Source organism: Hemicordylus capensis, chromosome 2 (assembly GCF_027244095.1).
Source record: "Hemicordylus capensis ecotype Gifberg chromosome 2, rHemCap1.1.pri, whole genome shotgun sequence".
In the NCBI taxonomy this organism is placed as follows: domain Eukaryota; kingdom Metazoa; phylum Chordata; class Lepidosauria; order Squamata; family Cordylidae; genus Hemicordylus; species Hemicordylus capensis.
The window spans coordinates 57,125,629-57,269,807 of record NC_069658.1 but is presented as its reverse complement, the minus strand read 5'-3'; the positions used below and the strand labels follow the sequence as shown (position 1 = coordinate 57,269,807).

Here is a 144,179-nt window from a genome sequence, read left to right as displayed (position 1 = left end):
TAGCTGGAGAGGGAGTCTGTCTCCTTCATCTTCTGCTTGTGAGCCTGTTAGAGGCATCTGGCTGGTCACTGCAGGAAACAAGAGGCTGCATTAGATAGGCCTTGTCCTCATTTCGCAGGGCTCTTCTTATGTTTTTTAATGGAAATACTGGAATGCACAATGAAAGAATAGATGGATGGCGCTGAGTCTGGTTTCCCCATTCTTTCACTGAAGCACTTGGCGCAATGATGTTTCAAAATCTGGCAGCCACAGCCACTGCTGCCGCAGCCTTCTCCCCACTAAGTCCTGTGGTCGCTGCCTCTCCCCCCACCGACCGTGGGCCTCCACCTGTACCTCCTCTGCCACCTCCCAAGTTTTCCCAGTTGCTGTGCGGTATAAAGACATCACACTCTGCCAACAGGCACTGGGTTGTGACATCTTTACACTACAGAAACTTCAGTTGCTGGAGGCTTATGAGCTGCAACAACCTGGGAGCCAAGGAAGGTGAGGCAGCAAGTGAGCAGAGGTCTGTGGGGCGGGCGGGGGGGGGGGGGGGTCAGCAGACAAGTGACTCTGGTGGCAAGCAACCCATGTTCATGGAACATGACAGCTCAGTTGTAGTAACAGGACTTTTTCAGTTGTGGCCCCTTGGCTTCAGAATGCCCTCCCTGAAGAGCTTCAACATGCCCCCTCCCTCCACATTTTTAAAAATCAACTTTAAAAAAACACCTTTTTAAAGAGGCTTTTAAATGCTCCATCTTTGGTTATATCTGGTAGGTTCTTTAGTTTTTAGCTTTTAAAATAACTTTTAATTTGAACTTAATACTGATTGTAGTTTTTAACCTGACTTTTAACTTGTTTGCTTAATTTGGTTAATTTTATTACTTTTATTGTATATTGTATCTATTTTATTGTTGTGAGCCGCCCTGAGCAGTAGTGTACTGGAGGGGCAGAGTATAAATACATACATACATACATACATACATACATACATACCAACATACTGCCACTCTTGGTTTGTCTGCATGAATTGCCTTTCTTATTTGCCACACAGACTCCTTCCTGTACCCTACTTGCTCTGCTACTGTGGAGCCTGAACTGCAGATAAATGGTCCTGGAGTAATTAAATGTATAACCCATCATCTCCACAGTGACTGAGTCCACAGTGACTCAGGGGCACCTATTGATCTTATAAAAACAAAATACCAAATTGATTTTTTAAAGTATTATAGTATTTTTAAAGGGCTTAAATATGTTTAAATATTTTCTAAAATATTTTTTAAATATTTTTAAATATTTTTAAAGGATTTTTAAAGGAGACAATTAAACAAGCTTCTAATCTTTATATAACAAGAAAGTTTACTTGGGGGCGGGGAGTTCAATTAAAACATTCGCATTTTAGTTTCTTCACACAGCAAAACCTAGAACACAAAACAAGTACCAAAAGAACATACAGGAGAAGAGAAATGGTTGGGGAAACACATTAACTAAGCTATTTAAACTTGTCCCTGAGAGTCCTCTTTGTTACCTTCTCTTGTCAGCAATTTCGCTTGTTCCTTCTAGTCACAGTACAGGCCTTACTGTGAGCCTGTACTCACATCCTGGTCACAGTATAGTCCTGGGGCTCAATCCAGCCTGGTTTTTCTGTGGTTTCCACTCTGGTTGCAGCCACAGAATTAATGTCCCAGTGCTGGTTTTGTGGTACCAAGCGAGACTTGTCCCCTTAGCTAAGCAGGGTCTGCCCTGGTTGCATATGAATGGGAGACTACATGTATGAGAACTATAAGATATTTCCCTTAGGGGATGGAGCTGCTCTGGGAAGAGCAGAAGGTTTCAAGTTCCCTCCCTGGCATCTCCAAGATAGGACAAGATTTTTTATTGAACCAACAAACTACCAAAGCATACAGTATGTTGGGCTTAGAGAGATTCCTGCCTACAACCTTGGAGAAGCCGCTGCCAGTCTGTGTAGACAATACTGAGCTAGATAGACCAAAGGTCTGACCAGAGGCGTAACTAGGGAAAACGGCACCCGGGGCAAGCACTGAAATTGCGCCCCCCCGCCGCCCCCCCCCCAGCATACATCTGACTGACACACATGTGTTTTTTCCTCACAACAACCCTGTGAAGTTGGCTTGAATCTCAAACAACAGAATTATGATGCAATGATGATACACACTACATATACTTAGGTTTTTCCTCACAAGCAACAACCCTGTGGAGTTGGCTTGTATCTCAAACAACAGAATTATGATGCAATGATTGATGATACACACCACATTATACTTAGGTTTTTCCTCAAAAGCAAGAGACAATCTCCAAAGGTCCTGGCATATAACCCCCTCCCCCATTTTTCTTGCCAAACTTTGTGTCTTTAGCAGGATACCACAGGCACTTGTTAAAGCTAACACTGCAGGTTTTTCTGAGATGGAGCTGTTATAGGAGCACTTCAGCATAAACTGAGATCACAAGGCAAGCTTTCACAGTGCAAAAATGAGCATGCCAGCAAGCAGAACTCATGGTAAAACTCTCTTGAAACACCTTGTAATAATGCACAGGCAGCTATGTTACACTGCTTGAGTCAACTCACACTGTTGTACTACCCAGGCTGTGGGAATTGACTCTCAGTTCTATATACATGCATGCATTTAAGATTGAGTGCCAAAGAATCTTTATGATTGTTTTTCTTTCTTTTGGGGCGGAGAGAGGAGCGTATAATGCAAACATTAACACCTGTTAGGCATCTGAGAACCATAGTTGGGCAGCTAAATAAAAGCTTGATTCTTTAATATGTTTTTTTTTCCACATGTGGCTTCTGTAGTTTTTGCAACTCATTCAATTTCTCACCCTGACACTTGGTCTGCTGCTTTCACCCGCCCGCCGCCGAATCCTTTCTTCCATGCGGGTGTCTGTGTGTGTCCTCGTCGTCCTGCCTGCGCCTGCTGCAGTGCAGCCCCAGCCCCAGCAACCACGCTTTCCTCCGCGATGGCGACTGCGCCACCACGTGCAGGCGAACAGAGGAGGACGGACGCACCGCACGCATGCGCAGCGTGACTCGGCATGCTGGCCGAGTCGTGCATGTGTGCATCACTGACTAGAGACCCTCTGGCTGCCAAGCCACTAGAGGGCCTCTTTCTGGCTGTTCCAGACTAAGCAAGCGACGGAGCGAGTGAGCCTCAGCCAAGGGCAGGCGCAGTGAGCAGCATGAAGGGCGCCCGCTGCCAAGCCAGGCCACTGACTGGCCGCAAGCAAAGCAATGGGGGGGGCGAGGGGGCAGGTGCAGTGAGCAGCATGAAGGGCGCCCGCCACCAAGCCAGGCCACTGACTGGCCGCCAGCAAAGCAATGGGGGGGGGCCGTGGGTGGTGCAGAAGGGACCACTTGTGGGGGAGGGGGCGCCGACGCGTTCCCTTGACTGCTGCAGCGCTGCTGCACTGAGCAGGAGAAATTTGTATTAATTTTTTTTTTAAAAAAGTTTGGTCATGGCGGCGCCCCCCATGTGACCCAAAAAGATGGCGCCCGGGGCACGTGCCCCCCCGCCCCCCCTATAGTTACGCCTCTGGGTCTGACTCAGTATATGGCAGTTTCCTATGTTCCTATGACTGTTTTAAATTTTACTACAGCGATTAGCCTCATCTCTGTTCACCAGGCACTTGTTCAGACAAGAAGGAAAAACTAGATGAACTTTTGTCATTGCCAGCTAGGAGCCTCTGAAATGGTTCACACTCACCTGACTGAGAATCATCAGCCTTGCAGTGAGTGTATGCTCTTTGCTACCAAATGGATAAGATATTGTGTGAGCCAGGCACCCCACACATAGACCCAGATATGAACAGGCTGCATTTCTGTGGTTGTTATCCCTCTCTTTAATGAGGCAGAAGGATCACATGGATTGGGCATATAGTACTTGGTAGGACTGTGCATCACATCAGTCACAATTTTTTAAGATGTGACTAACAATTGGGTCCAAAGCAATACAAGTCCTATCAGTGGATTTTTCTCAAAATTATTTTGACAAAAACTGCCCCCAATATTAACACCACATTGTATTGTTATTGTAGCGAATGTTATGAGGATGGGGTAGTAGGGGTTCTTTAATGAAGATCTGGCTTCTGTGATTAAATCGGAGGCCTACAGTGATAGCATCTAGAATTGCTGTCTTTCCTTTCCTGAACTTGCCCTATAATGCACCAGGAAAGGAAGCAGTGTCATGACATTGCAGCCTTCTCCTGGTGCATTAATGGGCATAAACGGTCATGTCCTATAACTATAGTTGTCCCTTGCCAACTGAGGTTTTACCAGCCACAGTTCTGAGTATATTCGAATGGGAAATTGTGACAGTTCTTGTCATCCGTGACCCAAGTGTCCGTGGTTGGTGAGGGTTTTTTCTTTTTTAGTGATTTGTGGGGGTTTCAGCAATTTTGGGGAGTTCAGTTGTACGATCTGCTCATTCCTCTTGGTGACCCTTAGTGACCTTGCTGTCCCTTGCCAATTTAAAATGCCTTTGAGTGATTTGGGGGGTTCAAACGATTTCCAGATGTTTGATCTTTTCATTCTTCTTGGTGACTCTTGGCAATATTACAAGATTTTGTGTGTGTGTGTGTGTGGGGTTTTTTTTAGCATTTGGGGGGTATTTTTTCCTTTATTTTTAGGCCTTTTTGCTGTTGTGGTTCCCCTAACCCCCTGTTTCCCATAGACTTTAATGCTTCACCAACCGCAAATTTGCCAACGGTGAGGTTTTGCCAGAACGGAACCCTAGTGAGGTTGGTGAGGGATGACTGTATAGAATGCAGACTTTTCACCCCACTAATGTACCAGGGGAAAGATGCAATGTCATGACATCTCTTCCTTTCCTGGTGCAATGTAGGGTGAGACCAGGAAAGGAAAGGCAGAGATTTTAAACACCACCTTTGTGGGCCACCAATTTAATCACAGAAGCTGGTTCTTCATGAAACATAAGCCCCACCACACCCATCCTGATGAATCAAGCCAATACTGATTATTGGCTCAATGCAATCCAAGCCACCTCCTGAAGCATGATGTGAGAATGGCCTGGATTTGAATCACTCATATAATCTGGGCTGTACACAGTCCTTGTACTTGGTTTCCCTGTACGAGTAATACCAGGTGCTTAATAACTTTCTTGGTTTTGTGTTTCAGACAGCAAAAACAGGTTTATTATGCCTATAATGGCCTCACATTCAATTTGATGGGTCACAAGTTAGAGAGCTTGGTCTAGTATCTACCATCACTGATTAAATGCCAATGCATACACAACTGAGACATGGTAACTTTGTCTCATATGACCTACCTAAAATAATAACCGGATTACCACAATGTGTTTACACACACACACCAAAAAACCTCTAGGAGGCAATATTTTAAAACTTGCCAAAAAACTTTATATATTCTGAAAGTTGAGATATCTCATCATTTCTCCCAGTTCTTCCTAGGATTGCCTTGCTGCTTTCAGTTTAATTGAGAGGCCTTAAGAAATCTGATGGTTCTTTATTTATTTATAGCTTGTGCTCACGTTTATGCAAATAGGGAACAAATCCAGTAGCAAGGCTTTAAAAAAAAAAAAAATCTCAGATCTGACTGACTGAATGTACAAAAAAGCAATCGCAGACCTTTTAATGCATTCTTTCAAGAAAAAATGAGGAACAACAATCACAAGGCAAAAACTTTGCAACACAATTGCCTTGAAAAGGCAACAAATATTTCTCACAAAATAAATACTGTCCATTCTTGTCAGCTTTTTCCCCACCTCCTTTGTGTTCCAAGAAATTGCCAGTAATGAAAACAGAGCAGAGCCAATCAAATTGTTGTGTAGACTACCGCACTGTGGAAGCTGGAAACCCTGCATTTCAAGTAAGTCTTATGCATTATTCATTGCCTATGCATGTTTATGTAAATTAACAAAGGCGGAAGTGTATGGTAAAGCAGTATTAGTGGGTGAAATAATGATGGGGGGAAATATCCTGCTTAAACTGTATGTTAACAGAGATGCCATCCTTAACCTGTTTCTTAAAAAAAGAAGAAAAACCCCATGTGTGAGAGGTGATGTCCCACAAGGAAATTAAATATATGGTCCTATTTCTCATCCTTTTGTTAGAATGTATGTAACTATAGAATAAAGCTTTACAAATTGGAAAGGCAGAAAGAAAGATGTGAAGGTAACAATGCTGTTCTTGTTAAACACATGCCAATTTCGGAGATTAGACTGTCTTCGGCAACAACCTAAAGACTTGATCAAATAAACAAAGAGCACAGAGCTTCTGAGGTGGGAGGTGGTTTAAGGGAGAGGTACATTTCTCTTTTGGCAGGAAAACTAGACAAGGTGTCATTCAATCCATACACACCCCTCTCTTTCAGCTGTAGTGATTTGAGTAAAGGTAGCTGCGCAGACACAAAGAACTGTTGGAGGGGGGGACTTTCTCTTTTTTTCTTTTCAGAGAGTGATGGGAGGAGGAGAAAGGGGCGGAGAAGAAAGACTTGAGTACATTGCTCATTTGCATGAGCTCATTGCCTACTCCCTACAATGCAGCCCTCTGCAGCTTAGTGACACACAGGGCATTATTATTTTGCCAAAGGCCAATGGAATCATGATTAGAAACAAGAGTACTGTGCTTTAATTAGAGACATCCAGAATGCAGTTATTTGTGGCTGTTTGTTTAGATTTCTGTTGGTTGTGTTTTAGCATGCCTTTAAGCTAAGGTTAGAGAAATTCAAAACACATACAGAATAGTACTTTATTAAGAATTACTTTTCATAACTTGCTTCATTTCATGAGATTGTTCCTGTTGTGTTTTGTGGAATTTTCACTGTTTTTACTCTCTCGTATTGTGTTTTCAGTTTTGTACACCGGCTAGAGATGTATATATCCGGTGGTCTCAGGTGGTATAAAATATGATAAATAAATAATAAAATATGTAAAATTGTATTAAAATGATGCCATACTGAGATCAGTAAAGGCCAACCGAAACAGGAACATCTGACAGTGTTTTTGAAGACTGCCATGGCCAGGCTTTGTTGAATGTTTTGTGGGGAATTTTTCCACCCCTGATCCAAGCTGATCACAAGTTTTGGGCCAGTGTGGTTCAAAGATCCAGTTTCCCTAAATCTAATATCAAATTTGTGCATTTATTTATTTATTTATTTATTTATTTATTTATTTATTTATCTATCTATTTATTTATCTGTCTATCTATTTATTTATTTAAAATATTTATGCCCCCCCACCTCCCAGCACATTGCTGCTCAGGGGAGCTTACAATAAAATAATAAAAGCATTTTTAAAAAGCAAAAAAGAATAAAATCCAATAAATGCAATGAATCATAAAACTTAATAAAAGACAGAGCACAATAGTTTAGATATATGGCAATAATTATCTGGTATGTGTGTGTGTGAATATATATATATATATATATATATATATATATATATATATATATATATATATATATTCTTGCCTTTATTTAACAAACATATAACATACTGTCTTTCATAACATAACATAACATAACATAACATAACATAACATAACATAACATAACATAACATAACATAACATAACATAACGTCCTTTGGCCTATGGGGTGCCACAAGTATCTATTCTGTCCCCCTTGGTGTTTAACATTTACATGAAGCCTCTGGGAGAGGTCATCCATAGGTGTGGGCTGTGGTGCCATCAGTATGCTGATGACACCCAGTTCCACCTATCTTTTAAGCCAGCAGACACCGGGAGGCGGTGGATGCTCTGAACCGGGGCTTGGAGGCTGTTCTGGACTGGATGGGGGCAAACAAGCTGAAACTTAATCCAGATAAGACGGAAGTGCTTTGGGTTGGTAGAACTGATCATCCGAGTAATGAGGTAAATCTGGTCTTGGAAGGGGTCACTCTCCCTCTGAAAGACTAAGTCCGCAGCTTGTGGGTGCTTCTGGACCCAACAAGTGGTGGAAGTGTTCAGAAGCACCTTTTAACAACTACGGCTGGTACTCCAGCTGGGACCCTACTTGGAGAAGTCAGACCTGACCTCAGTCACTCATGTGTTGGTAACATCCAGATTGGACTACTGCAATGTACTCTATGTGGGGCTGCCCTTGAGACTGTTTGGAAGCTTCAGCTGGTTCAGAATGCTGCCGCAAGGATGCTCATGGGTGCAAGTCGCTTCATGAGTATTACACCCATCCTGCGTCAGCTTCATTGACTACCAGTCTGCTTCTGGGCTAGATTCAAGGTGCTGGTATTGACCTTTAAAGCCCTACAGCACTTGGTGCCGGGGTACCGGTTGGACTGCATTTGCCCATATGAATCTGCCAGGGCCCTCCGCTCATCATCTCAGGCCCTGCTGTTGACCCCGCCACTAACAGAGATCTGGTTGGCGGGGACTAGACACAGGTACTTTTCGGTTGTGTCCCCTCAGCTTTGGAAGGCCCTCCCTGAAGACTTTCACCATGCTCCCTTCCTCAGTGTTTTTAAAAAACTTCTTAAAACACACCTTTTAAAGGAGGCTTTTTAATGCTCCATTATTATTCTGTTATATCTGGTAGGTTCTTTAGCTTCTTTAGCTTTTTATGATTTTCAGTTTTAATTCGAACCTAATAATTGTGGTTTTTAATCTGACTTTTTTAAAAAAGTTAATTTTATTACTTTTTGTTAGTGTCTCTGTGTCTATCTTATTGTTGTGAGCCATTCCAAGCAGTAGTTCACTGGAGGGGCAGGGTATAAATATTATAAATAACATAACATAACATAACATAACATAACATAACATAAGAGAGCCAGCATGGTGTAGTGGTTAGAGTGCTGGACTAGGACCGAGGAGACCCAGGTTCAAATCCCCATTCAGCCATGAAACTAGCTGGGTGACTCTGGGCCAGTCACTTCTCTCTCAGCCTAACCTACTTCACAGGGTTGTGAGGAGAAACTCAAGTATGTAGTACACCGCTCTGGACTCCTTGGAGGAAGAGCGGGGTATAAATGTAATAACATAACATAACATTTTTAGGCCAGTTTTAAAATATCCAGTTCAACAGTAATTCCCTATTAAGTGACCCAAAAGGTGATGTACTGTTCTTTTTTCCTTGGAAGTAATTTGTTTCCCACGGCAAACATCCAGAGCAATGAGCTGTTGTGCTAACTAGTTGAGCTTTGTCACCTGCAAAACTGTTTTATGCCACATTTGTTTTAATGGGAACTTTTGCTCAAGTGCTCTGCAGCTAAGTCATCTCTTCCCCTACAACAACTTTGCTCATTCTGCATGCAGTCCATTGCTCTGGATGTCAGGCCATCTTACTTACTTATCTACAAATTTATTTGTTTGTTATTGATTCGATTTATATATCGCCCTTCCAAAAACAGCTCCGAAAGATCTACATTAAAATAAAAGGAATCTTCCTTCATTTATCCAGCCTTTTTTTGCTGCTATTGTTGTCATTGTTGTTAATAATATCCTCCATTTCTGAAGGACCTACTGCTTTATATAAGTCTGAATATGAGTGGGCTCAGACAACGTGCAAAAAGCTGAAACTCTGGTTTGCAGAGTTTGGCAGTGAGACTGACTTCCAGTGGCGGGGACACTCTGGTGACATTGGTCCTGTCATACAAACTTGCCAATGTTGGTATGTTCCTCTCAACTTTAAGTGCCGGATCTGACATCTGTACCCAGCTTCAAATCTTGATGACAGAAGTTGGGTCCGGAACTTGAAGTCAAGCGGAACATCATGTCAACATTGGTAGGTTCAGACAAAGGTCCAGTATCGGCATATCATGTTGGATATTGGTCTCACCACTGAGAACCAGAGTTTCAACTTTTTGCATGTTACCTGAACCCACCCTATGAATTGCCCTTTCTGGACCTGGCTGCAGATATGTAGAGAGGTGCAGGTGCACTGCTGCCTCGATCTGTCAGATCAGATTGCCAGTGCAGATTGCCTGTTTGAGATAATGGGTGGAATGAATCCAGGTACCCCTTCCCATTGCTACATAATACTTATCTCTCTCTTTGGAGGAAAGAAGTTATACCATGGGGAAGTAAGTATATAGCCAGCTGTTGTCCAACCAAGAGTCTCTTTGTATGGGACATTTATTTATTTATTTACATTTTATATACCGCTTTTCCTCCAAGGAGCCCAGAGCAGTGTACTACATACTTAAGTTTTCTCCTCATAACAACCCTGTGAAGTAGGTTAGGCTGAGAGAGAAGTGACTGGCCCAGAGTCACCCAGCAAGTTTCATGGCTGAATGGGGATTTGAACTCGGGCCTCCCCGGTCCTAGTCCAGCACTCTAACCACTACACCATGCTGGCTCATACATATGTGGAAGGGACCATACATTCATCGTCATTGGTAATGTATTTGTAAATGATGTTGCTCACTTGAGAACATGAAGAGAGACCATAGCTCAATGGTAGACCACACACTTTGCATATATAATGTTCTAGGTTCCATCTGCAGCTCAGGTAGGTAGCATATCTGGGAAGATCCCTGCCTGAGACCCTGAAGAGCCATTGCCAGCAGACAATACATGACTAAATGAACTGACTCCATATAGGGCGGCAGCTTCATAATATATCCAACACTGCTCGATAACAGAAATGAATTTTCAATGTTTCATCCAGCGATTCTACATATATTGGAGCATAATGTATAAAATAGCAACATTTTCTATTTTAATTTGTTGCTAACATATTACCACATAAGAAGGTGGGGTGAGTGCACATGTAGAATATCTTTCTAGCAATTGCAAGGATTTATTTATAGATGTAATTTCTCAAAAGACTGTTCCATGTGTAAGAATGGAATTGCTGAAAAATGTTGCCAATTATTTTGCAAGCTGTGGTTCTCCCTTGCATGGCACTACAGCTTATTTGCATACAGTATGATTGAAAATGAAACTCTGACACATAGGATTTCACAAATATCAGGCGGAAAAAAATTCCAACAAATAAATACTGCCACTTATAGATCAAAGACAGTGTTGCAACTGCACAGTATTTATTGCCATTTAAAAGACTCTCTCTGTGTGTATATGTATGTATATGTATATGTTATATGTATATGTATAGAGCATACAAATAAAACAAACAGGATAATCCTTGTAAACCTCATAATGTTTTGGACTTCCATGTGTCTGCCTTCTGCAAGAGGAGGTTGTCTTCCATTCATAGAAGGGCTGTTTTATACTTCATGCTAAATGTTGCAAAAGAAAAGTAAAACTGGAGCCACTGATCTTCTGCTTGCACAAGGTCTTCCGGAAGCAGAAACATGATTTGCTGTAGAACTGCCTGTGAGCAAGATCTTAAGCATGCATGTGCAGAACAGAGCCAGCTGTTATCTAGGAGTGTGCATCTCTCTCTCCCCCCCCATATTTATTGTCTTATTTGTTTCATTTTTATTCATTTATTCTCTTCATTTTCTTCTTACTTTCATTTTCCTGCTCATTTGTGTTGTTTTTACTGTTTTTATGGAATAAACAGTGAGCAGCATTTTCCCCGTCCTCCCTTTCCTTGCTGCTTTGTTGTATATCCCTGAGGGTCCACCAGCCATCAGGAACAGCAGAGGGAAGGTGAGTGGGGCGGGTCAGGAAAAATCATTGGCTGAATACAGCGGAATGTTCCGCCTGCCTTTTAATAGAACATGTGTGCTGTTGCACAGGAGCACTCTTGTGCAAAGTGCAAATGCATGGTATTTATTTTATTAGAATTGCTGTCCATCATGCAATTGCACTTGCACAATTCTTGTATTTGTGCAAGAGTGCTCTTGTGCAACTGTGCACACATTCTGTTAAAAGGCAGACAGAACATTGCTCAGTATATCAGCCCTTGTCCGTGTGGAACATTCGAACGCAAGGGCAGCATTAGTCCAGATGCTGCCCAGTGTTCTTTATTGTAACAAGCAGCCAATGACCAGAGCCCTACCACACAGGCAACTCCTTGCAGTGGTCATCTTTTTGTACCCATATGTCCTTCAAACCAGTGCCATTTCAGGATAATGTGTGTAAAATAAATGACTGCCAGAAGGGACTCTATGTTGGAAGGTCAGCTGCTTGTTTTAAGTAAGAAACACTCTCTATCTATCTATCTATCTATCTATCTATCTATCTATCTATCTATCTATCCTTACATACATACTAAAAATTAGCAGAACAAATGGCAAAGGAATGGTGGTTCCAAAAAGGAACTCTACTTATTTGTTGCCATGGATTCCATGGCACATTAATTTCAAACTAAGTGTAAGGGGATACAAATAGGACCCATTCATATCCACTTACATTCATTCTCAAAACTAATGCACACACCTATTGCTATTTTTCTTACACTCACAGCTCTTTAGATCCAAAGCAGTATACCTTCAGGAGGTTTCTCACCAACCTTCTCCCCCCTTTAGCTCATTAATACATGATATATTTCTCTCATTTTTGATCAGCATCATTAGAAACTGTCCCACGCAGAAAACACTGAATTACAGTACACACGAGGTACAATCCATGCTCTTTGCAGCTTCCCTTCCCCGACCCTACAAGTTATTCTGCATATAGAAGTTTCCTGCCACTGTCCCTCACTTCCCCAGCCGTAGACTTTTTGCATGTCCAGAGCCGTACTTGTGAGACACCTGGATGTACCTATGAGTTCTGATCTGACAGGATTAGGCCTTTAAACTTTAGGATAGTTTTCAAATGATCTGTAAGCATTTTCACACGAGGTCCAAATAATCTTTGTGCTTATTCCATACTGTTAATGTGGGATTAGAAATTGAACTTCAGCACGAGAGAGTAAAAGGTAATAAAAATCAAATGGGCTTTGCCATCGTAATTTAATATTGAGACAAGCCACCAATCATTTCAACAGACTTCTACAGGCTTGCAAAGGTGATTTTGAAAGAATTAAGATCCTTGGAAGCCGATACCATGTAAACACAATTTGTAAATTGACTTTCTTCTGTTATTTAAACAGCATTCACCTTTACAACATCCTTTCCATATACAGAGAACATGGAAAGAAACTGTTTTGATATTATAGAACTGGAGTATCTTGGTGTAGCACCAGATGTTTCAATGGTCTAACATCTGGCATCATTACACACAGCTCTGGTTCTGTCGTTTCACATTTCTAGACAGCTGGCCAAGTACCATACCATACTGACATTGCCAAAATGGAAAAATCAAGTTAGACCTGAATTAAACTAATGCTAAGATAGATGTATCTGTAATTCTGTGGTTTCCTGTTTGTTTGTTTGTTTGTTTGACATTTTATATCCTGCTCTTCCTCCAAGGAGCCCAGAGCGGTGTACTACATACTTAGGTTTCTCCTCACAACAACCCTGTGAAGTAGGTTAGGCTGAGAGAGAAGTGACTGGCCCAGAGTCAGCCAGCAAGTATCATGGCTGAATGGGGATTTGAACTCGGGTCTCCCCGGTCCTAGTCCAGCACTCCAACCACTATACCACGCTGGCTCTCTTTCATTTTGAAAGGATTATACATGAAAACATTTTTTATTCTCAGTGGACTAGAGGCTTTTCAGACAGCAAGCTTTACTGCAGGTTTACTGCGAGGCTTTACTGCAAGTTCAGGGCATAACGGATACTCTGGTGCAAAAAGAGGATTTTTTTAAACCACGGACATAGATCGAGCTAGGTTGCAATACGGAGGGAAAACCCCAAATTGTTTATGAAGTGCTCTCTGAAATATCACACAGACTTTGGGGTAAATCCGATATAATCTGGCCCATTCAGGCACCTAATGACTTATATCATGGCAGAAAGAGATTAGAGAGAGACAGGTTCCAGGTACACATTGTTGTATAACATTAACTGGCTCAAGTTTCTCTGTCCAAGATGGATAGGGAATACTGAGGGAATTACAGTGTAACTGGACTGTTCCCCTCACCCCTGGCAAATTATATGTTGTGTTATGGTTTGTTTCATAGGATGGGTATAGACAGAGGTACTCTCACCCCTGGACTTCCAGGCAAAGGTCCAGGGCCTCCACAACCTCAGGCAGCCCCCAAACCCTCTTTAGTCTGTCCTGGATGGCGTGGTCACCCAGTGGAGCATGATGATGCTTAATTTGCAGTGTGTGTGTGGGGGGGGGGCTGTCTCTAAAGGCCTCTAGGTCTAGGCTTCAAAATTACCTAGGTGCACCTCTGAGTATAGACGGTTGGTTTTTCATGAGTGATGGCAATGTCATCTGTTGAGCACTACCATTACAGCAGCCCAGATGCTGCAGTCATAGTGTGAGGACTGGTCAAACATTGTGGAGAGAGGAGTCTTGCTGTGGTGGTGGTGATGGAGGAGGAGGTGGTGGTGGAGGAGGGGACTAGCTTTTCAGAACCAGCATGGTGTAATGGTTAGAGTGTTTGACTAGGACCAGGGAGATCAGAGTTCAAATCACCATCCCACCATGAAACTCACTGGGTGACTCTGGTCCAGTCACTTTTCTCTCAGCCTAACCTACCTCAGAGGATTGTTGTGAGGAGAAATATAACCATGTACACCACTCTGGGCTCCTTAGAGGAAAAGTAGGATATAAATGTAAATAAATCAAAATAAGAACCTATTTATCTCTTTAATTCTCGTGCCTTCCCCAAACCAGAAGCAGATGGATAACCAGCGCAGAGGGCTGGAGCATCACAGTTTCTGAGGGGGAGAAATGAGGGTGTTGGCATGGGCTCCTTTAGAAAAAGTGTGTTGGGGGGGTGTATCTATAATTAACCCAGTTTCTGAATTATTAGCCTTGTTCATATCTGGTTCAATACAAATATGATGAACATTTCTATACTGCTTTTCAACAAAAGTTCCCAAAGCAGTTTGTTTGTTTAACATATTTTTATACCGCCCAAAACTTATACACACACACACACACACACACACACACACACACACACACACACAGAGAGATATACAGTATAGATATACAGAGTGTGTGTGTGTGTGTGTGTGTGTGTGTGTGTATGGCTCCCTCAGGGGTCACAATCTAAAAAGAATCATGAGACACCAGCAACAGCCACTGGAGGCAGAGGTGCACAGGTAATTTTGGAGCCTGGACCTAAAGGCCTGTGGAGCCCACCCCCACCCCTGCAAGTTAAGCAGCATCCCCCTATTCTTATCCCACATATTTCTTCCCCCACTCTGTCTCTGAAGCACCCAGCACAGGTCATATCACACTCAGCCGCCTGGTGCAGTGCAGGCCAGCAGTGACCACAACACCCAGGACAGATTAAAAAGGATTTGGGGGGCCCTGGACGTTGGCTCCAAAGTCCAGGGGTAAGAGCGCCACTAACTGGAGGGATGATGTGCTGGGGATGGATAGGACCAGTTGCTCTCCCCCTGCTAAATAAACAGAATCACCACTATAAAAGGTGCCTCTTTTGTTCAGTTAGCAGGGTTCAAATGGTGAGATTTGCAGTACTTTCTCTCCCCCCGCCTCCCCCCCCCGCTTGATGGAACTTAGTACAGTTTTACAGTCTCCATTAAGATGCACAAATAAGCAAGAAGCAGGCACACCCTCACCCTAGAACAGACAGTGCTCACTAGAAATTTTAATAAGGAAAGGATTTGGAAGAATGTCCACAGTTGAAAACAATGGGTAATGTTCCCTAAGGACAACTCAGCCACCCAAAATAACAACTCTGTGAGTACACCAGAACAAGTTCTAATACCTGAGAACAGTTTTTTTTTAAATTGACAACTGCATACAAACATGTTTCAGAAATAAACAAATGTGACAAACCTATAACACAAGAAGTGGAAGACAGTTAACTTTGCTTTGCAAAGATGTTTTCTGTCTCACCCCATTTCTGTTTTTGCTCCCCCACCTTTAAACCTCTGTTTGGACTATCAGTAGAAAAGACCCCCGACTCTATTATATATTGCACTTTGACAACCTGCAAAGTATGCTATCATGGTTCAGCAATCTGTATTAAATTATCTCAAACCATTTCCTTGACAATGCCGATAACTAGATAAGCAACAAAATTTAGGAAGTATAAAGTTAGTGCCACTGTATACATTTTTCAAATTTATTGATATTAATTGTAGTATATTGTTTAAGCTGCCTGCAATGAGATGCAAAGCCTCATTTAGTTCTTGCCCAGAAAGAAAATACCATTGAAAGTAATTCATGCAAAAACTGAAGACAAACATATTAGTCAGCAAAATATTCAGAAACTCATCAGAACCAATTACAGAAATTGTAATGCTTTCTGTCTTGCTAACTAAACAAACTGCATAGGTCAGTGGTTTTCAGATGGTATACTTTTCTTCGCCCAGACATTGTTAATTGTTGATATACTTGGCGGCCCAGATCCCTCTACAGTTGGAAGGAGAACATGAGAACATAGCTGTTTCCAAAACGTCGATCTTTTTTGTCAATTTCAACAATATGGAACAGACCGATCTTTCATAAAGCCACCAAATATTTCTTTATATATATCTCTCTTTACACAAAGACTGTCTTCTTGTAGCTCTCAGATTCAAACTAATTTAAAAGACTGCAAATGAAGCTCATTTTATTCTCTGTTCCTTGCAAATGTTCTCATACAAGCTTGGGAATAACATGTGGTGTCATTTCGTGTCTTTTCATATGGTAAATGTTCAGCTCTCTTAGGGGCCAAGAAGTACATTTTTTATTAATGAGGTCATGCATGTTAGGATCTATGGAAAGGTCCCTTGATAATTATCCCAGTTTTGGGTTCTATGGAAAGGTCCCTTGACAGTGAGTCACATGACTCCCCTTGAATCCCATGACTCAAAGGTCCCAAGATAATGAGTCAAGAACTGAAACCCTCCCTATACCCAAATGATTCTGCCAGCTACTGACAGGCATTAATCTTCCCTTCTTGGGCAAGGGGCCTGACTGGGTGATGGTGGCCTAACTCCAGACATTCCTGAAGGACATTTATTATTTGGACTCATTTAACACAGACTTCTGGTTAGAGCAGCTTACACAACATATGGCCCGGGGGCCAGATATGGCCCACTGGGACATTTTGTTAGCCGGCAGTTAAGAATATCCTGCAGCAATAGCACCCCAGAAAGGCAGACAGTCACTCTATGGGTCTTCTCCAAGGGGTCATCCTCTGTCCTTTCTGAAACTGCCCTAAAATACCATCCTGTTTACCTAGAAATATTTTGAGTGTTCCCATGAGGCTTACATCTAAGTAAGCAGGCCTAAGGTTACAGCTTGAAAGCAGTAGTTAGGGATGTGCAAACTGGCTTGAATTGAATGTGGTTCGATGCGAACCGGCCAAGTTTGACCAGTTTGAGCATGATCCGGACCATCCCTCCAAAAGGGGGGGGGGGGCTGGTCCAAGTTTGAACCTAACCAGGCCCAGTACAACCAGTTCTAGTGCTTGCAGATGGGAATCCAGTCAGGAACTTTTGTTGGAAAACAGTTTATAAATATTCATCTTCATTGTTGTTGGAATGCATTTCTGTTGGTTCGCCTGATGTTTAACAATGCAAAATTATGCATGGTTACCTGGAAATAAATCCAGCTGACTTACATATTGTGCAAGGAAACACAGGTGGGTTGAGCACCGCTTATGCTCCTGCTCATTTTGAGCACCGCTTATGCTCCTGCTCATTCCTCAGCTGTGAGGAGAGGCTGTGCGACAGGGCAGCAGCATTCAGTATTAAGGGCTCCATGTACAAAGCTGCAGGCAGTACTGCATGCTTTTTCTAATGGGTGGCACATCACGCAGGTCCATGCATGGCCACCCTGCCACACAGCCAGCCCCAAAGAGTGCACAGATGCTCTGTGCGGGGGTCGGCTAGTCTTATATAATTTCCTTATGTGTGTGTTTTTAAATATTTATATTCCGCTCTTCCTCCAAGGAACTCAGAGAGGTGATAGATAGATAGATAGATAGATAGATAGATAGATAGATAGATAGATAGATAGATAGAATTATCATACCAAGGATTGTACTATCTGAGCTGCCCCTTCCACAAATACATGTATTACATGGGGGAGGGGGTCTTTGCTGTAGCCTATCCTCTGCTGATTTAGAACTCAAGAGGATATTTGTTCTTTTGGTACAAGATATGTTTGGGAGTGGGGAACATCATTGCCCCCAAAAGTATGATCAAAGGTTCAAAAGAGACTTCTGTAGTTGTGAGGGGTGAAATGTCATGCCACACACTGTGACACTGTGCCTTAGTGTTCATGTGCCCATATTTAGACACATATGCACCAGAGACAAGTTGCATCCTTCTCACATCACATATTTCTAGAAATGGGGAAGGACAATGAGGGCTGAAGAACAGGACTGGCCCTAGGGTTTTTGGTGCCCTAGGTGAAGTTGGATTTTGCCTTACACAAACACACACACACCCACACACCCAGCCAAGAAATGCAGAGCCCTGGCTTTAACTTAAACTGCGCAGGTTGCTCATTCATGGATGACCATGAATGATCATGGATCAAATAACTAGCCTGTGCTGCCTTGAGGATAGAGTGGGAGAGAGTTCCCAATGTGTTATGGGGCAAAACGCTTCACACTTCCAAGATAAAAAGATGCTGCTGTCAATTTGAAAATCCATTCTAAGACCATTTCTTTTTGGAAATGAATGATGAGGCAGGCAATTCATATCCAAGAGCGGGAGTGCAGCTTATGATAGTAGCGTTCTATTGGGGGCTGAGGTGCAATGAACAAAGAAGACTTCTTATTTGTTCATTGCACCTCTTTTTTATTGCACTTTTGGGGTACAGAATATACATGCCCTTTGGGGAACAGAGTGTAGTATTACAGATTACATTCTCACACTACTTCAGGGGTGCAGTACAAGAGGGAGAGAAAGAATAATTGGCAGTGGAACATAGGGAACTGCCATATACTGAGTGAGAACATTGGTCCATCTATCCCAGTAATGTCTACACAGACAGGCAGTGGCTTCTCTAAGCTTGCAGGCAGGAATCTCTCAGCCCTATGTCGGAGGTGCCAGGGAGGGAACTTGGAACTTTCTGCATGCAAGAATGCAGATACTCTTCCCAGAAAAGCCCCATCCCCCTGAGGGGAATATCTCACAGTCCTCACACATGTAGTCTCCCATTCATATGTAACCAGTGCAGACCTTGCTTAGCAAAGGGGACAATTCATGCTTGCTACCACAAGACCAGCTCTCCTCCCTATATTCAGTGCTATATTCTGCTCTGTTTATGCGCCCCCCCCCCGAGAAATGGTGCCGTAGGCCTAGATATTCTTAGTGGACTAGTAAACCACAGTTCCAATATTTTCACCAGGTATCCCCAAAAGGAAAGAAACAGGGGCAAAAGGATATGCAGACTTTATTGTTACGGTCAATAGACCAGCAAAGGACAAAAGAGGGCTGCTGATCTTCCCGGGGCAAGGGGTAGAAAATAGGGACAGCTGGAAAATAGAGACAGCATTCTCTACCTTTTCTCTCTCATCCAAGGGAAACTAATCCATCCAGCCCTGCCTGTGGACTTCTCACTACTCAAGGAAGTGGGGAGCACTTAACAATATCTTTCTTCATGCCATTCCCTCTTCTTCTTGTACAATCTCTCGAACAAAAAACATCTTATTTGTACTTATACATTAGGCAGGCGAGCGGGCAGGGGGAGATCCCTGTTGAGAAAACAAGTTGAGGACATAACCATGGCAACAACAACAGCACCAGCGAGGGCACAGCTCCACGTGAATCTCATTGTAATGAAGGCTAAGGGGGAGACGAACAGAGCTGCTTTCAGGAGAGCCAGGTTCTTCAGATGGAGGGCTAGGAAAACAGCTATTGATAAGACAGCCAATCTGGTCCTTGCTGAAGTGTTTTACTCTGAATGTGAAAAATGGGCAATTTGCTCATGCCTAATATGTGCTATGGGAATACTTTCAAGCTAGTGGCAGAATCTTAAAGGGAGAACTTTAATCTGAAAAAGAATAATACTTCTTGTTATGAAGCCCATGCTGCCTTATGCACTGAGCTAAAGGCCAAACTACATGTTACGTTAGACACGTGCTTGGAGCCGGGGGGCTTGTTGTTTCCTCTCTGTAGAAATGTGATACGGAGGTGGGTGGGTGTTCTGGATTTGGAACAGGGAATATGTTAAGTGAAACCAAGCTTAATACATGCATGCATATCAAGGTTTCCCCCCCACAAAAAAATGTTAACTATATACAGTATACACACACACACACACACACACACACACACACACCTATATCTCAGGGCTATTTTAACAAGTATACTACTTTGGTCTCACAGCTTCAGCTCAGGTATCCCATATAAGCAGCCAAGAATTGTCATCACCCCCAGAAGTAAATCTTGCCAAACTTAGAGGGAAATAAAATATAAGCTAAGTGAATTTGCCCTATATTAAGCAAAACAAAAGACAAAAACAAACAAAACCCATCAACTGTGTGGTGTGACTTGCCGCCTCCTCCCGTCCTCTGGAGCCTCATGGGGAGGGCTCCACAGCATATCCCTGACCTGACTTTGCCTCTTCTTCCTCCTCCTCTCCGTGTAACTAGCTGATTAGATTCTCAGGTTCAGCCCACCCCTCACTCAGTCTGACTGACAGGCTTGCCAGCAAATGCAATGTCCATGATGAATAGCAGCCAGCCAGGCGTGGAGCACCTGCTGTGGGCCCACTGACCCCGCCCCCGCTTCTGATGTCAGACGCTGGGGCTAGCCACGCCTTGAGGCTCCGTTCGGCCCGGGACTCCAGGAGAGTTGCCCTTTAACTGCCAAAGGGGCCACACGGCCCCCTCAGCAGTTAAACAAAGGCTGGCACTGCTTTCTCAGCGCAGCCTAGAAGTGGCTCTTCCCTGCCTTTTGCGGGGAAGAGCCACTCCTGGGCTGCACTGCGAAAGCAGCGCCAGCCTTTTAACTCCTGAAGGGGCCGCGTGGCCCCTTCAGGAGCTAGTTAGGCTGGCGCTGGGTTCTCAGTGCACAACCCAGGAGTGGCTCTTCCCCGCAAAAGGCAGGGAAGAGCCGCTCCTGGCTGGTGCTGCGAACCCAGCACCAGCCTTTGTTTAGCTCTCGAAAGGGCCGCGCGGCCCCGCTCGTGAGCTAAACTAGACTCCCAGCATCTGACAGACGCGGGGGGCGTGTTGGGGCCACGAGATGCAGCCCCTGATTGGTCAGCGACCCGGGTTCTTTGAACCCGTTGGCCCAATGGTGGCTCCACCCCTGCAGCCAGCATTTCCCTTACTGCTGAGCCTGAGCACCTAGCCAGCCAGACACATGGAGAGGAGCAGGGGGAAATGCTGCCTGACACTCCTCCTCTACCCCTTCTGGCAAGGGAGCCAAATTGTGCAGCATGCAACAGTCAGGCGGCGGGCGGGGGGGGTCTGTCTACCCACTATGAGACTTCAAAGTACTCCAGGTTCAAGTACCCCAGGTTGAAAACCATATATATATGGTTGTCAGTTAGTGAGGCCAAAGCAGATAGACAGACAGACAGACAGACAGAAAGATCACTCTCTTTGGGTCTCATAGTCTGACTGACTGACTCACTGACATGAAACTCCCAAACCAAAGCATGAATGATATAAACATGCCATTTTTCAGACACGTTCCAGACCTACCAAAAAAATCCTGTGGTGAATGAGACCTCATGGAGCTAGAAAAAGATGAGCCACAGCAAGAGAACATGTTCATATGCTTCAGGCACAGAGGGAGACTGGCGGTGGCCTGTGTTTGGCCGCCACCATGGCCCCCTGCCCCCTGTGTCTGACATGAGATGCAGGGGGCCGACTAGCCATGCCCCCACGTCTGACATCAGGCACAGGGGTGTCGTCTCCCTACCAAATGAGGCTGTGCGGCCCCATTTGGACGGGAGATTGGCCTGTGGCTGTGTTGGCAGCGAGGCCAGGGAGTGACTCTCTCTGCTTTTAAAAGGCATGGAGAGTCACTCCAGCTTCAGTGCCAATGCAGCACAGGCTGATTTCAGTCCCAAACAGGGCTGCACAGCTCCATTTGGGAGCAAAATAATGCCTCCCATGTCAGACACACAGGATGTGTCTGGGGCCACAGGGCACGGCACGGGGGGACAGGTTCTTTGAACCCATTCGCCCAATGGTGGCTCTGCCCCTGATATGCTTGCAAGCTACAAGCCCTACAAGCCCTCACTGATCCACTTACTGCCTGCCTGCTATGAAACTTCCAGACCAACCCAGAAACGATAGAAACATGCTGGAGGTAGCTTCTAGACCTCAGCCACACTACCAAAAGATCAAAAAAAAAAAAAAAAAAACCCCAGAAAAATTCATTAATGTCCCCAAACTCTCCTATTTCATGGGAAATGATCCTTCATAGACAGAGAAAAAGACTAGAGTCATAGAGAGAGAAGACAGCCATGGCCTCACAGAGGGCATTGGCGCATGAGCAGCGGCCGCCAAAATGGCGGCCGCGCACTCATACAGAGGCCCGAAAGGGCTGAAAATGGTCAATTACCCGGCCGCAGCGGGCCGCGGCAGTGATAAGGATGGCCGGTGGGAGGAGAGGGAACCTGCACAGGCCCCCCCTCCCCGCAGCCTCAGCAAGCCCCTCGAAGGGGCTAAAGATATTTTAAATGTACTTTAATAATTTTTTAAAAAATAAAGAAAATTCACGGACAGGCCAGACCGGACCCGGCGGTCTGGTTCCGGTCCGACGGAACCGGGGGTGGGGTTCGGTTCAACCCTGAACCCCTGAACCCCCAGACCAGACCGCGGGACTGCTGGACTGGTCCGCACATCCCTACCCAAGAGCAGAGGCAGGCAGTGAGTGGGTTCTTTCCAGGAGATCTGAGTCAGGATGTTTCCCTTGCAGCTACTCCTGGGAGCATCTTATGTCCAGATTGAGGCTGGCCCCAAATAGTCTGCTTGGAGGTTTAATTCCAGGAGGAAAGAGAGAGGACGAGAAGAAGGAAAGCCTGGCAGGAGTTTCCTGCTCTCGAGGTTTCTTCCCGTGGGTACCTGAAAGTTGAACAAGAAGCAAGATTGTAGTAAAAGAGAGTTAGGGTTGTCATAGTCAAGCTTCCCAAATCCGGGTGGCCTATTTTGCATATTATTATTAATATTGCATATTAATTTTATTTATTTATTTATTTATTTGACAGATTTGTATACATTCCCCTCCTTCTCTAATCTCCCATGTGATTGGATCCAGAGTAAAATCCAGGCAATCCAGGTGGCACATTTGAAATCCATGTCAATCCGGGTGGAATTTAGCAGCCGGGTGAAGGAGCCAAAATCCAGGGGCTACCCTAAATTCTGGGGGACATGGCAACCCTAAAGAGAGTTTAAAGACGATGGGATCAGGGTCAGTTCTGGGGGCGGGGGAGAGACTCATGGCAACATGACTTTGGTTCTCAGTGAGCCCATTTTTGGCTTTGGTGACCAATGAGCCAAGAGAGGTTGGGGGTCCACTAAATAAAGAGAATCAGCACTTTAAAAAGGTGCCTCTTTGCTCAATTAGCAGGGGTGAAATGTGTTGTAGTTGTGGTTTTGCATCACACGGCTATGCTTACTTAGGACATCAACATTTATTTTAGTGGGATTTACTCTCAAGTTTGTTTAACTTTGTGACCATAACTAGGGATGTGCATAAATCTGGTTCGCCCGTTTCGGTTCGCATCCGAACCAGGTCCGAACCAGGAGGGGTGTTTCGGTTTTGGTTTTGTTCGAACCACTCCCTGGTTTGGTTCGGATCCGAACCAGTTCAGACCGGTTCGGACGCCCAAAAATTGGAATTGGATAGCAAATGAGATTTTCAATGAGACACCATGAATCCACTCTAATATGCTATCATAGAATCCACACTCAATACCTCAGAAACAACAGAACCCTGTACCCCATGGGTTAGAAATCCATGGGGGTGGTTGGCACCCTATGTGCACTACACCACCACTCGCTCTGGGCCACCCCAGCACCCCCCAAGTGCACTTATGGGGCTGCTGAAAGCTCCATTATAACTTATTATGAGGAAAAACCTTAAAGACGCGTAAACTTCAACAATGCACCAAAAATCAGCCCTCTGCCAAAATCCTTTGAAAAAATTCAGGTAGCTTCCTTGCCCCTACCTGGCACTACCACCAACCCCACACTGCTCTAGGCCACCCCTTTGCCCCCGATGTGAAGCTATACATTTGCTGACACCTCCATGCTTCTTTATGGAGAAAAACCTTAAAGACGCGTAAACTTCAAAAATCACTTAAAAATCACCCCTTTGCCCAATTCCTTTCAAGTAATTCTGATAACTTCCTTGCCCACCCTAGGAACTACCAGCCACCACACTCCACTCTACAACACCCCTTTCCCTCCAACGTGAAGCTATACATTTGCTGCAATCCTAATTATTCTCTATGAGGAATTCAAAAATAATTTAACAATTCACCAATAATCAGAGGAGTGTCCAATTGCCTTGGGATTTTTTGGGTGGTAGGCACCCCTGTCTGTCTACCACCCACCCTGCTTTTGTGCCCCTAGGTGCTCCACAATAGGGGATATGGACTGGTTTGGGTCCCATTATACTCTATGAGAAAAATAATTAAGAATATTTAAAATATTCATAAAAAATCATAGGGGTGTCTGATTGCTTCAGGGTTTGCATGGTTGTTGGCACCCATGGGTGCTCCGCAATAAGGAATAATGGCCTGGTTTGATTCCCATTATATCCTATGAGAAAAGAATAAATATATATTTCAAAAATTCATTAAAAAATCATACGAGTGTCCGATTGCTTTGGGGTTTGGTTGACAGGTACCCCTGGGTGCCAGCTACCATCCTACCAATTTTTGGGTGTCTGAACCGATCCAAACTGATCCGAAGCTGTCTGAATCGAACCACCCCCGGTTCGGTTCGAATTCAAACCTGCAGCCCGAACCTGATGTCTGGTTCGGTTCGGATCCGAACCGCTGAACCGCCCCGGTTCGGATCCGAACCAGTTCGCACATCCCTAACCATAACATGATGCTGCTTGTCCAGACAGCATTTTCCTCTACAGTAGGCTTTGTTCTGCACAAAGTGGCTTTCTCAGCAGTCATTGCTTTGTTTTATTGTTCTAAACCACCTTGAGACTTGGGTAGTGGCAGGCAGTATACAAATCTGTCAAATAAATAAATAAGTAAATAAATGCAAATTAATTGCTGCATAAGGCTACTCCGATTTGGGAAGCTTGAATATGGCAATCCTAGCGGGGTTTCAGTGCTCCATAAAGCTCCTTGCAGCAACCCCACCTGCCAGAAGCATAATAAATAATACAAAAAAGCCAAGTTGCTGAAAAGGATCAAGGTAAAGAATTAACCCTTCTTTCTTGGTACAATAGTTGAATTATGGTGGCAGCAAATTTTGACTTGTTTACCGTAAAGTTACACACAGCACCAGAGATATCAGGGAGACACAATATGTTTTGATTAGAGCTATCATGAAATTAAAGGAATCTCAGTTAATTAGTCAAATGAGGTTTATTTGGTTGATTAAATCTGCATAAATCTAGCATCTGCACCATCTTAAGAGAGGTATTCCCTCCTGTGTAAGAATGAAGATGGAATGCCTCTCCTAAGACAATGTCTGTCAGTGGTGTAATGGGGGGCAGGGGCCACCAATGTTTTGGGGGTGTCTCGGACCTCCCCTGCCTCACCTCTAACTTAGCCTCCCTCCTCTGCCTCCCTCCTCTGCCGCAAGGATGGCAGCACACCACTGGAAAGTGAGAAGTGGACCAGGAAATTGATGGCAGGTGCACATGTGCCACTTCCCAACTGGCTTTTGTGTGCACCGGGTAGTGAGGCAGTATCAGTGAGTGTGGCAGCAAGTGGTGATGGGCAAGTGGCAGCAGCGATGGCTGCTCCAGAATCTTCAAGTTAAGAGGTCTGGGCTTGGATCCTTTGGGGGCGTAGGCATTAGTGATGTGCATGGAACTGCGGAGGTGTGGCTCAGTGCCGGCAGGGATGCCTCTTTAAGGGTGGGGGAAGGTTCACTTGCCCCTCCCGCCGCTTCCTCCCTGCCTTCGCTCAATTTTTAGCGAAATCCATGGGGCGGCAGCGTACCTCCCTGCTGCCCTTTCCCCCTTTCTTGGCTGGAAGTGTTGTCTGCACGTACGTCTGTCCCTCACGACCGCTCTCTTCACAGACTCCTGCTGGCTATCTATCTATCTATCTATCTATCTATCTATCTATCTATCTATCTATCTATCTCCTCTACAATCAAAAACGTTTTCCAACCAGTAACAGTTGCATTTCAACAGGTGCGCGTGCAGGTGATACTTCTGGCTACTTCCAACCAAGAATGGGGGGAAGGGGCGGCAGGGAGGTACGCTGCCACCTCATGGATTTCACTAAAAATGGAGTGCCGGCATGGGAAAAGCGGCGGGATGGGTAAGTTCACCCTTCCCCCCCCCCCCTTAAAGGCTTTGCAGGACTGGGGCTGTAAGGGTGACTGGGCAGTTTTTCCTGGTTCCACCTGCTGAGCTTACTGCTCAGCCTATATAGGAAGACTGCCAGTGACCACAGCCCTCAAAAGCCTGCTGGAGAAGAGGATACCATCTTCCCCAGGGTGTGAGACTGGGGAGCCTGCCTCTTCTCTTCTGCCCTCCCTGGTTGCCATCTGCCTCCCCCCAGGACTGCTTGCGGAGAGGCTTTGCAGGACAGGGTCTGTAAGGGTGACTGGGCAGTTTTTCCTGGTTCCACCTGCTGAGCTTACTGCTCAGCCTATATAGGAAGGCTGCCAGTGGTGGCGGGCCTGCCACCGGCGGGGCGACACCAAAGGGGGTTGCCCCCTTAGGGGAGAAACGAGGGCAAGGGCTGGACACTTTGTCCAACCATTTGTATAGAGGGGGGTATTCAAGGGTGGAGCTTCTGTTTAATCAGTTTTAAGTTGTGCTGAGGTTGGGTTGAAGTGGTAATGTGTGTGGGTTTGTCTGGAGATGGGGAGTCAGGGAGTGCCTTCGTTGAAGGTGGGGCAGCTATTCCGGTGGTGTTGGGGAATAGAAGAAGAAACGCTGACAGGTCAGCAAGCTGTTTCAGGGGAAGGGTGGTCAGAAATCTAATAGCTGTCCCCCTTTTCGGCTGTCCTGCCAGCTCTTTGACCTCGGGGAGCACTGCCAACATCCCACATAACCTTACCTTGCTCCTCTGCAATGCCAGGTTGGTCCAGAATAAATCAGAACTCATCCATGATTTGATCATGGATGAAGGGGCTGACCTGATGTGTATTACTGAGACTTGGTTGGGGGAGCCTAGTGGTCCAGTCTGGTCCCAGCTTCTCCCACCAGGATATTCTGTAAAGGAGCAGGTGAGGGGACGTGGGCGGGGAGGTGGAGTGGCTGTGGCCTATAAGGATAACATCTCCCTTACCAGGGTCCCTGTTAGGGTATCGGACCATATCAAATGTGTGTACTTGAGTTTGGGGACCAGGGATAGATTGGGACTTCTGTTGGTGTACCGATCGCCCCGCTGCCCAACGGAATCCCTTACTGAGCTCACGGACTTGGTTGCGGAACTTGCGTTGGAGTCTCCCAGACTTTTGGTGCTGGGGGACTTCAATGTTCATTTTGGCACCAATTTGTCCGGGGCAGCTCAGGAGTTCATAGCAGCCATGATGACTATGGGCCTATCCCAAGCGGTCTCTGGATCGACACATATTGCAGGTCACACGCTTGATTTGGTCTTTTATTCTGATCAGGGTGGTGTTCCGTGGGTGGGGACTCCTACGATCTCCCCGTTGTCATGGACGGACCACCATCTGGTTAAGTTTGGACTTACAACCGCTTTCCACTTTTGCAGGGGCGAGGGGCCTATTAGAATGGTCCGCCCGAAGAGGTTACTGGATCCGGTAGGATTCCAAGAAGCCTTGGAGGGATTTAATGTTGGCTCTGCTGGTGATCCTGTTGATGCCCTGGTTGAGAACTGGAACAACTTGCTCACCAGGGCAGTAGACACGATTGCTCCTAAGCGTCCCCTCCGACCTGCTTCAAAATTGGCCCCTTGGTATACGGAAGATCTACGGGGGTTGAAGTGGCAAGGTAGGCGACTGGAGCGCAAGTGGAGAAAAACTCGACTTGAATCCGACAGATTACGACATAGAGCACATTTAAAGATCTATGCTCAGGCGATACGTGCGGCAAAGAAGCGGTTCTTTTCTGCCCGTATTGCCTCTGCGGGTTCACGTCTGGCGGAGTTGTTCAGGGTTGTGAGGGGACTAGTATCTGCTCCCTCTCCCTTGAGCCAGAATTTGGAGGCATCAGTTACCCGCTGTGGTGTGTTTAATGAATTTTTCGCAGACAAAATATCTCGGATTCGGGTTGACCTAGATGGAGACTCCACAATTAATTTGATGTCTGAACTGGAGGTGTCTGACAACTCCTCTTATACGATTCGACTGGATCAATTTCAGTTTGTGACTCCTGATGATGTGGACAAGCTGCTTGGAGCAGTGAGGCCTACCACTTGTTCTCTTGATCCTTGTCCAACATGGCTTGTTCTATATAGCAGGGAGGCTGTTGTAGGCGGCCTGGTAGAAATCATAAATGCTTCTCTGAGGGAGGGCAGGATGCCTCCTTGTCTTAAGGAGGCAATTATTAGACCTCTTCTAAAGAAGCCTGCGTTAGATCCCTCAGAGTTGAGCAATTATAGGCCAGTTTCCAATCTCCCATGGCTGGGCAAGGTAAATGAGAGGGTGGTGGCCTCTCAGCTCCAGGTGGTCTTGGAGGAAACTGATTATCTAGACCCATTTCAAACTGGTTTTCGGGCGGGCTATGGGGTGGAGACTGCCTTGGTTGGCCTGATGGATGATCTCCAATTGGAAATGGACAGAGGAAGTGTGACTCTGTTGGTCCTCTTGGATCTCTCGGCAGCTTTCGATACTATCGACCATAGTATCCTTCTGGAACATCTGAGGGGGTTGGGGGTGGGAGGCACTGTTTTACAGTGGTTCCGCTCCTACCTCTCAGACAGATTCCAGATGGTGTCGATTGGAGATTGTTGCTCTTCAAAATCTGAGTGTAAGTATGGTGTCCCTCAAGGCTCCATACTCTCTCCAATGCTTTTTAACATCTACATGAAACCGCTGGGAGAGATCATCAGGGGATTTGGAGCTGGGTGTTACCAGTATGCTGATGACACCCAGATCTACTTCTCCATGTCAACTTATTCAGGAGTTGGCATATCCTCCCTAAATGCCTGCCTGGAAGCAGTAATGGGCTGGATGAGGGAGAATAAATTGAAGCTGAATCCAGATAAGATGGAGGTACTTATTGTGCGGGGTTGGAACTCTAGAGACGTTTTTGATCTGCCTGTTCTAGACGGGGTCACACTTCCCCAAAAGGAACAGGTTCACAGTCTGGGAGTACTTCTGGATCAACGTCTCTCCTTGGTTTCTCAGGTTGAGGCGGTGGCCAGGGGTGCTTTTTATCAGCTCCAGCTGATACGCCAGCTGCGCCCGTTTCTCGAGCTCCATGACCTCAAAACAGTGGTACATTTGTTGGTAACCTCCAGACTGGACTTCTGTAATGCGCTCTACGTGGGGCTGCCTTTGTACGTAGTCCGGAAACTTCAGTTCGTCCAGAATGCGGCAGCCAGGTTGGTCTCTAGGTCATCTCGGAGAGACCACATTACTCCTTTGTTTATGGAGTTACACTGGCTGCCAGTATGTTTCCGGGCAAAATACAAAGTGCTAGTTATAACTTATAAAGCCCTAAATGGCTTAGGCCCTGGGTATTTAAGAGAGCGTTTTCTTCGCTATGAGCCCCACCGGCCGCTGAGGTCACTTGAAGAGGTCCGTCTCCAGTTGCCACCAACTCGTTTGGTGGCTACACAGAGACAGGCCTTCTCGGCTGCTGCCCCAAGATTGTGGAATGCGCTCCCTGCTGAGATACGATCCTCCCCATCTCTGGCAATTTTCAGAAAACACCTGAAAACACATCTCTTCAACCAGGCTTTCCCAGCTTTTTAAAACTTGTTTTTAAATTGTTCTGATTATTTAATTGTTGTTTTATGATGTTTTTAATTGTTAGTCATTGTTTTATGCTTTATAATTTTTGTTTAATTATTAATTGATTTTAATGGTGTTTTAATGTAAACTGCCCTGAGCCTTTTGGAAGGGCGGTATAAAAGTTTTAATAATAAATAAATAAATAAATAGGCACCCCCTGCCCGGCGTCGAACCTTCGAGCCTGCGCCGCCTTCAAACTGGTTCGGAGGCCTTTAATTAATTAATTAATTAATTAATTTTTACATTTTATATACCGCTCTTCCTCCAAGGAGCCCAGAGTACTACATACTTGAGTTTCTCTTTCACAACAACCCTGTGAAGTAGGTTAGGCTGAGAGAGAAGTGACTGGCCCAGAGTCACCCAGCAAGTATCATGGCTGAATGGGAATTTGAACTCGGGTCTCCCCGGTCCTAGTCCAGCACTCTAGCCACTACACCACGCTGGCTCTCTTTAGAATGGCCTCCGGACCAGTTTGTGCACATCCCTAGTAGGCATGCCCCTGATACCTGTATATGAACATACATTCACTGGCTCATGTACTGCACAGTCCACCATTTTTTTAAGGGAGATGTACAAATGCTGCTTCATTTTTCTAAAAAGCAGGGAGGCAGGCTGGTTGCAGAGGCAGGGAGGCTCCATGCCTTCTAAGCACAGAGACATCACTGTTCCATTGCTGATCTCATTGGGCTGGTGAACTCTCTGTGGCATGCAAATCGATATAATTAACTTTTTTTTAAAAAAAAAATCCAATTAATCAAGGATGCCTTTTTAGTCAATTAAAAGGAGTTAATTAATTAAGATTGCAGCCCTAGCTTTGTTTCTGGGTTATCTTAAATGAACAATTGTTTGCATTTGTCCGGGACTGTTTGGAGCAGAAGTGAAGGTGACTGCATGTGCTTATTCAATGTATCCAGTCCCACTAGTCACACACACCAGGAGCTTTCCTAGACAGCAGACATTACCAAAGGTTTTCTCGGAGGCTTTATTGTGAATTCGAAGTTGCCCCCCCCCCAACCAACACAAAAATTGGATTTTTTAACGAAGATCTAAATTGGGTCACATTCTAACACACGATGAAAAACCTATATTGTGTGTGAAGTGCTCCCTGATAGCTCGCAGGAACTTCGGGGTAAAATTGGCCGATATGTGAGCTCATAGGAACTTAGGAAACTGCCATACACTGAGTCAGACCATTCGTCTATCTATCTCAGTATTGTCTACACAAACTGGCAGTGGCTTCTCCAAGGCTGCAGGCAGGAATCTCTCTCAGCCCTATCTTGGAGATGCCAGGGAGGGAACTTGAAACTTTCTGGTCTTCCCAGAGTGGCTCCATCCTCTGAGGGGAATATCTTACAGTGCTCACACTTCTAGCCTCCCTTTCATATGCAACCAGGGCAGACCTTGCTTAGCTAAGGGTACAAGTCATGCTTGCTACCACAAGACCAGCTCTCCTCCCACACACCCTCCAAAATTTCTGGAGGAGATGCAAACCAAAAGTTGAATGTGAAAAACTACATTGAGCTGAACCTGAAGGTATGGCAGAGAAAGACAAAAGTGTAGCCCACATAGGCTACCTCGTCTAAGCAACCCGTTGGCACAGAGTACTCCACCACCTCACAGTATTTTCTTTGCAGTGGTGATGGGGATGGCAGAATTATTTCTTCCATACTACTCCTGCTTTGGTAGGAAAGCACTAAATTCAGATTGTACATGTTCCTCTGCCTTTTTTAGGAAATAGCTTAGCAAAATTCTTATTCTCAGTCAGATATTGAAATAACTCAGGTAGCACATTTTTAAGGCATAAGTAATTGGATAATTTTCATTATCTTCTAAGTTTGCTTTGCTGTGCCACTGTTCTCATAATTCTGGCCAAATCTTCTAGCACATGTAATGCTTAATGGCAAAATAAAACATCTTCATAGACTAAGAACTTTTACACATGATTGGTCAGAGCAATTGATTAATAACTTTTACAGCTAGTTATGAAAATGAGATTACAATACTTGTAAAATTAACACTGCATTTCTAATTCTCCTGCCTGTGGACAATTTGCACAACAAGCAATTCAGCCGTTCATAATTAACTAGCACATTTCAGTTCCAGTTTAATTTTCAGTGGTGCATCTTTCTGATTCGTACATTAAAGCAGTACCATTAAACCGAATACTGACATTTTATTTATTTGTATTATTATTATTATTTTCCTTAATGGCTTGGCAGAATTTTAAAAATACATTTTACTTCTGCTTCTAAAAATGAGGAGAGGACCACTACTACTTTTTACAACACCTTGGAGAAGTTTGTAATTGATGCTACTGTATGAAAATGCGATTTTTAGAGATACAGAGCCTGTGATATTCTATGGCTCAACATTAGGAATTCACAAGAGATTCTAGATAAGGCTGTGTCACATGTTTGGAAGGTGTATGCTAACAGTCTGATCACTTTTAAAAATGTGCTGTGGTAGCTCTGTTATATTTGTATTTAGAGGATTTGTCTGGAGGTCAACGGGGTACCCATGCCATATCTAGGCTCCTGCTTTTTCCTATATTCCTTTCCAGTGGCTGATCCCATCATACTTCCCTGCTGGTGCTGACTTGTTCAGTGTTCCCAAAGCTTCACCCATCTTTGCCAGATGTGCCCCTAGTAGCTTTATCGCAACTGACATGCCATCACAACTAAAACCAAGCCACAGGTTGAAGCCTAGCTAGGAGGCACTGAGGAGATGTTGGTTGCCTCTGCAATCATTCTGTATTTTTCTGAAGGTTCTATGAATGCAATTGTCTTCACTTGTGAACAGCTGGACATTTGAAAACACTGGCTGACATCCAGACTAACGTACTGATTAGTAGTACTCGGGGAGCAGTCTAAAGGACTACTAAATTTCAGTAGGACTTCCTATAGTAAACGTTGTCAGGATGTCAGTCACTAAACTATTAATTGCACCAGAAGTTGACATATGAATACTGTGTTTGCTTTGCTCACATCTCCTGATAACAGCATCTCATTTTGCTTTCTTCTATCATATATATAATATATATGATATGAATAGGTTTCCGGGCAAAATACAAAGTGCTAGTTGTAACTTATAAAGCCCTAAACAGCTCAGGCCCTGAGTATTTAAGAGAGCGTCTTCTTCACTATGAGCCCCACTGCCTATTGAGGTCATTTGAAGAGGTCCGTCTCCAGTTACCGCCAACTCATCTGGTGGCTACACAGAGACGGGCTTTCTCGGTTGCTGCCCCAGATTGTGGAATGTGCTCCCTGCTGAGATACGATCCTCCCCATCTCTGGCAATTTTTTAAAAGATCTGGAAAAAAATCCATCTTTTCAACCAAGCTTTCTCAGTTTTTTTAAAAAATTTGGTTTTATTTTTTTGGTTGATTTTAAATTGTTGAATTGTTTTAACTTTTTATATGTGTTTTAATTGTTTTATGTTCACTGCCCAGAGACAAAAGTTTGGGCAGTATATAAATTTGATGAATGAATAAATAAATAATTTCTCTGATTTCTCTGGAAAGTAACAGACGGGTTTTTTTTTTCATTGCATCTGGATGGGAGACTGCATGTGTGAGAACTGTAAGATGTTCCCCTTAGGGGTTGAGACCCCATCTCAGTGGAAGAGCATCTGCTTGTATGCAGAAGGTTCATTTCCTGGCTGCATCCCCAGGTGGGTTTGTGAGAGACTTCTGCCTGAAACCCTGGAGAGAGCCACTGCCAGTCAGTGTAAACAACACTGTCCCTGGCTAACTGAGCAAAGAGGCACCTTTTTCAAAGTGGTGATTCTCTTTATTTAGCAGGGGGAGAGCAACTGGCCTTATCTATCTGCAGCACAGCATCCCTCCAGTAGCTGCCACTGGTGTCTATCTCATATTTCTTTCTTTCTTTTTTATCTTGTGAACCCTTTGGGGACAGGGAGCCATTTTATTTATTTATATCTATGTAAACCGCTTTGGGAACTTTTGTTGAAAAGCAGTCTATAAATATTTGTCATATTCGTATTCGTAAATAGTACCCCAAAGATGTCTGGCCAGTGATGAACAGCTTGAAGCTATTATTTTTGCAGTATTGGAAATCCACTACGATAGCACCTTAGACACCTGTCTATTAGTACTTTGCCTTCTCCCTTTTCTCCCTTTCACTACTGAAACTATGATCTATTATCACTTCCTGGATCAGTGATTCGTCTTTCTTTTTTCTTATACTATAAACGGTCGTCATCATTGTATTTATCGTCATCATAATCTCTTTCTCTAAGTTACTAGCATTTTGATTTCTAGCAGGATTCATCTGCTTTCAATATCCCTGTGACTAGCAGAAAGGCAAGAGACTAAACTTTCCCCTTTACTTGTGGTGTTAGGGTCTGCTAGTTAGTAGGCAACCATCTGCAACACAGAATTGAGAAGTCTGTTAAATCCTATTAAATATGTATATGTGTAAGTATGTATAAACTATGTATAGTTTGAATTTTATTATTATTACGGTCCAAGACCAGAGAAATACAACAAACACAAAACAACTAACAAAAATACAGAATTATAAAAACTATTACTTCTTCCTCTGTATTATTTCTTATAGGTTACATATTTACTCTTTATCCTTGCTGAATTCCATTTTTGTTGTTTTTCTGCACAGCCTTCCCAATTACTGAAATCATTTTGAATTTCTATTATTTATTATAATAATTGTATGCCTTGCATTTTAGCAACGTTAAGATAGCTTAAGAAATTAATGTATAATAAATATGAAATAATTAAATAAATAAAAATGTATCTAGTGTGTTTGTGCAATGAAATATTTCCTACTTCTGAATTGTCTGAAAACATTTATTTATTTGTTGGAATTCTAAATCACTTTTCTGCAATGCACTCAAAGAAGATAAAGCAGATTAGATAGATCCATCTATCTATCAATGTGGTTGCTAAGAGTCGACACTGACTTGACGGCACTTAATCAATCAACCAACCAACTCAAAGCAGCATACATAAGACAAAATGTAAAACAATGGGAACATAGGAACCTGCCATACAGTGAGTCAGACCATTGCTCAGTATTGTCTACCCAGATTGGCAGCAGCTTCTCCATTGCTTAGTATTGTCTACCCAGATTGGCAGCAGCTTCTCCAAGGTTGCAGGCAGTTATCTCTTGGAGATGCCAGGGAGGGAACTTGGAAACTAGATGCTCTTCCCAGAGGGATCCATTCCCTAGGGAAATATCTTAAAGTGCTCACATGTGGTCTCCCATCCAAATGCAACCAGGGCAGACCCTGCTTAGCTCAGGGGACAAGTCATGCTTGCAAGACCAGCTCTCCTCTCTACAAGACCAGCTCTCTACAAGACCAACTCTCCTCCCGCATACATTTTTTGTATTGGGAAAAGCCAACAAAAGAATAAAGCTTGCATCGCTAACTACTATTTCAGCATAATCATGAAGATAACATGCTGAAGTAATATGATTAATTGTGTGTGTCTGCAGGGGAGGGGAGGGAATCAGTTTTATGGGTTCGCCTGTTGCTCTGAATTTAGGGCAGAGTTGAGAGCAGGCAGGATTAGCATTCCTACTATGTTCTGATGTTCACCAGCAGCAAACAAAGTGGCTGAAACGAGAAATCCCTCCTCTACCTGCCCCATCAGGAATCATGTTTAACGTCAGAGAATCACCACGCGTGACTCTGGGCGAGAGGAGCCATCGCGATCAGAGAGCAACATCTGTTCTCGCGGCGTTCTCCGGGAATCCTCCGTATAGCGCTTGGACGTTCACGGGAGGTTTTGTCGTAGGGCCAGAATAGACTACAGCTTATGCTTCAATTAGTGTGATGGACTTTAAGGTGCAACGACCCTCTTCTATTTTTGTTGCAGCCAATTAACACGGCTACCTCTCCGGAAACCTACTTCTTTGCATGTGCACTCCAAAGTGAGTGCCAGCGAGACCAATGGGGTTTGCTATTGAAGTAAGCGGACACGGGCTTTCATCTCCAGGATCAAACGCCAGATTGGCACTGCTGTCTAAATGTGAACTGGCTTTCCTCTCTCAGTTTCCACTGCAAAGCATATACTGGTTTCCTGGTGAATATGTTCAGGGATAAAACTACGTCACTTTCTCCCATAAACAATCAATCGAAAGTTTAAGCTGCACGTGTAACTCTAGACTTTTTTAATCTCTATGGGATCTATGTGAGGGAAACCGCTCGCTCTACGTTCTTAACTACAATTCCCAGAATGTATACGAGCAGAGCACGCCCACATAAGATGAGACATACCTCAAGGAGTCACAGACTTAATGAAGTTCTGACAATACCTCGAGTTACCGATTGAACGAGAGGGGCAATCAGTTTATGACAGCTTTCAAAAAGAAATGGCTTTAAAGCGGCTTCTGCGCTCCACAAACTGCAGCATGCTCCTTTTTGGCTATGGGAGCGCTTGAATGGAAATCCGAAGTGAGGGATGTAAGCAACTAATGACTTCTAACTTTATGAGCCCATTCATTCGATTTCCGTATCGCTCTTCCAAAAATGGTTCAGGGCGGTTTACACAGAGAAATAATAAATAAGATGGATCCCTGTCCCCAAAGGGCTCACAATCTGATCTTTCCTAAGGCATATTTTGGGTCCTTCTCTTAGAAGAGTCACTTCATTAGTGGGACTTGCAGAATGATGATCACCAGCAACTGAACGTAAGCATGTGCATGACGACCATTGCCCGCCGCATGTGATAGCGTCGGACAATGTAGCAACAAGGAGTTGGGGACGGAGTGCCGAGTTTAGAGTAGCTGCAGGGTCCTCCTACCCCGCATATGGCGACTTTCACTCGGTAGCCGCAAGTGTATAGTTGGAGTGCAACTCTAGTTTCTTTCCACCTATCTCTTTGGACGCAATAACTTTCTGACGTCTGTGAGAAAGGAAGACAATACGGCTGGCCCCCAGTGCATTCTGGGGAAGTCCAGCATTGGCTTCCCTCCGCGCGAGGCAGCCTGGGATAATGAGGCTTGATTGTCATTACGCTGAGACACGACAGGAGAAGAAGCTGCCGCCTCCTCCGCCGCCTCCTTCCGGGTTGGATGCTCTCGAGGCGCCTCGTGGGGCGGGACGATTCGTCCGTCGTTTGGCCGCAGCCGCCGGAGCAATGTACCACAGTAGCACGCAAAGGCGGCACTGGACCTTCCGCACCGAGGAGGACCTGTGGCGCCGCCGGGCAGACGCCAACCGCAAGTTTCGGTGCAAAGCAGTAGCCAATGGGAAGGTACGGGGGGCTCCCGCGGGTTGCCCAAAACCAACGGCAGGAGAACGGGGCAGCAGTGGCAAGGCTGCCGTCCTTGGCCCTTTGGAGAATCTTGCTTTTTGTATGCATTACAGCTTTTCGACACAGCCCGTTCTTATTGGTTTTGGTGGGAATTAAGAGACGCCTCTTGTTTTTCCAAAAGGTTCTGCAGACGGATTCGTTTCTTCTCGAGCCACAAGAAGAGCGGACCATTTGCAAGTACTACGAGAAAAGATTGTTGGACTTCTGTTCTGTATTCAAGCCAGCCATGCCCAGATCTGTGGTGGTGAGTGGCTTATGATGAGTTCTCTTGCATTTGGGTTAGAGAAATCAGTGTGTATAAATATTATTCAGTTATTGGAGCAAAACATTTATGCTTATCAACATGAGTGGCTACACTTACTCCACCTTCTAGAGAACCCTACTTGTTAAGAAATTGAATGTTTGTCACCATCACATCATTTGTTGTTTTACTTAGTTGATTTATTTGATATACCACCATTCCAAAAATAGCTCAGGGTGGTTTACATCAAAATAAGTTTGATGTAACATGTTATTATCGTACATATTATCGGGGGGAATGGTTCCTTTGACAATTTTCATCCCTTGCTTTGTGTAAAGCTCATATCTCTTCGAATAATTTATGCTATGGCCTGTCAGGATTAGTTTGTGAATGAATAAAGAAAACTGAATTTGTATATGCAAAGTGTCGGAGCAACTTACTGCTTATCCCTACATATGCACAATTAAGATGAGCAGGGACGATTTCGACAGATTGCAAAGCTCTCACTCAGGCAGAATACCTCTTCCGCCTTCCACCCTACCACGGGAAGCTTTGTTTACATTTCAAAAATTGCCTTCACCCAGGCTGAGAAGGGTCTTCTCTCAGACCCATTTTAATGCCTCTCTTCAGCTGTGTTGGAGGGCAGATTTCAAGGGATCCCCTTGGAGGAACGTTTGTGCCCATATGGAGCTGCTGAGGTGGAAACATTAATAACACATACTTTGTTTAACTGTCCTTTCTATGATATTGCCTGTTCCATTCAGATCACCCCCTATCAAAAGAAACATTTGGATTGGTCTGAGGAACATTTTATTGTTTATTTTTTTAGGAGATAGGCATGAAGAAGTTACTCAGGATTGCTTGCTTTTGTTCAGAGGCGTGTAAAATAAGGTGTCTGCAAACTGGTTTTTAAATTTTTAATTATGTTACTGTATTGTACTATATTGCTCTTTGCTGTAGTGTTTATTTGGTCATTGACCGTAAATAAATGAGCTCAGTACATTTCAAAATCAACATAAAAACATGAGAGATCCTGAGGCTGATTTATGGGTACATAGCTGAAAAAACGTCTTACATAAACCCACATATGAGAATACTGAAGTTCATCAAATTCTGAGTGTCTTATGACATGAAAATGAAGCATCTCCCAAAAAACCTTCCAACTCTGTTCATATTGAATATTTTAAAATTATTGGCTGACATATTGTGCAACATTACACACATGGTGGAATGAAATATTTGCACAATTATACAAGAGCAAAAATTGTGCAGTTGTGCAACAGTGAAGCCATTATATATTGTGATATATCTGTATCTATATATATCTTAACCCACACAGCATCTGCATGCTTGTACTTGATTGCTCCCCTCACCCCCTGCCACAGCCCCCCTCACCTCAGAGATCTCTCCATCCTCACCTGAGCCGCACTCCTGCTCCTCCTCCATCCGGTTGCTTCCATCCCCCTTACCCCTCCATCCCTTTACTCCATCCCCTTCACCCCTCTTGGTTGCGGCTGCAGTGTTGCTGGTGCCTATTCGCCAAGCTGCAGCCCCCTATCCCCAGAGACCTCTTCACCTGAGCCCCACTCCTGCTCCTCCCCACAGGAGCAGCAGCAGCAGTGGTTGACCGGGCCTTCCCTCGCTGCTGCCGCCACCATGGCCACTCGTTCCCCTCAGGCCACTGACAGGCTCGGACCCGTTCCTCACCTTTCCTTCTTTCTCTCTTCCCCTCCCTTCTTTCTCTCTCCTCCTCTCACTCTTCCCCTCTGGCTTTCTTCACCTCCCTTTTTCCTTTCTTTCTCTCTCTCTCCCCCTTCCTGAATTAATAGATGTTGTGTGAATTAGATGAGGAAACATGATGAACAACGGCAGCCTCCTTCTCCTGAAGAGGCTCTTTACTCCCTCTCGACCCCTCTCTTCGCAGACTCCTGTCAACTATCCATATATATATCCTTATATAATCAAGAACATTTTCCAACCAGTAACAGTTGGATTCCAACTGTCCTTAACCATCACGGGCTCTCCTCCCTATCTGCATATGGAATCTCCACTGCCCCAATCCCCATTGTGCCACACGCTCCTCCTCCCCATCTGCATATGGAATCCCACTGCCCAATAACCACGGTGCTTCTGCTCGTGAACTCTCACGAGAGCTGACATACACGGGATTAGCCACAGGTACGCCTTAGAGAATTACATAGAGAGATGTGAAGCCATTATATATAATGGCTTCACTGTCATGCAACTCCATTTGCATGATTGTGCACTTGTGCAGCAGTGCCCTTGAGCAATTGTTATGTTTTGTAGTGTTTGCAATGTGGCACAGTATGTCAGCCAATGTCTTTATATTTGGACCAGTAAGAAAGCAAGTTTGGAGAAACCTTTCAAGAAAAATATCAGCCCTGTCTATCCAGCTATAAAATGCCACAATACCATTGGAAATTAACACATCCTAGCCAGTGATGTTCTCAACCGTGATGTTTTCAACAACAAACTACCTCAAAATAATCCCCCAATTTAACAGGCATCTTCTCTACTGGGGCTGTCTTGATGTCACTGACTGTAATGACCGCTGGGCATCTATTCTATCCAAAGATTACTCCTCCACAAAGTAGAGAAAGAAACTAACAAAAATATATATACTGTATTCCTTCTGTGGTAGACTTTCATTCGTTATTTTGCAAGTTTCACCGCATGCTTAAAGAGTATGACCAGTTCACAGTGCCTTGAAAAAGACACCAGCAAGCTGCTGCATCACTGCTTCTCATGAGTTTCCAAATCTGTTACATTTACTCTGAAGAGCTAAACTCATCTGTCATAATCCTTGATCACATCATATGAATCCAATTGTTGTACCACCTTTACTTATTTTGATGAATCAGTTGCCTTTGAAAGCAGTATGACTGGCAAGATTTATTACATTGCAGCAAGTCAGCAATTGCAACAACTACAAAAGCTTGAGCAACTTGTAAGATACTTTAACTTTAAGTGTTCCCTCTAACAGGGATTCCCAGATGTTGTTGACTAAAACTCCCAGAATCCCCAAGCAAAAGCCATTACAGCTGGGAATTCTGGAAGTCATAGTCAACAACATCTGGGAATCCCTGTTGGAGGAAACACTGGCTGCAACCTTTCAGGCTTCAAAATATTTTCAGTAGAGAAACCATCTGCACCTGGGACACAAGAAGCAACAGAGAACTTCCAGATGTATGGACAGAATACCACTATATTCCATGGCCTTAAGTTGGAGAATAGTGACTGACATGATGTGTGAGCCTAATGGTGATGATTATTCTTGTAGCGCTGCTGAGGCAGACCCAGACCCGCTGCTGTGCCGCCGCCATAGGGAACTGGTGGGTGTGCTAGCAGTGTTACTGAAGGCTTACTTCTCTGCGACAATAGGGATGAATGTGGTAGTGCTGCAAGCGCAACTGCTGGTTCTCTAACAGGAGTGCTGCTTTGAATCCCATTGTTGCCATTATTAGGCTTGTGCATCATGTCGGTCAGTACTACTATCCATGCTTGCAATTCTCCTTTAAAACTCTTCCACACTTTTGGTAGATGTCTCTGTCTCTGACATTCTTGAAACGGTCGTCTTGGCTCCCAGCATCTGGTTTAAAATCCAGTTGTATTAGCCATGAAGGAGGAAGCTGAAACATTTTAAGTAACTTTAAGCCAGTCTCTGTTTTGTCAGCCACTGTATTATGCTAAGAGCCAGAACTTCCCTGAATGTAGCACTGTATTGTTTGTTTTTCTTCCATATTGTCTATACATTCATATAGGTGTTGTTGTATTTGCCAGTTTTAGGTTTGTAAAAACAATTACCCATCGGGATTTTTAAAAAAAGAATTACTCAAAACAAGTTGGGATATTGGGTAGCATTCAGAGTAAAACTTGTGTGAGCAGAATGTTGCTTGTACAGTGTGGGAGTTTTGCTGGCCAAATGGCCGTAACAATAAAGATTTGATTTGATTTTGATTTAGTGTGGGAGAGGTGACTTATACCATTTCCCCTTTCCCTTTGCAGCTGCCTGCACTCCTGGAAATATGTTCCTGAGGGTTGGGTGACCTTCAGGAATAGATGTCCAGGGGGCACAGGCAGCTACAGAGAGAAGGGAGAAGCCAGTGGAAATGGCCCCTCCCCATCGTAAGAGCATTCCACTCATGTACCTTTTGTTCTGGATGCTGCTTGTTGTCCTCCAGTATTGCTTCTTTTTTCTCACTGTCGAATGTTTTGGGATCCTTCTGGTGGACTAATCCAGCTACATCCCTTGCTAGTGAAGAAACAGTAATATGCTCCTGGTGCCCAATTTCAGGTCCTGCCTGTCAGCTGGAAGGGCAAGTCCCTGCTCAGCTTCTGTGCTTTCACTGAGACTATATTTTAAAACAAAATTGAGACTGGGTAGAAATAGAGGCCAAAGCAGCCTATTCCTTTCTCCCACACCACTTGGTTTAAACTAGAAGGGATTTAACTGTAGATGGTGGGCATACACAACAGTCCCAGTTACATGGTTGTCTTGAGTTTAGTGGAAGTCTTAGGTGAGGAATTTCACTGTTTCCACCAGCTTAGTCAGGTGAAAGAATCTCCCCTGGTTGTTGGATGCTTGTTGGAGAGATGCCAACACTTGGGTAGACATCAGGGAGCCATAAGCTCCCCAAGGCAACAATGGCAGGAGTATCCACCTTGGGCTTTGCCAGCCAATCCACTCCCTTAAGTGGGCAAGGCCTTGGATCATGGCATCTGCTTCTCCTGTTCCCGCTGATAGAGTTGGGAGCAGGGCCCCTTTGATTTGCCTTCTCACTTGGGATGGCTTCTGCCCTCTCCACCCAGAGTTCCTGTAGTCTTATTCAGGGTAGTAATGGAGGATGTTTTCACTACCTGTGTTAGGTAGCAGAAGGAAAAGGGGAGGCATATTGGAGCAAGTATTTATGCCACAGCAGCAATTCAGTCTTCCAGTGTGAAGCAACGTGACCAATGGGACCACTACTGTGCTTCCAGCAACAGAAGCCTAGAAAGGAGGCGTTGGAGATGGTGATGATGTATTAGGAAAGCTAAAGTCTTGTCATCCAGGTAATCTCTCTCCACCAAAAAAGATCATGCCAGAATCTCAGTGCTGGGCACAAGAAAGCAGTCCACTAACTGGAAGAACACAGATGTGGACAATCTCACAACAGTCACAAATTACTTGTAGATCTGCCATAAAGAACATGTGAATATCTCCTGCATCTAATACTCTTGCTCGGGGACACTCTGCTTGTGACAGAGAAGGGCAAGAAGAACACTGTTGCAAATATACTGCTTATATGAGAATCTCTAGTGTCCTTTTTTCATCCAAAATTATATGTTAGTCAACATCATGTTGGGTGCTGTGGCCCACACCTAGTGGCCACTAACTAGTTTGATTAGCAAATGAGTTGGCAGAAGGCAGTGACCCAGCTTCCCTCCCTCCTGGGCTCATCAGTTTCCTACTTCTCTTGTAGAAACTTCTCTTGTAGAAATTTCATTTACTGCAGCATATGCTTACAGACGCACTGTGCATAGTTTGGGAGAACGCAAGAGATATAGTGTGAAAGGTAGAAGGAAATCAAAATCATTGAGCATATTCATTTCTGAACCCTGACACTTCCACCCCTTGAATCAGCAAGAACACAACATGCTCAAAACAGTGGTGTTAGCTGGTCTTTGTTCTAAGGCACCAGTGCACAAAAACATCATACATTTTTCATCCACTGCGACTACTTCAAATGTGTGCTATTTGGGCCCTCGTAAGGCCAAACTGTATCTCCTGAAAACATCTGCCTCTCGATATGCTGAGAGCAAATAAAGTTTAACAAAAATGCAGGATGTGCTTTTCAGTTGACAGTCTTCAGAACTGTGCCAGCTTACTAAAAGGGAAAGTATTATAGCTAGTACGTTCTAGAGAAATGACACACAGAAAGGCAATGTGTGGATAGCAAGTACAGGATGTGGTTACTTTTGGAAATAATGAGAGCAAAAGATACTGTAGATGAACAGTGCAGTTATACTTTCGAAATTACTAGAAAATAATGTGTATAGAAATAATCCATATGTTTACTTTGGGGTTTGCTAAATCTCAGTTGTCAGGGAGCTATGACATCTAGACTAGGATATTCAGAAATAGAATTAGTCCAAGACTAGTTGTTCTCCCCCCCCCCCCCAGTTTTTTGATATTAGAAATAAGGTCATCTTAAATTGAGTCAATTTACTTTTGAGTAAATGCAGGTGTAGCCTGTATTTAACCTTTAACTTTTAAAGGGAGTTATCTTAAATTCAGAGTCATCTTTGATTTGGGTAAATATGGTATTTGTTCCAGCCAGCCCTGTTTCTGTTCTAAGTATGTTACTTGCAAAGGAATAAAAAGGAGCCAATTCACCCTCTTCCTTCACAGAGTTGGTTAATTTTGTCAAGTATCCATTGTCTGACTCCTAAATTTTTGGGCTTGCTCCTAGTTCCAAAGAAATTTTTTCAAAACCTGGTTTACTTCTTTACAAATGAAAATGTTAAAATGCTTATAGCAGTTCTATTATATGATAGTTATATCTACATTCTGGAAGGCATTGAATTGCTATCTTGTTTTCACAAAACATTTTAAGCTGTCTAGAACTGCATTTGATAATTTTAAGAGGTCTGAGTCATTTTGGAACCTAGCTCATTAATAGTTTCCTAATGGTGCAGCGGGGAAGTAACTTGCCTAGGGAGCAAGAGGTTGCTGGTTCAAATCCCTGCTGGTATGTTTCCCAGACTGGGAAACACCTATATCGGGCAGCAACAATATAGGAAAATGGTGAAAGGCATCATCTCATACTGCGTGGGAGATGGCAATGGTAAACCCCTTCTGTATTCTGCCAAAGACAACCACATGGCTCTGTGGTCGCCAGAAGTTGACACCAGCACAACTTTAAAGTGAAAAGTAGAGAAAGGAGCACGGCAAATAGGCAAAGATAAAAGGAGATGAAGGAAGGAATTATGCGGAGTGTGTTGCTACCAAAGGCTGCAATCCTGTATATACTTCATTGGGGTTAAGTTCTGTTGAACTAGGTTGGATTTACTTCTGACTAAATACACACAACTAAGCTGCACATTTCTCAGTTTTCCATCGAGTTACACAGCACTTACTTTGCCTTTATGCACGATGTATGCTAAAGAAAATGGCTATAAGCTATTGTGTTGAATGAGCTTTCTGACTTTAGTTTGCTTTTAGGGATCTGCTTGCATGTACTTCAAACGTTTTTACCTCAATAACTCTGTGATGGAGTATCATCCTCGCATTATTATGTAAGTAATAGATTCCCTTTGTATTTTAGTTTGAATGTTTGCTGATATGGTCATAATGGGCAAGTTTAAAAGTTACAGGTTACTAAAGATTCAGGGAAGATAATACATATTAAAGGGGAAGGTTTTCTTCTCTTACCATTGAGGTTATAGGTTAGTGTGTGTGAAATGCTACAACTGCCTTCTGTACAACTGAATCCTTGCTGTTTGTTTTTTCCAAGGTTAACATGTGCATTTTTGGCATGTAAAGTAGATGAATTTAACGTGTCTAGTGCACAGTTTGTTGCTAACCTTCGGGAAAGCCCCCTAGGGCAGGAAAAAGCCCTGGAACAGATCTTGGAATATGAATTGCTGCTTATTCAGCAACTGAACTTCCACCTTATAGTGCACAACCCTTACAGACCATTTGAAGGCTTCTTGATTGATCTTAAGGTAAGTTAGATTTTTGTTGCTTAAGGAATGCATTTCGGGTTCCAAAAGGTACTGTAAAGTCATGGAACATCAATTATGTAGACAAGATGTAAAGTAGATGAATTTATCGTGTCTAGTGCACAGTTTGTTGCTAACCTTCGGAAAAGCCCCCTAAGGCAGGAAAAAGCCCTGGAACCTGAAAACCCATATTTTCGCCTAAGCTTTCTCAGCTTCCTAATTTTTTTTAGGTTTTAATTTCTGGTTTATTCTTAAATTGTTAAAATTGTTTTAAGTTTTTTGTATATGTTCTTAACTTGTTTTATGCTATTGTTAACCGCCCAGAGACTAAAGTTTGGGGCAGTGTACAAATTTGATAGATAGATAGATAGATAAATAAATAAGATGGTATAGTGGTAGTAGAGCTGCTTTGGGGCTTTTATTTTTTTGGCCAAATAGTTTATGTTGTGATGCTTAAGAACTAAAGGATAGCTCTAGTGACTGTGAGTTCATTGAATCAGTACTGTATTTAAAATCTGCCTAGTTTTGTAAGCTTTCAGATCTGCTCCTCCACTTAGAAAATGCTTCAGTATACAGTAAAAGTTACCAAATGTTGCATTTACAGAGTCGCAAAATGCCAATTAGTGCATCAGCAGACCAAAGAAGAAAAGCTATGCTTTGGGGTGGTTGTTGTGGGTTGCTTAGTTGTTTAGAATTGGTATGGGCCAGCGGTGGTGGGGAGATGGCAGGAGGTACCTTTAACTGGAAATTAGTAGGTGCTTACCTCTCCTCTTGCTGCACCTGAAAGCATGCCACTCAGCACCCATTGCGCCAGAGGATCGGCAACAGAGCCAGCGTGGTGTAGTGGTTAGAGTGCTGGACTAGGACTGGGGAGACCCGAGTTCAAATCCCCATTCAGCCATGATACTTGCTGGGTGACTCTGGGCCAGTCACTTCTCTCTCAGCCTAACCTACTTCACAGGGTTGTTGTGAAAGAGAAACCCAAGTATGTAGTACACCGCTCTGGGCTCCTTGGAGGAAGAGCGGGATATAAAATGTAGATAATAACTTCACTCACCTGGCCTCCGCACAGATGTGGAGGCCATTTGCTGACCATGCAAATGGCCTCTGGCAGCTGAATGGTGGAGCCAATCCTCCACTGCAGTGGGTGCTGGGCAGTGTGCCACTGTTCTGAACAGCTTTCAGGCACAGCGAGAGGAGAGGTAAGCACCTACTCATTTACGGTTAAAGGTACCTCCCTCCACACCCCTGGCGGCCTACACTGGTTGCCACAGATATGGGCATGACCCATGTGGAGATACTTGTTTCATGAATCCTCATTTCCAGCACTGGCAGAAGTAAGGAGAAAGGGGAGAAATTCATTTCAGTGTCTGTAGTAACTTCCCACTTCCCTTAAGCTGGCTATAATGATCTGAACTCTATATGGCAAAAATTCTGATGCAATAACAAACCATAGCTGTGAATGAAATGTTAGCACAAGATTTGGTTTACTTCTTTGATATTCTGTAATAAATGTTAAATGTAGACTATTGGAGCATTTGTTCAGATGCTTTCCATTCAGTAGTTGTTTAGCATGCCTACTTCACATCAGTTCATAAAACCTTGGTATCATGCTGATGTTGGTTGGAAATGTGGTTGATCTAATTGATCTTTAGATGCTTCGTGATTCCTCTGAAAATAAGATTATTTAGCATTTGACTTAATTTTTAAAGAAGAATACAGTATTGAATATGGGAGTTGTGAAGTCATAGCATGTGACTAAATCATTGAATTCTGCTTACTTATTTTCTAGACTCGGTATCCATTGCTTGAGAATCCTGAGACACTGAGGAAAACAGCTGATGACTTCCTCAATCGAGTAGCTTTGACAGATGCCTGCCTTCTGTATACACCTTCTCAGATAGCTCTAACAGCCATCTTAACTAGTGCATCCAGGGCAGGAATTATTATGGAAAGGTAGATTTAAAACTGTGTTTTTCTTGTGCTACCTATACAAGAAGCTAGCCTTCTTTACATGTGTATGGGGGGTACATTTACTGTACCATTAAGACTTTGCTATGATGTGAATTAAGAGTTGTTTACATTAATTTTATTTTATTTTTGGCATTTATCTACCACTCTTCAGGCAAACCTCCCAAAGAGGTGCTTATAAGCACTGCAAGGATAAGTACAACTAATAAAAATAATAAAAATTAATAATATTACCATACAAGAAGACTTTTAAGAGCTAAATCTTTGCATGGTTTGCTTAGGATTTATCTCTCCTTTCTTCCCCTCTGGAGCAAGATCATGTATTGCATGTATCTGTCCTCCAAGAATAGTTCACACAGATTCATATATTGGTGGCCACCCTGGCACTTTGTGTGTGTGTCTGTGAGACACACACAGACACTTCTTAGAGAAAACCAGTTAATAATCTACTGTAGGATTTGACTATATGAATACGTGCGCGGAGGATCATTGCAAGTACTGAATGTTTTGTTTGTTTGTTTTGTCATGCAGAATATTAGTTATTTGTAAAAGAACTGCTTTTCAGGTTTTTATGTCTATTTTACACTTTGAAAAGAAGTTAATATTCCTAGAATGTGACTTCATGTCAGGATTACATTGCTTTGCTTCTGAAAGGTTAAGTTTCTCCTAGGGGTATAGGCTTTTAAAAAGGAAGAAATTATTGTAGAGAGTTCTAATTATGCTTTAGTTTAACTCTAAAACATGTTGACAATTGGGTTTTGTCTTTTTCTTCACAGTATATGTAGCTTTTAAAAATACTGTTGGAAAAAATCCTTTTTGTTACCTAACACGAAACATTAGCGAAAACATAATTCTCTTTATAGAGTATATTTTAATTTAAATGTTCTTTATAGCTGCTGCTCACATCTTTTTGCATCCAAACAGTGGTTTTGGATCTAATTTTCACAATCTTTTGACAGTTACTTGTCAGAAAGTCTAATGCTGAAAGAGAACAAAGCTTCCCTCTCCCAGTTATTGGATGGAATGAAATGTAAGTAAAGATGCTGAGAAGGAGACAGTGTGCATAGATTTATTTTAAAGTATGCTACGTATTACAGAAGAAAAGAGGCTTTGCAAATGACTTGTTAGCCATTTGAAAGATTGTAGTAGGTTCCCCCCATAGTTGCAGTACTTGATGTTTCTAAATGATCACTGAGGGCGTGCCCTCTCTCCTGCCATTACTCCCCTGCAACTGGTACTCAGAGGCATCCTGCCTTTGAGGCTGCAGGTGGCCCACAGCCCTCCAACTAGTAGCCATTGATAGACCTCTCCTCCATGAAGTCGTCCAAATCCCTCTTAAAGCCATCCAGGTTGTTGGCTGTCACCACATTCTGTGGCAGAGAGTTCCACAAGTGGATCATGCGTTGATCACTTCCAGATCAAAAGTTACAGGTGAACAACTTGTTTTTCCTATTAGGTTATATTATGTCTCTGAGAGCAAACTAAGGCTTGTCATTGCTAGGGATGTGCAGAATTGATTTGCTTGTGAACCGGGCCAGTTCGATCACAAACCGCTTTGCACCCATTCGAGCTAGTTTGTTGAACCGTTCCAGCCAATTGGTTCAACCGAACCGGTTCGCTTCAGCGCAGTTCGGTCCAAATTAGGACTGAACTGTGCCAAATTGTCCATGCGCACCCCTAGTCATTGCTCTTGCTCCGAATGTTGGAGGGAAGAGGTAATTGGACCAATGGTCCCTGTTTTGATTTGTTGTTAGTCTAATAGTGCTGTGGAGTAATGTTTCTGCCCCAGTCCAGCTTTATAATACATACAGTTTCTGTTGCTAGTTGGGATAAAATGTGGCAGGAGCATGCATTCCCATCCACTTCTTGTTTTCTCAGCAAACTGGTACTTTCTACACTGTCCCCAATACTGCTTTTATTTTTGCATCAAAGACAACACAGCCTTCAGTTGATGTATATTTTGAAAGCTTGATATGCAAAATGTGCCTGCATTTCTGACAGTTTTCCTGGGACAGTGCTGCTAACTCTGCATTATCCATTTGCCTGAAGGAAATCCAAAATCATAATGTGAACAACCAGTTCAGTGTAGTTCATCTCTTGGTGCTTATACTACATTTTGACATGATTTAGAATAAATCCTCTGATGTAAGATGACAGCTAAGAGTCTTACACATGTAATCTTGGCTCCTGTAAGTGGGCGAAGAGTGTTGAATTGCAATTTAAACCAAGAGTTTGTTTATAAAGCCATTTGAAAGAAGTTTGGAGCACTTTTCCATTGTCTAATACTTGCTCTGACAAGAGGAGTTAATCTGATAGAAATTTTACTAAGAACTGTTAAAACACTTGTTCAGAAACATGTATATTGACATGTGTATGTATTCTTTTGCTTGATTTGTGGGAATTAGCTCTAAAGTTAGCTAATTTTAGCTGGATGAGGGATAACAAACTGAGAGTGAATATAGATAAGACAGAGGTACTTATTGTGTTGGTTCGGAATTCAAGAGACAATTTTGATCTCCCAGTTCTGGATTGTCACACTTCCCCAGAAGGAACAGATATACCCCAGATAGGAACAGATCATCTCGGAGAGACCATGTTACTCCTTTACTGATGGAGTTACACTGGCTGCCAATAGGTTTCTGGACAAAATACAAAGTGCTAGTTGTAACTTACAAAGCCCTAAACTGCTTAGGCTCTGGGTATTTAAGAGAGCGTCTTCTTCATTACAAGCCCCACCGCCCATTGAGGTCATCTGTGGAAGTCCGTCTCCAGTTACCGCAAACTCGTTTGGTGGCTACACAGAGACGGGCCTTCTCGGTCGCTGCCCTGAGATTGTGGAATGCACTCCCTGCTGAGATACGATCCTCCCCATCTCTGGCAATTTTCAAAAAACACCTGAAAACTCATCTTTTTGCCCAAGCTTTCTCAGCTTCCTAATATTTTTGGGTTTTAATCTCTGGTTTATTTTTAAATTGTTAAATTGTTTTTAAGCTTTTGTATATGTTTTTAACTGGTTTTATGTTATTCTAAACCACCCAGAGATGAAAGTTTGGGGCGGTGTACAAATTTGATAAATAAAATAAAAATAAAATATGCAATCTGAGAGTGCTTCTGGACCCAAAGCTCTCCCTGGTGTCTCAGGTTGAAGCAGTGTCCAGAGGTGCTTTCTATCAACTTCAGCTTAAACAGCCAGAAGCATCCATTTCTTGAGATAAACAGCCTCAGAACAGTAGTACATATGCTGGTAACCTCCAGGCTTGACTACTGCAATGCACTTTGTGTGGGGCTGCCTTTGTACGTAGTCTTGGACATGCAGTTGAATGCGGCAGCCAGGTTGGTCTTGGATCATCTCGAAGAATCCATATTACTTCTATATTAAAAGAACTACATTGTATTCCTGGCAAAATACAAGATGCTGGTTATAACCTATAAAGCCATAAACAGCTTAGACCCTGGGTATTTAAAAGAACATCTTCTTCACTATGAGCCCCATCACCCATTGAGATAATCTGGAGAGGTTTGTCTGAAGCTGCTACCAGCTAGTCCGGTGGCCACACAGAGGCTGGCTTTCTCTGTTGCCTCTCTGAGTCTCTGAAATGTGCTTTCTGCTGAAATAAGAGCCTCCCCATCTCTGACAACTCTTAAAATCTCTAAAGACACATGTATTCACTCAAGCGTTTTAACTAGACCTGCAGTTTTTGTTTTGTTCTAAGGTTTCAATTTGTTTCATATTTTGCTGTAAACCGCTTAGAGATAGAAGTTTGGGGGCAGTGTACAAATATAATTAAATAAATAAAACGAGTCTTGTAAGTGTGTGTAACTAAGGATCACAGTCTGAATACAGGCAAATGCCAGTGTTAGAGCATCTCTAGAAGAGCAGTGAACTCAGAAACAAGGTTTTTGAAACAAAGAAAGTGTATTGATACACAGAAGCACAGTGTAAAATGAAGTATTTGGCAACCTTGGAAGTGCCAAGGCTACCATCAACAGGAAGGGGAGCAATGGCTATGTGGGCACAAAGGGGAAGGAGGAGAGAGAGTGATGTGAAGTAACAGAATTCTATCTCTGATTCTGTGCTCATTTCCTTAATCTGTTGTCTCATGTGTAATGCCAAAGGAGTGCTTCCCAGCTGTGGGGAGAAGGAAAAGCTGGGGTCCATTGTTAGGTCTTCCTGGTGGAGGGCAAGGGTAAGAGGGTGAGTAGTGCGGTGCACGTGCAGTACCTAAAACCATGGCTCTATGCAAGCCCACTATAGCTAAAAACCATGGCTCTATGCAAGTCCACTATAGCTAAAAACCATGGCTCTATGCAAGCCCACTGCAATACAAGGGAGCACTGAGATTCCCAGGCAGTCGGGCACAAGAAGTGAGCTTGTGGCAAGCCTGCTTTGGGAGGGTCTTGGCCTCGGAAGTTGCTGTCTGGGAGTTACGGACAGTCTTCTTCTGGGTTTTCTGCTCTGTCTTTGAACTCAGGCAGTGCAGACACAAGAATAATCTGGTAGAAACCTCACACAGAAAGTTTCCCCAAGGATTCCAGTTGCTGAGAATGGTCAGGGCAGTATAATAAGTGTCGCACGCAAGGCACATTGAAAGCTAGTGACTTAACTGGTGATTCTGCATCCTGCAATCAGTATTCCAACTTGAGGCTCAAGGACCCAAGTGAATTAAGCTCAAAGAAAGGAGAGGGGGATCAGTGCAAGTTCAGGCACTCTGGTGGAAGGATCCTCTGTAGCAGTGATTTGGCAATTTGTGCCGCCAAATCCCCACAACAGCAGCAGGCCTTGCTACCTCCCAGCTTGATTGGGCAGGAACTGTGCCCTACGAGTGATCTGACCACTGACTTCATAGGGTTTTTTCTCGATTTCAGTCCCCCAAAGGTGGGGAACACTCTTTGTTTCAAACCCCTGGTAAGGTGACTATTCCAATCGGGATCAAATACTCTCTTGTACTGTACTGTATCTATGTACTCAGTGCGAATTCCTGATTTTGGTTGCTTTCAGAGGTGTCTGAATAGGTTAAAGCCCACCTTGACTTTTGCATGTTCTGCATACATTAACATTCTTTCACCCCCTCCCCCCCCCCAAAAAAGAAAGAAACTCATGCTTCCTCTAGGAGACGGTGGACTCAGCAGAGGAGCACCTGTTGCAGGTGGATTTTCAACTGGTCTAGCCCTCTGCTTGGCAGAACTATCTTTCTTACTTTATTGTTATTACAGCCAACAGCCTCTCATTGGCAGAACTATCTGATTCAGTGCAAGACCCAGTCTCTTGCCCTGTGGCATCAGATATCTATCTGGGCTGAGATTATTGACTGGTTCTTAGCATGGACAGTGGGTGGAGAAACAGACTAACAGTATCTGCACTATATTATGGCTTCTTGAGGTCTATGCTACGAGGGGGTATCCAAAAGTTTTAATTATCACCATGAAATAAAAAACATACAACAGTCACTTGCAGTGGTCAAAGTTAGTTCTTCTCCACGTAGTCTCCCTGCAGAGTCACACATTTTTGCCAGCGTTTCTTCACCTGTTTCAAGCCCTCTTTGTAGAAGTCCTCCGCTTTGCTCGAAAACCACTGTTCCACTTCGAAAATGACATCCTCTCTGTCGTCAAATCGCCGACCACGAAGTGGTTTCTTCATCTCGAGAAAGAGGAAAAAGTTGCTTGGCGCAAGCAAGATCAGGCGAATAAGGTGGATGCTGCAAAAGTTCATAGCCTAACCAGTGGGCGTCGACAACGGATGCTTGGGCCGTATGGACAGGTGCATTGTCGGCCAGGAGACGGACGCCTTTGCTGATCATGCCACGACGTTTTTGTTTCAATGCATCACGCAGTTTCTCCAGAAGGTTGCAGTAGTAATCGCTGTTGAGGGTCTCGCCCTTCGGAAGGTAATCGGTTAAGATTACCCCGCGGCTATCCCAAAAAACGGACAGCATCACCTTCCTGGCAGATTTCTGGACCTTCGCCTTCTTGGGAGGGGGGGAGGATGGATGTTTCCACTCCTTGCTCATTTCTTTGGTCTCCGGATCGTAGAGGTATACCCAGCACTTGTCCATAGTGATGAGACGAGCAAAAAAATTGTCTCCATTCTGCTCCAACAGAGTCAAATTCTGCTGGGAAAAGTCATGGCGAGTTTGCTTTTGAAGAGGTGTCAACAAGCGAGGTACCCAGCGTGCAGACACCTTATTCATGTGCAGTTCCTCATGAATAATCCTCCACGCAGTTCCGTAACTTAGTCCAGTCTCCGCCATCACGCTTTCCATGGTCGATCTTCTGTCGTCGAGGATAACGGCCTCCACTTTCTTCACCATGGCAAGATCATCCTTGATTGAGGGTCTACCCGCTCGTGGCTCGTCTGTCAGGGACATGTGACCACTTTGAAAGTTCCTCTTCCACCTCACAACCGTGTCATATGATGGGCTTTCATCCCCATAGACAGCTTTCATTTTGTCGTGGATTTGGCGTGCGTTGTTGCCCTTCAAATGGAGGAACTTTGACACTTCGAGCTTCAATTTTGTTCATCATGCAGGTTGATGTCTTCTACAGCCTGTGGAAAGAAAACTACTTTGGCCAAAGATTTGATATTTGCACAAGTATGCATGGCAATGACACTGATTATGCACAAAAAGTTTCATGTAAATATCTCTATAACTTCTTTATTATAATTAAAACTTTTAGATACCCCTCTCGTATATAGACTTCTGATAAATGAAAAACAATGGGGTCAGTCCTTCAAATGTGTTGTCTTTCCTGTGCTTGCAGGTTGCTTAAGTCATTTACTGTTGTCTGTGGTGAGTCAGCTGTGGATCTTCCCACCACTACACTGATAATGAGTGCATAATGTATAGAACATTCTGCTGGTCAGGTACAGAGTTATTTCGGAAGCATTCTAGCCACTTTTGTACAAATTCTCTGTGGTAAGAGTTTCAGCTGGTCAAATACAATGTGATCTGGTTAAAATTCTCCTCCACTCTTCTTGGAACCTTCCATTTCAGAAAAAAAAGTAGGTATAGCAGTTGAAGTCGTTTACCATTCTTCAGATTAGAACAGATTGGGCTGGATATACAACCTAGTTCCTTCTCTCCCTTAAGCTGCCTCAATTTGCCAGGTCTATAGAATCAAAACTAGAGATGAAATGCCCAATAGGAAATGCCATATCGATAAAGAACTTGAATCGGAGGTTGGGAGTGGAACCAAAGTACCCGTATTACTGCAGTATTTTGATATGGTTTTGTTGCTCCAATCTAGGCATGAAAAATCTGGTAAAGAAATATGAGCCACCACATTTAGAAGAGGTTGCTGTTCTAAAACAGAAGTTGGAGAAATGTCACAGTCCAGAAGTTGCACTTAATACAAATATGTAAGTAGAACTTTAAAATGGCATGGAAATGTCCTAAAACTTTTGCTTTCCTCACATGATTTCTGGAAGTTTGATTTCCAGATGGTCTCTTGGAAATGCCTTGCAAAAATTACTGTTTAGTCCCTTATTTTTAGAAGAGGTTTGAAAGCAAGGTCCATTTCCAGCATTGTCAATGATTACTCTGAAACGTAATGATGTCTGCCACCGAAATACCATCTGTAGAAACCACTGAATAGCTGTGGGGCTGGGGTTACCCATTAAGAGTGTGTTCAGTCCAAATGCCAGTGAAAACCTTGTTGACTTCTTAGATTCCATACCAATTTATCCAATATAAATTGATCTAAGGGAATTGTAGAATAAGCATTTGAGAACTGGAGATTAACATGCTCTCTATTTTGTATTATGGGGTCAATGGCAGAAAGAAGAGGAAAGGCTATGAAGATGATGAATATATTACAAAAAAATCTAAAATTGATGAGGTTAGTAGATTGCTATAAACTTTGTGGCTTCTATCTTATGGAATAGATCTTGAGTTTTTTAGCTGAATAATTTATTAATACTGTCAAAACCACTTACATGGGGAGTGGGAAGAATGAGATGGTTCCCTGTTCCCAAAGGGCTCTCAGTCTAATCTTTAAAAATACCACCATCCACACAAGGTGGTATTTTTAAGGCAACAGCCACTCTTGTACTCTCACTCCAAAAGGATCTCTCCAAACTGGGTGAGTGGTGACAAAATGGCAAATGCAGTTCAATGTTGGTAAGTGCAAATGCAGTTCAATGTTGGTAAGTGTATAGTGATGCATACTGGGGCAAAAAAACCTCCACATATACGCTGATGGGATCTGAGCTGTCCGTGACGTACCGAGAGAGGGATCTTGGGGTCGTGGTGGACAGCTCATTAAAAGTGTCAACTCAATGTGTGGTAGCTGTGAAAAAGGCCAATTCCATGCTATTCCATTAGGAAGGGTATTCGAAATAAAACTGCTAATATTATGCCTTCATACAAAACTATGGTGCAGCCACGCTTTTGGAGTACTACATACAATTCTGGTCACCATACCTAAGAAAGGACATTGTAGAACTAGGAAAGGTGTAGAAGTGGGCAACCAAGATGATCAGGGATCTAGAGCACCTTCTTTACAAGGCAGGGCTACAACACCTGGGGCTTTTTGGCTTAGAAAAAAAAGACCTTGATAGAGGTTTATAAAATCATGCATGGTGTGGAGAAAGTGGATAGAGAGAAATTTTTCTTCCTTGCCAACACTAGAACCAGGGGTCATCCCATGAAACTGATTGCCAAGAAATTTAGGACCAACAAAGGGAAGTGCTTTTTTAAAAGAATGCATAATCCACTTGTGGAATTCTCTGCCACAAGATGTGATGACAGCCAACAACCTGGATGGCTTTAAGAGGGTTTTGGATAACTTCATGGAGGAGAGGTCTATCAACAGCTACTAGTTGGAGGGCTATAGGCCACCTCCAGCCTCAGAGGCAGGATGCCTCTGAATGCATTGCATGGGAGTAACAACAGGAGAGAAGGCATGCCCTCGGCTCCTCCCTGTGGGCTTCCCAGTGGCATCTAGTAGGCCACTGTGTGAAACTGGATGCTGGATTAGATGGGCCTTGGGTCTGATCCAGCAAGGCTGTTCTTATTATTCTGAAACTGAATAGGGACAGTTGCTCTCTTCCTGTTAAGTATAAGAAAACCACCAATTGAGGAGGTGTCTCTCTGACCAGTTAGCAGGGATTTTGGATAAGTGTGCCTTTTTAAAAACAAGAGTTCTAAAGAAAATTGTTGATGCCTTCTGTAGCACATTAATGCATAATCTTAGAGGAAATGTTTTTTCTTAAGATGGTGTTTGCCATTGGTAGTTTTTATGAGGTTTAAACAATTTTTAAATAAAAATCTGCTCAGTTAATTGCGATACCCTTAAAAAAAATCGACATATTTGAACCAATTGACTTAACTAAAAATTTATGCCCTATGTGTGTGGGCTTTGTGCCTAATGTCCAAATCCTATGACCAGTTGTGTAAAGACTGTAGCACTAACACTGGAGTTCACAAGCAGCCTGTGGTGCTGTTACACTCATACTTTCCCGACCCCTACATGACATTGTAATGTACTGTTTAAGTCTAAGGTGCTGGGTCACCCTCCAGCATGCTTGCATGGCAACTTGTGAGACCTGGCTCATAGAAACCTTGAAGGTTGATGCAAATGTGGCACTAACTGCTGACTTCTGCTTAGGCAGAGGATCAAGGTATAGGTTTATCTATAGAAAGCACTTGCACCAGAAGGTAGTACCTGCTTGTAGAATTGGGCTCCCCCCCTGCTTTTTTTGTAAACTGCTTTGAGAACTTCTTTTAAAAGGAATATAAAAATATTTATTCATATTTTGGTTCTGCCTTAAGTGCAGAACTGCAATGAAAGAGAGGAGAGCTGGTCTTGTGGTAGGAAGCATGTCCCCTTTGCTAAGAAGGGTCCACCTGGTTCACATTTGAATGGGATACTACATGTGAGCACTGTAAGATATTCTCTTTAGGGGATGGGGTTGCTCTGGGAAGCGCACCTGCCTGCTTGCATGCAGAAGGTTCCAAGTTCCCTCCCCGGCATCTCTAAGATAGGTCTGAGAGAGAGAACTGCCCGTAATCTTGGAGAAGCCACTGCCAGTCTGTGTAGACAATACTTAACAATGGTCTGACTCAGTACAGTATATGGAAGTTTCCTGTTTCTATGAAATATGAGCTCTAATACTAAAGTACAAAAATGAGGACAAATATAGAAGCTGAAATTGTTTTCATGAATTGTATGAATAGTGTGAAAAACATGGTTTGTGTACATAATTCACAATTATGAATGCCACATGCCATTCATGTTTGAAGCCTGTGAAGCATGTTGAAGGGCTGCAAAACATGGGCTAATCGAAATAGTATCGTGCTGTTAATATGTTTGAGAGATTTGTGGGTTGAGACTGCCATATACTGAGCCGGGTCTCACGATTAGTGAGACCCAGTTTGCGAAGTTGAGTGGGGAGAGCGGGCTAAGCCCGCTCTCTCCGCACACAAGCAAGCGGGAGCCCTGGGCGGCTGGATCGGCCACCCACACAATTGCTGGTTCTATGACTGAGCCGGTGGGGGCTGGGGAGTTCGGGGGACGCGCAGCCCTGGAAGCGAGTGCGCAGGGCATACTGGGGAGACCCCCAGAGCCAGGTGGCAGCTTTTTGCCTCCCCTCAGGGTATCCTTATGAGTAGGCGCGGGGCTGCGCCACAGCTACTCACAATCTTGAAAACTAGGTTTGCAGAGCGCTCACTCCGCAAACCCGGTTTTAGGGGAGGGGTACTTGAGCGGGTTACCTGCTCTAGAACCACCGGGCCCGCAGCTGAGCCCGGTCGTTCTCATGATGAAAGAAAATCGGGTTAGCGGAGACTAGCCCGATTTTCTGTAATCGTGAAAATAGCCTCACTGAATCATTGATCCATCTAGCCCAGTAACATTGTAGAGCCACTTCCAGTTGAAATACATGACTCGGGTGTTCTTTCTCAACAGTGTTACCCGAGGTCTCTTAACTGGAGATGCCTGGAATGGAACTTGAAATAGTCAGCAGACCATTTTTCACAGTTCCCACTATTTGTGGGTGTGTCATAGGGACACGATTTCCTTTTTCGTGGGAATGAATTAGGGCTATTCACAGTTCCTGTGATACCTGGAAATGATTTTCAGGTACTAAGCCTGTTTGGAGGCAGCTTTCTACATCACTCCAAAGCACTGTGATTGGAAAGGAACAGAGAGACTGAGCAAAGTTATTGGCCAGCTTGAGACACTAATTTCAAAGGACTCTTCCCCCCTGCCCCACTCCCCAGCACTTTTTACATGTGGAAGATCTCATTCCCTCCCTTTTGTTGAGTTACATTGTCTGTTGAAAAACATGAAAAATCTTCAGAATATCTAAATCAATATGGACTGACTTGATTCAGCTTTGAGACCCTGTTCAGGCTGAATTGAATTACAATTGCATAACCCTAATCAAACAGAAATGTGGCTAGAACTATTTTGAAAACAAGGCATCATCCAGTTGGCTGGAGGATTGTTTAAATCCAGAGCAAAGATTGTCAAAACTTGTGATTTATTTATTTATTCTGGTGAGTTGTTCATCCCTATGTGATAAACCTAACTTCTCTAGTACCTTATACCTAGGGAAAAAACCCAAAGAATCATGTGACCTTCCTCCCCCAATGCTGATAAGAGTAATTGTGCATGTGGGTCTATTTCTTTCATTATAAGTGAACTTTACTCTTTTTCTCCCTCCATTTAGGATGAATGGACAGATGATGATTTCATAGACTGATTGAAATTCTCCATACAAACATAATCCTGAATACCTGAGAGGAATTTAGAGCCTGAGAATACATTGGACAGTTCTTTACAGTGATATAATATGCATTGCTAATGTAATAAAAATTTTTACAAAGTGACTAGAATAATTGAAATTACTACTACTAGCAGACTCCGCACAGAGCAACTGTGCAGTAGTGTACTGAGCCTGTGGCATTTCCCCCCTCCCTCCCCCCACAACTCTGCCGTCTGCTTGCTCTCCCTCCACCCACAACCTTCAGCCCACTTTGCCTCGCTCCTCACCCACCGGACATGCTTTTCCTTGCCAGCCCACCGCTACTTTCCCTCTGTTCCACTGGCTGCCTCCGCCATTTTCTCCTTCCTCCTCCACCTCCGGCTGCCTGCTCTGGTCTCTGTTCTGCCCCAACGGCTCCATCCAGACCTCTCCGTTAGTCCCAACCTTCACAGTTTTCCACCTCCCCAATCGCTCTGGCTGCCTTTGCTGTGGCACGGCGACGGTTGCCAGTGGCTGGATGCCTCACACGCATTGCCTTGCCATGCATCCCCATGCATTCCAGCTTAACTGAGTAGCTTTGTGAATTAAGTATATAGATAGTAGATAGATGGTATTGTTAGAGTGGACACTATTCTGTTAAGTGCCATAACTAGGGATAATAGAGAAGTTTGGCAAACTTGTGCCCAGAAAACAATTTTTAGTGTTGGGCAACCCATGAAAGAACGGGGATCCGTTTGAGTGCAGAGAAATTTTCTGAGCCAGCTTTCCCGTCTTACATGTGTTGATAGTGGGGGATGGCAACAAGAACAGTATGCAAGGGGAAGGAGGGAGATTCATGTTCCCCCTTCTATGGTATAAGCCAGAAGTAAAGCCTGGAGTTGTCTGCCCTGTTGCATTGACAAGTAGTAGCAGAATTATGCAACATACACAACTCTGCCAGCATGTTGCATTTAGGATAGAATATCCTACATCAGTGTTCTTCATCACAAGGCCTGGGAGCTCTCATAGGCCTGAGTAAACCTTCAGTTGAAATCAAGTACTCCACACAGCTCTCTGATCCCAGCACTAATGAAACCCTTTTGGAGGAACTGAGTCTTCTCAAGCCCCAGTGGCATCCTGGAAGGTGTGCATCAGGGGAAGAGAGCTGGTCTTGTGGTAGCAAGTATGACTTGTCCCCTTAAGCTAAGCAGGATCCGCCCTGGTTGTATACGAAAGGGAGACTAGAAGTGTGAGCGCTGTAAGATATTCCCCTTAGGGGATGGAGCTGCTCTGGGAAGAGCATCTAGGCTCCAAGTTCCTTCCCTGGCATCTCCAAGATAGGGCTGAGATTCTTGCCTGCAACCTTGGAGAAGCCGCTGCCAGTCTGTGTAGACAATACTGAGCGAGATGGACCTATGGTCTGACTCAGTATATGGCAGCTTCCTATGTTCCATTGAGAATTGTAGTCCTTCCCAGTAATAAACTCAGGCACTCACAATGTCAAGCAGATAAACAGGCCTGCTCTACTTCAGTCCTCCTGCAGATGTTGGCCTACAACTCCTATAATCCCTTGCTATTGGCTACTGTGGCTGAGGATTATGGGAGATGGTAGTCCAAAACCAGTTGGGGGGCTAAAGTTGAGCAGGCCTGAGATAGAACAATGTGAGGTACTAATACACATTACCTAGGAAGATCAAGTTCCCAGTTTACCATGAATAAAGAAATATGGAGAAAAGCAGTGATGGAAGTGAGACTGAAACAAGGATGGGTTGAATTTAAAATACTACCATAATGTCTTGCAGCAACACTTCATCCTGCCAGGTTGCTAATTAAATTTATTTTAATGAAATCTTGGATGGGCCAAACATTTGGTGTTTGTATGTGGTATAACCATTAATGTTTTAAAACATATCCATGTTGATCTTGCATTACTGGGTAGAAAAGCTAAGATGGAAATACATGGTTATCACTTGGGTGCAAATGTTACTTATGTTGTACAGATTAGGGGTGTGCAATTCGGGTATTCGGTGATTCGGTTCGGGACCCGAACCGAATCACCCGTTCTGTTTTGTGCCCGAATATGGGCCACCCGAATCACCCTTGATTCGGTTCAGATTTAATCCGAATCTGAATAGATTCGGGGGGGAAAGGGGCCCAGGGGCCAAATTTTGGGGTGGTAGTTCCCAATGGGTGGAGTCTACCACCCCAATTTCAGCGGAATTGGGCCAAGGGCTGATTTTTGAAGTTTTAGTGACTTTGGGGCAGTTTGGGGGCAGAAAGTGGATCTGCCCCAAAGGAGTGGGGTGGGCTGGTAGATGGTGCCTAATGGGTGGAGGCTACCACCCGTCCCCAATTTCAGAGTGATTGGGCAGAGGGGTGAATTTTGGTGAATTTCTGAGGTTTGTCTTCATAAGGTGAAGTGTGCTAAATTGATTACTTCCTCATATTCATAGTAATTGAGAATGTGAAAAAGTGAAAGTGGGGTCATGAGAGTAGTTTAATTGAAAAAAATCTCATTTGCTATGATAGAATGAGAATTCACACCAAGTTTTTTCTGAGGTGTGAATTCTCATTCTATCATAGCAAATGAGATTTTTTTTCAATTAAACTCTCATGACCCCACTTTCACTTTTTCACACTCTCATTTACTAAGAATATGATGAATGGATCAATCTAGCACACTTCATCTTATGAAGACAAACCTCAGAAATTCACCAAAATTCACCCCTCTGCCCAATCACTCTGAAATTGGAGATGGGTGGTAGCCTCCACCCATTAGGCACCATCTACCAGCCCACCCCACTCCTTTGGGGCAGATCCACTTTCTGCCCCAAAGACACCAAAACTTCAAATATTCCCAAAAAATCAGCCCTCTGCCCAATCCCCCTGAAATTAGGGTGGTAGCCTGCACCCATTAGGCACTACCACCCCACCCCACTCTTCTTGCTCAGATCCCATGCTATGCCCCCGAACTGCCCCAAAGTCACTAAAACTTCAAAAAATCCCCCAAAATCAACCATGAACCGAATCACCCGAATTTTTCGGGCCCGAAATTCGGGTGATTCGGCTCGGGCCCGAAAAATATCGGGGGACATCAGGGGTGATTCAGTTGGGCCCTGAATCACCCGAAATTGCTCGTTTCAGGCACAGATCGTTCTGTGCCCAAAATTTTTTGCACATCCCTAGTACAGATGTCTCCATTAGCCTTGATCAGCTGCTTCATTGTGTGCTTTGTCAGGTACCATTGTAAAAGATAGATCTCTAATTGTCCAGAGTTTACAATTGGTGTGTGGTCAGGTGCTGTTCCTGGAATGTTCTCTTCAGTTTTGTGAGAGTTCAGACTCCCAGTGGGAGGGAAGAAGGGACAAGACATTCCATGCTTCCAGCCAACAGCTTCCTGTATGCAGAAGCAGTTTCTTCTCCCCAGCTGGTGTTTACTGGCTGAACCATTTTTAATAAGGTAGTTGTTGCCCAAGATGTCTGCCTAAGTGAGGCAACCCATTTCACATTACTGACATCTAGCTGAACCTCCCATCTTGCATATGTCCAGCTGGGTTTCGTAGGATATATCAGTGGAGATTTGCCAGGTACTACACCCTCCTATATAGAGAAAAGGACAATTTCACTGTCTTGCAGCTGCTGCTGCTTTAACAGGCAGTAGGACAAAACCCATTCTGAACTACGGTGACCCCATTGCATGGGTTGAGGCATTTCAGCTAGGGCAGGAATGGCTCATCTTGGATAAAGTGGTAGGTGCTTCCATCTAACTGCCTTCCCATAATACCAAAAAAACCCCCTCCTGTTGGACATATTACCAGATCTAAAGCACTGTTCAAAGAGCTAGGAGGTGGACTCATGAGACGGTCTGAATGTTGCCTGCATTCTCCCACCCCCGGCCACAACAGGTCATATGAAAATCACCTGTTTGAAAAGGCAGGTAATAATGCACCAGGCCATATGTATGCTATAAAATGGTTTAATGAACGCATGCATGCCAATCAAACTTACTAAATTCAAATTATTTACTGTTGTAAACATTTTACAAAAAGCACTGATTTATCTGGATATACAATCCTTGATGGAAAAAAATAGTCAAGACACAAAGCTGACAAAACAGTCTGCATATTCTTTGAACACAACTCTAAAGAAAAATAGCATGGTATAAAAAGTGAACAGCAAAGATCTATCAAACTCTGGAAGTTGTAAATACAAGTTAGAGTGAGCAGTCCTAAACCAGTCTAATTACAGTAAGAAGTGTTTTCAATCCAGTTACTCTTTGCTGTCAAAACATTTCCTTGGCAGTTGACTATATAGATTTAGTTTTTCAAAAGGCAGCAAGACTTTGGCAATTGAAGGAGCTGAAATAACGTTAATGTTCAAGGGACAGTCACAGCATTTTCTTTGTGGAAGGTAATCTGTACACCAAGGCTCAGAGGTTGTGAAAATTGGTTCCAAGTGGAAGAAAGTGCAAGTGTCCTGCACAGATAGCTTAAAGCTGCTGGTACAGTCACCAACAGTATCTTTTTCTTTTTGCATAGTTCACACATCACTTGGGAATGTGAAACGTGTGTGCTATTTTTGGCAAGAGCAAGAAGGAAGTGAGATTGGTGAAAGTCGTCATAGGACATGCTAGATCCATGCAGAAATCCGGTGCAGAAAGCTGCTACCTGATGTTGTTTGACACTGAATACTGATCTTGCTTTTGTTGAAGCAGTTCTGTAATAGCTAGCAGCTTCTTTAGCACATGCTGTTGTGGGGTAAATGTAGATAATTAGCACATGATTTTCTTTCTTTAGTAAATACAGTGAAATAACTGGAACACTTATGATCCTGAACTGCCAACACCTTTTCTTGAAACTTTAACAATTCAATTGCTTTATTTCCTTTGGGCTGCTTTTAAAATGTCACCATACAAGACAAAACATAGAAGCCCTTTAACTTTACATTGTCTAAAATTTTATCAAAATGCAAATTACTTTGCACCATTAACAACAAAGAAAGTACAATATACAAGGAGGAAGCCAGGCAGCATAACTTGCACATAAGGATATACTAGAGTGATTACCCCTAGGAAGAATGATATTCTAAGCTCATTGGGCCACTTCAAACAATATATCCACTAGCCTGACTAAAACACTGGAGAGGAAGCATGGGTGCCAGCCACCCGTAGTGCTGTTCTGTTGTGGCCTAACTGCACAGGGAGCAATTCATACAAATGACAACAGTGGAATGGTGTGCTGGGGGAGCATATAACACATCCAAGCACTTAAGATGGCTGGCAGACATTACTCAAACCAGTCCACTGGCAATCTCTGCTTTCAGTAAACTGGTTCACAGTAGCTCTTCCATGTCTGCATCTTCAACTTGTACATTCACAGACAGCAGCCGTTAATGCTTAACACTAAGTAGGAGAACGAAGCATTAGTCACTTACCATGAAGGCTACTTCTTGCAGCTTTCTCTGAGGACATCTCAGTGGTTATCCTCTCCACGTGGCTCAAGGCAGGACTATGCAAATTAGACAAGAGCCTTTAAGAGCCTGGGGAAGATAAGCCTGCCCAGTTTTTAGGCCAAGCAGTGAAATGGTAGTAACCTTGGAAGAATTCAACAATAGGTAAGGTAACAGATCTCCAAGCAGAGAAAAAACCAAACTTGCCTCCCAATTTCCCATGAGTAGGTGTGGGCATTCAGTGGGAAGGTTGTGATGTCCTGATGCAGCTGCAAGCCTAATGTTCCGTTCTCTGCAGCTGTCTCCAAGGTCATTTCAAGTGGGATATACCACAACCATAAAACCACTGATTGGGAGGAAACACACACACACACACCTACTCAGGGGAAAGGACTTGCCGTAGGACCAGTTTGCCGAAAGCCGCCGGTGGAGGGGTGCCTTCCAAGTGGCAGCCTGACATATCTCCTGAACTGGGCATTTGTGGAAAATGCCACCAATGCAGCAGCCACTCTTGTGGAGTGTGTGAAAATCTTAGGCCTCCTGAGATGCTGAGTCTCATAGGCTGATGATATACAAGCTTTGATCCACCAGGCGATGGTTGCTGAGGAGACCAGTTGATCCACTGAACGTGGAAGGAAAGAGATGAATAAGGACTGTGGATCTAAACTGCTCAGTATGCTGCAGGTATATCTTCAGGCAAATGCGTACATCCAATTTATGCCATGCTTTCTCCAATGGATGAATTGGCTTAGGACAAAAGGATGGTGTAACAATGTCTTGTGATTGATGAAAATCTGAAGATACCTTTGGTTGCACGAATGGATCAGGGATAAGTTTTGAATCCTTGAAAAAAATGCAGAGATTTGTGTGCAGATAGCTCTGAGACTCTGTAAGCTGATGTGATTGCTATGATAAAGGCTAGTGTGAAAGACAAGATTCTGAGAGGTATGGCACGGACAGACTCAAAAGGTGGTCTTTTGTATAGTCTTGAAAAACTAGAAAGGTGGATAAGCAAATTGTACAGGAATGTGAATACCCAGACTCCTTGGAGGTGCAGGTGAACCATTATTGGCGACAGGATCTTTGTAAATATGCGTGGGGCCGATAAGAGACCAAAGGGGAGAGCCCGATACTGATAATGTATCAGAAACAAAGCAGGTAATGGCTGAGGGGATGAATCAGAATATGGAGGTAGGCTTCCTTGATTGAAGCCAGGAAGTCCAGGAACTCAAGGGCATCCGCAATCAACCTCAGGGACTCCATTCTGAGTCTCAGCTTTTTTAACCCAACAATTGAGATATTTTAGATCCAGGACAACCCAGAGGGAGCTGCCTTTCTTGGGTACCATAAACTAAATAGAATAGAAACGGTTACCCTGTTGATCTTGTGGGACCAGTTCTACAGCCCTGATGTCCAGCAGGTGCTTGATTGCCTCCAAGAAGCCTGCATGTATGGAAGGTAAGCAAGAGATTGGTGTAGGTAGAAACCCGTTTGGAGGGTTGGCATCTAGTTCTATTCTGTATCCGGTAGCTACAGAGTCTAGCATCCAGCCATCCGCAGTTGACAGTTCCCATGTGTGCAGATATGATGATAGGCGACCGCCCAGGGTTGTGTGTGTCGCGTCAAGATTGCTGTTTTCTAATCCTGGGCTGGGCATTGGATGCATTTCTGCCAGCGTTGAACTGATAAATGGGTCTTGGGTCCTGAGGCCTGAAGTCACAATCATGTCCTTGGAAGGAAGGACTGAAATGACTGAAAGGGTTTCCTTGGCAGGGGGCACTCCTGCTTATGAAAGGTGGATGGCATGACCTTCCTCTTGTCTTTGGACTCTACCAGAATGTCCTTAAGGGACAGCCAAAAAGCTTATTGCCCTCAAATGGCACCAATGTAAGGCTGGTCTTGGCTGAAGAGTCCACCTGCCAATATTTTAGCCAGAGGTTCCGGTGACCCACTAGAGAGGACATAGCAGTGTGGGAAGTGAAATGCACAAAGTCTAGTGGCATCAGAGATAAATCCTGTGACTTCTGTATTTTAACTAGTTGCCAGCATAGCTTGGCTGGATCAGTTGGTGGGTCTTGGATGAGATCATCCAGCCAAATCAGAGAGGCTCTCTATATATTAGTGATGATGCTGCAGAGGCCCTGTTAGATAAGGAAGCCACATCATGTGACTTGCACATGGCTGCTTCTAAGTGTTTACTGTATCTGTTGCACCTTTTTAAATTCTGATTTCCCATCACGGGGTAGAACCTCCCCGGAGAGCAGAGCAACCACAGGTGCATCAGTGGGAGGAGTCTTAAATTGTCAGATGCCTCCTGCTGAAAGGAATAATATTTATTCGCAAAGGCTAATCACTTTCTATTAGAAGCTGGAAGTAGCCATTCTTACTTTATAGTCTCAACAAAGGGTTCTGGTAAAGGTAGTGCCAAGCGGTCAGATTTTGGCTTAGGAAAAACTAATGTGCTCTTGTTTATTGGAAGGATCGTATCTGAGGGGGGCACAAACTGGAGCCCCAGAGTTGAGGTAGCCTTGTTCATGAGAGGGCCAAAGTCAACCTGCTGAAAAGGTCTCTGAGGGGCTTCCAGATTGTCTGGTTCTTCGGCACCAGACCACTCCCCCTATCTGGCACTGATCCAGCAGAAACTGGTGTGTTATTATTTGGGACAATCTGAATGTCTGTGTCAACTGGAATAATAGGCTCTGGATTCTGTGGGCATCTATTAGGATTTACTGGGACAGGGTGCCATGGATCAGGAGGGTCAGGGCCTGAAGTTTCTGAATGCTGTCTGGCCCCTGCTTTTCTTCCTGTTCCCCCTTGGACTTATCCTTCCTGACCTTTCCCCCCTATTTTGACTTTTGGCTTTTTTCGGGATGGGGCTTAGACTGAGATATGGAGGAGTTAGAAGAAGAAGAAGAGTGCTCACTCCTGCCCCACCCCCTCTTCTTAAATCTGGATTTGTCCAGTTTCGCAAAGGATGAGGCCAACATATTTAAAAACCAGGTTTGCCAAGCTGGAGGCATTTCTTTGGGGAAGGACTCCTTGGGGAGGGATTGATGAATTTGGGAGCCTACTGACCCCCTAACATGGTTAGAGGTCACCAATTGGCACGGCACTCCCATTCCATTAGGAGTTGGCAATCTGCTTGCTGTCCCCTGGAGGGCCGTTGAGATACTCTGTCCAAGGGGCCTCTACTCCGTTCCCACTGACTATAGACTTGGATCCACAATGGTGGCGGCGCAAGTTTCCCTTCGTAGCAAAAGACTCCCGCTAGTGCTGGGGATGGCAGGCGGCACCTTCAAAGCCGGGTTTTCCTCCTTGGAGCTGGGGTGCAAATCACTCTGGGGGGCTGGGAGTGAAGGTGATGCTCGGCCCAGACTGCATGCATCTCCTCCATGCGCCATCTTAGCTTGAGTCTCGCGGCCGACATCCATGTGGACAGAGCTAGCAGCCCTTAGCTGCTTTGGAAGACCAGCCTGATTCCTCCCTTTAGGAATCAAAATATGCCTTAAATGAGTATTCTTCTTCATGGAGAACCGGAGAAAAGGCGAGCAACATAGAGCAGAGGGAGGATTGAAAGAAAAGGAAAGAAACAAGGAATTTTTATTTTATTTTTGATAACGAGAAAGAAGGATTAAGAGACTGGAATAGACTGGATTAGAAGTAATAATAAAAATGAAATAGAGGTACAAATTGGAGAACCATGTGACGATAAGGAGAAAGTTCTGCCATGAGTCAGCAAAGGACTAAAAGAAGTGGGTGGGCTTATCCTCCCCAGGCTCTTAAAGGCTCTTGTCTAATTTTCATAGTCCTGCCTTGAGCCACGTGGAGAGGATAACCATTCAGATGTCTTTGGAGGCAGCTGCAGAGAAGAGTGTTCACAGCGCTTACCTGCATTGCCCCTCGCTCATTACTGAGTGTTCGAAGCTCATCTGAATGTGCCACACAAATCTCATGCAGGGCTGCGAGGTCACGTGACAAGTCAGTTCTAGAAGATTCTGTAGTGTCTGGAAGTTCGGGGACATTCTTGAACAAGAATCAGAAAAATATATTTCAGTACCATACATTTTCATAACACCACAAAGGAAAGTATTCTTGCAGCAAGTATTTGCCCCACCCCACCACACACCCATAGAGAGAATGCATGCAGCCACTACCTCCGCTTCATCACTTGTACAAGTTTTAGCCTAAATGGCAAAGTGAATATTTGTTTCAGGTAGGCAAGCAGCCCGGGGGAAGAACGAATTCCGCTCTGTGTGACAATTGTGGCTATGGGTTGATGTGGAGAGCTCTCTAAGTCCATTGCAACCACAGTGCTGCATATTAGGGATAACTTAACAGGAACTACCCCCAACATTCTGCTGTGTTTTCAGTCAATGTGATTTTCCCCTACTTTTACAATACATGTGAGTCAACATATGAGTCTGCCTGTGACCTTCACTCTGAAACACAGATGGTTGAGCACTGCATGCACTAATTTGTGTCTAATCCCCAGCCCGTTAAAGAACAGTCCTGTTCCGCAGAGACTTAAATTGCATAAAATAATGCCCACTGGAAATAACGCATCTCACATCATGCAACTGCATTTGCACAACCTTAAATTGCAATGGAACAATGCTTTCCCACAACAGCGCGGGTGGGACTTAACTGTGCGTCTCACTGTGATGTATGTTAGCGAGTGTTTAAAGTTTAAACATCTTTAGATGAGATTGCTTTAAATGATCTATTAAAAATAGTTTTTTTCCACTGCATTTGTCAATTTACATTAGCTTTACAGAATATATTATTCTTTGTTAGCTGCCTTGAATGTAGTTTATATAGGAAGGCAGAATATAAAATAATTAAATTAACAAGGATTCTAATCCACATTGGTGATAAGAGTATGGAACCAAAATGAGATGGCAATTCTAGTCTCTCATATGCTCTGAGAAGGGTGCAGCCCATGAGCAAAAAAGAGGGTGAAACTGTATCAGGTATAGCAAAAATAGAAACAGCCAGTTGGGAGAATCATATGACATCGGGAGGGGGCTACTACACGGGGATGGTAGTTAAAGAATCTATAAAGGAAGAGGAGGTGAGAAGACCATCTTAGTACACAGGATAGCCAAACGACCCACACACGGACGGGAAGTGGGAAGGCAGAGTCCAACTCACCTCCCCCACCCACAGATGGTGTGCCTCATCATTGGGTGTGCTATTGTGCACCCACACGATTCACGCTACTTGGAGCGGCATGGATCTCTGGAGGCCAGGACGCTGTGCAGCTAGGAAATTTTGGCCCCTGGACCTAAAGTCCTTACAGGGGCCTCCCTTCAAAATAAGCATCCTCTCCGTATATATACACATTTCACCACAAACCCACAGGTCTGGGACAGAGTGCAGTGGGGTGTGTGGAAAGACTACACAATACCCAATCGATTCGCACAGCTTCCTCTTGATCTTTTGCCACAAATCCACAGATCTAGGCCAGACTGCATTTGCCAAAAAAGAAAAAAAAAGACTACACAAGCCCCAATGGATTCACAGATTCACAAAGCAACTAGGACACAACACATGTCCTTTGCTCCACAGTTCAAAACACAAAACCAACTAGGACATTTAATGCATCTGTAAGAATAAAATAAAACGACAACACATGCCCCTTGCTTCCCAGTTCTCATGCAGACCTTTTGGATCGCAAACCAACTTAAGCATAGTTCATGTGTAAAAAACAAAAAAGGGTTTATTCAGATGTAGCAGTTCTACAGGTGAAACTCGGAAAATTAGAATATTGTGCAAAAGTCCATTAATTTCAGTAATGCAAATTAAAAGGTGAAACTGATATATGAGACAGACGCATTACATGCAAAGCGAGATAAGTCAAGCCTTAATTTGTTATAATTGTGATGATCATGGCGTACAGCTCATGAGAACCCCAAATTCACAATCCCAGAAAATTAGAATATTACATGGAACCAAGAAGACAAGGATTGAAGAATAGAACAATATCGGACCTCTGAAAAGTATAAGCATGCATATGTATTCAGTACTTGGTTTGGGCCCCTTTTGCAGCAATTACTGCCTCAGTGCGGCGTGGCATGGATGCTATCAGCCTGTGGCACTGATGAGGTATTATGGAAGACCAGGATGCTTCATTAGCGGCCTTCAGCAATTCTGCATTGTTTGGTCTCATGTCTCTCATCCTTCTCTTAGCAATGCCCCATAGATTCTCTATGGGGTCAGGTCAGGCGAGTTTGCTGGCCAATCAAGCACAGTACACTGTATACTTTTCAGAGGTCCGATATTGTTCTATTCTTCAATCCTTGTCTTCCCTGACTCTATGGATAGATATAACTCTATCTGGCAGCTTTACTGCAGTAGGGAAAAATGCATTGAAAAGCACAAGATTAACCAGTTTGATTGAAATAAAAATACATAGATCATCTTGGACTACATGTGTGCCCAATTTCAGAACTCGAAGCCCAGCCATTGGGCGGGGGCGAGTTCCACTCTTTATGAAGGCAAAGGGGAGATTCTGTCACATGGAGGGTGGAATGATGGTCTAAGGGAGGGTGGACTTCAGTTCCAGACATACTTGTAATTTTCTGCCATGAAAGAAGCCACTTACAGCACTTTGCCTTTTTGCAAGTTTTTTAAAAAATAAAATAAAATTCAAAATATCAACTAATCAACAGATCTGCTTCAAAATCAATACACAGAGTCCTGATAACCTGTCCTACCTCTGTGCCAAATTCCAGAACTTTAGACCAAGCCATTCCAGAAATATAGAAGGAACCACACAACAAGTGTAGTTCTTTGGGGGATACCACTGAGATGACACTCTAGGTGCCCGCCTCTGTGTGTGTTCAGGCTGCAAGCAGGCTGAGCTTGCACATGATCCCAGCAGCCAGGTTAAGGGTGTGACTGCACCCTTAAACTCAGCTACAGGCTGGTCTTAAGGAGTTGTGTTTGGCTGGGCGGGATTACCGAGATTCACATGGATCCTGGTGCTCCACACGAGCAGCCTAGCCCAGGCCAGGCCAGGCCGCTCGTGAGAACAGCCTTAGTGACTTCAATATGAGAAGTATGCATTGTTCTTTAATTTTGTTTGCTAACTACACACAACCATTTTCATGGTCTCCCACAGGTTTTTCCTCCATTTTGTAAAGTTGAAGGTATAACCACAACTTATGTTTAGAGTTTTTACCATAACAACCTGTTTGCAATAATGGGGTTAGCAACTTCCAAATTGGGGCAAGTATATAAATTTTAAAAACCAAAAAGAACTTAATTTAGTAAGTGTTTCTAGTGATATTTTAGAACCCTGGCTAGCCAGAGTTCTAAATCTCTCTGCAGACAAATGTTGAATCCATAGAGGGTCAGGCACAAAAGAGGACTGGTACACCCCAATCCCCTCCTCATATTCATTTTAATTTGTTTCATAACATCTGAAGAGAAGATAGCTACAAGCCCTCTTTTACATTTTCAGGATACTTACAACATGAAGACAGGCTGTAGAAATAAGTGTTCTTACCCCAAGTTCATCTAAAAACATGATCATCTGGTGTTTGTTACTCTTGATAAAAGGATTTACACCTTCCATATAGGGCTCCTAAAATTAGATTCATTGTTAATATCAGGTAATTCATCCTACATTTATCAGGTGACGCATATGATGGCTTTTAGATTCTGTACAGTAAATGCTAGAGTGGTTTATACAGCGAGAAATGGCATTTCACCTATGTCCCTATGGTTTAAGATGCTGCATATTAATAGCACATAAGTAAGGGTTTCATATGAATCACACATACAGATTCTGCACTGGTAGGCTAAGAGGTCATTCACACAAACAAAAACTGTGTGCTACTCGGGTTTGGGAGCTGTGTGTACTCCTCTAATTTTCAGTTGTGTGGAAGCAAGATAGGAGGAGAACCTGGGTAGCTTTTTTTTTTAACCTTGCTTCCACACAACCAAAACAACTCCCAAACCAGGAAATCACAGGGTCAACGCAGATAGTGACATCTAAATGACAGAGAGGTATGCCATATCCCATGGGATACCACTACTCCCTGTCCTTCTGTGCACTAACATACCAACAAGGAGCACAGCATACTTGAGCTTAGCACACAAAGTGCCAATTGGAATAACCAGTTCTGGGCTAGATGGGCCACTGATCTTGATACTACCAAAATTGGGGGCATCAGGTGAGTGTTGGACAATGTCATTATTATTTCCAACAGTCACCTGATGCCTCAATTTCAGTAGTATCAAGACCAGTGGCTCATCTAGCCCAGTACTGGTTATTTTAATTGGCAATGGGTCTCCAGGGTCAGGTTGACTTCCATCCTCTACTGGAGATTTCTTACTTGGAAGTGCCTGGGACTGAACCTGGGACTTCCTACATGCCAGGCATTTGCTCTGCTGCTGAGTTATGGAGCCCTACTCTTCTTCTAGAAGCCAATACAGGCAGAGAGGTTTGGTTACATGTGTTTCCTCATGAAGAGAGAATAATGTGAGATTCAGCCACATCTCAAAAATGGACACGTTTAAATATTCATATTTACCTTAGCTCCAAACTCGACTAGATTTGCTAAGTTCTGCACAGACTTGGCGACCAGCGTCAATGTTCTTGCAGCAGTAGGAGAAGGAGAATCTGGGATAAACAATTCAAAAATTACAACTGGTATAGCTGAGACTACAGTATAGTGCCACAACTGGCAACTAAACTGGCAGCCAGGTCAACCTAGGACAGAATACAGATGTAAGCCGCCCAATTGCTTCCTTCCCTCCTCCTCTTGCCAAACTCTTCCTCTTCAAGGTGTACATATAGCTGACTGAGGCAGACTCCCCAGACCAGAGTTCATACGTTCTTATAAAAGGGAGAAAGACAATAGGAAGCATGTTACAGACAGCACAGCCTTTGCACTGGTGGCACCTTCTCCTTCCCTCTGAATAGGCAAGCAACCATCAAAAGGTCCTCTTGGACACTATAAAGGCATCGGTGTATAGTGGAGCAACTGGGTATTACCTCAATAGTAACCTTAAAGTGTTCAAACCAATTAAGATTGATAACAAAGCAGCAGCAGTTGGGAGATAGTCAAGTTGGCTACATGGAGCCCTTTTAAATTACATAGTAATCAGCATAAACCCATTATACAAATAGTAGGTTATCCTTCCACCCATAAGGGGAAGAATGCTATATGTGCAGTGAATGTTTCTCTCTATACCAAGCAATCAAATTTTCTCACTAGTGTACAACAGCTAAAAATATAGAGCTGTTTTCAAAATTATTAATTGATTTTATTTTACACACTTATGTTCAATGTATTAAGATAATTCTAATACCAATCAACACAGAATATTCAAAAATACTCAGCATCTAAATACACATTCTCTAACCATGCTCAACTGCATTGTTTTACAAAATGCTATAAAATATTTTTGTTTAAATTACATTATTCCCTACAAAAATAGAATCTAAATGTGAATCTAAATGTGAAATAGAATCTAAATCTAAACTTTTAGAAATTCTTGCCTTGTGATCAGTGGCAAGCATTCTGACTAATGCCATGCTGATGAAACAGCATTTCAATCGTGTGTGGAGGGGGGAGATTATCTGTAATAATCACCCTTTCCTTTGCTATTATTTGTGCTGCCTGGAAAAAAAAATGTTCCTGAGAATCCCACAACCCACCCAAAGTGGTGTACTACATATTTAAGTTTCTCCTCACAACAACCCTGTGAAGTAGGTTAGGCTGAGAGAGAAGTGACTGGCCCAGAGTCACTCAGCAAGTATCATGGCTAAATGGGGATTTGAACTCGGGTCTCCCTGGTCCTAGTCCAGCACTCTAACCACTACACCACGCTGGCTCTCATCTTGCGCAACCAAAAACTCTGTACCACCAAAACGGCATTTGTATGGATGTTGGCCAGTAGCAGTTCAATAACAAATTAATGATCTTATACATACTAGTATTTATAACAATATAAAATCACCTTTGTATAAATAATATGTATAGATAATATAAATAGATAATTTTTATACATTATTTATATTATCAAAAAGAAAGTATCAACAAGTGTTAGGGTAACAAATACCAAGTATGGTTTTATCACTGCCTAATGAACTTACCTGAGATGATATTAAACATCCTTGGATTCAGAATGGCAGGGCAAATCAGCCGAAGGAAAACAAAACCACTAAAGGGAGCAGGAAGAAACCCAAAAACATGTTGTTAGACACAGTAGTTGAATAGAAGAACACTACACTGAATACTGTATATCTAAGCTATAGCAAAAACATGAGAATACTTGCTTAACCCTTGGAAGATATTGGAGTTGCTCGCCAAGAAGCAACCAAGAAGGGGAAAATGGTAACATTCTGTGTTCTGTATTCTGCAACTCCGTGGTCAAAAGTTAAGGTCAAAATTAATCTTAAGGAGGTTAAGTGCCCTATGGCATTTCATCCACCGCTCCCTCACAATATTGTTTAAAACTGTAAGAGAAACAGAGACCTGCCAAGCCCCATCACAGAGCTCTAGGGAAAGTGCTAGGTTCCTCGCACAGGTGTGCAGATGCAGTGTGGATGAGCATAATGCCTGCTTAACATGAAATCTGAAAAAAGCTGTTAGTTAAACAACCAGTTCTGATAGCTCACAAGGAAGATTCTAACTGTAAACACACACACACACCCCTCTAGAATTCAGGCTTGTAAGGGGACTAGTTAACCCTTAGGGCACTATTAAACTCCCCAAACTGTTTGTAGAGATATTGAGAAAGTGAACACTTGGTCTGCTACAAATTTAGAAAAAAATATTGTGTGTTCAGCTTCTATGCTCCTTTCCCTCAAGATATGGAAGTAACAGGTTCTGGTCTAAGCAGTTATGGACCTAGAGAGTAATTACAGTATTATGACAGTATTTTGTGGTGTTTCTTTGATCTCTAGTGTCATTATTTTTCCATGCAATGCAAAAGGGATTGTCTATACCCCAATATCTGTAATCGCAAAAACTAAAAATTTAAAGAATATTGTGAGATGCTGTGTGGATTAAATGCAATTGGGCAATTCATCTCACTTAGTCTGATCTTGACTTGGAACATGGGAGTTGCAGAACACTTGATACAGAATGTGATGATATTCTCTTTCTCAAATGAGGTTTAAGATACCACTGCTTAAAAATAACTACCAACTGTCCTCATATGGCAGCAATAGCCAATGGTATTTCATTTCCTACCCCAAAATTGGACAGAAATAAATATCCTCACCATCTGCACCTGGTGTGTGATAAAATTCTCCATAGCAAGAGGGTATGAGCCCATACAGATTAACACAAGGAACCTTTTTTACCCCAGAGTAGTCTGCTGATCTGTACACCCAGACAGGATTTTACTATACATCAGATATGAATTAGTGTTAAATTGGTCAACCGTATCCATGCAAACAGTTTGACAGCTACATGCAACTGTTGTAAGTTACCACTTGGTAATGGTCATATATACCCGTCCACGTCTTGTGGGATAAGCAGCAAGTAGATATGACAAGCGTTATTTGTCAATTATAAAAGCTGAACAGTTTAAACAATGGTATATAGCTGTGAAATAGTCAAATTAGTTTCAAAAATGTTCACCACTCAAAGCTAAACATTCTGAGACATCTGAACACAGCCACTGTGTGAGACTAAACATAATAAGCGAAATAAGCAGGCACAAGCCTTAGGCTCATGCCCTCCTTCCTCCACACACAGAGATAAAACATTCCAGCCCAGCAGATGAAGTTTGCACAAACCACTAACATAATATGGTTTGTAGGCAAAGTGAGGTTAACTTAAACCATTGTTTCCTGCGTTCGGATGCAACAGAAAGGTGCGCATTGCCACAAGCAAGGATTCCCTCCATGTGAGAGGGAAGGGGAGCACAAGAACCAGATGTTAGTGCCTGCTTGTTCATAACACTAAGCCACACTTCTAACGTGGTATTACATGCCAGTTAAGTTTAAACCACCCCCCCACCCCCCCAAAAAACACCACACACACTCTGTCTTACCTAACCACTCTTGTTCTCATGGTTGTGTTGGCCGGCCACTTGTTCTGAACAGATTTTTGTAAACAGCCATAAATATACCTCAATGTCCTGTCAAAACAATGCAATTAACTTTAGCATATCAAAAGAAGCCATGCCCACTTTCAACGTTTTAGACAAAATGAACACCACAGACTGAAATGGGCTTCATATCCCTTCTCAACAATCAAAGCAGTATTTTGAATTATAATTTCTGCCTCAAGACAAATATAAAGAAAATACACAAAATGAATATAAGGAAAATATACACAAATTGAAATGCTGAATTTGACTGCATAAACATAACAAAGACAAGTGTGAGCTTTAGTGCTTTGTGAATATGTTCTAATTTATCTGTATTAATCCAATAACCAGAAGTGGGGTGCATACAAATTGATTTTTCATTTTTTAAAATAACCTTTAAATCAGAGGGTTTAAAAATAATAATTGCCATTTATCTTTTCAAATAAGGCTGCTTTTCTTTGTAAAGAAGTAACTGAAGAAAATGTCTTTGCCAGTGATCACACAGTTCATATTCGTATTCTGACTTGATACTGGGAGCCAGGATCATCCACTGAGCCACTGAGTGGTGGTTTAATACTTGTATAGCAATTAGAGTATGCTTCACATCAGTGGTCCGTCTAATTTTTCTCATCTCTGTGCGGAATGAGTTTTGTTCTGGATGGCAATATCAAGGTAGTATGTGCGCATGTGCATTCAGAATGGGGCCTTTCTGATTCAACCTGAACGGGATGAACTGAGCAGACATCCAAAAACTTGTGAGCACGTGCACATGCACACGCCTTAGAGGGAATAGTGCTCCACATGCATTATCCTGTAATCCTTACAACAAGCCTTTAAGGTCAGTGAGTGTTCCTATGCCCATACTGAAAATGGTAGGGTGGAGGTGGGTGGGAGAGGGGAAACTGAGGCTGAGGCCTAAGGCCACCTGTTGCATTCACAACAGAGGTGAGATTGGAGTTCCCAATTTGCAGTTCAACCATTATACCACACCGGCTTGGTTTACTCGTATTTTATGCCTAGTAACTCAACGTAATTTCTGCAATTGGTTCAGAGTCAATCTCTAATTATTATGGCCTGTGCCTTGGATGTTCCATTTCTAATAAATTTGTATCAAGTCTCCTATCTCACGGGAGGTGGACACTCCTCCCTGGATCTTGCCATGCAGCACTTTGCTTCCAGCACTGGGTGGGGGTCCCCACTGGCAGTGGAGACACCTGATGCTAGTTGGAAGTGAGGAATGTGATGGTTCTCATGTCCACTGCCACCATTTATCTGTACAACTAGCTAGTACAACAGCCTTGTGCTAGTGCTACATCCTTGCAGAAAGGTAGCTTTAGTCAGGATGTTGGCCACCATTTAGATTTTTAAATTATCACAGCAGCCAATTAGTATGCATCTTTATTCAGGATTTGCTGCACAAGCTGCTAGGATTAGGAAGGAGTGGGCAGCATCCAGATCACTATCAACATGAAGCTCCTTCCATGGATGGAAGGAGCACTGTGTGAGTGAAAGGAGATTCGCACCGATGGAGTATCCATCTAAATGCTGCACATTTCATAGATCTTATCCTGTAACTTCAAAAGCAATCAACGGGTTTCATTTTCTGTTGGCCAGTTTATTTTGTTGCTGTTTTGTTGACTGTGTACATGCAGACTAGTGTGGTGGATTTAAGTGTGTTGGCTTAAATAAAACCCAACTTGAAGCAATTTATCAGAACAGAAGATAAGCACTTCTAGGACTGAACTAGAAACGAGCAGAATGTTCTGAAAAGCCTTTGAAGACCTATTTATGAACTTACGGTGGTAATATTTCTGCAGCCATGAATATTTTCTCCACCAGCTCTGAAAGGATGCTCAGCAGATGCGATAAATTAGTATTTACATCTTCATTTTTTTCTAACTTTGAAGGATTTAACTGAAAAATATTATAAACATTGGTAAGCCAAAGTGTTGTGCTCAGAATATAATCAGTCAACTTACTTCCTATTAAAAAGCCAGTTTAAGGGTAGGGTGATTAGCAGTACACCGGACTCCTGCTTTCAGCAATGAGTCCATGGGTTGCAGGATCCAGGAAGCTTCTATTCTATCAATCACTCTGATCTCCTCAAAGCCTTCAGAATGGAGCCCGACAAGTCTATGTTTAATAAGGCTTGAAAACAGTTATATGCTTCCTTCCTACTTGCCACCAAATCAATTCCTAGTGGGCTACTGTTAAATATATACTCCATTCTTCTCATAATAATTTCAAAGAACATTTCTAATATGTTCAAAATTTACTTTTGAAAAGAACAGCGCAGGCTTCAAAAGCTGACAAAAATATGTAAAATCATCATAACTACCTGGTTCAGAACCAAAATAGCTCAGCAGCTAGAGGGCTGGGTTTGAAAGTGGAACCCCAGATTTAAAACAATACTCAGCCATGAAGCTTACTGAGCAGCCTTTAGAGAGTCACCATCTTTCTGCAGAGTTGTGGCAGCTAAAATGCTGCTCATACCCCTTTCAAGAAAGAGGGCTATGAGAAAAACAGCTAACAAAAATATGTCTTTTTCACCCATGATATGAAATGGTCCAAGATGCAGTCAGTGCAGTTTCTCACCTCACAAGACTGCTTGCTTTCCATTATCTTTAAAATAGAGTCCTTTAGAGCATGGTGAACAAAACGCGTGGCTGTAGCTTTCATATACTGCTCCATAAGTGTACTTGCCAGTGTGGTCGCACGAAATAAGGTTGTTGCTTCATCTGAACAAAAATGCATATTCATAAATCGGAATGTAAATATTAAAATGTGCAATTCTTTAAATAAAAGGGTGGTTAATGGGGAAAATGTGTTTCAAAAGGAAGAGAACATGTGTGCTGGGAATGGATACGGGGAATGTCCTGGAAAATTACTTTCAGTAATCTAAATTAATATATTCATACTGTACCTTCCATGCTTATTTCCCTGTCATTTAGTGTTCGCAACAATAATGCCTCTAGTTTTTCATGAAGAAAAATCTTCAGTAAAATGCTAGCCAGCAGGGTTCGATCCTGTCCACATACATGTGATAAGGCATAGACTACATGCAGCTCTTTTTGCAGTACCAACTAAAAATAGAAACAAGGCCATAAATTGACAATAATTCTACAAGGACTCCAAGAGCTTACCACAAAATGAAAGTACCTTGTTCCTGAACTATAAACAGGTTGCTTACCTGTAACAGGCAATCTCTCTGGTGATTCATGTTCACTCACAACTGGGTCGTCTGTGCTTGTGTAGTAGTCTTGTGGAGGAATATCTAGCTCCGATGGGTGCTCTCAGACATTCTGAGGCACATGGACAGCATCTGTTAAATTAGGCAGAAGAGCACCGCCCCTCTCAGTCCCTGAATCGGCCGCTGCGATGTGAGAAGAGACCAAGACCAGCAGAGCCCAGGCAGACAGGTAAAAGCATAATACTGTGGATGCACGCTAGCAGTGGGGTTGGTCAGGCGGTTGTTTTGAATGAACATGAATCACCAGAGACATCATCAGTTACAGGTAAACAACCCATTTATCTCTGAGGTGATTCATGTTCCCTCACAACTGGATGAGTAACTAGCTCTGGAGACGGAGATGAGTGCTAGCGTGATTAAGTGTATCTTTTTGAAAACTGCCCCACCAAATATGGCCTCAGCAGCTGAGAGGAGATCCACAGTGTAATGCCTTACAAAGGGCAAGTCCAAAGACCAGATGGCAGCCTTGCAGAGATCAGCCATACTGATTCCAGACATGTGGGCAGCGGAAGTCACCATGGTACTGGTGGAATGTGCCTGGACTCTAGTTGGAGGCTGGAACCCTTTGCTGTCTATAGCAGGAAAAGATGAATTCAATGAGCCAGTTAGAGAGCATCTGGAGAGAGACTGCCAATCTCTTGTTGGAGCCAGTGTAAGAAATAATTTGTTAGAGCGGTGGAAATACTATGTGCGGTCCAGGTAGTATAAGTAGTACAGGAGGCATCTATGAACGTCCAGAGTGTGCATGTTCCAGAGGTGTGGGTGGGTTGACAAAGAAAGTAGGTACTATGACGCCCTGACTGAAGTGGAAGTCAGTTATCACCTTGGGACAGAAAGCAGGTTTGGGGTATTCTGTCAGGGTAGTATTATGTCACGTTCAGAATGGGGAATTCTGTCAGGGTAGAATTTTGTGCATGGCGAGTCAGCCCTTAAAACAGAAAGCTCACTGTCCCGCCTGGCCAATGTGATGGCTATTAGGAAGGAAGTCTTCAGGGAGAGGTACCTCAGGGAGGAGAGCAAGGGTTCAAAAGACAATTCATTGAAAGATCAAGAGATAGGCTCCACAGTTCAACAGGTTTCCACACAAGTGGGTACAGGTTGTTAATGCCCTTGAGAAAGCACTTAGAATCAAGGTGGATGAAGACAGAGTGGCCATCCCACCGCAGGTGGCAAGCGGAAATAGCTGCAAGGTGAACCTTCAAGCATGGTGCTGGAAATTCCACTCTCAAGGGAAGTTAGATACATGAGGATTTGCCAGATGGAGGCCAAGACGGGGTCTAAGCTGTGTGTTGCAGCATAGGATGTGAAGCATTTCCACTTACACATGTAATTTTTTTCTGCTGGATGCTTTCCTTTCATTGAGGAGGATTTGGTCTAATAGTGTAGCTTCCAGGCTGTCAGGTTGAGGGTTCCTAGGGCATGGTGAAGAACTTGTATAGATTTCTGGGACTAGGTTCTGCCTGAGCGGAAGAAGACTATGTTGGCCCTTGGATAGTCTGAGAAGGTTGGAAACTAGGGTTGCTTCAGTCACCAAGGGGAGACGAGGATGCATGGAGTCCGATCCTGTAGGATCTTGCTTAAAACTTTGGAAAGCAGTGGAAATGGAAGGGAACAGATGGAAAAGGTCATCCCTCCAGGCCATCTGGAACACATCCCCCAGTTCTCGGTTCTACACCTGCCTTTGAGGAGAAATGTTGACATTTGGCATTGGCTTGGGTAGCAAATAAGTCCGCTCGGGGAGTGCCCCAGCAGTGAAAGAGGTCATGAAGAACTGTCTCATTCAGTTCCCATTCATGTAAAGCAGAGAGAATGAGAGACTCTCATTCTCAGTCCCTGCTCAGAGAGTCTGCCAGGAAGTGGTTGACCCCCTTGATGTGGAGTGCTATGGGGTGAATGCCGTTGGCCAGGCACTACTCACAGAGCTGTAGGGCCAGGTTGTTTTTAGAGATCTTGACACCGTGCCACCTTGGTGGTTTATATAGGCAAGCACTGTTGTGTTGTCCAGATGGATTTGGTCTACACTGTCTTGCAGAACAGGCAGAAAAGCTTTCAAGGATAGGAAGACAACCAGGAGCTTGAGAAAATTGATGTGGAGCTTCTGATGTTGTGTGTTCCATTCTGTGGTCAGCATAATGGATGGGGAGTGAAGGCAGAAGGGAACACCACAAGATAGCGAATGAGGCATAATCCAGCACAGAAGAGAGCACATGACATGAGATGGGATTGTCAGCCATTTGGTTTGTCTAGGTTCGGTTGAAACACGGAGAAGAAACAAAGCTGTAACCTGCACATATTCAAGCAAGGGTGTGCAACCATGGTCTTGCAGGAGACCATCAAGTCTAGGAGGCATTGTATGGCGTGAGCCCTCTGCTTTGGAGAGGTCTGAAAGGTGAAAATCAGGTTGGTGACAGAAGATAGGCACATTTGGACAAGTTGATAATCATGTGAACCGCCCTAGTGTATGTTTTCAGGTGTGAATTGAAGACCTTTTTGTTCAGGGACACCTTTCAGCAACTTTGATCCGTGATTTTATTTTGCATGTAAATCTGTAAATATGTTAATTTAATTTGTAAATCCAGATTGTCAGGAGACGTGCCAGATAGGTTTCAGTCTGCACAGATGCCTTGTCAGATGCAGTGGACAAGTTATATTCACCTTTGGTGAGGGCTTGCATCCTGAAGGTTATGCAGGACCTTGAGGGCTGTTCAATTTACCGCACATGTGACTGAGGCACAGAATGAGCTGGCTGAGCTGCAGGTGTGGTAAGGTGCTTAAAGGTTTCAGGAGCAAATGTCTTTTCTCTACGAGCAGGTGCTGAAAGCTCAGAGTAGTTCTCGTAGTTTCATGGTCTTCCACCAATGGTAATCTTCAAAGTCACAGGGAAGCCCAGGTGAAGTGAAGCACATTGTGTCCTTGTATTTGTCATGTCCACGAATGTAACCTCGGTCAAGTGCACTTGGCGAGCTCAGGTAGTTCAGTGGATGAACTGGCAGATGTGGAGCTGAGTAGTAATGTTCACTCCATGGGTAAACTGGCGAGCATCTTGGAATGTGATGGGCTGGTGAGGCTTAAGGAGTCTTGGGAGGGATGGATTCAGTATCATCATCATCATCCAAACCTTCGGTCAATAGAACCCCTTGAAGGTTGAGGCTGATGGGGTGGTTGTGTTGGATCCATAAGAGACTCCAGCCAGTGCGGAGAAGCAACAGAAGAAACTGGAGGAGGCTCCAATAGGGAATGGTGGCGCTCCTTGTTAGAGTCCGAGCCACCTTCACGAGGAGAGTGGCCAGGCGTCAATGCATGTGAGATTATTATTAGAAAAAGGTGTGCTGGAGCAAGGCAAACAGCTGAAGCTGATGGTGTCGGACGCACGTCAGAAGGGGTTTTAGCGGTTATAGGCGTTGTCAACAGTTGTGTAATCATAGACGTAGACATTGGTCTAGTAATCTTGTAGAGTGGCGACACCGAGGTCTTGTAGGTCTCGACACCGAGATGACCGACGTTGACGGCACCAGAGTCAAAGACAGTGAAGAATCTTGAGATGTAGCAATGGAAGCTGGCATAGATGTCAAATTTGACGTCGAAACTTGGGAATGCCCAGGAGCCAGAGGAAAGATTCCTCGAGGCTGGGCAGTCAATGGCGATGGAGTACACGGAAAAAGCATAGCAGTAGGGGTCAATGTTGGCTTTGTTGGTTAAGTGGATAGATTGTCGGCACTAGATTTGAGCTGGCTGGAAGCAGCCGATCATGCTTTCTTTTCTTCATATGGTAGAGATGGTCACCCTTTTAAAGCGAAGCTGGCTTTTAAAAATTCGATTCATCCCGGTGTTTGGATGATGCAGAATTTGATGTGGTTGATGGCTGGCCAAGTCAGTACCAATGATATTGATAGGCTCCGCATTGGTGTCGGGGGTCGGAGCGCGGTGTGTTAGAGAGCAGCCTGACATCTAAGTTCTCTGCTTCTTCTCGTTTGTTTGGAGGAGAGGCAGATTTTGAAGATGTTCATATTATGATTCTCTCCTCCCCTCAAAAAAAAATAAAAATTAAGCAGTCCTCATGCCTATCAGAAGACAGGAGAGTATCCCTGCAGATCTTTAAAAGTTTTTCTAACATCCATGAGGTAAAGAGTAGTCTAGCAGGCTGAATCAAAACCAGAAAAACACCTAGCGTGACCAAGATTGAAGGGAGATCCAAGGGCAAAGCCAAACACAGATAAAGACACAAACTGATCAGAATAAAAGGAGATTCGAAATACTATCCGAGAAACCAGTCCAACTCAAGCTGAAAATCAACCCAATAAACTTTTCTTTCCATAAAAACAAACAAGGGCGAAAGGAGCAGAACCTTTGTGTTGGGACAAGCATGACGGATGAGCAAGAACTGAGGGGGAAGGCAGTCCCTCGTCTAATTTAACGGACACTGCCCATGCACCTCAGAATGCTGGAATATCTACCGGAGGAACTAGATATTCCTCCGTGGGACTACTGTGCAGGCACAGAAGACCCAGTTGTGAGGGAACATGGATTACCTCATAGATCTTAAAGTTTTGTCCAAGGAGAATTTATATGGAACAGAAATAGCATCTCCTGCATGAGCCAAAATGAAATTAGTGAGAGCTGTGTAGAAGCACGGATGCCTTGGAAGACCAGGAATCATCAGCCATAATGTGCTGATGGGTAACTTCTTTAAGTATTAATATTTATTTCAAGCCATTTTAAAGGTGCAATTAAAATTGAATAACTCAATACCTCTTTAAATTCAATGTATTCTTCTTCTGGCATTATTTTCTCCATAGAGTATCTTGCTCGAACACGCAAAGAGCCTGGTTCAATACCTTTCAGAGGTATGTGTGAACTGAGCTGAAACCATTCATCTGTTGCCTGTCCTTTCTGTAGTCGGCTTAGCTGGCACCGCATAAACACTTCAAATAAAATGGTTAAAGGCTATGTTAATCGTGCAGCAGAATTGCATCATAATGAAAATATGTCTATCATCTGAGTTATCTGAGAAGTTTACTGTTTAAATAAGCAATAATCTAACAGGAAATAAAATCCTTCTACCCATAACTCCACCCTAAAAATGAAAGTTAAAAATATATCTTAAACACTAGCTCTGCACAGATTCTGCCCATGATTAGAATGATGGGGTGCTCCAATCTGTCCACAGTTACAGCGTTTCTGCAAAGAACAGTGGGCAAGTAAAGCTTTGGTGTGTGTCAGCATAAGGGCAGGACTTTAGGGCACATTCTCGAGATGTTGTACTCAAGTACAGTCTCTGCTTTTTAAAAATATACAGAATATCTGAAGAGGGCTCATGTACTTCCAATTTTTAAAAAAATAACATTCTTTTAAGTGACAATACGTACATATATCCGGATCTTTACTCTTCTTTGTTTTATTACTAAGGCTTATTTCAAATCTATTGATATCCGATGAAAGATCACTAGAAAAAAGTAAAAAAAAATTGATTCACATTAGACCTCCACTTTGACATTCCAAATTAAGGCAATGCAAGATAGCTTATATTTCTTTTACATGTAGCTTCATCAATTGGCAGCCAGTCACTTGCTATTAAATTGTTTTATTACACATTCATGGCAAAACAAACCCAAAAACCAATGACTGGAGAAAAAAATCATAACATACAAAACATCTTAACTGAAACAGAGTTTACATTCTAGGTTTTAAAAGTAACCAAATAACCCAACTTACTCAAAAACAAATTCCTCTGACCACACAGGGTTCTGTCCTTCTCGTACATGTGTTTTTGCCACCTGTACACTATTCAGGTAGATATTACAGTAAGGATTAGTAAAATGCTTTGCTGGAAGTGTGTGGGCTTCTTCAACATGTAGTATAAGACTGCTGACCTAGAGAAATTATACAAAACAGATTTAAAATCAAGCTTTATGCAGTGAGGACTCCCCACCCCCACCAACCACACACTCCATGCTAAAATCTTAATTTGACCAAGTATGAATATATGTTTTTTAAGAACTCAGCTTCACCAGTGAGGTATTAAATGTAAAGTGAAAGCAAGTATAAAGAGATCAGCACAGAACATTTAGATTTGCTTTTACAACTACTTTAGATATTACTATCTGGTTTCTATTTTAATACAGTTCTGCTAATACAACAGGTTGCTTACACAAGATGGATATCCTTCAGGTGACCAACTGTGTAGGTCTGCACCTACACCAGTGATTCTCAAACTTGGGTCCTCAGGTGTTATTGGACTTCAACTCCCATAATCCCCAACCAAAGGCCACTGAGGCTGGGGATTATGGGAGCTGAAGTCCAATAACACCTGAGGACCCAAGTTTGAGAATCCCTGACCTACACAAAGCAACCTCTAGAAATGTTTTGAATGACACCCATTCAGTCAGTCAGTCTTTATTACGGTTTTTGATTAATAACACAAAATCTAAAACAATATCAAATTTTAAACATAGCCATATTAATAACATAACTATATACTGAATCTAACCATTAGCGAGCAGAGTGCGACGAACTTGTATTGCAGAACAGAATTTTGCCACAGTGTGTGTGATTGATGAATTAACATCTATTAGCAGATATTTGGTGTAAAATTCATCCGACTGACCTGGCAATTTATGTAAAAGAGGGTCAATTAACCTTCACCTAAAGCCTATATAAAAGACACACCGCAGGAGCACATGTGCAACTGATTCAATCTCATCAGCGTTACAGGGGCAATATCTCTGCTCAATTGGAATTCTATTTTATCTACCAGCCAAGAATTCTGAAGGAAGGGCATATGGGCCCTCGAAAAGGTCCATCTATGTTTGGGGAAACTAAGGAGAAACAGATAATCTGCTGGGCAAGTTCTCCTCTCACCATATGTCCTTGACAGATCTTTCTGAAACTCAATATCCCAGATCCTTCGTTTAATAAGTTCTTTGGCCCTGTCCAAACTCACAGAGAGGACTGCCTCAGGTGAAAGACCACAGGTATGGAGTTTCCTGACACAGCTCGAGCAGTGCCAATCTAATAGTAACAAAGGAAGGAGACCAGAGACCAGTTTATTAGTATTAAAGGCTCTGGCTTCTATCGAGATAATGCCTGATTCAAATCTCAAAGTTGCATTAGAAATGCATTTGGGAGTCAGATATAATGTTCTTAAGAACCTGGCTTGAACCCCTCCAGGAGGGAATAGTTAGCGTAGGGTCCCAGCTGTGCCCCATATAACATCTGAGCCATCAACTTTGCCTTGAATAAGTTGATGGCAGCCGGAATGAACATCTCTCCTTGTCGCCTGTGGAAGCTGAGAATTGCTGACACACTTCTCTGTGCCTGAGCAGCAACATAGCTGATTGGGGCGGTATGACACCCATTGCAATGTAGGCATGTGGAAATGAAAGAAAGATGACACAACCAAAAGGAAAAAGGAAAAAAGGGAGAGGGGAACAGCATCCATCTAAACAAAATTTCAACCAATGGGGGGCAGAGAAAGAAAAAGGAACTGCATAATTCTACCTGACGAAGACGTTTATTTGAAGTCCCTGGGCTAGTTTTTCGTAAATTGCAGAATGTCTGCAAAGCTTTCATCCAGTCCTACAAAATAAAAGCAATACATCTCAGCAATACAGACTCCACTAACCAAATTGCAGTTATTACAGGTTTCTAACTCACATACTTTTTCTGCTTTAAAGTTGCTTGTTTTCATCTTTCCCCCCTGCTGCTCTGATCTCCCACCCCACTTGTGGGTGGTGACTAGGCCTAAAGACATATTATAAATACATTTATAGAATTGCTTTTATTTATAACTTGTCTCTAGGCAAGACTTACAAAGAATTTGACAAAATTCTGGTCTTAGCTGGTCGGCACAATAACTGTTATTTATCAATGCAAAATAAAAGTTATGAATACACTTATAGAATAGCTTGTTATTGTTTCTTAAAGATTTGAGATTGCATCATGTGAGACAACTGATGGAGTTGTTTAACATTTCAACTGTCCACTAAGGATGTGCAAAAAGTGCTTAATGCACATCCAGGGGCAGGGGGGCAGAGAGTGGTTGCTTTAACAGGAGGGAGGCAGGTTTTGTAAGAACAGAATAGCTGGGATGGCAGAGCAGCAATGGAGGGGCAGGTAAGACCTGCCTCCCTCCCCTTCAAATGACCACTCACCCCTGCCAAGATTAGAGTTCAGCTGTGGGAACTCTAATCCTTTTGGTGTCTCGAATTAGAGGCACCAAAACCATTTGTGCATATCCCTACTGCCTAGATTTTAGGGCAATTTCTGTTAGTGTCAGTATTATTCATCGGAGATCTTTTGAAAAGATAGGTTTCTCTCAATAATTTGGATACTAATGTCTGAGAGTTTTGGCAAGTGTAGGTTTGAAAAGAAGTGGAAGGTGACTTTTGTTGTTAGAAGATAAGTTCTTAAGTGCAGGGGGCATATTCCCTGTATCGAGATTCTTAGAAAGAAATTTCACTTTGTCAAAATAGATTCACTTAAGAATAAGACTGAAAGAGGGACATTACCAGGTTTTATTTATTTATTCTACTGTTAGTTTTTTATACCTTCATTATATCTTTTATACTTTCATTAAAACAATCTTAAGGCGATTTACAAAACATTTAACACAAAATAAGACTATATACCAGTTACACAAAGATATTAAATTGGAATATAAAAATACAAATCTAATTAAACGTTTAACACACACAAACAATATAGATGCCTATACTGTATGTTTCCTTCACTGTTATATTTGACAGTCAATAATTTGAATGAAATAAATATTGTTAATGTTGTTGCAGGATATACTGCAGATACATTTGGCAGTTATGTGTCTGATGTGCATATACACTTCTGAATCATGCTAGATAATCTATTTCACATTATGCCAGGAGGCACAATTTTTCTATGACTTTGTATTAAACTGACTTTTTAATACATAACAGAGTTTTTATATCTATTATTTATCTATTATTTATATATTAGACTAATGTCTAATATAGGAGAAGTGCTTTTTATTCCTCCACACGAGTGCTTTTTATCAGCTTCGGCTGATATGCCAGATACATCTGTTCTTGAAGAGTAGTGACCTTAAAACGGTGGTACATATGCTGGTAACCTCTAGGCTTGACTACTGTAATATACTCTATGTGGGGTTGCCTTTGTACGTAGTTCAGAAACTACAATTGGTACAGAATGCGACAGCCAGACTGGTCTCTGGGTTTACCCGAAGGGACCATATAACACTGATTTTAAAAGAACTGCACTGACTGCCAATATGTTTCTGAACGAAATACAAAGTGCTGGTTATTACCTATAAGGCCCTTAACAGCTTAGGTCCAGGGTACTTAAGAGAGCACCTTCTCCGTCATGAACCCTATTGCCTATTAATATCATCTGGAGAGGTCTGGTTATGGTTGCTGCCAACTCGTTTGGTGACAACACGGGACCGGGCCTTCTCTGTGGCTGCCCCAGGGCTTTGGAACGCGCTCCCTGCTAAAATAAGAGCATCTCCTTCTCCGTTTGCTTTTAGGAGGACCTTGAAGACATACCTGTTTCCCCAGGCTTTTAACTGAAATTTAAATTTTAATGTGTGTTTTTATCTATTGTGATTTTTATCTGTTTTTATCAATTTTTAATGTTTTCTTTTATATTATGTTTTAATCTGTACACCGCCTAGAGACTTCTATACTAGTGGTATAGAAATGCAATAAAACAAACAAATAAATAAATGTGATGCACAGCCCTGCTTGCTAGTCCTCAAAGCAAAAGTTACCACACACTAACTGTTCTTGTAACAGTGAATAAAATAACTTTTTATTATGATTTCGAGGAAGAATAGGTACTCTTGCCCCTTTATTTCACAGATAATGCATAGATTTAGTATATCTTTTAGTGCTTGATAAGGTTTTTGGATCTTTAGATCTCACCATCATCACCACAAAAGATACTATATGGATGCATCCAAGATTTATATGCACAAGAGGACCTCGATATCTGCGGGGGTTCCATTCCTGCCTGCAACCATGGATATGGAAACCATGAATATCGAGACATTGGGGGCTATGGTATCACGGGGGTTAGGTTCTCAGTCATTGGGAAAATGGATGAAAATCAGCCAATTTTGGGGGGAGGGGGAGAATCTCCTCAAAATGTTTTGCTGCTCATCCCAAATTGTGCTGTGCTCTGGAATTGGCCATATGCCCCCAAATCGGCCAAAATTCCTGGGGGGGTGGTGGTGTTTTAAACGGAGCCATTTTGAGGCTCCGAGAAACAAAATGGCAGTTGGAAATGCCCTCCACCCCTGACTCAGAGATAAATGCCCTCCACCCACATACACCGAGGTCGGGTGTCTTTTTCCCGACCGCAGATACATGAACCTGCAGATAATGAATCTATGGATAACAAGGGTTTCTTGTATTTTCAACCAGATGGTTCTCATGTAGTTTCTTTGAAATGAACACACAGTAAACTTGTCAAATAATGCAGTTCCCAGTTGCACTGCATAGCTTCAAAGCAACCAGGGATCTGTACTGTTCTCCTACTATTTCTGAGAACTCTTAGAATTTTCTGAGAGAGTGCACTAGCTTCATCACAGAATTACAATGTCCAGGGTTCCCTTAGGTAAGCTGGCTAAACCAAATTTAACTAAATTTAATTGTTCTTTCCCCTTCCAGCAATCCTACACCTCTTTTGACCTTGGAGATCAATGCCAATTACCCAAAGAACTTCACCTTATTACTCTATAATGCCAGGTCAGTCCAAAATAAGTCTGAAATCATCCATAACTTGATTCTGGATGAAGGAGTCGACCTGGTATGCATTACTGAGATCTGGTCGGAAGAGGCTAGTGGTCCAATTTGGTCCTGTCTTCTCCCGGTCAGTTACTCCATGGTGGAGTAGGTGAGAGGATGCGGGTGGGGAGATGGGGTAGCTGTGGTCTATAAGAATACCATCGCTCTTACAAGGATCCCTGTCAGGGACCTGGCCTACACTGAATGTGTGTACCTAAGTCTAGGGATCAAGGACAGACTGGGACTTCTGTTAATGTGATGATCACCCCACTGCCAAACAGAGTCCATAACATAGCTGATGGATCTGGTTGTGTTGTTGACACTGGAGTTGCCAAGGTGGTTGTTGTTGTTGGACTTCAATGTTCAATTCGGGACTGGGTTGTTGGGAGTGGCTCAGGAGTTCATAGTGGCCATGACGACTATAGGCCTATCGCAACTGCTTTTGGAACCCACAAATGATGCTGGTCACATGCTTGATTTGGTCTTTTGCACTGATTAGGGTGGTGATCTATGGGTGGGAACTCCTGTCATCTCCTCATTGTCATGGATGGACCACCATCTGGTTAAGGTAGGACCTGCAACTGCAACCCACCTCTGCAGGGACAAAGGACCTAATAGGTTGGTCCACTGGAGAAGTTTACTGGATCCAACAGGATTCCAAGAAGCCTTGAATGGGTTTAGAGTTGGCTCTGGCAAGTGATTCTGTTAATGCTCTAGTGCAAACATGGAATAATGAACTCACTAGAGCAGTAGACACAATAACTCCAAAGTGTCTTGTCCAACCTGCTTCAAAATTAGCCCCATCGTTTTAGCAAGAACTAAGGGAGCTGAAGCCACAAGTAAATGACAAGCGCAACTGGAGGAAGACTTGATGCAAAACTGACAGATCACAGATCACATCTGAAAATCTATGGTCTGGCAGTACAGGCAGCAAAGCAGCGGTTCTTTTCTGCCCACATTGCTTCCATAAATTCATGCCCATTTGAACTTGGAACCATCAGTCACGCACTGTGCCGTCTTCAATGACTTTTTTGCAGATAAAATCTCACATATTTGGGCCAAACTGGATTCCACAGTTAGCACAGAGTCTACTGTGCTAGTGTCGTGTAGTGGTTAGAGTGCTCGACTATGACCGGGGAGACCCAAGTTCAAATCCCCATTCAGCCAAATACTTGCTGGGTGACTCTGGGCCAGTCACTTCTCTCTCAGCCTAACCTACTTCACAGGGTTGTTGTGAGGAGAAACTTAAGTATGAAGTACACCGCTCTGGGCTCCTTGGAAACAGAGCAGGATATAAAATGTAAAAAATAAAATAAGATAAGATAAAATAAAATAAAATAAAATAAATACTGTGGAGGTGTTCAGCAACTCCTCTTATAGGATTAGATGGGATCACATTCAGTTTGTGACTCTTGAGGATGTGGACAAACTGCTGCTGACTGTACATCCTACAACCTATTCTCGTGTACGTCCTACATCTCAGTTCCTAACTGTGAGAGGTCGAGGCCCAAGAGATGGTTTAGATCTGCCTATTCTGGATGGGGTTAAACTCACCCTAAAAGAGCAGGTACATAGCGGGGGAGTGCTCCTGGATCCAAAACTCTCTCTGGTTTCTCAGGTTGAGGCAGTGGCCAGGAACACTTTTTATCAGCTTTGGTTATTTCTGGAGGCAAATGACCTACAGTGGCACATATGCTGATAACCTCCAGGCTTGACTACTTTAAGTCACTCTTATTATGAATGTCTGGAACCACTATCCAGATCTGCACTGGCTGCTGCTATGTTTCAAAGTGAAATAAAAGTGTGGGTTATCCTCTCTAATAAAACGCTTGGTGTCTGTCCGTGGACGGACACCAAGCGTGCGTTCGTGCCTGGCCTGTTCTGGGCATGCCCAGAACAGGGCAAGGGAGGCACGAACGGCAGGACCCGGCGGCCATGTTGGGGCCGGGAGAAGGAGAAGTGGCCGCCGCCTACGCCAGGAGGAGAGTGCGGGAGAAGCGGCGGCGCAGCCGTGGCCACGGCCAGAGGTGGCGGTGGCCGCGACGGGGCAACTGGCGGCGGGAGTGCGGGTGAGGCGGCGGCGGGGCCAGAAGCGGCCGCCGCAAATAAAGGAGAGAGGCGCCGGGGGAAGAGGCGGCGGGGAAGCTGGCCGAGGTGGCGGCGGAGCCGCCGCTGAGGCCTGGCGCCGCCAGTAAAGCTGGGCGGGGGGGGGAAACCTTGGGGCCCGATCCCACCATTCCCGTCCCCCCGCCAAATTACTAAGGGCCAAATTGGCCCTGAAAAATGCCGCCGCCGAACCGCCCTCCTAGCTGCCCGATCCCACCATTTGTACAGGAAAGAGGAGCTCGCTAGCAGAGCTCCTCTTTCTGCAAAGGCTCTTCTCAAACTGGCGCTTTGAGCGGAAAGGGCGTCCTTTCCAATCAAAGCGCCAGTTTGAGAAGAGCCTTTGCAGAAAGAGGAGCTCTGCTGGCGAGCAACTCTTTCCTGTACAAATGGTGGGATCGGGCAGCTGGGAGGTTCGGCGGCGGGGGCCGAAAGCATTACTAGCGCCCGTTTTTCAACGGGCTAAAATTCACTTGTTACCTATAAAGTCCTCAGTGGCTTGGGTCCAGGGTACTTAAAAGAGTGCCTTCTTTGTCATGAACCCTGCCACCTACTGAGATCATCTGGAGAGGTCTGGTTATGGTTGTGACTGGCTCATTTGGTGGCAACTCAGGGTCGGGCCTTCACTGTGGTTGCCCTGGGCTTCTCATCTCTGTTTGCTTTTAGGAAGACCCTCAGGACACATCTGTTCTCTCAAGTTTCTAACTGAAATTAATTTAAAACTGTTTGTTTTTATCTCATGAAATTGTTTTTTATTTTGTGCAATTTTCATTGTTTTTACTCTGTTTTATATTTGCTGTTTTAAATTGTGTACACTGCCTAGAGGTAAACATATCAGGCACTATATAAATATGATAAATAAATACAATAGTGTACACATGGCTTAAGAATTAAATTGACTATGCATGGAGAATCTATGTCGCATACACAGACTTGGATCTAAAGGTCTACTGTCCAAGTGAAAGGCCCTTGGATACGGGGTGGGGGTGATGGCCAAAGTTTGCCATTCCTCCTTCCTGTTGCAGTCCTCGCACCCCCATGCAACATCCCATGCCATTCTGGAGGGTTCCTGATTTTCAGAAGTGGTTTTTGGGATTCAGCAGGTAAGCCCCATTCCATGAGCAGAAGTCTGTTCATGGAAGTCGGAATCCACGCTTGTGTCTAGTGCAAGAGTATGCAATGATACTGTCAACTGAAAAATTAAGTATAGTACATTTATATCTTATGTATAAACCTCCATATTCTTTAGGACAACATACAGCATACTGATGTCTTAATTGATAATTTAAAGACAAGAATCTTACTTGTGCTTGTTCTGGAGTTTCTCCTGCAAAGTAAAAGATGTAATGCTCTTCACTAAAGTGTTGAACTACTATCTGAAAACAGTTTGGCCTATTTAAAGGGGGAGAAACACAAAAAACAGAATACTATTAACAGAATGGCAACAGCGCCACTCAATACTATGGCATGCAACGGTCTTGTTCAAATACATATGGGTTGGATTCCCTTCCTCTTAAGAGAGAACCTTTGCATCTAACCCTAATTTTTGATATCAATATTTGCTAGCTTCAAACCCATTTACAGCCCTATACTCCCAAGCAAGCAACTAAGCACCCTTCTAGCTAGGCAAAGAGGCACTTTTCAAACTGGTGACTTTCTTTATATTTAGTAGGGTAGAGCAACTGGCCTTATTCAACCCCAGTAGTGTCTCTTCAGCAATTGTCACTGGTTTCTACCATGTTTCTTTTTAGGCTGTGAGCCCTTTGGGGACAGGAAACCATCTTATTCTTTTCTATGTAAACTGCTTTGAGAGTTTTATGTTGAAAAGTGGTATATAAATTAGTAACAGTAGTTGGCGGCGGCACTTGAAGACTGGGTTGTCTTGTGCTCTAATCAAGTGTTTTTAAGTATACCTAGAAGTTAGGCTACTAATCTATCTTCTCCACAAACATATGTATCCTCTTACCAAGGTTCGCTTATATATGTTGTGGTCAATGCGAGCTGAATAAAGCAAATAAAATCTGATCATTTGTTGATTTTTTAAAAATGCAAAATTGAACAGCATCAACAGTGGATTTTTGCATATTTCCAGTCAATGTACAAAGACACTGAATGATGTACAATGATCACATTACTCCTCCAATGTTTGATCTTCACTGCCTACCAGTTTGTTTCCAAGCACAGTTCAAAGTGCATATGGAGCCGCCTTATTCAGAGTCAATCTAGTGGTCCACCTAGTTCAGTATTGTCCATTTTGACTGGCAGCAGCTCTCTAGAGATTCTCAACTCGACCTAGAGATGACAGGGGTTGAACCTGCAACCTTATGCATGCAAAGCATGTGCTCTTCCATTGAGTTACAGCCCCATCTCTAATATATTACCTTCAAAGCCCTATACAATTTGGGCTGGTTATATCTCAAAAGATTACATTCTCTCACATGAGCCTGCCTGCTTACTAAGATCATCAGCAGAGGCCACTGTTATAAGTATGGTTGGCCATGGCATGGGACAGGGACTTTTCAGCAGTGGGAACCACACTGTGAGACTCCCTTCCACTGAAGGTTTAACATGGCCCTCCACTTCACATATTTCAAATGGGTCACAAAGACCTATTTTGTCCACCAGGCATTTAACCAGATTTGTATCTCATACTGCCCAGTCAATATGTATATTCTCCACTTGGAGTCTACATATTGGTCAATATGTATTCATACTAAGCCTCCAACATGACTTGAATATTATGCATATTGAACAGATAGTGCACACAATTCCCTGTTAAATTTCTCTGATAGTCGGTTAACATACAAAATGGTTGGGTTTGTTTTTTTTACACATTCAATTCACATAAATCTCAACACACACACACATAACTGCAAAGATTGGTGCTGAAAAAGAAAGCACACTGTACACATCACAACAACTGCTAGTTTAGGAGAACATAAAATGCAGATAGAGCACACTGCACAAACATTTGTGGATAAATTGTTTCTTAGGGAAGATCAAAATCCATTCAAAAAGTTGACCAAGTGGCATATTATTTATTGTATATACATATTTTAATAATGTATTTCAATAAAAAAGGTCTTGATTTATACGGGGGTGGGGAGGGAGATGAGAGGATATTTTCCTGTCCACAATCTAAAAAGAGGCACCCACAACAGGGACTGGGAGAGATTGTGCTACGCTAAATAGGGACAATTGCTCTCTTTAGCTAAACATAAGAAATACTACTTTAAAACAGTACCTCTTTGCCCAGTTAGCAGGAGTAAAATGAACGCACCAACACTGTTAACCAGCATAACAGATAGGGACCCAGTCTTGCATTAGTTGGGTGAACATTCTGTCTGCTCGCTGAAGTGAAGCACATTTAGAATTAGTCAAGCAGCTACTGGGCCCCCTGTCAAATCCCCTCACCTCTCAAGTCTAAGGACTACTTGGACAGATGGACAAGACGCATGGACTCACTGCCAGATTAAGGGGAACCTTTGCTGCTTCCAGATAAATGCTGCCAAAGTTTTGATTAGGTGAATGTGAATTGCTTAAGGCAGCTGCTATTTAGTAACGACTGTAAAACACTAAGCAAATTCAATACTCAGATTAAAGTAAAGTTAAATTTTTAACCAACAAACAAAGCCAAACCGTAGGACAGACAATATATAACTTCTCAAACTGAGGAGACTAAGCAGAGTCTAAAGAATAGGAGGTCAAATGCAGACAGGCACCAGTCCTGGGCCACAGAGATACGAAAACAACAACAAAAAAGATAGCCAATGCATGCTGCATATTTTCTTCACATGATGAAAAAAGACCGGGAATATATAAATGGAATGAGATGGTAGAGTGGAACGCATCATTTCAGACTGCAGATGAGTCTTAATTTGAATGTTCTTTTGCACAGGTCACTCTGCAAATGGTACAGCTGAGCTACTAATGCTTTAACAAAAAACCTACAGGGATGGGTTTTTTTATTTTATACAAGGGAACATTTTATCTTCCTCCTTCCACACTCCCACCAGTCTGAAGTGGTACAGGCCATTCTACCTTCCCTCATTCTACTGCATGTGTAGACCAGGCCTACATTTGATACAATAAATGTGTCTGCAGGCAGTGAAGAACAAAGCATTGCATATGGGCTTCCCAAAGGTATCTGGTTGGCCACTATGGCAAACAGGATGCTAGACTAGATGGATTTTTGATCCCTTCTGATCCAGCAAGGCCCTTCTAAAAAACAGTTTCCAAAATCTAAATGGTTCAATGGAGCTTCAGAAAAACTTATACTGAACAGTTTTCAATTTCAGTAGCTATAAATGTGTGAGAATATTTATGATTCCCCAATATCAGAGTACTTTTCAAACAAAATCCTTAACATGATTCTAAAAAGCAGCAAATGGCATCTCTAGTAATCTTCACAACATGTAAATGAAGACAAACTTGATATTTTTCACAAAAGAATATGTAAAAACCCAGACTGTGAAGGACAACAAATATATCTTGAAAAAACTCTTTTCAAATAACAAATCAAGATTATTTGTGTGCTCGACCATATGTGCATTTTTGAGGAAACACACACAGACACATACATACACACTTACTTAAAATCATCTGACACGCTCTATAGAAAACCTGACATTTTCTGCAACTTCATAATTAGAAACAGTAGCTACTGCCTTACCTGCCAAATAGACTATCATGAACACCATACACAGAACACACACTAAGATCTATTAATCCTTTGGGTTTAGTGGCTCGCTTTTCACTTTCAAAATAAATAAGTTGGGCATCATTCCCCTCCAAAATAAAGTGCAAGTTCTTCCACCGCTTTCCTTTACCTGTAAAGAAAAAACCAAGTTCAGCAAAAGATAAGGGGGAAATTGAAGTTTCTGTCTGTCAAACTCAGATTTCTAAGAGATAGGTGACTGGGTTGGTATATCTTTTTTCATGCTCTGAAACACTGCTGTGCATGAATACAAGCAGGATTGCTTTGCAACACAATATAGTATGTACACATCTATAACAAATCTATCTTTCTATCCAGTCTGCTCCCAACCCTTCCATTTAGGGCAATATGAAAGGTAAAAGTTTAACATCCGGATTAACAGTGGCTTTTCAGAAACCTTGCATAACACAAGAATTAAACCATTTTCAAACACTGACTGATCTTAGGAAGAAACACCTGGATTGAAAAATCCCTCACAGTTTAGGGGATCTACCACAATGTGTTCTTGAAACATAGATATTGGGGCTCTAACCGCGATATGCAGAACCAACTCTAAATTGCAGTAAGGAGAAGAGAGCAAAAGAAAGATGGACCATGAAAGAATGACAACATATGGATGTGGCTGGGAAGTATATCTGTGTGTGTGTGTGTGCGCGCGCGCGCACACACACACACACACACACACACACACACACACACACACACACACACACTTTGTTCATTGCCACTGGAGCTTCTTGCTACAAGACCTTAAAGACAGCAGAGCCTATTCGTATTGTAATCAACAACGTAATGAATTCCTAACACACATGCAGCTGTGCACCACACTTACTTTTTTTCAGAAGATATCCTTTTTTAACAATATTTTTATAGAATGTGTCCTTTGTTTTACGCCGAATTGTATTATAAATTTCTTTACCATCTGTGTCATTAAGTACTTGTCCTTGATGCTGAAGAACAAACAAATAATCATCAGTTTTCAAATCTGAAACGCCACAACTCTGCAATTAAACTGCATCACTACAAATCACAGAACATTTTTCTCCTGAGCCTATGGCAGTCCTTTAAATACTTTATGTTGCAGGATATAATTGGTTGGAGTTACCTCACATAAGACCTCCTGTTAGGACTTTTTAAAGGAATCCATGTGAGAAGGCAGAGGTGATACAAAGTTAGGACAAAACTGACAAATCTGCAGCTGCAGCAACAGTTCCTGTATACATTTTGCTTAGTACAAAAACAGGACTTTTCATTTCTCTTCTTCCTCATACCTTAAGCCATTTCTGCCATCAGTTTAAAAGCAGAGTGAAAACAGTAAGAAATCTGAAAGGAACTGAGCCAATAATAATCAAAACCAAATTTAGTTACTAATATTTGCACTAGATTTTTTTCAAATATAATAGAACTGAAAAATAAAATAGATCTTTGCGAGAGTCAATGATTTTACCATGGATAATAATACTAATGTAGATCTTTCAGAAGGTAGAAAACTAGTTGCCCAAGAAACTGCTTTCACCATACAGGCAATAATACAGTCACATATCCTAAAAAAATGTGGATTACAAACCAACAGAAATTATCTGCCTTCCTACTATAGACACTCCATTCAGCACTGTTTATTACTGGTACCCATAAATCCTTCTCAATTATATACAATTTCTTGTTGGTTGTATGCAATGTCTCACCTGCATTGGGACAGGATCTTTCAGATAGTAGCCTTCTACAATTTGTTCTTTTCTATAGTGCTCAATGATATCTGCAATACTGTTAACAAACACACAAAACAAGAAAGTCTGAATAAATTAGTTTAACAGGAAATGACAACATGTATCCTAAACATATTTACTTAAATGTTTACCAAAAACAACAACTGGGAATTGTTTCAAGAATATGTGCTTAAGACTCAGATATAAATTAAACATGTTTCTGTCCAATCGCCACATTCCAACACAGATATTTGTCTTGATGTATCCAGAATTCATTAATATACCAAGAAACATGAGAACTCTGAGAGAACATCACTAATAAAGAACATGGACAGACCATTTAAGAATTTATAAATTTAAACAAATACTCAAAAATCTCTAAACACCATGTTCAAAGTAAGGGGAAAACACATCCCAAAATTTCCACAGAGACTGGAAACTAATTTTATTAGCAATAGTTTCCCAAGATTTCATCTTTAACTAGAAAAGAAGAATGGAAGTCACTTTAATGTGCAAGGACCCTAATCCACAGTATACAAGCCAGACTTTGAAATAATTTTATATGTTAGTTTAGTGATGTACAAATCTCATTATCCATGGGTTCAATGCTCACAGTTCCACATACTCGACCTCGGCATACATGAGAGGGAAAAAACCAAATACAAGGAACTCGCATATCCATGGGTCGGCGGTGGCAGCAGTGGAGGTACCTTTTTCTACTGCCACTGTGTGGAGGAGATGGTTCTGGAGGCAGTAGCATCAGCAGGGACACCTTCTCCCTCTCAAATGGTGGCTGCGGATAAACAGCCGCTGTGTGGCGGGGATAGCTGCAGCATTCGTGCTGGTGGTGGAGGCAGAAGCAACTCCTTATCTCTCCTCCCTCCCTCCCAAATGGCCACATGGGCTGGTCTGCACCCCATTCCGCTGCCATTTACGAATGCTGCAGCCATCTCCGTAGCCACCCCCAGTTTAAAAATGTACTGGTGCCGCTTCCGTGGTCATCATTTGGGAGGGAGGAGTCCCTGCTGCTTCCTCCTTCACCATTCCAAATGCCGGGGCACCTCCAGAGCCATCCCCGCTGCACAGCAGCAATTTAAAAAGGTACTGCTGCCTCCAGGAACCTAACCTCCCATCAGAGGCGTAACTAGGGAAAACGGCGCCCGGGGCAAGCATTGAAATGGCGCCCCCCCGCGCCCCCAACATACTACATTATACTTAGGTTTTTCCTCACAAGCGCCTGCCGCCGCCGCCAAGCCAGGCCATTGACTGGCCGCCAGGCGCCAGCAAAGCAATGGGGGGGGCGCGGGCAGTGCGGAAGGGACCGCTCGTGGGGGAGGGGGCGCCAACGTGCTCCCTTGACTGCTGCAGTGCTGCTGCACTGAGCAGGAAACATTTGTATTAACAAAAAATTAAAAAAAAAATTGTCATGGCGGTGCCCCCCATGTGACCAAAAAAGATGGCGCCCGGGGCACGTGCCCCCCCTGCCCCCCCTATAGTTACGCCTCTGCCTCCCATTCCCCATTGCCCCAATATCCACGGATTCCATATCTGCGGTTGTAGAGTAGATCAGAACTCCCATGAATATCAAGGTTTTCCTGTACTCTTATCAGCAATGTTACTTTGCAGGAAAACCTGCATTCTACTTACCACATGGTACAGGTTAAAGTTACACTTTAAAGGACAAAAGTAAATAAAGGCTTAGAGAGAAAACTTTTAAACATTTTCCTTACATGTTCATCATTGAAACATACTTGAAGAGTGTTAATAGGAAAAGGAAAAATTCTGCTCTATGCATTTTCAAGGTTAATCTAAAAGATGTAACACATGTAACAAAGTCAAGGTGAGAAAAATACATCAGTATGAAATGTATATGGAACATAAATGTTCAGTTTGGTCAACAAAGCATGAACCACAAGACATCTGGCTCAAGTTACACTTTTGCAGAAAAAAATTACCTACTTGCTCAAAAAATGACAGATTAATATTTTGGTAAAAAATACAATTTAGTTTGAAAGCTTGCTTCCAGTACTTGTACTGGCTACTAGTATCAGTAGCTTTGGGGCATCTCCAGCCTCAGAGGCATGATGCCTCTCAATACCAGTTGCAGGGGAGCAACAGCAGGAGAGAGGGCATGCCATCATCTCTTGCCCATGGGCTCCCCAGAGGCATCTGGTGGGCCACTGTGTGCAACAGGATGCTGGACTAGATAGGCCTTGAGCCTGATCCAGCAGGGCTGTTCTTATGTTCTCACATTATGTATTATGTACACACCTGATTAAATTGATTGTTTTGTTTGAACCCACCAATCTCGGCATATCTTGGCCTACTTCCTTCATGGAACTAGTACTCTGAAACACAGTTCACGGTTTCAAATGCTAATGCTAATATTAAAAGTTTCATTCTATCTGCACATGTTATCTACTTCCCAGCCATTTGTGAAGAAAATAAAATAACTTGTTTATGAATTCAAGTTTTCCTAGATCAGGTTTATAAATATTTCTGAAGCAAACAAATATAAATGTTGGGGAAAAACAAAGAAACCTATCCCCAAGAGACCGTCATATAACAGCTACTTTGAATATTATTTATCACAAATTATCTATAATACATGGGCCAAATAGAAAGAATCCCATTTTTATTTTTGGGGGGGAGGGGAGAATGGCAAGCTGAAAAAATTAAATTGCATATAAGCTTGGCTCCAGTACAGTATTACAATATAATGTGATAATATGCTATAAAACTTTATGCAGATCTGAGGGATCCTAAACCAGTGCCAGAATATATTTCCTGTGTATCTTCTGAGGTGAAGGGTTTGACGTATCACAAGCTGTGCTTCCATAAGTTGTCTAGAATACGGAGAATCAGAACCAAAGTTTCCTCTCCCAAAGTGGCTCCAAAAGGCATGTCTAACGTTTCCAAAAAAAAAAAAAAAAATCAACAGGATGCTTCGTATTGGCAAATCGGGAAAGAACGGAGGAGATGATGCCATTAAAGATGTTCAAAAACAATTAGCAAAACCATGAACTGAAATACTATGCATGAGTTTGGATCCACTGTAAATTATCCGAATGTTTAGCTAACAAAATGATGATCCTTAAAAAAAAAAATCAACCATGTTTTAAATCAAGTAAGAAATAAATAGTTGAAACAAGTGGAAAGTGATTCACGGAATAAACAGGAACCTATTTTCATTCACAGAACAATGTTTTTTAAGATAAGGTTACTATGAAAATATGACTAGGACTGAGAGAGAAATTTCCTATGTGCTGAGGTGTTTTGCCACTACTCAGTAGTCTTTTTTCCTTTTTTTTTTTTTAAATCTTAACAACAGTCCAGGCCAATCTTGCATTGTGTTAGAGGGGACGGTCTGGATTGCATCAAGGTAATAATTGGCATCAGCTCGATGCATAAGGATGGTGTGTATGTGTGTGGGGGGGTACCTTTTATTGAGGATCTAGATTCTCTGGAGAAACCAGCAGTGGTGGCATTACAAATTGCCACCTTTCCTTCCCTGGTCTTACCTTGTTCTGTAATGCACCAGGAAAGGAAGCAACATCTACTATTACTACTTATATATCACTTTTCAACAAAAGTGATTTACACAGAAACTAGCTGACCTGGCACAGAGCATCTGCGTCCCCAGTTTTCTCTGTCTTCCCCATCTTATTTTTGTGCTTCCCCCCCTTCAGCCCCATTTTGTCCTCCCTCAGCGACCGCGGGGGGGGGAGGGAGAAGCGGCTGTGACTTCTCTCCACCCACCACACCCCACTTATCCTCCGCAGGCAGCCATTTGCCGGGCCGCTGCTTTTCTCTGCCCTCCCCCTTCTCCGGTAGTCGCTGGATTGCCGGGCCGCAACTTCTTTCTGCCTCCCCCCATGACTGGCTGTTCACCAGGCAACCACATCTCTCCCTCCTGCTGTCCCCATTGCTAATCAGCAGCTCGATTGTGAACTCTGCCATGCATGGGATTAGCAACAGGTATGTTTAGGAGAATTAGATAGATAGATAAAAATAAAGATTGTTCCCTGTCCTCAGAGGGCTCACAGTCATAAGGCAGACACTAATAGCAGCAACAGGAGGGATACTGTGCTGGGGTTGGATGGGGCAGCACAATGTTGCAACCTTTCCTGGCATATTGTAAGGTGAGACCAGGGAAGGAAAGGTGGCAATTTGTCATATTGCTGCTGTAGCTATCCTGAAGGCATCTGATTTCTTCAGATCTGCATTAAAAAGGTAAGCCCCACTCCATAAGTGTTCCCTGTACCAGGGATTCTCAGCTGTTGTTGATTGCAACTCTCATACATCTCCGGGATTGCCTCTCTCAGCAAGTTGTATCCCATCCTGTGAGATCTTCTCAGCTGGCCCTCCCTGGTGTAGTGTGAGGTGCCCTGGCCTGTAGGAGGGCCTTCTCTGTGGCCACCCCTCTTCTCTGGAACATTCCCCCCCCCCGATTTGTTCAGCCCACTCCCTGGCTGCTTTTAAGGCCCTTCTTAAGACACACCTGTTTCGCCAGGCATCTGCCCTTTAATTATTATTTTTTTTTAAAAAAAAGATTGTTATGGGAATTTCTGTTGTTCACTGCCTAGAGTATTTGGAGGAGGTGATATATAAGAAGTTTTAATAAATAAATAATCCCCAGCCAAAAGGGGATGCTGGGAGTTATAGTCAACAACATTTGGGAATCCTTGTTACAGGGAACACTGCCCAACCCCAATACATCTGCTGATAGCCGAGACATTGTTCATCAGAATTGTTTGATTTTAAAATGTGCCGATAAGGGCTTGCATCGCTTCAGATTAGATTATCTCCTCAATGCAATGCACAGCCCCACCATGTGGTACTGAGGGCTGTTCCAGAAAACAGAAGCTCAAAGTACCCTAGTTATAAAGTTGTTTGTATACTGGCCAATAACCATAAAAGTATAAATCTGTAATATGAGTAAATGTCAGCATTCATCCAACATATCTGCACGTATTTTCTATTACAATATCCTACAATAATGCTGAACTAAAAGATGATATTCTACTGCTACAATACATCTTCCTCAATTCAGATTTTAGCCTCAATTTTTTTTCAGGATATATTTAACACTTGTAATTCTGGCTAGTTATATATCAAACACTCCAGAGTCAACTTTTGCTAATTTTTTCCATGCGACGCAAATTCAGGAAAATAATTTCTTCCATTTGGAGCTCCTCTATCTTCTTCCCCTTCATCCTCAGCTCCAAATAAAGAGAATATGCTTTGCTACAACTTCAAAACACTCTTCTCTTCTAACCAAGCCTGCCTTTGTGAACTAATTTCTTCAATAGTATCTACAATACTTGAAACATACAGCGTCACTGTCCCAAGACACTTTTGTACTTTTCTGCTAAGGAAAATCTCAGGTTTGAAGCACTCAAAATATTGGGTAGATTCAGACATCATGTAGATCCATGTTTTACTGGATTGGTGCCAGAGATTATAACCAAATCTTGGTGTGTTTTGATTAGCAATAGCAATAGCAACAGCACTTACATTTATATACCGCTCTATAACTGGAAGCTCTCTAAGCAGTTTACAACATATTGCCCCACAACATTCTGGGTACTCATTTTACCGACCTCGGAAGGATGGAAGGCTGAGTCAACCTTGAGCCCTTGGTCAGGATCGAACTTGCAACCTTCTGGTTACAGGGCGGCAGTTTTACCACTGCGCCACCAGGGGCTCTTATCTCATGATTTGCTTGCATCTCACCCCTTTTCCTTACCTTCTATGATCTAGGCTTGCCTCTGTCTATACAAGAGCAAGACCATGGTTAGGATAAACCAACCACTTTCAAACCCTGGGTTCAGATCAGATCATCATTCATCTTTCTGAAGATTCAGACATACATACTAACCGCAGTTATACAAAATAAAGCATGGTTCTGCATGATATCTGAATCACCCATAAGTTTCATCCTGGAAGTTTGGTTAGTTATGCTGAACAAAATCGTATTTCCCCAGTAAGAGAATTATAATCAGTGATCAGCAAACAGAACAAAATCTCTGAAGCAACCAAACCATACTGGGAACTGCCCCAAGCCCTTTCCCCCAACTCTACAAGTTAAAAAGGTAAAATATAAATTAAAACAAAAGTTTAAAAAGCACAAGTTTTATCCTACTAAAAATGACTAGAATCAAATTAGTGCAATGGATCTGAAGGCTGGAGAGGGAGAAATGATGATTTCCAACATTTTAAGCTGTAAAGGTACTATCACTAGAAAGAAAGTTGTTTAAATTGTTATTCCCAAAATGCCCACTGAGGACACCTTCAGATGTACTGTATTAATTGAATATACCCAAAATCTACAGAGCATAATTCAAGATGGCTCCAGCACTGGGAATGCTTCTTTTTAACCTTCTCTTACTACACAATGTTACACAAATCCAATCCCATGGAAAAGGGACTTCTTTTATAGAATCAACAACAAAAACTTTGGAATCATGCCAAGATTTTTAAATGGGAGGCTTCTACAGCCATACCCCTAATAAACTAGACAACTAGAGAATGGGCAAAAGATAGTTTACCTTCACAAAGGCTGAAACTGCTGCTAGATGGATTTTCAATGAGGCTGTCTGGAGCCCAGACAGATTTAATGAAGAAGGAACTCAAGGAGCTTGTATGTGGGGTATGTAAAAGGATCCAATTGTTTAGCCTCACACCATCTTCCACTTGTAGTCTTATGACAGTCCAATGAACTTCTCATCTAGGAAAACTTGATACTTTCTCAGTCACACCAGCTGCAGGATCTCTAACCACTCAGAAGCCAAGCTGGAAGCGAGAGAAATTCTCGGTTGGGATGGATAAAAACTCCCTGGTTCTAGACGATCAGGTTTGGCATATTCCATCATCTCTTGGTTAGGCAATAGCCATCTCCTTTGGAAGAGGGAACTAAACTCATCACTACTAAGAAGAGGTGTTCAAACACATTATGCACTAGACTGCCATATCTTTTAGAACTGGAAAATATGATGTATTTAAATATAGGCATATATCAGTGCAAAATTCCGTATCCCAAATCACATTAAAGTAGGTTCTATACCCAGAAGGTATATATGCTATCCAATAAGAAAATTCAATTGTTAACTATAGGCATAGAGGGCTAGTTTCTTCCCCTAGCATAACTGCTCTTATGACATTAGAGCAAGCTTTCTTTGTAGTTTATTCCAAAACATCTCAGAAATAATAAATCCCGTTCTTATGATATATGTACACATACACACAACATTCCTCTTCCAATTGTTGAACCCTAAATCACTTGAATTGGTGACTAAGAACCATGCGTAGACCTGTGTTTGTATTTCAAAGAAAAAAGTCAGAAATAATAATGAAAAAGTAGCAGCACATACAACTTATAGAATGTTAAAGCTCATTTACAACTTACCTGTTATAATACCTGCCCCCCATCATAAACTGGTTGTTTGGGGTTGGACATATTTTAAAACGCTGTATGTTTTCATTGGTTCGAAAGTAGAGAGAGTAGTCTCCGGGCGTATTATCAGAGGGTCTCACAAGAAAACTTGACACCTGACCAACTAATTAGGGAAAAAAGGCATTTAGCTTCTCAGCAACTATTTACTTTCACAGCATTAATCTAATACATTTATATATTTATTCCACTCATCTGGAATTTGGCATGCACTCTGGAAAATTCAATCACTTGCAAAAGTCAATTTTCCCCCTTCAATTTTCCCCTCATAAATGCAACCAAGAGCTAATGTCATTTATTTTCATGGTACACTGTCTACCAAGGTTCTCCTGTCCTCCAAACACCAAGTTCTAGGAATCTTGCCTAAAAGAACATGTAATGACTATGCAATACCACTCTCAACTCCTGAAGCCTACAGTAACTCAGAAACAAAACCTTTATTGAAAGAACACAACTTTTAGTGTAGATCACCTAAGCAAATACTAGAATACATACAAGGGGTTTTTAAAGTTTGCATTAGGAGGGTATCTTTATCACACTCTGGCACATAAAAGCAACTTGTCTTTCTTTTTCTTTCTTTCAAAGGCCTACAATCAAGTAATACATTCGAGGCAGAAGAGGTGTATACAGAAACATTATCTGTTCAGTACAGATAGACCTCGTTATCTACGGATTCATTATTCACAGATTTGTGTATCCATGGTCGAGTAAAAGACACCTGACCTTGACATATGTCGGGCGGGGGGGCCACACATGTTGACCCTGCGTATCCGCGCGAGTTGGAGGTGGCCAGAAATGAATGCGGAGATCATTTCCAGCCACCATTTTGTTTCTCAGAGCCACAAAATGCCTCCCGCTCTAAAAATAAAACCAATAATTGGTGATTTCCGGCTGATTTGGGGGCATTCCAGGGTACACCACGACACAGGGGGTGCAGCAAAGCATGGAAAGGAGCTTCCGCGCGTTTCTCCTCCAAATTTAGCCCCAAATCAGCATTTTTTCCTCATTTTCCCGACAACCAGGATCCTAACCCCCCAATTACCCACGGACTCAATGCTGCAATGATATTCGCGGTTTCCGCATCCGCAGTACAACCACAGAATGGAAAGCCCGTGAATGAAGCATTGGCACTTACCTGAAAGGTCATTCTCCTCAGAAGTATGGGTTGTATCCGTGGATCATAGGATTGCTTACGACCTCCTGCTCCGAGACAGGGCCAATCAGAGACTTCTCCTCCCACAGGAGGGCGGGGAGATCCCCTTAGTCTCCAGTTCGTAGATAACGCTACTCGCTCCAAAAGAAAGACCCATGAACAGGTTACAGACAACTCATGCAATAGGCATCCAAGCTTGCACTGTGATCCCTGTCCTGAGCCTGACAGTTTACCGCCCTGAACATTATAGGTGAGTGTGAGGCAGACCAGAGGACAGGGTGGGGAAGGATACAACCCATACTTCTGAAGAGAATGACCTTTCAGGTAAGCGCCAACGCTTCATTCTCCCTCAGAAGAGGGTTGTATCCATAGATCATGGGACCTGCCAAAGCTCCTCCCTGCACTGGGTGGGACCTGTGGTCTAGGCTCACGAAGGCACCACCTGCTGTAAGACCCGCCTGCCGAGGGCGGCATCAGCTGAGGTCCAATCATGGATCTTATAGTGTCTCACAAAAGTGGATATGGAGGCCCAAGTGGCAGCCCTGCAAATATCAACCAGGGGAGTCAGGATGGAGAAGGCAGCGGCAGCAGCGGCACTCCTAGTGGAATGCACTGTGATTCCTGCCAGTGTTGGCATGTCTGACGTCTCGTATGCCATTTGAATGCAGGAGCAGATCCAGCGGGAAAGTGTGGCCATGGATACCTTCTTGCCCAGGGAGCAGTCCCTGAATGAGACAAAAAGGGAGTCTGGCCTCCTGAGAGGTTTGGTACGGCAAAGGTATACCCGTACCACCCTGCAAACATTCAAGGAGTGCCACTCCTTCTCTCTGGGTGAGGACAGGTGTGGGCAAAAGGAAGGCAACATTAGTTCCTGAGCCCAGAGGAACACAGAGTTCACCTTGGGCATATAGGAGGGGTCTGTGCGTAGTAGGACGTAGTCAGAGAAGACAAGGCACAGTTCCTTATGTGCGGAAAGTGCCCCCAAGTCCGAAACTCGCCTGGCCAGGTGATAGCGACGAGGAACAGGACCTTAAGGTACAAGATCCTCAGGGGAACCACCCTCAAGGGCTCAAAGGGCGGTTTCGTGAGGGCCCTGAGGACAAGGCTCAAGTCCCATGCTGGGAACCTGTGCACCACGGGAGGCTTGAGCAGTGCGGCTCCTTTAAAGAACCTCTGGACGTGTGGGTGCACAGACAGGGAGGGAGCCTCCCGGACCTGAAGGACAGAAGAGATGGCAAACACCTGCCTACGTAGGGTGTTAGGGCGAAGCCCTTCTTCCAGACCCTTCTGCAGGAACCCCAGGACCTGGGGTACCGATGGGGACAGTGGGGCAACACCTTGTGTGATGCACCACTTGGAGAAGGTCTTCCAAGTCGATTGGTAGACCCTGACAGTGGAAGGGTGGTGAGAAGCAAGTATGGTGTCCTGGACTGCCTGAGAGTACCCACACTCCCTTAGGGCCCTCCACTCAATCTCTAGGCGGAGAGGCTGAGCCAGCCCGGTTGCGGGTGGCACACAGGGCCCTGCCTGAGCAGATGGGGATGGCTTCCAATGGGCGGAGGCGGTTTGCTGGATAATGCCACTAGGTCCGAAAACCAAGGGCAGCGGGGCCAGTGTGGGGCCACCAGGATGACATCCGCTTGAAGTCGGCGGATCCTTCGCACTGTTTCTGAGATTATGGCTACTGGGGGAAAGGCGTAAAGAAGGCCCATGGGCCAGGGGTGGGTCAGAGCATCCACCCCCTCCGCCCTCGGGGACCTGTATCTTGACAGGAAACGGGGCAGCTGGGAGTTTTCCAGAGAGGCGAATAGGTCTATCACCGGAGCCCGAACCTTAGAACAATACTCTGGAAGGCATGAGGGTCCAGGGACCACTCGGCCTGGTCAATCTGGGACCGGCTGAGCCAGTCTGCTACCGTGTTCTAGGTCCCGCTGATGTGGTCCGCCTTGAGGGACAGGAGGTTTGCCTCTGCCCATCTCATAAGTTTGGTGGCCTCCTGCATCAGGGATCGAGACCTGGACCCTCCTGGCGGTTGATGTGCGCCTTTGCAGTGGCGCTGTCTGTTCGTACCAGCACATGGCAGTTCTGGATTAGCAGGGAGAACTCCCTGAGGGAGTTCAGAATTGCCCGAAGCTCCAGCCAGTTTATGGAGTTGTTTCTTTCGTTGGTGGACCACTGCTCCTGTGCGACCGGCTGCTGGCAGTGGCCCCCCCAACCCTGGAGGCTGGCATCTGTGGTCACCTGTGTCCGTTCGACTTGAAGGAACCGGGTGCCCTTTTGAACTGCTGGGGAGGTCCACCAGAACAGTGACCGCCAGACGGGGGCTGGCAGGGTCACCCTCAGCCGAGACCTCTGCACAATTTGGTCCTGGTAGGGCAGCAGGAACCACTGGTGGGGGCGCAAGTAGAACCGACTCCAAGGCACTATCCCCATGGTGGAGATCATGAGACCCTGCAACTGGCTCAGGGAGAGCACGTCTGACCTCGGCTGGGCAATTAAAGACTGGCACCTGGAGGTTAGCTTCGACTGATGCTCGGGTGGGAGGCAAACCGTCCCTCCCAGCGTGTGTCGATGAGGGCGCCCAAGTGGAGGATCTTGGTCTGGGGAGTTAGGGAGCTCTTTTGGAGGTTCACAACGAAGCCGTGTGCCTCAAGACCTGCAGAGTGGAGTGGACGTCCCTCTGTCCTTGGGATAGAGACAACGATCGGACCATCAGATCGTCCAAATATCGATAAAGATGGACATCCTTGGTCCTCAAGCGTGCCACGAGTGCCACCATGATTTTGGTGAACCCCCAGGGGGCAGTGGAGAGACCGAAGGGGAGAGCCTGGTACTGGAAGTGGGGTTGGCAATAGGAGAACTGCAGGAAGCGTCTGTCCTGAGGTAGGATGGGGACATGGAGGTATGCCTCCTTGAGGTTCACTGAGGCCAGGAAGTCTCCTTCCTGAAGGGCCATAAGGATGGAGCATAGGGTTTCCATGTGGAAGCTCCTCTTCCTCAGGTACCTGTTGACATACTTCAAGTCTAGAATTTCCCTCCACTCGCCATTCTTTTGGGGGACCAGGAACAGGATCAAGTAGACTCCTTGGTCCTGCTCCCCTGGCGGGACCAGCTCGATTGTTCTGATGCTGGACAGGTGCTTTATGGCTGCCAGCATCAGGAGGTGCTTTGACCTTTTCTGGGACCTGGGGGAAGGGAGGCGGCAATCTGGGGGCTGGCTGGGGAACTCCAGGGAGTACCCCAGGGACACGGTTTGTAGGACCCATGCGTCTGAGCAGGTTCACGCCCAGGCCTGAGCAAAACTCTGCAACCTGCCTCCCACCTAGGATACCTGGAGCTGTGGATGGTAGTCACTGGGCGGGAGTGCGCTTGAAGGCAGACTTGGCTGAAGGCGGGTATGGTGAGGCTGGTGGTCCCAAAAGGAGGTCTGAGCCCTGGGCCCAGAGAACCTGTCCTATCTGTTCTGGCACGAGCGAAAGGAGGATCTGTAGTCTTTGGAATTAGAAAAGAAAGAGGTAAAGGTGTGGCGTTCTGGCCACTGGGTCCCTAGCAGCATAGCCTTCTTTTTGTCTTTAGATTCGATCAAAATGGGGTCGAGGACTTCCCCGAACAACTTGACCCCTTTGAAGGCCGAGTTGGCTAGGTTTGACCGGAACTTCTGGTCCACTTTCCAGTTCTTAAGCCATAACTGGCATCTGACCATGATATCAGATGCCAGAGCCCTGGCAGTTGTGCCGTGTTGAGAGAAGAATCGGCCATAAACACTGCCGCTTTGCCCAGTTTGTTGAGACCCTGCCTAAGGGCAGTCGGTTCTGGAGGAACCAAGGGGAGAAGTTCCCTTGCTCTAGCGAACATGGAGTTGGCTGTAGAAGCCCTAATGGATAAGGCGGTTGCCTCATGTGACCTGCATAAGGCAGCATCACACTTATCGTCTATGTTTTTCAGGGTCTCGTCTCCATCCTTGGGGAGTACCGTTCCCATTACGAGGGCGGCCACTTCTGCATCTACGAGTGGCACCTGCAGTTTTTCCGCAGTAACACAGGGAAGTCTGCCTGAGAAAAGAAGCGGTATTGGGGCTGCTGGGATAGAGGGGACTCCTCATTGTCCCAGAAAGCTCCCCTTCCTCGCGCTCCGAGTCAGATGCCTCAGATATGTCGGACTGTGGCTGGATGGGCCGGGGGGGAGTTCAAGAGCCCATCGTGGGGAGCGGGAGGCAGGGGGAGAGCCGGGGTAGCTCGGCGGTTGTTGTGGAGGCAATGGGGCAGCAAGGGAAAAGAACTGGAGGAGCCCTGTTGTCTTGCTGGCGTTTGCCCAGGTGGAGGGCGGAAGCAGCAGGAGCGCCGCGAAGGTGCAGGCTGGAGCCAAAATGACCACCGCTGCCGTGCCAGACGTGCTTGGTCCCCCCTCCAAAACGGCGGCCGCCTAGGAGGGGGCGGGAAGGCCAGAAGCAACCAGGGAGAGGGGCGGCCAGGGGAGTTTCTTAAACTCCTCCGCCATCATCCAGTGGAGGAGAGCTGCAAAGGCAGGAGGAATCTCCTCCTCATCAGCGGAGGTGGCCTCTATGCCCTGATCGGCGGCAGCAGAGGAAGGCAGAACTGACAAGCAGAAGCGCTTGTCGGGGGGGGGGAGCGCCCGCTTTCAACCCCCCCGAACAGACTTACCCTCCTGAAAAGCCATTGCTGCTGCAGCCATGGCCTCGCTCTCTGGCCCTGTGCCTCCTTGAGAGGAGGTCTTGGAGCTTGCCTGCGACCCGGTCTCCTTTTTCTTGGAGACCCTGCCCGGAGCGAAACAGGGCAAGAACTGGAGACTAAGGGGATTGCCCCGCCCTCCTGTGGGAGGAGAAGTCTCTGATTGGCCCTGTCTCGGATCAAGAGGTCGTAAGCAATCCCATGATCCACGGATACAACCTTCTTCTGAGGGAGAATATCGAGGTCCTCCTGTATATTAAAAACACAGTACAAGTACCTGTCATCAGCAAGCTGTAAGCTTCTTGTTTGGAGATCTTCCCATGGAACCATCTTAAAGAACAGGATAAATTAGAAAACATTAGAAACATGTTATAGATTAATTAGATGACAGTACCCAAGATCACCTAGGAATGGCTTAAGTAATTAAAGATCTTATAAACAAAGATGTTTGGATTTTAAAATGCTGGTGGAGTTTTGCTTTTTTTAAAAAAAAGTTCATCAATAATGCTTTGATTAATATCAATTTTCTGCCATATCAATGTATGTAAATGTCACTGAGATCTGACAGCCAGCAACTTAAAAGCTGTAATTCTATCCCACAAAGAATAAATGAAATTGCTTTTGTCAACTTGCTTTTATCGCTAAATCACTCAGGAAGTATTCCAAAACCACAGGCACTATTGCTGTTTTTACAATCTAGATTAACATACCCCACCCCTGTACTATTAAGGTTTGCTTTCTAGGCATTTTATCATCCTCATATTTATTATGAATCCCCTCAAATGTGTTAATTTTGTAGCCAGAATGGAGCAGAGCAATTTAGATAAGATTTAGCAAACCAGATTAGAGCAGCACTTTCTTTTCCAGAGTTTTGGAAACAGTTCTCAGGTTTGCAATCTAAAATAGCATTGGCCTTCTGTGACACAGCATCACAGTGGACTACTTGCTCAGTATATCACATAAGTTATCAGTATTAGGATCAACCGTTCCCTGGAATTCTGACCTTTGCATATTAAGGAATTAAGAACTTGAATTTTGAAAACATTTCTTCAAATATGATGATGTCATCAAAGTATGCCCCGCAAAATCCATACGTTCATTTTATTCACTTACATTTTTCCTTCATGTGGATCTTCTTCTCGTCCCTAATGAAAACATACCATAACATTAGGAATACAGTCTTACAGAGCAATACAATCAATGAATGATAGATAACTTATTTCTTAAGTTAAAGAATTAATTAAGCCTTATCAAATTTGAACCAACCGAGATCTCTCAAATTAATATGCTCAAATCCTGTTTAGGTTTTCCCAGGAAATAAACCATGCAAACTGAGAATAGAAATCAATAAGCCAGAATGACTCTTAGTTAGAAAAAGAGTATGGCCCAATTTTTATATACCCACGGATAGTGTGCCTAGCCTTATGCTGTGCAGCATGATTATGCAAACATTCCTGTGATATGGAACAAAATTAATCTGTCTTTAACCTGAAAGATGTACAATGCCTTCTATTTAAAAATAAAAGATATTGGGACACTCCTAGAACAGGTTCTCTTTCTCTCCCTCTAAACTTAACAACTTTAGAAAACTCTGGAAGCTTTATCTATGCAGGTCTCCGTTTTCATTCCTTATACACCAAGTGCCACGAATGAACACCCTTATTGTAGGGTTTTAAGATAACTCACCTATGGTACAAAAACTAACAGTGAATTTTCAGGCCATCTTCCCCTCACAGCTTTAATGAACCTTCTTTTTTGTAAAACTACATCAAAGACAATTAGAATTTGTTATTATCTGGATTCCACAAAGCCTAATTTTCAATTTTGGTTTGGAGGGTAAGCGGTTCAGATTTAATGGCCACAAGCCCAAGATTCAGTCACATAACATCAAATCATAATTTGGCTACATAATCTACTTTGAGGCACAGGTGTCATACATAACTGGATAATCAGTTCCATTTATTTTAATAATTTGTTTTAATAATTGTTTTTATTTCTGTATCATGTTACTGTTTTAATTTTTCATGTATTTGAATCTGTGCTGATTTTTAAATATTGTTTTAAATTCTGTACACCACCTAGAGATGTACATATCAGGCGGTATAAAAATATGATAAATAAATAAATTTATTCAATACTTTGAAAAATCAGCAGCATATCTGAATGTACTATATTCAATTTATTTGAGCACTCAAAATATAACGTGTATAAAGTAACTTACAACTTCCTCTACCAGGTCTTCTACTATCAGGCCTTGCTCATCGGTACGCAGATTTGTCACCCACATCCATCCGTCTTCTAATTCATTATGGACAATAAACATGTCTCCTTTAAGGAAGCTATAGGTAATTAAGGTAAGAGAACAAAAACAGACCCCAGTTAAACCAACAGCTTGGTTGCAAGGTAAGTTATACTGTCATCACTCTGATTAAACATCTTGTACAACCCTAGAAACCAAATGCACTTTATAAAATCAGTTGTGGAACCCTAACAGCACATCACTGTCTGTGGAACCAAAGGAGTCTAGAAGCTCACAAGCAGGACAGGAAGGCAACAGCCAGTAACTGGCTCTATCCACCCCAGCACTGTACCTCCAGTGTCTATCTTATGTTTCTCTTAGTTGGTGTCTATCTTATGTTTCTTTTCAGATTGTGAGCCCTTTGGGGACACGGATCCATCTTATTTATGTATTATTTCCTCTGTGTAAACCACCCTGAACAATTTTTGGAAGGGCGGTATAGAAATTGCATGCATGCATGCATGCATGCATGCATGAATGAATTCCGTGTTACTTTTTCTTCGGTATTTGCTACTCAAAGGAATGTCACCACCTAACCTTGCAGTAACTATCCTGGCGGATAGTCCTTTTATAGACCTATCCTCCATGAACGTGTTCATTTTTAAATGAACACATGTTCATTTTTAAAAGCCATTTTTAAAAGCCATGTTCATTTTTAAAAGTCATTTTTAAAAGCCACTAGTGGTTATCACCACACTTTAGTTTCATAAATTAATATACCATTCTTTATTCATAAATTAATATACTATTATTTCATATTAAAACTACTGCCAATCAACTTCATTGGTGTCTATTATCTTTCTGATCTTTCAACCCATGCATAAATTTTCTAAACTCCCCTGTCCCCCTTCCCTGCAGGAACCTGAAGCCTTGTTCACCCATACCAGACAACCCCTTGACCCTCATAAACAGGTTGGACGGAGGGGGCGTTCAAGAGGACTGCTGCAGGGAGAAGGAGTGGGGAAGTCACTTTTATAAACTTCCTTCGGCTTGCAAATTTTTCACTACCGTTTACATTTAAACCTAAATTGTACTGAAAACAATGTATGATCATAACATTTAATAAGGTATAATATTCGGTACTCTTTTGAAAATCTAGACTAACATACCCCACCCCTGTACTATTAAGGTTTGCTTTCTAGGCACTTTATCATCCTTATATTTATTATGAATCCCCTCAAATTTGTTAATTTTGTAGCCAGAATGGAGCAGAGCAATTTAGATAATATTTAACAAACCAGATTAGAGCAGCACTTTCTTTTCCAGAGTTTTGGAAACAGTTCTCAGGTTTGCAAGATATGCCAAATTCACTTAATGAGCAACTATCTTACCAATTCCTTTTTATTTTCTTTAGTAGGCCCTTGGGCTTATATCCTGCCCCAAAACCAACCCTAACACAGAAACACAGAACTATTAAAACCATTAAACTAAAACAGTTATCAAATTAAATTTAATTCTAAAATAATTTAGTGTACAGCTCATCATCCGCTTAAGTCCAAATATGAACACATCTATCCTCAAATAAATATGTAGCTTACTGTTGCACTCATTTCACACATGCAGTATTTATAATTCTTACAAACTATACCTTATTTCATCTGTTTCTGGCACTTTAGTGTATGGCAGAATGGCTCGGACTCTCCTGCGGTCCTCTACTGGCTATAAAAAAACAAAGATGTTCTGCTATGATGCAGGACTTCAAATCTGGACTGCTATGCTAGAAATATGGCTTCAAGACAACAACCTACAGAAGAACCAACATACTTACTAGACTGAATATTTTAAGTCAAACAAGAACTCCCCAGACTGCTGACTGTTTTAGTAACATAACATCTCCTTTTCAATAACAAAATATTTCAATTGCACAACAAGCAATCGGAAGTACAGAATATGCAACAGAATTAAACAGAAACTTTAATTCAAGATGAAAAGCTGACCATCACTTTGAGTTTTGGAAAAACTAAGCAGCTAACTGGATTAAGTCTCATGAAACTGGGAGGGAGGGAGGGGAGGGAACGGAAGGAAGGGAAGGGGGAGAGAGAGAGAGAGAGAGAGAGAGAGAGAGAGAGAGAGAGAGAGAGAGAGAGAGAGATTGCCATTATTTGAGTTTGATGCTGGCATGAATTCATTTTGTGTAATTTAATGGAGGCCAGAAGAATTGCTAGTGTAATGTCCAAATGTTGCCCTATGCAAACAACCTACATTTACCTATATTGCTAGCTCCCTATTTTCATCACTACAGTACCCGCTTGGTTCAAACTAGAATATCATAGGAGCATTCATGGGATTAAACTACTGATATTTATGAGAAGTGTAAATGAGCTCTATCCTGGCTCTCACTTTTCTACACGTGCTCAGAGCACGAAAGACTACAAGAGCCAGAGCAAAGGGGACTTTGGTGCATTATGGCTCCCTTCCTGATCATGCTAATGGGAGGGGGGTGTTCCATTCTTTTTGTCAGAGCATTTCTGGAGGAAAAAGCGATAGAAAGGGAAGGACCTGCACATCAATACTGTTGGGGACTTAATGATACAGTTCTCTTCTCTATAATGCCTGCCTTCTCTTACAGGGAGTGACAGGAAGGGAGGGGAGCAGATCCCCCATGCTGCTCGGGACCCAGCAGGCTGGACGCTTTCCTCCTCTGTTTCCTGCATTCATCCACAGAGGAAGGGAGGACAAAACGATTTATTTTGGAACTTTTTCTGCTATACAATATACATAATATCTATTTTTCTAGTATTGTAAAACCTAGGATTTTACAAGAGTAATGGTCTGCCTCATTGAACACTATCAAAAACTCGCATGACTAATCAAGAGTAGTGTCAAATTATGCATTGATACATACAAAACTGTTGCATATTTCCAAATCAAAATAGGCATTTTTATAAGAAACGTTTTAATATAAAGGCAGGAAATTTGTTTTTAAAAGTCAAGTACCTCTGGAGGTGCTACAGGAAAAAACAATTTCTCCCCCTTAAGCAAACACGACACATGACTGTAATAACCTATTAGGTCGGAAAGTGAAGAAAACCGTCGCCCGCCGATGTAATAGTCACCACACATGGCAATAATCCTGTTAGGAAAAATTATAGCCAACATTAGGGGAAAAAAACTTTAAATACAATGCATGAATAAAATCAGAGAGATAAGCTTTAGTACTACTGTGAGCCCTTTGGAGACAGGGATCCATCTTATTAGTTTGTTATTTCTCTGTGTAAACAGCCCTGAGCCATTTTTGGAAGGGCGGTATAGAAATTGTAATAATAACAATAACAACAACAACAACTTCTTTCTGTCCCCACAATGAATTCATTTTCCTTCCAGCTACAAATAGATTTAAAGATTAACAAACACATCTGTAATACATGGTGGGAGAATCTTTAGAAAAAGCAAGCATCACATCTTCAAAATTTGATAACTATTTCATGAAGCTACATGCTGCAGAGTTTGATAGCCTGAGAGGAATTTGTTATTTTCCTATTCATCTGGCGCATGTAACTACTGTCAACAAGTAGTTGAGTGGTAAAGTGGCTTATAATCTTGAAACCATTGCAATTTGCAATACAGGGGAGTATTGTGTGTGACAGGCACATAGCCACCCTCCGATGGAAAGTGAGAGTTTTCCCCAGGCTACATGATCTCTCGCTTTTTGGAAGAGGGAAAGAAATAAGTCCTGGGCCCCACCTCCAGAATACAGTCTTGTGTTAAAAAAGAGACAGAAAAATGACAGCTGCTGAGCATATGACTGGTGTACTGGCAGATGCTAATCTCCAAGCAGCCGCAGCCATCTTGCTTTGTACTTTCTGTACTTTCAGATTAAGGATGGATCTGATAATCCTGAAATTATGGAGTGTGCTACAGTGGAGTGTACTGCCACTGCTGCTTGGAGGCTAGTAGCCTCCCAAGCTTCTTACTGCATCTTCCATTGTCATCTTTTCCCCTTCTACAGATGGAAGAAAAATGTGACTGCAAAGCACACAGCAGTGTTCTGGCGACTGTTAGTCGAAAGAAAATGCTAGTCCAATGTGGGACCACATTGCTGTAGCACTTCATCAAGGAGAAGCTCAAATTCTTCTCAACTGAGCCTTATGACTAAATGTTCTACAGGAGTCGGGGGGATACAAGATGCAGGAGTAGGGGGGATACAAGTGTGAGAACTGAAGACAGACAGGGGCAGAAGCCCAGCAATCATTAATAGAGGATGGTGCACCAACCCCTGCACTCTTATTTAAATAGCTGAGGTATGATCCAAGGCAAATTTCAGTTCACACAGAAAGATACTGTGGACTCCGGCTTATGCCCTACATGAGCTGAGCGTGCACCCTATAATATGCTCAAGAATCCTCTACCGTGCACAGAATTTCCTTGGTTTCCAATGTAGAAGTAGGAATTGAAGTTTGAAAAGCACTAGGCTAAGTGCACTGCACAGAGTTATCATTTCTATTCTCCTCGCTAGTCTCCCTTTACTGCAGCTGCTGCACTCACTGCTTCCTTATCCCTACTGGCATTGCCACTGCTGTTTCTGTGAGATGTAGTGCAGCTCCACAAAAGTACTAGGCTCTTTGAAGTCTTTGGGTGAGAAAAGAAAGAGCCTCCTCCCACAGAGTCTTGCTCAGCTTGAAAACCCCTGAATGTAGCATCTGTATTACAACTTCTTCAAACACATTGTGTAATGTTTATTTGTTAATTGAACATTCAACTAGCCACTCACCTAAAGTGATTAACAACATTTGTTTTACTAAGGAATGAAAGCACAAACGATCCAGGCCTTCGATCACTCTCACGAATCAGGTAACTTCCAGGTTTTCCCGCTTGCCGAAGACGTTCTTCAGCAATAGTTCTGTCAAGCTTTCCATGATACCATCTGCAAAGCAAAGCATAAGAGAGAGAGCATATGTTAACTTCAGCCAGTTTGATGTGGTGATCATATGCTGGTCTAAGAAGATCTTGGTTGAAAATCCATCAACCACAAAGCACCAGCCTGCAGCAGACACACACACACACACACACACACACACACACACAGAATGGATGGCTCCACTGACAGTAATCTCATCTCACAAGGAGTTGCTAATTGCTAAAAGGAACACAGTTATGAGCAGCACTGCAGTGACCTGACCAAGCAACTGCCGAGAGGCTACAAGCTGATGAATTTTAATCAGACTTTGGATTATACATGTGTGGATCAGTGCCATATTTTAAGACTACTAGATGAATACCTTTACATTTCCAAGGACCTTGCTGTGGCCAAGAGGCAGTCATTTCCACTCTAGTGGGTTGAAAGCTATTACCATATTACAAATATGCATTAACTGTACAGATGTGAACCTGCACCATCGCCATCCAAAGTTTTATCTACAAGTACAAGAGAGGCTGCTAACTACACTATGCACATAGGAACTCATATGATCACCTCAACAACAACATACCAGTGAAAAAGCTGCTGAGTGCTTTTTAGTGGCTTCTTATTAACATGTAATGAAATATATTATGGCCATTCATATGACTGGGAGACAAGGAGAAGGCTGTACAAAACTTACCTTCCCCCAGACAATCCTTCAATGGTGGTGGGAAGCGTGGACCACGCTCCCACATGATCCACACTAATGCACACAGCACAGATCTCCAGAGGCTGGGACAATGCATCTTGGCTACCATGAAACCCACAATGCACCACTTGACGAGGGCAGTGCATTAGGGGATATCCCTGTGCAACAGGAGCTCTAGCAATCATCTCTGTATCCCCTTTGGCTGCTTGCAGCAAAAGCAGTCACATGACCCCGGCACCTGGGGTTAAGGGTGCACTCGGCTAAAGACCGGAGTAAAAAGCTGGGTCAGAAGGACAGGCAGTGCCAGGATCCACAAAGATCCCAACACTTCACAAGCATACCCTAACCCAGGCTGGGTGTCCATAGCCTGGCTTAGGCTGCATATGTGAATATCCTTACTCTGTGGTATGAGCAAAAGTAATCCTACATGCATAAAGGAAACTACCTCTGAAGATGTGCCAACTGCACATTTCGCACTAGTCTATTCATATGCAACAAACTATATGATGCAAATTTCTGATATAATACAGAAATAAACAAGTTCATGAGATTTATCACGTGATATTCTGACCACGTATTTACGCTTAGACTGACCTATTTACCAACATCTCGTATACATATGTATTCAGATACATCCTTAACTCCGTTCTTCTCATTTTCCAGTGCAGTATATAAAGAACAAAGGCCACAAATATTCAACTTCTGGAGGGCCTGGTGGAAGCTCTCAGACTGAGCTGAACTCCATCTTGGACTATCTAACCAAGAACCAATCCATAGGCAAATACACTGGCAGAACAGCTGTGTCCATAATTGCCTTTCAAGAGAGAATCTATTTCTACTGAAGTGAATCCTTTGGCAGAAAACAGTAATCAAAAATGGATAGGGAACTACTTCCCACTCCATTCCTTGAGCGCCTGGGGCATGGGAGGATTATTTTATTTTTTTTAAGATTTATATCTGGCCTGTGTCACTAATCCAAGGCAGCTAAAAACAAAAATATTTAAACAAGAACATACACAAATAAATCCATAAACATCACAGAAAAACTTTTTTTAAAGGCAGTACTGTACTGTATAATATAGAAGAATAATTCATTTATCAGCCATCCATTATCATTTCATAATCCAAATTGTTTGGATCTTCAGATTTCATCTAGCTCCCCACAATGCTTTTCAGCCTAGAGGGAGCAGAAAAGAACACCCTCCAGCTTAGTGAGGAGATGACTCACAGCCACGGACTTGTAGCCATTGGTAGATCTGTCTACCATGACTCTTGTGTCTAAGGCCCTTTTAAAGCCATCTAAGCTGGTGGCCATCACCACATCCCACAACAAGGAATTCCATAGATTAATTATGTGCTGTGTGAAAAAGTATTTCCTGTTGTCAGTCCTAAATTTCCCAACCTTCAGTTTCATGGGGTGACCCGTTTCTAGTGTTGTGAGAAAAGGAGAAAAAATTATCTCTGTCCACCCTCTCTACTCCATGCATAATTTTATACACCTCAATCATATCTCCCCTTAGTTGCCTCTTTTCCAAGGTAAAGAGCCCCAGATGCTGTAGCCTAGCTTCATAAGGAAGGTGCTCCAGGCCCCTGATCATTTTGGTTGCCCTCCTCTGCACCTTTTCCTATTCTACAATATCCTTCTTAAGATACGGTGACCAAAGCTGTATGTAATATTCCAGATGTGGCTGCACCATAGATTTGTATATAGATTTCTATACTGCCCTTTAAAACTCAGATTTTCAGATTTGATTTTTAACTAATTTTAAAATGAGTTTTTAAACTGCTTTTATTGTATTTTCTTTTCTCCCTTTTTGCCTGTTATGATTTAATGTGTTGTGTGTTTTTATTGTATGTTTTAATCCTGTATCGTAAGCCACCCAGAGAACAATTTTTTTATGGGGCAGCTAACAAATAAAGTTTATCATCATCATAATGAAGGGTGACTTCCCCCTTCCAGCTGGTCAGCTCACAGGGTCTCCACAAGCTGCACCACCACACTTCAGCTTCTGGGACAGATGGCCACTAAGATAATATGACACTGCTAAGGTACTGTCAATTGCTGTACTACCAAACCTGGCCACTTTCCCATGGTTACTGTTGTGCTGGAGTTTTTACAGGCTCCAGACATAGTTGCCACAGAGGTGGTAAAGATAAAGTGTGCCATCGAGTCAGTGTTGACTCCTGGTAACCACAGAACCCTGTGGCTGTGTTTGATAGAATACAGGAGGGGTTCACCATTGCCCTCTCCCGTGCAGTATGAAATGCCTTTCAGCATTTTTCCTATATTGCTGCTGCCCGATATAGGCGTTTCCCATAGTCTGGGAAACATATCAGTGGGGATTTGAAACAGCAACCACTGGCTTGCTAATCAAGTCATTTCCCTACTGCGCCATCAGGTGGCTCACAGAGGTGGTACTTGATCTGAACTATAATACTGTTTTTGTTGAAAAACTACTTTCTTCATGATTGGGCTGAGAAATAAAATTTATTTAAAGTTACAGTCACTATTGCTGCCTCTTCTCCCCGATTTTGTTTCTTCCAAAACTCAACATGCAGTCCTGTTCTGCCCACTCCCCTTTTTTCTCCATACAAAAAAATACAAGAGTTTTTCAAAAAAATCTTTTTGAAATTAACCAAGAATTCACACACATTTACATATGGACAAACAAGTCATACTGCTATATTACTGAGATTGATTGAACTAGAAAGAAATGAAGTTTGATTTTTAGCATTAATAATGTTTCTTTAATAGGCAGGCATACCTTGGCATAATTTTGGCTAAAAATTGATTGGGAAGTGGAACAGACCCTGTAAGTAGGTCACACTTTGCAAACATGGAACTAAACTATTCTACCAAATATCCTCAGGAAACTCCTGTAGATAATACACTTCTTTAGAAAACAGGATAGACTAAAATGCCAGCCTTTGAAACAGTTGTGGAAAAACTTAAATTTTCCTTTGGGCAGAGGGAAGACACAGGCAGCTTCATTCCCGATCCCTCAAAACTACACTGTAGATGGCGTGTGGGTGTGTGTGTGCGTGCTGTAGATGGTGTGTATGTATGTATGTACACACTGTAGATGGTGTGTGTATATATCCCATAAAAAGTAAGAATTATCTTGTAATAGTTTTTCTCACATGACCTATACCCTAAGCCTGCACATCTGTTTGAAATTAACAATGGGAGATTTTTTGTTTTGTTTTTTTAGTATACATTGGACTGTAAAGAGTGAGCTGGGGGTGGAAATCCCATGGGAGGATTAAGAATTGGGTGTAAGATTCACACACACAATCCACAAGTCTGGTCACAAGCTTAATCCACAAGTCTGGCAGTGATTACTCAGCCAATGGGTGGTCAGCACAAAGATCCTCTCCCTAGGCTCCTTAGAGTTCCCCATAAATTGCAGAATTTAGAGTGAGGTCTTTTAGTGTACCCCATATTAATGAGAATTTCCCAAATTCTCAAGGGAGAGAAGTTGTCTTTTTTTAAGGTTTTTTGACATTTTGTATTTTACATACATCTTTCCCTTGACAAGCCCAACAAAAGGAATAAATCTGAAGGAACATGAGTAGCACAAGAGTCTTTCGCCACTTCTCCCCTGAAGTCTGAAACAAAGTAAAAACTTCAAGTCCAGGCCTCAGGGGAAAGCAAAAATCTCCTATTGTCCCATTTCACACTAGGCCCTGGAGAAGGAGAAGAGAGAGCATTTCACACTGTTAGTTTCTCTAAAATCCCTCTAAAGCAAAAACCTGAAGAACTCCTACCAAGTTCTTTGCACATGTCAACTTGTGGGAGGGGAGAGGCTAGTGGAATCAATAAATCAAGGCTGGATTCTTGTTCAGAGATTTCTCCTCTCTTTCCATTTAATTGATTACATTGTAGTGTGCTTTTGGACTGGAATTAAGAACAGCAGAACACTTAACTTTTACACATACATAAACACAAGGACATGTGAAGCTATGTCAACTTTTCTTTTATTAAAATGATGCACAAATGATCAGTTAAGTCCTGACCAGGCATTGTGGAGCCTGCAATCAGTTGTTGCAATCCAGAATCTCAGGTGCAGCTGGAAAAATCTTTTGCCAATATGCCCTGCTTGCAACTTTCAAAGATACAGTGCTATCTGAACAAAGAACTTGAAGTGGTAGCTCCCACATTTAGCAGCAGGAGAGCAACTGTCCCTATTCATCCCAGAATGCTCTCTTCCAGTGGGTGTAGCTAGTATTTCTTTCTAAATTGTTATCCACTTTGGACAGGAAAATGTCTTCCTATTCATTTTACTACATAAACTGCTTAGAGAACATTTCTGTTGAAATCGGTAATAATTATATGCATAAAGCAAATGGGGAAGAAAAAAATATGTTGGGGAGGATGCATACAAGAATACTCCCAATATCATTATAATGGTTAGGAGATTATGAACGCTGTGCCTACAATGTGAGGTAAGTATTTGAAAAACAGACCATTCCAAATTAATTTTAAATGTTTACTCCAAATTTATTCTAATCCCCCCCACCACCCAATTTCATTTCAGCATATTTCCACTTCAACACTGCAGTGGAGAAAACTTTACAAAGTATATAAAAATCATCCTAATATGTTTGGGAAAAGTTAATAATGTAGAATCAAAGTTCTACTGACTGTGCCTTTGTTTAATGAACTCAGACTTGAACTGGCACGTCAGTTTGCTTTGAAGCAGCTGCTTATATGCCTTTGGGGTTCTAGCTTGATTTGTTACATTTGCTTTCCTGCCAGAAAAATTCATATATATGCACCCATGTATATTCTAAGTTATTATAAATATGCACAACCTGAGAATGAGAACTGCAAACTTTCAACTTCTAACTTTCAAGTGGGATTAATATTTACATTGGTGAGGCTTTTTATGTAGACTATTTCCCCTTGATACATCAGAAAAAAGTAAGGATTATGTGGGATGCCCAACAGAGACAATTTTACTTAAATCTTTATCTGTAAACACACTTGTAATGGTGGGGTTCAGTTACTAAATTTGCATCTTCCTCCTAAGGCATCCAAAATATAGATGCGAATCATGTAATACAGGGGTTCTCAAACTGGGGGTTGGACCCCCCCAAGGGGTCTTAAATAGGGGTGAGTCCGAACTGGTCCGGCGGCCATTCTAAGGAATGGCCGAACTGTCGGACCGGTTCGGCCCTGGCTGGTCCGGGTCCGGGTGGGGGGTATAACTTTAAGGGCGGGAGAGCTTTCTTACCCCTCCCGCCTCTTCGCCCCCTCCAGCGCCCGTATTTAACTGAATAACGGGGCGCTGGAAACCAGCCGCCCCCGCCGCCCTGAGCAGATTTACATACAAAAGTACCCATACCCCTGCCGCCGCTGTCGCCCGCCCGCCAGCCAGCCCTCCCTCCCTCCCAGCTGCCCGCCTGAGTCCTTACCCAAAGCTTCAGGAGGAAACGAGAGGAGCTACCGAACAGAGCTCCTCTCGTTAGGAAGGCCTCCAGCAGACTGAAGGCGCTTTGCGCGCGCGCGCATGCGTGCACCACAAAGGACGCCGATCGCCGGAGGCCCGGTCTACCCGCCGGGAAAAGGCCAGGTAGACCGGGCCTCCGGCGATCGACGTCCTTTGTGGTGCACGCATGCGCGCCGCGCGCGCAAAGCCCCTTCAGTCTGCTGGAGGCCTTCCTAACGAGAGGAGCTCTGTTCGGTAGCTCCTCTCGTTTCCTCCTGAAGCTTTGGGTAAGGACTCGGGCGGGCGGGCGGGCAGCTGGGAGGGAGGGAGGGCTGGCTGGCGGGCAGGCGACGGCAGGGGTATGGGTACTTTTGTATGTAATCTGCTCGGGGGGGCGGGGGCGGCTGGTTTCCAGCGCCCCGTTATTCAGTTAAATACGGGCACTGGAGGGGGCAAAGAGGCGGGAGGGGTAAGAAAGCCCTCCCGCCCTAAAAGAAAGGGCCCCCCTTCGGTGCCGGTCCGGACTGGTCACATCTCTAGTCTTAAAGGGGGTCAGCAATCAGAAGGGAGCTGAGAGGAGGGCCAGCATGTTCAGTGTGGAAACAGTCAGGGATGATGGGAGGCATATACAGTCAGAAGACAACCACCACTGGGCTTCCTTGCCACTTACAAAGCCTTCCCTCTCAATGGATGCTTGCTAGGGCTCATTTAGTGAGTAGTTAAATGCCATTGCTGTGCTTGTCCTTGGCTTTGTAAGCAGAGGAAGAGCCAGGTGGTTTTCAGCTGCTTACCCATATCTTGGAGAAGTCAGAGCAGCTCTTCACTTTAAGATCTTGACAATGTCTCTTCCTGAATTTTGGATTGTTTGAAAGTTGTATTCAGTAGGTATTTGCTCTTTGCAGCAGCAACTGCTGAAAACTCTGATTCATGCAAGTAAGAATTGTGCAAAGGGACTCAGTATTTTCATAACTTTCTCACTCAAGTAGGAGCAAGCATGCTCACCTTTATTTAAGAAGTAGATGTGCTTTATCTATCTCTACCTACTCAAATCAATGGGCAACATATGATTAACAAAGTGTAGGTGCTCCTAACCATCAAGCCCCTGCACTTATCTGTTGTGCGCCTGGGTACTCTTTCACTCTTGTACAAGAGCACAAATACTTTTTTGGAGTTTGCCTGCACTCCAAGAGTGCTTTGCTAATTTGGAAACACATTGTTTGACCCTCACTGACATGTTTCTGGTCTACACTTTATAAGTCATGTCAGTTTTAATCATTGGTGGGGTGGGGGTATCATGTAGCTTTATTCAATTTAGGGAGTCAATCACAAGAAGAGAACCACTGATACAATAGGTTACACTGGGACACTGTGGCTAGCTAAACCTCCATCAAAGGGTTATTCTATGTCTGGTGCCATTTTATTTGCTTCCTCAGCTGTCATCTTCAATCTGAATTTCTTGTTCTCCACTGGCAGTATCAACCCATCTAGCTTGTACAAGGGGATCCAGAGGAAAGAATGGGGGTACATTTGCAGTGATGAAACTGTTCCTCCCTCCACCACCCACATCTGCAGCAACAGCGAACTTTTAGAAGGAATTGCTTTGGTACAGCCCGACACAGTCCGTACATAGAAGTAGAGAGGATATTCTGTGGTTAGGAACAGGAAAAGGGGCTTGACAGCAATTCACATTCAATTCTGTGAGATAAAACCATGCATCCTTGTGTAGTAGGTTTGAGCTCATCTTTGTTGTATCATGCTTCAAAACCCTTCACATACATAATACCCCCTAGGTAGTCTACCACATCCATTATCTTTGAGCAGCTGATGTTTGGGGTTGGATCTATATTATGTTTCTTGTACTGCAAGCTGCTTTGAGTATTAGTTCTGAAGAAAAACACAATACAAAATGTAAATTATTTGCATTAATTAAAACTGTAGTGCAGTAAGTCTCATAGATACCAAAAGGAGGATGGAGAGAGCAGAAATATAGACTAGTTTTAATACTTTATTTTTAACGGGGGCGGGGCGAACAGTTACATGATTTCTATTTATACTTAGTTTGTATGCCTCAGGAGAAAGACAGAATATGAAAACAAATATTTATACACCGCTTTTTCATGAAAGTTCCCAAACTGGTTTACTTACATACATACATACATACATACATACATACATACATACAAACAATTGCTCCCTGTCTCCAAAGGGCTCACAATAATTTAAAAAAACATGACAGACACTAGCAACAGCCAATGAAGGAATGCTGTGCTCAGGATGGACAGGGCCAGTTGCTCTCCCCCTAAATAACTACAGGTTACTCATCTGTAATGTTGGTTCTTCTAGTGGCCATCTGTACTTCTACACATATGAGCTATGCGTGAACCAAGTCAGAATCTAACAAGCTTGATTTCTCCTGCTTTGGGCGGGAACTCCACCCCCAGCCACTATATGTGGCTGCGCCACTCCTCATACCCTCAGTCATAGAGTCAAGCTTCAGCAACTCTTGGGAGGATGGGAGGGCGTGTAGAAGTACAGATGACCACTAAAAGAACCAACATTACAGGTGAGTAACCTGTAGTTCTTCAACGTGGTCTCTGTCTTCTACACATATGGGCACATAACAAGCAAGCACCCAAGCAGGAGGGGGTGGGGAACGAGGCAACAGGTAAACAACCAGGAAGAATTTATTTCAGGACAAGCAACTCAACTTAAAATCAAGTGCAGCACATTCCTGCCAAATACAGCATCATTACAAGCTCTAAAATCGATAGCATAATGCTGAACAAACAAATGGGGTAAAGCCCAAGTAGCTGCCTGACAGACAGCGTCCCACAGGACAGCCCAATCAAAGGCCCCAGAGGCCACCATGGACCTAACAGAGTGAGCCTTCACAGGGGCAGGCAACTGCTTATGGGCCAGTTGATAAGACAATTCAATAGTGGAGACTATCCACCGGGACATGGATTGGGCCAAGACCTGAAGCCCTTTCCGCAGCCCATAGTACAAAACTAACCAAGAGGGATATTTCCTCCACTCAGCAGATCTCTGCACGCAGAAGGACAGAGCCCTACATTCATCCAAATGGTACAACCGCCTCTCCGCATCCTATCAAGGATTTGGAAAGAACACAGGCAAAGTGAGTGGGGACAAGCGGTGAATCATGGACACCACCTTAAGCAGAAACTTCACATCCATCCAGAGCAATACTTATAGAACTGCAGGTATGGCTGGTCAAACCGCAGGGCCCACAACTCACTAACCCTCCTGGTGGAGACAACGGCCACAGCCACCAAAAAAGTGACCTTCCAAGTCAGGAGATGAGGGTCAATAGAAGCCAAAGGCTCAAAGGGTGGCCTTAGCAGACCAGCCAGAACCACGAAAAGATCCTAGGCCAGTGACATGACTGGATCGTCTGGAAACAAGTGTTGCAGACCTTTCAGGAAACCACTGGATCGTTGAATCACAAAATCCGGTCAGAGGGAGAACGAGGCGCAATGGCAGCCAAATATAGCTTAAGGGAAGCAAGTTTCAACCCAGATTCCTTTAGGGACAACAGATAATTACAAATGTCTTGTACAGATGGATTACAGGCATCAAACCCATGCAGGGTGGCAAAGGACACAAAGTGAGTCCATTTGTGATTATAAGACTTCTGTGTAGATGGCTTCCTAGCAGCCACCAACAGCTCTCGCGGTCTCAAGGGGAAGACAGGAGGACCCGCCACGCAGTAAAGTAGAGGGACCAAACATCCGGGTATAGCACCCACCACTGTTCCCGAGACAACAGGTCTGGCAGGACAGGCAGACATCTCGAGTCCACCGCTAGGTTCATCAGAGCCGGAAACCAAGGCCTCCTGGGCCACCACGGGGTGATCAGGACAGCCTCGGCTCGATCCACCTGCAGCTTGTGCAGGACTCTGTAAAGAAGCAGGAATGGAGAGAACACATACAGGAGAGGTCCTGCCCAGGACTGGACAAAGGCATCTTTCACAAAGCCCTCACCCACTTCCCCTCTGGAGCAGTAGAGGGGACATTGTGCAGTTTCCTGGGAAGCAAACAGGTCCAGACTTGGAACTCCCCAATCCACAAAGATGTCTCAAAACATCCTGATGCAGCATCCACTCGTGGGAGACCACAGCTGACCTGCTCAGGATATCTACCTGAACATTTAGGACAGCCTGGATATGCACCGCCTGGGGCGAAACCCCGTTGTCAAGATACCAATGCCACAGATCCATGGCCAGAGACAGAAGGCTCCTTGAGGAAGTGCCGCCCTGGCGACTGAGGTAGGCCTTTGCCGTCATACTGTTGGTCTGAATTAGAACCGACCGGCCAACAACTCCAGGTAGTTTGTGTGTCGAGTCCATTCCTCAGGAGACCAGTGGCCTCTCAGACCAAGGCCATCCTGGTGAGCTCCCCAACCAAGCTTCGAGGCATCCATCGTGACCACTCAGAAGGGAGGAGGCACCTGGAAAGGGGCACCAATGTATAGGTGTCGAACCTCCGTCCACTAGTGGACCACCACTCGTACCTCCAGAGAGGACCGGAGATACTTGGAAATAGGATCTGATGGTACTGTATAAGATTGTGGTCAAGAAAATCTTAGTTGGTCTTTAAAATGATGAGAGAGTCCCCAGCTAGTTATTTTATTTTATTAGTTATCCCACCCCTTTCTATTAACTATCTTTCACCATCTGTGATTTGTTTTTGCATACCTGGCTCTGGATACCAGTCATGAATATATGTTAAATTGTTATATAATTGGCGTGTAAGTGCTGGGAACTCCATCATAGCTCTGTGCTATTGGAAAGAAAAATTTACATCCAAATACTAAGTTTCTCTAAAGTCGGCATCTTCTCTCTCTATGAGCAATCTTTTCTTTACCTTTCTAATATTTAGATACTTCGAGGAGTTAGAAGAGAGGTTCAAAATTATTTTTTCAAACCCTTTATATACTAGATAGATAGATATCCTTTTATACACTGGACTCTAGACTTATTTTGACCTTTTGGTTTTAATGAGATCTTTACAGTTGAGAGTTGAAATGTTTTCTTTGCATTATTACGTTGTCATAGACTTTTTTGTGGAGTAGCGTCACCTAGGGAGGAGAGCCAAATACGAAGTGATAATAGATATGCGTGAAGATTTGTTGCATGGTTTGGTGTTGAGTGTTATATTTTGGCAGTTTGGACCCTTCTAAGTACTTTGATGGAGATATAAAAATATGTTTTCATATTATCATAAAAATAATATTATTTTTATACTATTACTTTGGGGTTCCTTTCTAGAACTCATGGCTTATAGATATTTGTATAGAACTAATAGCTTTTACAAGTCAGGTATTAAGTTATTACTAATGGTCAAGTTATTATTAATGGCCTCTTCATTTTTTGTTTATATAACATAATACTGAAGTCCGATTTAGGAATTCCCCCCTCCCCATACTTTTTTATTTGATATCATAGGCCTATTGAATTTACAGGGGGTTTTTTTAGGAGAAGCTGTCCACTGTTCTTGTATCAGTAGGCATGGATCTGGAAAGGATTTTAAAAAATAATCTTCCTGGTTTTTCATGGATGTTAGATTGTATCCATCTAGTAGGGATAGAACTGGTATCATCTAGTTTTTTTCCTCTTGTTTGGAATTACGTGTTAATCAGAAGAACAGGGATGGGAAAGACCAGAAAGAGACCTGTGCATTTAGATCTTTATTCTGAGAAAGCTTCTGGACGATTTTTATACAGGCTTTTGGATTAAAAGAAGGATAATATTTATGCAGCAAAACCATTTTTACTGAAGTCATGGATTTCAGTGAGTTACATTCATGAAGGTTCTACTTTTTGCAGGGCTTTAAGTTTTCTTTCTATTTTCTCTCCTGGCTAATCATAAGCTTTTATTGACATAATATTAATCAATAATATGTTTATTAATATCTTTGAGTTTGTAGATATCGGACGGGACCCCTGTAGTGGAAGTTTTGCTCTGCCTAATTTAACCTTAATACTCTGGTATACGTTCCTTCCTTGTTCCTTGTCGTCGTTGCTTGTTTCAGCTCTCCCCTCTGTACTTTGTTTAACTGTTAGATTCGTAATTTTACTGATGGTAAGACTGAGTCCTATGTTAACATTTCCTATTCTATAATTATATACATACACATTTATATAAATATATACAATTACCATTTGTATCTTGCATATAGAGGAGTTTTGTTTACGCTGGATAGGTTTCTGTGTGTAATCATGTATACTCTCAGAGATGTAACCTTTTCTGTTTTTTACTTAAACTTTAATAAACGTACTATAAATAGTGGGTGCAACATAAATACTATACTATAAATTGTGGGTCCAACATAAGTGCTGGACGTCATGTGGCCCAAAAGGCATTGTGCCGAGCACAAGGTTTGCGGCCCCCCGGCTGAGAAGACCATCACCAGTCTCCGAAGAGTTGCGATACAAGACCTTTTCCAAGGCCGTGTCGAATTTATCTGGAACCCCAACTCCTGGAGAGTATCGATCACGATCTCGAGGGCCTCCAAAGCTGCCTGTTCTGTACAGACCACGAGCAGCCAATCATCGATGTACAGCAGTACTTGCAGGCCGTATTCCTGTGGGAATGCCACCACTGGGGCCAGGCACTTCGTGAAAACGCGAGGAGCGGTAGTGAGGCCAAATGGCAATGCCTTGAATTGATAGGAGATCCCTCCCTACAGGAATTGCAAGAAGCAACAATGTTGTGGCCTTATGGACACATGAGAGTATGTGTCTTAAGTCCAGTGAGACCATCCACATGTCCTTGTCCAAGATGGTAGGCACCGACAGCATCTGGATTCTTTTGTAGACCAGATGCCTGTTCAGATCCCTGAGGTGTAAGATTGGGCTCTGACCGTCGTCCAGCTTTGGCACCAGGAAATTCCTGGAGTAGAACCCAGGACTGTCCGGATTCAACACGACCTCAATCGCATCCTTCTCTAGGAGAGAGATGACCTCCTGGTCCAACTCTGGGGTACGAGGGGTCACCACCATCCCAGATACCAGTCACGGACTGCAGAACTCCAGGGCATAGCCCAAACATACTACTGTAAGGACCCACTGGTCCGCGGTCACCTTGTCCCAACTCGCCACAAATGGACGCAGGTGGGTCACAAGGTGCCCCAAGTCATAGTTTCTTTGGCAGGACGCTAAGGCGAGGTTTCTGGAAGGCCGGCTTATTGTGTTGTCCCCCTGATTTGTGTCAGAGGGGAAACTTGTTGCTCCGAAAGGACCTTTAGGAATGAGACTGGTGGTGAGCCGGAGCTCTCTGTGTCTGATGAAGTGATCATTTGGAAGTTCTCTGTAGCTTCGGTGACAGAGAGCTTTAGGACATGGATCATGCAGTGTTCCACAACTTTTGCACTTTTTGAAGCGTGTCATCGGTTTGTTCTGAAAACAGTCTAGCGCTCTCAAAGGGCAAGTCCTCCACCCTGGCATGAGCCTCATAGTGAAGGCCAGATGACCTAAGCCAAGCATGTTGTCGAAGTGCCACAGACGTGGTCATCACTTTAGGAGCGCACTCCACTGAGTGACGAGCAGAATACAGTTCCTGCTTGGAGACTTGCATGGCCTCCTTCAGAAAGGACTTCACAGGATCCTGCTTATCCTGAGGAAGGAGATCCAGGAAAGGACCTACTTTCTCCCACAAGAAGTGGTTGTATCTAATATTATATTCTTGATAGTTTGCCACATGTGAGTGCAAGGCTTCAGCAGAATAAAATCTTCTCCCAAAGGAGTCTAATTTCTTGCCTTCTTTATCACCTGGGGTCGACTGGCTATGACCCCTAGACCTCTGTAAATAGGCCTCTACAACAATAGAGTTCGGGGTAGGGTGACTTTTCAAAAAGGCTGTAGGCTCCTGGAACCCTGTAGAAGTTCTCCAGGCATCTATTTGGCTGAGAGAGCGTATTAGGCTTCTTCCAGTGGTCTTTCACCACTTTCAACAAGGCCAGACTGAAGGGCAAGGCAGCAGTCACCTTGGCCTCCGAGTCAATCAGGCTGAATAGGGGGTCCAGCTCCCCTTCTTGAAGGGTATCGAGATTCACCCACAGAGCCGACACCATACAGGTCACATAGGTGGTATACATTTACAGGTCCTCCAACGGAGAAACTGGCTTTGAATCAGAGTGGAGATCAAGTGGGGACGAACCCAGGGAGACAGCCTCCGAGTCCTGTGAACTATCCTCGCTGTCCGATGTAGGGTCCCCCAGGACTGACTGGTCCTGAGGTACAGGGGTCGAACCTGATGGGGAACCAGGCATATCAGCCAGGTGGGCCATTGCTGGGACCGAAGGTTCCGGCGGCGACCGCCAAACTGGAACGGTCTCTTGGTGCGGCCTCGATACCAACATGAACGCCCGAGTACAATCCTCCCGGGGCCTAGTCCTCCATGGTATCGACAGCCGATCGGTCCGCCGACATCAAAGCAGCCATTTTCAGAGACTGTTTAATTTTTAAGGCTTCCAAAGAATGGAGAGCCAGATCCCACAGGGCAGCGTGCAACCGAGAAGCCCTATTCCTGCGAGCCTGCTTAGTAAACTTCTGGCAATGTGGGCAGGTCTTGACTATGTGGGACTCCCCCAAACACAAGAGGCACTCCACGTGCATATCAGGGGAGCGAAGCTTCAAACCGCAGTGGATATACTTTTTAAAGTTCTTCGTACCCGGCACACACGCCGAGGGTCCATAGGCCACCACACTCCGTCCCAGTTGGGACCAGAGCTCGAAGGAAATACTATTAAAAGAAAAACGTAAAGGTGAAAAAACTCAACTGTGTGAAGAGAAAAACAAAGGAAAACTAGAGAAAGAAGAAAACAGGAGAAAAAACAACCAGACTACCAGAGCCGAGTTGCTGAGCTGAAAAACACCATGATGTTTGCTGAAGCGAGGACGAAGAAAGACTGAGGGGATGAGGAGTGGCGCAGCTGCATATAGCAGCTAGGGGTGGGGTTCCCACCCAAAGCAGGAGAAATCAAGCTTCTTAGATTCCAACATGGTCTCTGCGTAGTCGCACAGCCCATATGTGTAGAAGACAGAGACCACATCGAAGAAAGAATAACCACTTCAGAAAGGTGCCTCTTTGCTCAGTTAGCAAATGTTTAGTAATTGTACCCACCATAAATGTCAATCAGTATACAATTACAAATTTAAACCTAGTTCTCTGAGCAGGAAGAATCCCACACATTCTTTACCTTTTTTGCTGATGAATCAAAAGGAGTCTGCATAAAGTTCAATTAGTATTTATTATGTTAAGCTCACTTTCAAAAGGTTTTCTACAGATTTCTTGCTTCCAAAAACTACCATTTTCTCAGTTATGAAATAAGTTTTCTGCTTTACCCACATGAACACACTTGCCTGCTTTTGTGTTCTCTCTTCACTATACTCTGTAACAGTGTTTCCAAACCAGTTTGTCATGGCACACTAGTGTGTACTGCAGACCGCAGACACTGGCTAGTGTGCTGCAGCTGGCCTGCTAAGTCCCCACTTTTGAAACTGACTTGCCCCATAACGTATTGGAAAGGACATGTCCTTCCTGGTGCATAAAGGAGTGTGTTTGAAGCCCACAGCTTCTGGAATTGGCTTGCTCTCTTATGCACCAGGAATGACACATCCTTCCTGGTACATTCAGGAGGGATAGCTACAAATAAAAAGTTAAATAAGAAGAAACTGAAATAAAATTGTGCTGCAGTTTTGCGTGCGTGTGTGTGTGGCACCGCACCCCAATATATGTTTGATAATGTAAGTGTGCCCCAGGATGAAAGAGGCTGGGCAAAAGTGTTTTATAAAAATGAAGTGCAGAATCAACAGTAGGGGTTTCCCCAGTACAATGTGGGGTTTCCCCAATACAGCAATTTCTACTGAAGTTCTTAAAGATAATATGTTTATCATATTATCTACACATATGTACTAAATACAGGTTACACCCTTATACTATATTAAGTGTTTTAAAACTTGTTCATCTTAATTTTACTACAAAGAATATTTACAATTAAGTTACCATTCACAATAGTGTACAGGTGAGATAGTACTAGTCATCTGCAGGTTTGGCACTCAGTTTTGTGTATCTGTGGTTGGGCAATATATACCCAATGTCTTTATCCATGGAATGTGGCTTCACATATCCATGGTTTTCAGCAGTGCAGTTCTGCCCTTCCAAAGACAAATATTTATATACCGCTTTTCCATAGAAATTCCCAAAGTTTTTTTACAAAGATATAATTAAAATAAAATTGCTCCCTGTCCTGAAAGGGTACACAATCTAAAAAAAGAAACATAAGATAGGCAAGAGCCACTGGAGGCATGCTGGGCTGGAAATGGATAGGGTCAGTTGCTCCCCCGCCACACCACTAAATAAGAAGAATCACCACTTTTTAACAGGTGCTTCTTTGCTCAGTTAGCAGGGGTCATGCTCTTTCTGCATGTGCTTGTGGGTTTTGAGAGGAGTTTGAAGGATAGTGGAGTGCTTTGGTCTTAATGTTTAGAGTTTTTTGTGCTTCTAAAAGCCATTTTGGATAGCATTTGGCATCCTTAGGGAGCCACTGGAGCCTTCAGGAGCCATTGCTCTGGAGCTTTTGGAGGCTTTTTGGAGCCATTCCTGCGGAGCTTCTTGGAGCTACTTTCTAGAGCCTCTTGCAACATTGTGCTGGGTGCTAATTATCACGTTTATAAAATCATCACTTTTAAAAATTTGCAATTAAAATTCAATTTAAATTACAACTTAAAAATTGATTTTAATTATCAATTGAAAATGTATTTCCTCTCACTTGCATTCTCACACACTGTGTGTGTTTACTTGGATTTAATTTTGTGCTGCCTCTTTGACCAATTTACTAACCAATCAGCCCAAGGGACATGTGCTGGACTTCAACAGTGGGGTAAGGAAACGTTATGATCAAGCATTACTGGAGAGGCTGGGGGTGGGGCAACTGCTGGAGAGAGCTGAGATGGCCAAAGCACAGTGCTGTGCTCCATCCTTATTTCTGCTTTTACCCTGTCTTTTTGGTGACTTTTTTTTTTTTGTGGTCATTTTCCTGAGCTCTGGAATCCAACGCCCCTCACCATTCCCATTTACTTAAAGTTTCATTATCCACTGTTGTAGGCCAGAACAGAACCCCAACAAACAATGAGGGCCACCTGTATACAATACTGGAAAATCTTCAATTCTTGCCAAGCAGCTGTCCTTTCTTCCTCATTAAAATTATCTCTGAGGGACATTAGCAAGCAGTAACATGCCCTAGGAAGGTAAGAAAGGGCATTTTGACAAAGGAGTTGGGCGGGGGGGGACGGGACACTTGATATGTTAACAGCTTTGGATTTTTTAAAAAAAGGAATACAAATTAAGGCTAAAGAGCACAAGGACAAAATGTGTCAGTTCTTCAGAAGAGAGATGCTGCCTGAAAAGTTTCACCAGTTTGAGAGAGGACCCAGTAATTAAACTATGATTTGGAAATCAGGTTCAAGTCTCAGGCTCACACGTCCAACTGTGGTGAGAATCAGCACAAACACTCTATGGCCTGGTTCAGACATATGTATATACAGAAGCTCAGAGATGTTCCGTATTAAACATTCTGATCAATAACTACTCAGAAAAGCAGTATCACACTATAAATTGGATTGTAAGTGCAAATGAAGCAATATTCCCTGAAAAATCCCACAAGGAAACCGAGAAGGACCTGTTCCCCCCTCCCCCAAGTTTCTCCCAAGAACTGAGGGGCCCTCAAAACATGGTGGAATCAAGTATAGATTTACCAAAAGTCAGACAAAGATGTCTTGCACAAGCATCTCCTCTCCCGAGATTCCCTGCTCCATTCTTCAAGAGAGGCTTTTTGGGTGCTGCAGGGGGCTACGCGATGTGCATGTTTCTTAGGAATCCATGTGTGTTTCATGTAGAATTCTACAGCATGCTCTCTCTCATATACGGGGCATCACCAATTTGCCTCCCAGGGATTCTCTCATTTATTGAGCTGCCCCAACCTACGGTCTCACATTGTCCAAAGGAATGTTCTCTATAACTGTGAAGCTCTTACTGGTAAGCACCACTGACAAGCAGTAACTGGTTTATTCCAGTGCAGCCAGAAACATGCAACTAAGATCATATTACAATAAACCAATTACAGAGAGTTCATCAGTTTATTCTCCTTTCCCCTTTTTTTTTAACCTTGTGAATTCCCCAAAACTTCATGCATTTCTTTGTATTGCTAACAGAACATTCTAGTCAACCCTTAAAAATGACAATTATCATTGTCATCTAACATAGCACACTAAGCTGGCTACAACACTTGCACACCAACCAGTGGTCCCATCAACTTCAGTAAGGCTTATTCCCATATAAGTCTGCATAGCACTGCAGCCTTTGCATTGCAGGAAAATAATCTTATGAGCTCATCATGTGCATGTGTGAGTGTATCCCCATCTTACTTTTAAACCCTCCACAGCCTTGACCCTCCTTAATTACCCATTCTTGAACAGGGCTAAACTCTTTCCCATGACTCCACCACCATCAGCCATCTGAAAGTCTCCGGCTCCCTAAGACAACTCCGCTCACTCTCCCTTACTCCCTCTAAAGCTTGAAGTTACCTTCCAGAATACTGGTATGATACTTCCTCTTACATACTTCAGATCTTTCCTTCAAACCAGGCATCTACAAGTCCAATTTCCACCTCACCAGCAGGTGCATCCAACCCTTTGGCAATCAGCGGGGTTTCGAACCGGCAACCTTCTTCTTGTTAGTCAAGCATCTCCCTGCTGCGCCACTTAAGGTCCAGTTTTAATAAGGACAAATCCTAGGTTTTTCTACATATTTCAGCCATCGTACCCATGAAGCTCTGATGATTAATCTTTGTTTTAAACATTTAAATCTGAATAGCTCATTCAACATGCAAAACACACATACACCACCAATTTGGACTGCAGGAGAACAACAAGACTGACAGCAGCAGATCACAACTAGAAGAGATTTTTACAAATCTAAATCATACACCGTCACCCCCTTCATAACTAAGGAGTACTGTAGTAAAACATAAAAAATGCACAAAAATCAGGCATTAGCAGGCTTGCAGTAATTGATTTTCTATATGTAGTACAGGGCACTATATAAAAACACAGTCACTTTGGATGCAAAATAACGATATACCCAACAACTATATATATTTAAAATAAATTTGAATAGGGAGCTTTCCCACAAAATCCATGATAAGATTTGAACCTGTTCCAACTAATGACTCCTTCTGGAAAATTCCAATAATAAAAGATTAAATTACTTAACATCTGGGAATTGGTTTCCAGTGAACATTTGAAGTGAAATGTTTGTGCTGTTTATTTAAAAACAGAAGATTTATACCCTAGGTTACATCTGTACAGCTTCATCCTATACCCATTTACTCAGAAATAAATACCATAAAATTCAATGCACTTACTCCAATATGTGCATGTACAGTAGATGTGCATGAACTGGATTTTGCAATTCAATTCGAGCTTGAATAGAACTGCAAAATCCTTGAATCAATTCATTGAAATGAACAGCTTTTTAATGAATTGACCTAGAAGCACCATTTTTCCCAGGGAGAGCTGGTCTACCAATTGGGGTCAGTGAAACTGACCAGCCCTCCACCATTAGGGATGTGCATGGAACCAGGCGGGGGTTGCTCGATGGCAGGGGGGTTCTCACTTGAAGGGTGGGGGAGGGTGCACTTACTCCTCCCTCCACTTTCTCCCCTGCCAGCACTCGCTATTTTTAATGTCCTACAGGGCAGCAGCATACTTTGCTGCTGCCCTGTTTGCTCCTTGGCCGGAAGCAGCTGGCCCACTAGGCATGTGGAGCCAGTGTGGTGTAGTTGTTAGAGTGCTGGACTTGGACCAGGGAGGCCCGAGTTCAAATCCCCATTCAGCCATGATACTAGCTGGGTGACTCGGGGCCAGTCACTTCTCTCTCAGCCTAACCTACTTCACAGGGTTGTTGTGAGGAGAAACTCAAGTATGTAGTACACCGCTCTGGGCTCCTTGGAGGAAAATATAAATGTAAAAATAAATAAATAAATGTGCACACCAGCTACTTCTGGCCATTGAACAAATGGGGTGGCAGGAAAGTACGACAACGCCCCGTAGGACGTTAAAAATACCGCGCACCAGCAACAGGAAGGTGGAGAGGGGAGTAAGTGCACCCTCCCCCGCCCTTAAAGTGAGACACACACACACACCCTCGCCTTCAAACCCACACACCCCTAGTGTTCGAACATGTTCAGAGGCCTGTAAAAGGGTTTCCAAACAGGTTTGTGCACATCAGTGTTCTAATTTTTTTTCATCGGTGTGCGGAATGAATTTTGTTCTGAGTGACAGTATCAAGTCAGTGTGTGCACACATGTACCTTCCTGATTCAACCTGAGCAGGATCTAAAATTAACTGAGCGGACATCAAAAAATGTGTGAACGCATGCACACGTGCAAGCCTTACGAGGGAACACTGGTGCACATACCTATCCTCCATGGACTTGAAGCGTCAGCCTGCCTCAAAGAAAGTACAAGAGGCTGGTCTACCCAGACTCTACCCTCCAAGGTGGGCTATCACACAAAGTTCAGAGTGGAGTACAGGTCTACTCGCTGACCCCAATTGGTTAACAAGTACTCTCCGGAAAAACAGGCCTCAAATTGGCACCGTTTTTCCAGGGAGAGCTGGTCTACCAATTGGGGTCGGCAGGTAGATCAGTCCTCTGAGGCGGGTTGACATGCTGAGTCCACAGTGGATGACTGGTTTACCTGCCAATCCTAACTGGTAGACCAGCTCTTCCAAGAAAGAAAGAAAAATGGTGCTCAGATCACTCAAATAGATTCTAGTTGAATCTGAACTCGAATCAGGCCCTTTATTCTAAGGGTGATTCAATTTGAGATTGAATCACTAGAATCACCCCGATTTGAGCTCAAATCGATTTGTACATCTCTAATGTACAGGACCTATAAGTATGCATACAAAGAAATAAAATCATATTTAACCATCCAAGCTGTGAGAACTTTCATGACAGCCAGAAATGCTGTCTATTATAGATATTACAGGATAACTAATCCAAGCAAAGTGATCTTGAGTGCCTATCTCCTGAAGTGTATCACTTAACTCCTATCTAGTTTTTGGGAAAAGATTAATATCTGTAAAGCACGAAATCCTTGATTTGTGATAAAGACTAGATCACTGGTCTCCAATGGATGGTTCAGGACCCTCAAGCAAGTTGTGCCCTGACCGGTGTGTCACCACTATTTTCTATTTTTGTTTGACTCACTTGTTAAGAAGGAACAGATAAAGAGAAAGGAGCTTTCTTTGTAATAGGTGGTGCAGACCATATTTTAGTAGCTGCAGCTTTTTCACACCTTGCATTAAAAGTTGAACCTACACAAATTCTCTCTGGAAGATAATTAGAGGCAAAGAAGGTAGAGTCACCTGTATTTTTTCATATCAAAGAAGAGAGGGGCAAAGAAGACACCGTTTAAAAAAACAAAAATCTGCCTAAACTACACTTTACAGGTACGTCTTGGATCCCAAAAGGCTGAAGACTACTGAACAGGAAGGAGGAGTAATCCGGTTCGCAGGGACGGCCAACCTTTCGAAAAGATGCCCCTTTGGAAGAGCCCCTTAAGAACTCTAAATGAGAACCTCCGGAACGGCGCCGAGGTGACTTCCTTGGGGAGGAAACTTTTAATCTCCGGCTTTCCGTTCTTCCAGGCAAGCAGGCAGCTAACTTAACCAACCAAGGCTGCTTCCAGCGGGATGCGGGAGGAGAAAGAGGCGGGCGCAAAGTAACTTTCTGGAGTTGCCCGGAGTTCGGTACACGGCACAAGCGCGCCCACACCAAGACACACACACACACACAGACACACACACCCCATAGGCAGGCAGAGCCCACTAGCCGCTGGGCGCGGTGGAGGCGAGAGGCGAGCCGCGCCGCGGAGGAATCCGCCGGGATCAGGGCTGCGGGGAGGCGACGAGGAGATACTCACTGGTTGGTGGGGGGCGCGTTCAGCGGGATGGCCACCTCTTCCTCCTCGTACTCGGGCCCGTCCAGCGAGTCGCCCTCGTCCACCGTGCTCAGCCCGCCGGCCGGCAGCGGCGGCTGCGGGGGCGGCGGCAGCGGAGGGAAGCCCCCGGCCACGGCGACGCTGCTGCTGCTGCTGCCGCCATCCTCGGGAAACTGGAGCGGCGGCGAAGGGCCCTTGGACATCTCCGCAGGGGCAGGCCTGGAGCCCGGCGGCGCGGGCGAGGCGCTCAGGCCCCCGACGCCGGAGCTTCCCAGGAAGACGGCGGAGCTCTTGGCGCTCCGGTCGGCGGGCGGGCGGTGGTGGACCCCCGGTTCCCCGCCCGCTCCCGAGCCGCCCTCTTCGCCGCCCGCTTCGGCCGCCGCCATCATGCTGCCCGGGCTCGCCCCACCCCTCGCCCGCCCCCGCTGGGGCCGCGCGCGGCCGGGAGGAGGCGACAAAGGGGCGGGGGAGGGGGGAGGCTTCGACCCTGCTGGGGCGGGGCTGGGCGTCGCCTGAGGCGATTAATGGGGACAATGGGATGGGGGTGAGGCAGCCAGCCGCCCTCCTAGAGATTCAGTCAGTTCCCTTGTAGCGAGGTCACCCAGCAGGTTCTCTCCCTCGCCTTCAGGCTCACCGGCACTTGGGCGCAGGCTGGCTGCTTAGGGCGGCAGCGCCTCTCTTGTTTCTTGGCGGCGGCTGCCGCCCTCCTTTTCCCTGCCTCCTCCTGGAAGTGCGCATGCGCCCCGTCCCTGAAACGGGTGCCGCGGCTGATTGCAGCCAAACGCTTCTGACTGAGGCGCTATGGCTGCGGATCGGGCTTCTCCGGTCCCTCAGGATGCGCTGCGCCCCACCCCCATCCGCCTCATGCTCGCGTGCATCATGAATGATGATGCCAACTCTTCTCCAGGATGGGAAACCCTAACGGGGCCAGCGCATGCACTGGTTGCCAGTGTCGCGGCTCAGCAGGTGGATCTGCTTCCTCAGAGTCTTGGGGTGTAGCTATAATTGAGGGGGCCCCAGCTCCACCCCACCCTGTTTTCTTCCTTATCTCCCTCACGGCCCCCTCTCCCCTAGCTAGCTACGCCCGTGTAGGACCTTACAGATGACCAGGTTCATATTGGTGTGGCATTGAGCTTTCGTGCACTATAGCCCTCTTCGGGAGATGCTAGATGAAATGGACTGTCACCCATGAAAGCATATGCCACAACCAATGTGTTAGCTTTTAAAGGTGCCGCAAGGTTTGTATTTGTGTTTGCATGCTGCGATAAACTAACACAGCTTTTCAGTTTACAGCCCAGTTCTGTCACTACGCATGTTTCCTCAGAAGTGAACTCAAATAGTGCTTAATGCTTATCCCCGGGTAACACATCGGGTTGTGATTCTGCACACACTTTCCTGGGAGTAAGACGCATTGAAAGTGGTGGGACTTGTTTCTGATGAAACATGGAGTGACATGTATCTTCGAAGGGCTTCTGAATTTGTAACAAATATTGGAGCAGATCTTCTAAAAACGCACCTAGTTTATTGGAAGAACAAACTACTGCATAAATTTCTGAATACTGACATAAATTTCTTACTGCAATATGGGCCAGAAGACAACTGCAGTTAGACCAGCATCCTAGTTACTAGGTTAATGTAGTTGAGCAAAAGAGAGGAAGAGAAAATAAGAGCAGCGACAGCAGCAGCAACCAAGCTTTTATTGAACAACATCACATGGAGTGGCATCCATGAAGCTATAATAAGAACAAACTTCCTCTGACCGTCTGAATAGGGCTTTCCCCTGAGTCACCAGATCTAAAATGCTAGCTACTGTATCTGCACAGATACTTTTGTGTCTCCACTCATTAGGCAAGGAAATAACCCACTTCCAACACCAAAAATGTACTTTGCTCATCCATCTTGAACAGTTTAACAAGCCAGTGGTTTATTTCCCTAAAGTTAGCCTGTAGGATCTAACTTTAAAATAAAATTGTCTTTCTTAAAAACCTAGGCACAGCCAATGCAGGGAGCCTTTGGTACAATTGTTATGCTTCGGGAAATGTGTTTCTTCTCCCCTCTGAATGTTCCACAGAACATTCAGAGCAATAAATCTGGGGTAACACATATTTTCAATGCTTTTTATGCTAGTAGCCAAATAAAGCATTGCAATCGCTGAAGCTGGAGACAGGACAGTTCAAGTGCCTGTGGATGTCATCTTCCAATGGTATTAATTATATCATCATATTTGAATAGCAATTAGTTATATCATTATAGTGTAGTTGCTGGGAGATTAGATTAATATCAATGTATAAAAAACTTCCTCTGAGTTTGGATGGTTGCGATGCTTTGCTGTATTGCTATTTATCATTTCAAAAATACAGCTTTATTTTTACTGGCTGGCATCCTGACTAAATTTGTTCTAGAAGCCCTATTGAAATTAAAAGGACAAGATAGGCATGCCTAATGGAATAGTTCTACCAAACTGTATTACTGTGTTTGACTTCCATTAACCTACTTTACATGCTCATCTTAATATATTTTCAAATATATGTATTTAGAGTGTTAATTTTATTTATGTCTTTTGTTTCTACTTCTGCCTGGGCAGACAGATGAAGGAATTACTCCAAATGCCATTCCCTTTACTTGTAAATAGTATGTTTGATTTACTGTTAAATCAAATTGGTGGTGAAAATTGGTATTTCAGTTTAGATGCATATTTC

The 144,179-nt window shown here is 43.5% G+C and overlaps 2 protein-coding genes across 2 annotated transcripts; one reads left to right on the top strand and one right to left on the bottom strand.

The window, feature by feature from the left end:
- Positions 1–36,812: 36,812 nt before the first annotated feature.
- On the top strand, positions 36,813–58,967 carry CCNH (cyclin H). The gene is made up of 9 exons (XM_053300739.1): positions 36,813–37,142; positions 37,324–37,446; positions 44,666–44,739; positions 44,958–45,168; positions 46,958–47,121; positions 48,096–48,166; positions 54,382–54,493; positions 54,912–54,972; positions 58,808–58,967. The coding sequence occupies exons 1-9, from the start codon at positions 36,882–36,884 to the stop codon at positions 58,838–58,840; spliced, it is 1,110 nt and encodes a 369-aa protein (XP_053156714.1). The 5' UTR covers positions 36,813–36,881; the 3' UTR covers positions 58,841–58,967.
- Positions 58,968–62,782: 3,815 nt separating this feature from the next.
- Positions 62,783–142,203, bottom strand: RASA1 (RAS p21 protein activator 1). Its single transcript, XM_053298426.1, has 25 exons — positions 141,463–142,203; positions 119,186–119,338; positions 117,412–117,547; positions 116,063–116,133; positions 114,397–114,514; positions 113,289–113,320; positions 112,453–112,505; positions 106,290–106,440; positions 98,861–98,939; positions 98,008–98,125; positions 97,131–97,287; positions 93,763–93,850; positions 87,075–87,152; positions 85,290–85,447; positions 84,944–85,020; positions 84,327–84,499; positions 79,251–79,410; positions 78,923–79,065; positions 78,126–78,241; positions 76,289–76,375; positions 74,379–74,446; positions 72,811–72,899; positions 71,781–71,858; positions 68,159–68,293; positions 62,783–63,569 (listed from the first exon to the last, which is right to left on the bottom strand). Exons 1-25 carry the CDS (start codon positions 141,867–141,869, stop codon positions 63,486–63,488), a joined length of 3,009 nt encoding a protein of 1,002 aa, XP_053154401.1. The 5' UTR covers positions 141,870–142,203; the 3' UTR covers positions 62,783–63,485.
- Positions 142,204–144,179: the final 1,976 nt, after the last annotated feature.

Excerpts from the sequence above, each read along its gene's own strand:
- CCNH (XM_053300739.1), top strand. The coding sequence starts at position 36,882 with ATGAGGCTTGATTGTCATTACGCTGAGACACGACAGGAGAAGAAGCTG. Across the intron at positions 37,143-37,323 it reads AAGCAGTAGCCAATGGGAAG|GTTCTGCAGACGGATTCGTT; the intron begins GTACGGGGGGCT and ends TTTTTCCAAAAG. Across the intron at positions 45,169-46,957 it reads GCTTCTTGATTGATCTTAAG|ACTCGGTATCCATTGCTTGA; the intron begins GTAAGTTAGATT and ends CTTATTTTCTAG.
- RASA1 (XM_053298426.1), bottom strand. The coding sequence starts at position 141,869 with ATGATGGCGGCGGCCGAAGCGGGCGGCGAAGAGGGCGGCTCGGGAGCG. Across the intron at positions 113,321-114,396 it reads AAGACCTGGTAGAGGAAGTT|GGACGAGAAGAAGATCCACA; the intron begins GTAAGTTACTTT and ends TGTTTTCATTAG. Across the intron at positions 98,126-98,860 it reads AAGATCCTGTCCCAATGCAG|CATCAAGGACAAGTACTTAA; the intron begins GTGAGACATTGC and ends TTTGTTCTTCAG.